The sequence below is a fragment of the Natator depressus genome, chromosome 11 (genome assembly GCF_965152275.1).
Source record: "Natator depressus isolate rNatDep1 chromosome 11, rNatDep2.hap1, whole genome shotgun sequence".
Lineage (NCBI taxonomy): Eukaryota > Metazoa > Chordata > Testudines > Cheloniidae > Natator > Natator depressus.
In genome coordinates, this window is record NC_134244.1 from 33,371,365 (window position 1) to 33,515,543 (window position 144,179).

General features: G+C 40.0%; 2 protein-coding genes and 1 long non-coding RNA gene across 3 annotated transcripts; all 3 read left to right on the forward strand.

Annotated features, from left to right (window-relative positions):
• Positions 1-48,269: 48,269 nt before the first annotated feature.
• On the forward strand, positions 48,270-107,963 carry PSMD14 (proteasome 26S subunit, non-ATPase 14). Its single transcript, XM_074967441.1, has 12 exons — positions 48,270-48,421; positions 57,695-57,809; positions 60,574-60,625; positions 77,584-77,655; positions 78,043-78,162; positions 79,381-79,451; positions 80,467-80,617; positions 95,547-95,654; positions 99,247-99,321; positions 103,024-103,149; positions 104,573-104,635; positions 107,574-107,963. Exons 3-12 carry the CDS (start codon positions 60,578-60,580, stop codon positions 107,670-107,672), a joined length of 933 nt encoding a protein of 310 aa, XP_074823542.1. The 5' UTR covers positions 48,270-48,421; positions 57,695-57,809; positions 60,574-60,577; the 3' UTR covers positions 107,673-107,963.
• A 4,438-nt stretch (positions 107,964-112,401) lies between these two features.
• Positions 112,402-121,939, forward strand: TBR1 (T-box brain transcription factor 1). The gene is made up of 6 exons (XM_074967440.1): positions 112,402-113,759; positions 114,170-114,324; positions 114,641-114,762; positions 115,236-115,394; positions 116,482-116,543; positions 119,558-121,939. The coding sequence occupies exons 1-6, from the start codon at positions 113,068-113,070 to the stop codon at positions 120,399-120,401; spliced, it is 2,034 nt and encodes a 677-aa protein (XP_074823541.1). The 5' UTR covers positions 112,402-113,067; the 3' UTR covers positions 120,402-121,939.
• A 1,256-nt stretch (positions 121,940-123,195) lies between these two features.
• LOC141995917 (uncharacterized) lies at positions 123,196-127,312 on the forward strand. Its single transcript, XR_012641436.1, has 3 exons — positions 123,196-124,261; positions 125,351-125,405; positions 126,258-127,312. It is a non-coding gene; the product is annotated as an uncharacterized LOC141995917 (long non-coding RNA).
• Positions 127,313-144,179: the final 16,867 nt, after the last annotated feature.

Here is a 144,179-nt window from a genome sequence, read left to right on the forward strand (position 1 = left end):
GAGCAGCAGGTTGGTGCCAAGGTGCTGCTTTCCTCCCTCTCTCTACTTCCTCCCATCCTCCTCTCCCGGGCTAGAGGCGTGAGCAGAGTCCCCGCCAGCCCTGGCGCTGCAGAGGCTTACAAGCCTCCACTGCTGTCTCGCTTGCAGTCCTCTGCCCCGCAGGGAGGGCGGTAGGTGGCAACGAACGCACATGTTCAGAGCCAGCAGCCAGTGAAGATCTTAGTGGGTCTGACCTCCACCCAGGCAGGGTGTTTCCCCTGCCTCTGCCGAGAGGTCTCCCCTGGGGGTAGCGTTGGTGCAGGGGGTGCCTGGTGCTGGCGGCCCGGCAGAACACATGTAGCTCCTCTGTCTCGCGGCTACCGCGACAGCTGCGTGTAGCTCCAGTCATTCGCCTGTCATGTTAGTGCTCGTTAGAGGAGAGGAAAACACGCCTGTGACAGATCCTCCGAGTCCTCCCCTGTGTGATTGCTAAGAGAGATTCGGGACATTAATTGAGGTCTCTTAGCTCTGGAATCAGTCCCCTCTGCCACACTCCAGTGGGAGCTGTTCCCCCCCCCCCCCCAGATGTCAGCTCATTCGAGGAGTCTCAGATGAAGCTAAACTCTTTCTCCCTCCGTGCAGAAGAGAGTCTCCAAATGGCCACTGGACTTTCAAACTCCCCTCCCCATACCACAAGAGTAACTAAACTGAGGCAATGCTACTACCCCCCCCATTAATTGAGCCGGTGTGCCATTTAAAGTATCCTCTCCCCCCCCCCCCACTCTCTCTCCACGGTGAATTCAGAGGCGACTCGGCAGAAGCTAGTCCCTCAGTAGAAAAGGGCACTAGAGCCTCAAACGAAAGCTATTCCTCTCTCCCACCCATGGTGAGCTCAGCAGCTGGGGCTCAGAGGAAGCTCTGTCTCTTTCCCTCCCTGCCGAACATCCTCCTTTCCCCCGCAACCCGACAAGGTTAACTCAGCAGAGGAGTTTCAATCCAAATGGCAACTGGGATTGCATTAAAAAAAAAACTAGAATAAGGGGGAGAGAAAAAAATCAGAACTAGGGAAAGAAAAGAGAAAAAGCAGCAGGCTGATTACGAGGTGTCAAAACTGCCAGGAGCAAGAAGGTGATAGCAATCAGGGGTGAGAAGAGTGCGCCATTCGTGCGGGGCAGCTAATTATCCGTCTCATTTGAGAAGAGCAGCATTCGAGGCAGCAGCGTTCGCCTGCTGAACGGTGACAGATTGGCGCGGAGGAGAGGGGAGGTGTTAAAACAATGGAGCCGGGCTTGCGAGCGCTTCTGCATGCTAATCAGCCCGGCCTCCTTCCTCCCTCCGCCCGCCCGCCCGCCTGCCGCGATCCCTCCTTCCCGCCCGCCGCATGGCAAGCCCAGGGCCCTCCGCAACCACACCACGCGCGCGCCATGCGTAGCGACTGCAACCCGGCCCGACCCCCCGGGGGCACCCAGCTCCCGCTGGCCCTGCCTTCCTCAGACAGGCCGGCGTGTGGGGCAGTCCCCTGGGGGTTCCTCACACGGCAGTGCCCGCTCCCCTCCCAGCCCCGGGATAGGCTGGACCCGTTAGTTCCTGGCAGCGTCGCGGGCCGAGGAGTCAGAGAAGAGGTGCCCAGGCGGGAGAAGCGCACGGCCGCGCTCTGTTACTCGGCCTCCAGCCTCTGCCGCTCCCGACCCGGGGGATCCCTGCTGTCTTTGTGTCTCGCTGGCCGGCTCCGGCAGATCAGCAGCCTGCCCCGGCTCTCCTTGAGCCCAGCCTCGTGCCTTGCAGACCGCTCGGCCTTGCAAGCCTGAAGCGCAGCACATGCTGGTCCCGCTCGCTGGCTGCGAGGAGGCTCAAGGGAGTTGGCCTTCGAGTGGGGTACAAGGTGCTCAGGTCTACATTGCTTTACATGCGCGCACCGCGTCCCTGCGCGGAAAGCCGCCCACCCCACTCCAGGCGGGGGGGAAGACGCTGTCTGCCCAGGCCCTGCTCGGCCTTGCTCACTGCCCCCCACTTCCAACAGCCCGGGAGTTCACCAAGGCGGCTCTGAGAGCGGTAGCATCTGCAGCACTGGTACAGCTAAATGCGCCATATTCCTAGTGTGAGGCAGAAGAATGAGCGTTGGATTGTTTACTGTCAAATGTTTCTCAGTTTCTATTCCATCCTGCCCCTAAAGATTTTGATTACTATACACTTCTCCTTAACATTAAAATATTATTTATTACAGATTTACACAAACTGGATGTTTTTATGTTAAGGGAATAACATATTGATGCTGTATTACTTGCAGGAGTGTATATGAACGATGTAATTTCTGCATTAAGAGGGAGAAGGTGGTTCCTAATAATACACACCCCTTGTTCTCTGGCATAGACAGGAGAAAAAAGTACAGGAGGATTTTGTTCAGAATACTAGTTAATCCCAAAGTCAGCCCACCACCCGGTTCCTGAGCCTGTCGTGGTTTACCGAAATCCACTAGCCACACGTCTCGGTTTAGTTTAAAACCTCTCGTTTACAAGAGATATTTAAAACCATTTTGGTGTGCCTTACCAGGGGATTTGGAGGTTAAGCAAACAAAGAAAAGTGCTAGTTTTAGGCCTGTGATGAAGACCCTGCTAATCCAGGTTGAACACTACTTTCGATAGCTTTTTAATTGTTTTCAAATATGTATATAGCTAGTTATTGTTGTTGTTTTTTTAAATGATGCTACGCCTTTATTTTAGACTATTTGATGAGACTTTCCATGAGCATACAGATGGTGAGATTTTCATGCGTCTGTGGCTTTCTGACATCCCAGGCTGCAAAATCAATTCTCCAGATCGCTACAATACGCAGGGTGCGGAGAAGTCTAGTACCTCGCGATGCTCAGCATTAGCGTTTTTAACATTTCTAAAAATGTAAAGAAATCTAGGTGCACAGTTTTGTATATGTAAATAATACTGACCTCCTGGATACACAAATAGGGGGAGACATTCATGTTAACCTTTGTGCCCTTTGCTAAGTAGGCGATTGTTCATCTTTGCTTCTGAATCTAGCGATGGAGGATGAAATCTCGGCTCTCTTTATGGTTTATCTACATGGAATTTTTGTAAAAAATATTTGCACACAAGGAGACAAAGATGAACTGATATTTGATCCCTAGTGGAAACCGGTTAAGTTCCCTGAACATATGGCTTATTGGGCTGTTGCTTCCTTTGACATAATTTTCCAAGATTGCTTAACATATACATCATCATATGATACACATATTGGCCGGAAAGAGGAATGCTGAGACTGTGGGTTCCACCCTGGCTATCATATTAATCACTCCTTTCATGCCTAAGAACGTTCAGTGGGGACTAACCTTACCTACAGAAGTGCATTGCATCTCTCCAGCTATTTCACTGGGAAAGAAAATCAACGAGCAGTGATTACACTTGTTTGGTTACTATCTGCCCAGAAAATAAAGGCGAAGAGTGCTCTGATTTAGAAGGGATTCTGAAAACTGGCCGAATTACAGATTTATGTAACAGGGTGACATGGTGAAAGTGAACTAAAACGGAAACATTTTGCAGAGACAAGTATATACTTTCAAAAAGGTTATAAATGTTCAGTTGGTGAAGAGAACCACGTACTTGTAAAAACGTGTGTGTTTCCGTTATGCTTAATTTGCCAATCCGAACAAGTTTTTCTTAATAAGCTCTATTGTTTCTTTCTGTTTTGTGAAATTTAATATGTGTGAGACAGAAGGCAGACGCGGAATGCGAATGAAGTCTTTTTGCTTGTTTTGTTTGTTTTACCACTTTCTTTATAACGATCTATAGGTAAAGGGGATGTATAGAAGAAAAGTGGCGTGACATTTCTGAGGTCACGAGCTGAAAACGTTAAATGTGAATCTCACCTGCTAGCTTTTTCTCTGTATCTGATTGCAATACAAAAATCTCGCTAAGCAAAACAGTCGCTGGCTAGCAATTAGACTTTACTCTTAGCAGGGACACGGAGGCTTTGTTAGGGTTTCATTGTTTGAATGTAGTTCATTAAAATACTTTAATAAGAGTCTCGTGGTTTTAAAATCCCCGCACTATCACCCACATACAAACATCTATATTATTCCATCCTGCCGTGTCAAAAGTACAGTCTCTTAGGGCAAAAGGTTATGGAACCTTCATAAAGATTCACACTTGTTATCTGGTCATCCTAGTCAGCAAGCACCACACCAAGCTCTCCAGGTGCTGTGAAAGTGATTTTCTCCCGTACACTGCAGCCCAAGATGCCATCCTCTTAATTACAAGCACTAGAGATCAAGAACGCGATTGTGTTTCCTGAGGATTCACAGAAGATACGCAAAAAGAGTCTCTTCTCCTGCTAACTCCGTTTGCCTGCCAGCTGGGACATGATTCGGTACCTGCCCACAAACTGGAAGAGATGGATGCACCAGGGCAGCCTGTGCAGCTGCACTGCTACCCTTCGGACAGCACTAATGCACTGTCATTACAAGCATCTTTTTTATACTTCAGCGTGAACATTGGTGCGACAAATAATGTAGCTATTTTCTAACGGATCAAATGCCCTTGTCGCCACCACTAGGCGCATGTACATCGGCTATTAAAAACAATTACTAATTGGAGAGTGGAATTAAACAAGACATTGAGATCCTGGACTTAGAAGCTGTCTGTAAAATATGTTGTGTTTACAGCAGGTGCCTTGAAAAACCACTTAAAGCTATTTCTAGGGTCAATACATGTGCAACAGGAATGCGCATGCAGATTGCGTGTGTGAAGGCGCGTCTGTGAGTGACAATACAGTGCCTCCATAGCATAAACTGAACCGTAGGTAGGATGGGAATCCAATCCAGAAATTTAGTGCATTAGCACTTGTCCCAGAAGTGTCATCTAGTTGAAAGGGCATCCGAACCATCAACTTGTGAACAGCAGGTTATTTGTGGTGGATTAAAGGAAACTGCAATATCCACGTCTTCCTTTGGGAACTACCCTAGTCGGAGGAGGTATATAATGATAAAGGAGAAGAAAAATATAATCCCAGTTTTATGCATATCAACCAGTACAGCACTAGATCAGTCGAACTATCTGCTTGGAGAGCTACGTTCCAGAGCACAAATAGATCTGGTGTGTATGCGCCCCAAGAGCCTTTGTTAGCCTTGTCAGCCTCAGCAGTGTAGACTACATTTTCAGTATGTGGAAATACAGTACATAACTGTGGACATAAGGGTGGGGGCGTAAAAAGCCAAGTCCAAGCTCAATAGGAGCAGTGGAAAGAAACCTCGGGCTCCATGCCATTCAAGATGTGAAAGCCCATGGAGACTCAGCAGCCAAAACCACAGAAACTGAATTTCTAATAAAGTTCTCAACCATGTGTCCATTTAACTGCAGTTTGTATAGAGTCTACCAAGCACACTTGTTACGCATAGATTCGCAATTGCTTCAAGTGACAACAGAGACTGTGGCAAAAGGAATGTCATCCCTAATTTACTTGCTCATGGAATATAGTGCCCATAGGCATCCAAGAAATGGTAAATATTCTTTGAACATTAGTTCTTGACAGCGTAGTCTGCCAGGTCTAGTCATCTTTCAACACCGGGAATAGGCACGGCCAGTTTTCCTAGTAATCAAAGTGGCTTTGCATTCCTTTGTGCAAATCTTACCCAACACACTAATATCAACATGTTTCCGAGGGGGTTCCGATTAATATTTTACTAATATTCTTTCAGTCCAAATTAATGTAAAAAGAAAACGTGATTGGAAAGTAATATGAAAATTGCTTCTAATTTGACCTGAAATGTCCTGCAATAATCTATTAAGATTTTAAGGCTCGAGCATTTTATTGGAACTTGTTTGATTACAACTTTAAAAATTTTACAAACGTCAGGTATTATAATTTCATTGCAATTGTTTGAAATAATTTATTTCTTAATCCTAGAAACTCATTTATGTAATCACTGCCCCAACCAAGAGCAGTGTGGGCCGAAGTCAATCAATGGTGACATTTCTTTTAAAGGTAAAGCGATTCCACTTGGACTGTAGAAACATAATTGTTTTACTCTTTAAATATGTATATACCGTTTCTAGAGAGCCTTGGCAAAACTCTCCTTGACGTCATGGAAGTTACCTGGCCACTAAGCGTGTAGGGGGGCATACACATTACACACACACACACACACACACACAGGGCCACGTGTATATATGCTCACCTGGTGCCATTCTGCATCCCTTGTGCACCCATCATGACCACTGGAATGAATGGCCTCGATCCTGTTTATTATCCCTGGGAGCTGGAGGTGCATAAAGAACGGTGGTGTTCTTCAGCTGATAATTCAAAAGAGCCTGCAGCCCTTTCTCAAGCTCACAGGCCCACAGCAGGCCAAAGGCAAGTCAACGGGTTTGAGTGTAGTAGGCGTTTATTCATTATTCTCATTATTTATTTTATTTGTATCACAGTAGGGTCTAGAGGCAGCAACCAGGATGGCACGCCATTGGGCCCGGCCCTCTGCAAACACACAATAAGAACCCATCCTTTCAGCTTTTCTTTGCAGATCTAGAAGAGTAAAGGCCCGCGGACCACGTGCAGTTTTCTCAAAACTCCCACTGGCCTCATAGAAGTCATGTGGCCGCCATCCAGGCAGGGGGACACCCTGTTTTTAGCAGAAGCACACAAACGTTGGACAAATGTTTCTTTAACTTGTCTTTAGGCTGTCTGTTAGGAGAGAAGAGATTGCTGGTGGCATGGTAGAATAGCAATCCCCCAGCTCTTTACCTGAGTGTAACGGGACCAGAAGGCTGTTAAGACTTCCACAACATTTCAAAAAGGTCCATATTTCCCTCTGTGCCTCCTTGGCTTTCCCATGTAAAGTTGAGGAAATGTTACGAACCAAGAGGCTGGCTACATCCTTCCTCTAATGGGTTAGCAGCCAATACAGCAGACATGTGGTTGACTTACTGGGTCATTGACCTTGAAAATGGTTCACTTCTGTTTTATTTTTCCAAACTTTTCGACTTTTCCCCAAAGGAAGTTAATCGGTTGTTGGCTTCCTTTAAAAAGTGGAGGACATTTGTTCCACTTTAAATAATCATGTGGAAAGTGGAGATTGATTTGTGACTTGGGAGCCCTAATTAAAGAGTAAGGAACAGCCTTTGTATTTTTGCGGAAGACGTGGCAGGATGTTTGGATCTGGTCTCTCACACATGTAAATATAGTGGTTGCGATTATTCGTAGAAGGCCCCAAAATTCGGACCAGCTGCTTTCAGATCACAGTCTATATAAATCTCCCATGCCAGGAAGGATTTCAAAACGCTTTTGAAAGAATAAACTCATTTTGCCTTTTAGATCCAGAGTTGCAGTTTCGTATTGGACCACCATTGTAAGTGGGTGGGAAAGGCAGGCTAGTTTACTTTCTGAAAGTTGACTTCGGTGGTATTTTCTTAGCTTAACTGTGTTCCCTATGATGAGATGCTGTGAGCAATATTGCAATTCTCAGGGGAACTTGTCCCTCAGAGAGCTGGTCGTTACCTGAGCTGCCATCCCTGGTCTATCAGCGGCTGGGATATACAGTGGACTGACTTGACTATCTTATTTAAATGTGGTGATTTTCTCATTTGTTACATTGTTTGTATTAATAAGAATATCTTGTTCTGTTTGTTTTGTCTCCTGGGAGCCAATAAAGCTGTGAAGTTTTTCTTTACACCAAATGCAGCTCTACGGGCGATCAATCAATGGGTCGTTTTTGGATAATCTGTGAGAGTGAGAAATCCAATAAAGCAAGCAACTAAAAAAGGAAAACAGAGTCTATTTTCTGTTAGGTTAGCTACGTCAGGCCTCGTGCTTTCCAGTGGGCATTTCAATATTTAAAAAAAAAACATATTTAAGTATCTGAAACATTTAAGGATCTTGCTGAATTCACTGCCTTGCATAAAAAGGAAAGTTTAGACTGTGACCTCAGAAGCAATGCGGGTGACTTAGTCTTACAATTAAATTTGCTTTGACACTTCCATTTCCCCCCTCTCCTTCTCACAGTTGATTTTCAAAGGAAGCCAACAGGAAATAGGGACCAATCATAAAGTGAGAGAAAAAATAAGTGAGTTTTTAAAATTACTATTCCTCTGACACATACCAAACCTTATCTTTTTTAAAAAACTGGTCACCCAAAGGTAGACACTGCTGGCTGGTAGGTTCTAGTAGAGTACAAGGATCCTGACTATTAATTTCAAAGCAGCAGTTCTCTTACCATAGCAAAATGATTTATAAACAGATCAAAATAACAATCTGAATGATCTAACATTAGCAGCTGAACCGAAGAGCCCCAGATTAGTCGATGAATTATTAAATTGCAGTAGCATTGTTTTGGAATTGCTAATTAAAAATAAGTAAACCCCCATGACTCTGGATATGACAACTGAAAATACCCACAAATTATTTAATAAATGAAGCGTCTAACAACTATAACACTTCCTGGTCGCCTTGCTAATAAATGTAATTTGAGGTAGATTTTAAAAATCTCCCATCTAAACAGTGAATTCATTACGCGGCGTTCAGATCTCCAGATGCCTATGGACTCCTCCGAATTAGGTGTTAAATAGACAAAAGTGAACCAAACTGCCTTTAAAAGCACAGCATGACCATGTAATTCTTTTTCCAGTTTGTGGTAAAAAATGATGAAACTTCTTTCCAAGTAGCTATCACCCAGATTTAGTGTGAAAAGTAGTGTAATTGTAATTCACGCCATCAGGGTCTATCACTGATAGACTATCAGCTGTTCTGTAGTTAGGAAGGCTTTCTTTTCAAATAGGAAAGCTGCCAAGTGCTCTGTGATACCTCCAGCAAGCTTATCGGATGGGAGATCGGAGCCAAAACAGCAGCTGCACACATATGCAAATTGGCAATTAATAGTATAACATTCTGCTAAAAAAAAGATTTCTGAAAAAAGAAAAATAGAGCGGAGCTACCTGCACATTAGCCTTAACAGTGACAGGGGGCTTCTAGTCTGAATGGTCAGGAATTAATTACCCTCTGGAGAGGACTTTCACTCGATTACCTTCCCTTCTCACACAAAGATCAAACCTTTGTTGTCCTGCCGAGTTTGCCTGTATCGTGAAAGATAACAATAGGATACCCCTGGGGAAAAATACCCAAGGCGCCTCGCTTCCCGCGAGTAGGGGAATCGCTTCTACCAGTGATCCTGTCCTTTGTTTTTTCGGAAATAACTGCTTACCATCTTTCTACAAAGCCGATGAAATGCTTGGGCTTGTGCCGTGCGAGCCTTCGGACCAGCTCCTTAGGGCGACTTTGCCAATGCTAAAGCAATAGACAAGGGTATGGTTTACAAATTTCACCCAGCCTGCCTCAGCGATCCTGGCGAAATTCACTTCGCCAAGCGTATTGGCTCCCAGTTGATGAAGCCTGATTGTTTTATTTCTCAGCGTTTCACTTCTCAGCATTCTCACTTGATCCTTTCCTTGTGCTAGGGGGATGAATTTGGAAAGCCCATCGCAGGACTACTGCATTTCACACCAGACTGTCCCCAGTGCTTTCCCAACGTCTCTCTCTTCCAGCACTGGGATGGGGTGATTAGCTAATGTTTTCCATAATCTGTGAATTCGTAACAGTCATATTTTCACGTCTAAAGCGCTCAGCGTCTCTGGAATTGGGAGGAAAAGGCAGATTATAAAATGCTGCAGCGTGAATCAGCTCAGCTCAGCAGCTCAGAAAATCGCCATTTCTGCTTTCTTTTCTCTGTGCCATCTACGCTCCCACACTTATTAATTGCCATTGCATTGCTAATTAACTATGTCTTTAGTTGAAAACCCTTCCTGTTCTTACACCCCAAGGATACCTGACTTGCAAGTTGAGACAATTTGGGAACGTGATGCAGATGAGATGTCACCATAAAGAAGCCTATTTAATCTATCACCAACGTACATGCAGATCTGTGAAGAGAAACTTCATGACCAATAAAGGGAAGGCTTTACAAACTATCCATGCTTTCTAATAACAACATCAAATCGCCCTCCAAAGCTCACCCAGGCGCCCAAAGTAACTTCCCACTTGTCTTCAAAACAAGAGCTTCAGACTTCCAGACAGCTCTTTAACTAGACTCAGAGAAGAAAGATAAAGTTAAAAATAAAGGAATAACTATCCATTGCTGCATACTTTTTTTAAGAGTCCTTTTCCCAATAGCCCCCAAAGGATAGGTGGATGTCCCGTTACACCAAGTAAAGAAAATATTAATGTAAAGAACGTGAGTCATACATTTCGATTTTCATTTGGAATATGCACTCATTTGGCTTCCGCTCATCAGCTCCTTAAAACAATAAGTTCTTTGGGGAATTGTAACAATTAAGGAAACATTTGAGCTTCCAGAGTTCAAATTGTGGAATCCTTAACTAAACGGAAAATACCAGTTTGGTTTGACTTCTTTAAATATTAATTTAACCAGGGACACATACAGAAATCCATACACCGAAAATTCAATAAACAATAATTCCACACAGATGAGTTTGTCACCTCCGTGCCTGCCTGTGTATTGACAATGCTTGCCAATTCTCCATAAAGTCTTACTGGGGTGTCCATCCAATGTACATACACACACACACACAAGGTGGATTTAATGGCTTTGTCTCCTACATGAAAAATCTATTATTAAACACTGCCTTGTTAGTGCCACTACAGTTAATAGTCTTCTGACTGCATTTCCATTACAAACCTAATTCTCCAAGTGTGCGCATACCACCTCTTAGCCCAAATAATTTTTAAAGCCTGTATTACAAAGTTTCCACCTCAATATTTTTGTACATTTTTTGTAAAAAGTTATTTAAGAGTCTGATTAAGAAGTGAAAAAATAAAACTGTAAATAAGTGAAATAGTTTAGGCTGCATTTTTGTATTCTACAGCAGCGGTTCTCAAACTTGGGTCGTCAGGGCTGGCTTGGACTTGCTAGGGCCCAGGGCCCAAGCCCGAGCCCCACCACCCAAGGCCAAAGCCTGAGAGTTTCAGCCCTGCGTGTTGGGAGTCAGGTTACAGGATTCCCTGCCTGGGGCTGAAGCCCTTGGGCTTTGGCTTTGCGCTCCCCCTGGGTCAGTGGGGTTTGGGTGGGCTCAGGCTTCGGTCCCCCCTCCTGGGGTTTCAGAGTGGTAGCTGTGTTAGTCTGTATCAGCAAAGACAATGAGGAGTCCTTGTGGCACCTTAGAGACTAACAAATTTATTTGGGCATAAGTTTTGTGGGCTAAAACCCACTTCATCAGATGCATGGAGTGAAAAATACAGTAAGCAGTATATATATTTTACAGCACATGAAAAGATGGGAGTTGCCTTGGCAAGTGGGGGTGGGGGTGGGGAATGCATCCGATGAAGTGAGCTGTAGCTCAAGAAAGCTCATGCTCAAATAAATTGGTTAGTCTCTAAGGTGCCACAAGTACTCCTTTTCTTGAGGCCAATTCAGTTAAGGTGGATGTTTCTCCTGGGGTTGTGTAGTAATGAAGGGGGTTGCAGTGCTATGAAATCTGAGAACCCCTGCTCTATATAAGGAATATAAGGGACATTACATAAAAACGTTAGAAAGGCTAAAATTACTAACGTGTGAAGAATAGTCTGTTTTTGTCCATATTAAAACCCTAATGGTTTTATAGTCTGTAAGTGCTCTTAAGGATTCATAACTATTAAAGGCCTCGATAACTTTCCAATTGAAGGTTTTGTCATTGGCTTCTGTTGGATGGAGCAGGACTGCACCTACCTAATAAATATATACCTTATGTATTTCAATTCATATTAATACCAGACAGTAAGATCAAAGGAGCCATTTCAGTCTCTTTAGTCAACACAATTCCAGAAAAGCATGTTAATAATATTATTTTTTAAAAAAAAACCTAACTCTACAAAAAATAAGCTTGAAGAATTTTTAGGATTCATCTTTAACCAACCAAAGAAATTAAGAGTGAAGTTATGGGACCAAATGCCTGATTAAGGGGAGCAGAATTTGGTCCTCTGTCATTAATTCACTCCAGTATGTTATGATTTTGCAGAACATATTACATGTTCTGTAACAGGGCATGCCTTCCTTCCTCTCTTCTTGCCCCACAGAAATTGCACAGATTACTCATTGTTAAGGCTGTGAGAGTGTCATGGAGGTCATGGAAGTCATGGATTTTGTGACTTTCTGGGACCTCTGTGACTTCTGCAGCCTGCAGGTGTGCCTGACCCCAGGGCCACCCGAGCATCTGGCTGCGGCAGTCCTGGGCCGGCCCCACCAGCAGTGGCCACAGCGGTCCCAGCAGGCCCCCACCAACGGCGGTGCTCCCTAATGGCCCCTGTCAGCAGTGGCAGTCCCAGGTCATCCCCCCACCCCCAAGCTCCAGCGTGCACCCTGGATCACACCCCCAGCACCTTTCCCCAGCACCAGTGGGTGCCCCAAAGCCCCCATGAGCACCAGTGGGCACCCTGGAACATCCCCCCTCCCCAACACAAGCCGCCCCAGTGGCCTCCCCAGCACCAGCAGTGTCCACAGAGACCCTCAGAACACCCAGGATTTAGTCAGGGGTATATAGTACAAGTCATGGACAGGTCACGGGGCTGTGAATTTTTATCACCCATGACCTGTCCATGACTTTTACTAAAAATACCTGTGACTAAAATGTAGCCTTACTCATTGTGTATTCACAGCACCATTCGGTTGAGTTCCCTCCACCAACACTGCAGTCCCCATGCAACCATCTCTTTACAATACTGTCTGTGCTTTCAGCCCTCTCCTCAGGAATTGAACAGAGCAGAGGTTGCCTTTCCCTGAACCCTCTATGAGTATGTCTACACAGCAATTAGACAGCCATAGCTGGCCCATGCCCTGAATCTGGCTGGCAGGGCTCAGGCTAAACCGCTGTTTAATTGCAATGTAGATGTTCAGAGGGTCCTAGAACTCAGGTTTCAGCGGAAGCCCACGTCTACAATGCAAGTAAACAGCCCTTAAGCCCAAGCCCCACGAGCCCAAGTCACCTGGCACAGGCAAGCCACAGGTTTTTAATTGCAGTATGGACATACGGTATGAGACTGGGCCCAGCTAGCCCTAGCTCTGATCTCCCCAGCACTTCCTTTCTGTGTCTCTTTATCCTTCCGTGCTGATGGGCTAATTGGCTTTTTATCTTACCCAGCCTGCCAGCCTCCCTTAGGGATGTCCTATATTTCTCCTGGCTTGTGTCTTTAGGTCTCGGGTTTTCTGATTTTTCTATGTCAAGCTCCTTTGCCCTGTTTCTGATTAGCCCTGCTTCCTGTCACAGGGGACTCCAGACTTCCATTTTTCTCTTATAAGGGAAGGGTTTCCAGTCTGTCCCTATAACAACTGGATGAGCAGTTTATCTCCCACCCCCACCAGCTTCTACTTAAATGCCCCCTTGACCTCTAGGGATATCTCTGAATTAGACAGAATCTCCTCTCACCTAAAATGTATGCATTCTAGTTTTAAGCTCTCACCTGGCAGCATCCTATGGGGCTTCAATAAATCTCTTTGGACCAGTGAACATCCTGAAACAGTCTCCACCAGTCCCCTCTGATACCTCCTCCCCATCTTTACAGGGATGCTACTAGTTTTTCTTTTCTGCCTGTCTCTGCTAGCCACAGTCCACCCACAAAACTCTGTGAACCCACATTCCATAATCACTTTATATGCCCTGGGCATCCATATTGGTAGCAAACCATGCCCCACTTCCCTGAATGAGGTCTCCTCATCACCTCCTTTTTCTTCTTGATTGTCATTGGTATTGAAAAATTGCCCCCCTTCTTCCCTGAGTTCAGTCCCTGGAACAGCTGTAATTCCTTCTTGGGAAAGTCCATGTCCACAAACTCTTTTGCAAGCTTCACTGCTTCCTCTATGGCTGTTGGCTGCTGCCTCCAGACCCAGAGGCAAGCGCTTTCAGGGAGGCTCTGGAAAAATTCGTCCGATATTAGTGTCTATTATTTCCCCTTCACTTTGGGTGTCTGGCCTTAGCCCATGAGTTGCCCAGTCTGTTAGTTTTTATGCAAATGCCCTGGGCTGCACACCTCCAGTCCATCTAGCAGCCTGAAATTTCTGTCTGTATTTTTCAACGGAGAGGCCTACCTTGTCCAGGATGGCCTCCATTAGTCCATAGTAGTCCCAGGCCTGTTCTTTACTCAGGGTCATATAAGCCACCTGTGCTTCCCCTGACAAATAGGATGCCACTCGGAGAGCCCATGATCTCTTATCCCACCCGGCTTCCATCACTACCCCCTCAAAAGTGGATAAAAATGCATCAAGGTCAAACGCTGAGCCCATCTTACACAGGATAACCCTGTGTCTTACTGCTTTTCCCCATTGTGGGACTCACCACACTCTGGATCCATTGCTGTTGCACCTGCACTGATTCCTTCACGAACTCTTGCAGGCTCATCTGCTGCTTAGTCTGCCAGGCAAGGAGGGATTGCTGTTCCATCCAGTGGGACTGCTGGAACAAATGCATGATGTTGTGCATCTTTTATTGTTGTTCCATCAACCATTGTAGAGTCTGTTCCATTGCCCGAACACCAACTCCTCCCACCAGCTTCCCACTTCTGGTCCTCTGTCACCACACATGGGGAAAATCATGATCCTGGACAGTACACCACATCTAGTCCTTTTTTCTTGCCCCACAGAAACTGCACAGACTCTATAGGAGGTGCATTCACAGTGCCATTTGTTTGAGTTCCCTCCATCAAGACCACTACAGCCCCCATTTAACAGTCTGTTTATAATATCCCTAGTGTTCCATGTTTTCAGTTTTTACTTGTAAAAAAATCTGGGAATTTTTCAGTGTTTATTTTCCAGACATTAAAACTGGGATGAATTCGGGTTAAAAATTAAAAAACCAGGGCAAAAGAAAAAACAAAACAAAAAACCTTTTCTAATATACACACTTTAATATAATATAATTGCAACTTTTTAAATGTACAAAGGTATATTTTGTCTCTCTCAGAGCCAGGAGTTTTTCCAGAAATCCTGGTGTGTGTATGCTCTCATAATTTTCTTCAAAGAATCCTCACTTATGTTGAACCTCTTGCTGTCTTGGAGGTAGTCCAACTTTGAAAATATGCAATCCGCATCAATAGATCTAGGGGGTACACTCAAAGCTCACCGTACCACTTTGCTGAAGTTGGGAAATGTGTCTTGACTGTTCCAAAAAGCCAAGACATCTAGTTTCACATTGTCAGGGTTAGGCAAGTTCATGTGAAGTAGTAAATTCCCCTTTCAGATTTGAAATTTCATCTTTAGTGGCAAATGGTTGAAACACTCTGGCGTAACAGTCATAGTCTGCTGCAAAATTCACCTTGAGGAAGGGCTGCATAACCTGGATGACATTTCAAAAAGAACATTTTGGGGTTCAGATTATGGGCAATGGTCATCTCCCATTTCTTGCTGAGCGTTGTGTTGAAGGTTTTGAATGTTTTTTGGTTCTCTCGTGTTCCGGGGTGAGAAGGATTTCCATAAACAGCTGGGGGTTTTGGCTGTATGTTTCTCCTGCAGCTTTTGTGCTCAGTTCAGCTGAGATTTTCCTTGTCAGGATGCGGTAAACATCTGTATTGGCAAATGTGTTGGCAGTAGTTGGAGAAAACTCCAGTATTTTCTGTGTGTCACACAGTGATTCCAAGTTTTCAACAATGAACATTACCTAACTGCACAGAATCTGGTGGTCATTTAGGTTATTTGCCAGTCTCTTAAGAGTTTCTCCTTTAGAACCAACAAACTGAGGATGATCAAGAGACACATTAGAACAGTCCGCTCATTATTTACAGCGAAATACAAGCTCATCTACCTTTGTGGCACAACAGAGGTAGGTAATCAGCAGTTGGCCCTGCACTTGTCTTGCACTGTGTAAAACAAAGCCTTCAGCTTGTTTGCATGCTTGAAAATGGCCACCGAATCCAGTGATGCAAGAATTCATGTCTTTCATTTTTTCTGTAGCAGTAGCTTCTAACAGCGCAACGTTAATCAGATGAGCAGGACAGATAATACATAGCAGCTCCAGTTTCCGATTGAGTTTAATCTCCTGCATAAATTTAGCAATATAGGAAACAGAATCTGTGTTAGTTGTGGCCACATTTTCCCAAGTTAGTTGGTACATCTCAAACATGTCAGTTATTACTGCGTCGACAAAACGGCTGTCAGCAGAGGAGATGAATGTCACATCAGCACAAAACAATGTGGGTTTATTAAGGCCAAGAATCAGATGGTCCAAAGCATCATAAGACTCGTCAAAAATCAGATTAGACCTCATATTTTCATCAATTTGTTCCATCAGTTTAGATACTAAAGCATTGTCATTTTCTTTCAGATACTTACGAGTGAGGTTGTCTGCATTTGGAAGGGGTTTTTGCTGCTGGATAGTACTGTCACACAGTCACCAATAGGCCCTTCTACTATTAATAGTGTTTGTCTGGCAAAACAAAAGAGCATGATGCACAAATTCATTCACAGAATTGTGCTGGGTCCTCTCTTCCATTTAAGTCCTAGTGAAAGTTCCTGATATTGACTGTTTATCCCAAAACTCACTTTCTCCTTTAAGCTTTTTGTGTCACTTGCTTTCGACATGCTCCTTTATTCTGTCAGCGGAGGCACTGACCTCACTGCTGCAGTACTTGCAGCGCAAGGCATCATCTTCACTCCTGTCTTCACTTTTCTTGAAAATTTCGAAGCACTGATTTTCTTGTTGGTATTCAGGCACAGATTTGCATTTTTGCCCCGTGTTTACTTTTTACCTTATCTATATGTAACCCCAAGGAATTTACCTAGGTTCCTGGGGCTCTGTGTGCTGGTAGTTCAGGGAGAAGCACACTGTCCCTGGTAGGAAGTGGGACGACAGTCTGCTAGGCAACCCAGAGAGAGAGAGGGGAGAGACACTGTGTAGAACAACAGGGGCCCACTGGTTTTGGGAAGAATTGCAGGCGTGCCTGCTCAGAGGGAGGGGCAGAGTCAAATGATCACAAGGGAAAGCCCAGGAAGAAGAGCTAGCCTGAGCAATAAGGAGTGAGATTCCCTCTCCTATGAGCCCTGGAAGAGGGAGAAGCCATTTTGGGGGGTGGTCTGGAGCTAGCCACAGAAAGGGAAGGACTGGTTGTGTGGGGATCCAGAAGAACCCAGGCCAGTCCATCCAAATCTGTAAGGAGACTGGCACTAAAGGAAGTAACCAGGTGGATAAGTGGCACTACATATATTAATCTGTGGAGGACTGATTGCTTAAATTCAGTGCCACACTACATGGATACAAAGAAATAGCAGGAAGCATCTCCTTATAAGCCAATCATAGCGAGATATTAACGTTTCTGATTTTCTGACCTCCACCGTGTGTGTGTTCTGTGTTTTGCACTGTGGAATAGCTTCAATCTCGGAGGTGCAGGACAAACAATCACGTAAAGCTTTAGTGTTTAACAAAATTAAGTACCTGACAAAATACTGAGTGGATTGATAAACAGGTGTAAATCAGTAAAAACTGAACTCATTTAATAGAAAACCCTGGTAATTTATCAGTAAAATAGGTAAAAACTGAAAATGTGGAACAGTAAATATCCTCTATACTTTAGGCCTTCTCCTCAGGACCTGAGGTCTCCCTTCTCTGAGGCCTCTGTGAGACTGGGCTCAGATAGCTAGCTGCCTGGGCTTCCCATCTTTTCTTGTCTTTTCCCTCTCTCCCTTCCTCCACTGGCACTTCCTTCCTGTGTATCTTTATCCTTCTGGGACGATGGGCTAATTGGCTCTTTATCTCACCCAGCCAGCCAGCCTGATTATCTGATTACCACAATCAGCTCTTGGGGTAGGGGGAGGAAGTGAAGGAAATGGGAACTAATGGATCTTGGAGTGATCAGAGTGCAGGCTCACCTGTTCACTCCCTGCATTTTGTCTCATGACTCATTGCATTCATTGTTTGGAGAGTACTGAAGTACCTAGGGACCAAGGACAGAATGTGCTTGTGATCTTTAGCTGTAGATTTCTTCTAATTGTGATATATGCAGTGATGTACATATGTCTGAATGTACTTTTGCCAATGGTATAAATATCCCATTTTAAAAAATGCTAGATGATATAATCTAACCAAAGACATTTTAAATCAATTTTGCAAAATACATTTTGCTTCTAAGGAACAGGAGTGATAATTTTTTGATCTTTTTTGACTTTTGGGTCCCCTGATGCTGGACTATTTATTTTACATGTTTGACAAAGTATCATAGAAACATAGGACTAGAAGGGACCTCGAGAGGTCATCTTGTCCAGTCCCCTGCACTCATGGCAGGACTAAGTATTATCTGGACCATCCTTGACAGGTGTTTGTCTAATCTGCTCTTAAAAATCTCTAATGATGGAGATTCCTCAACCTCCCTAGGCAATTTATTCCAGTGCTTAACCACCCTGACAGTTAGGAAGTTTTTCCTAATGTTCACCCTAAACCTCCCTGGCTGCAATTTAAGCCCATTACTTCTTGTCCTATCCTCAGAGGTAAAGAAGAACAATTTTTCTCCCTCCTCCTTGTAATTGGCCATCAGCTAAGAACTAAAGTGGTCAGAGGGAAATTATGGTTTTTACCCATCAAGCAAGGAATTCTTCCAATTTCTATCTCAATACATTTGGGGCAGACAAGTTAGAAAGTAGAATTAACTGTTAGAATCATTATCCCCATTCTCCTAGCTTGTAAGAAAAATGTATTTGTAATCAGTAAGGTTGGGGAAGACAAGGAATACTAAGTCACAGTTAAATAGCATAGTAACTAGAGAAAAGTCCTGGTCTATGAACACCATAACTGAAAAGCTTATTTCCATCCCCTTCCATTTTGAGGAAAAGGAAAAGAGAATAAAAACAGACTTTTCCTCTTCGTCCTTTCACCATCTGCAGGGTATTTCATAATTTTTCTGGGTGAGAGTATAGTGTTTATGTTCTTATCCACCTGCCATGGATTGGGGTTTTAATCCATATTGTCCATTCTACTATGAGGCCATTCAGACATCAGGAGATTTGAGTACACTCCATTCTGTGGGCCAGATTGTGCCGTCTTAGGTTCCCTATTGCAGGTACTGCAACAAGTGGGGCTAAGTCCACACAAAACTAAAGACTCATCCCCTCAATTAAGGGGGGAGGAGCCACTGACCCCTGTTAGCAACTGACTATGGGGAATAACAAATGAACAAACCGGGACAGGAGTAAGGGTCATAGGGCCAAAACAAGGTATCCAGAGGGGAAGTACACATTGAGGATGAATTAACTTTTTCAGGGAAGGTCTGCAGGGCCAGAGGATGTACAAATGTGCATCTCCTCTGCCCCTGGGCCACCCAATCTTCCTCCTGTTCGTCCACTGTGAACACCAGACTGCATGGAGAGGGTGTTGTTGGGGTAGGGTGGAGGGAACTAATGGTGTCACAAAGGTGGTTTAGCCACCACTTCCACACCAAAGGTGGAGAGATCATCTATGGCAGAACCTTCTATGTCTGAATCTTGGAGGAAACAATGTGGCCATATGGACTGATTAGTGCTATCCAAATACTGCTACAAAAACTTCCCTTGATATTAATTTGGAATTTTAAATTAATTTGCTCTAGCTCTGTTCACACTCCTTTTGGGTTAGCTTCAAGAAATATTCACTGATGCAGCAAATTTTAAGCAAATATTGCAGAATATTCACTGAAAGAGAATTCTGAATGTGTAGTCATGAGTATTCACGCTGGCAACCTGATACAAACTATCAAGGAATAGAAAATTAACACATGGTCTTTTTGTCTGTGGGAATGTGCCATCTCCTCAGGGATAACAAAAGGAAAATGAGGGGAAAACATAACAGGAGTTCACAGTATTTACCAGCTGAAATAGAGGGAGAGGCAACAGCCAGCTGCAAAAGAACCATTTTAGCATTACAACTGGCTGTCTCTGCCAGATTTAAAGGGCCAGCTCCCAGGATGGCATGCTGGGAAGATAGTCATTATAAGGAACTACTTAGGGGGAGTTGGTCATCATCAAGGAAGAAGCTTGTGCGGATGAGAGAACTACTGTGTTGTGTGTATCATTATTGTATCTCTGTGTCCGGTTAAGGCAGAATACCTTTGAATAACAGATATTCACAGTATACTGTTCATAAACAAACTGGCCAATAATTATTCACAGTAAACAGTAAATGAATCAATTTGAGAAAATCATATTCTGTTCACAAACAGTTCCTGAAAAGAAAGAGGTGAATTAATCATGATCAATTATTTGACCAGCTCTAACAATGGGATTGCAAACCCACCTTCTTACAGATAGATTCATTTGTACCATGGTACCAAGTAAGTCCCTAACCATACCAAGGAATCCTTGTTGGAGGACCCTTACACCTATGCAGAGTCCCACTGACCTCAATTAATAATTCTGAGAAACAGGTCTTCATTTTGAACCTTCCTTGAGCATGTTAAGATGATGTGAACACTGTTAATATATTTAACGTAAGCTGAGTTTGTTTTGTTTTTGTAAATAATTTTGCAATAAACCTTAGTTATTATATTCCCAAATGTATTGTCCGCTATTTCTGAAATGTTAGAGATCTTGAACTCTAACATGAATGAATACTCTAGCAAGGTCTACTTGCCTTGAGGAGAACCTGATATACTTTATGACCTAAATCTCTAAAATCTGCTAAAGTCTACTTAAATTCTGCATAGAGAGTAGAGTGATCAATCTCTGATAAAGTGCTGGCATGTGAGACTCCTGAGAAATTAGAGAATGTGTCTAATCCTGCTTCTTTTCATGGACTTCAGTGGGAACATGAGCAGGGCCCTAAGTTTCATATTATAACGATAATTAATAATAGCTTTTTTTCTTACTAATGTCTAACTTATTACAATCTGTTCTAGTGTCCCATCCTACAACAATACTCAGATTAGTTACTTAACCCATTACAATAGTATTTGTTTTTAAACACCCATTGATATCACTTTATTTTACAAATCACATGTATCAAGCTGACATTTTAAATTACAAAAACTTGTTCTAACTGAAGAGCACAAAGTAACACATGTTCACTGCCTAGGATTCACTGTAAATAAGACCTAACTCTGAAGGAAAAATAGGCACAAAACCAAGAGGAACCAAACAAATCAATTATAGTCATTACAAGGTCACTAATAGTAATGTATTTCACCAAACATGTCTGTAGCCACTTGACATACTATAAGTGTAAGGGTGGGTCTTTGACTTCAATGGGGGTTAGATTGGGTCCTAAATCAGGATAAGATGTGGAACATAAAATCCTGCATTTGGAAAAAGGTTTTAAAATCTAATTGTAAATGTAATGGTTTGCATTTTAAAAGGTGCTCATTTGTTGCTTCAACACTTACAAACACCACATCAGAGTTTTGCTAATGTAGAAATAACCCCTACTGCCAACACCACCCCTGAGGTGGCAGCCTACCCACCTTAGGCTGGATGGCCTGACTGTTTGCTGTCTGCTCCAGCCAGAGAGCTGGGCTATAGACTGCCAGTTGCCCTGCCCTGACCTAAGGGGCCAGGGTCCTAGCCTCTTTGCTTACATTTACTGTGCTAATCCCCTATCTATTGGCTATCAGATGCTAGGTGGTGTAGCAAGGCGGAGTGTCCTCCTTTTGAGGCTGACAGGGCGGAACCACTCTAAACCACTACAATGGATAATAGTCTATTTAGAAAGGATTTCACCACACGATCTAATATTTTCTGATTTTTGGCTTTTTATTAGTAAGGACATTCCCATAAAACTGGGATCTGTGCTTTTTATGGATTGATCTACTTTTACTGTTTATTCTTAGCCTGAAGTCATAATCCTCTGTGTGATATCACAATCATGTCCACAGCGGTGATGTCACTAAACAGAGGTTTATGGCTTCCGGTGGATAACAGAAGAACTCACGGAAATATCAAATAATAAAACAACACAGCATCACCACCACTACTGCTAATAATAATATGGAAATGGGAGAAATATAACCAGAACTCCCCCTCTGTTGTGAAGCTAGAGGCTGTTGAGTAGTTCTCCACTCTCTCCCAGCTCCTATTAGCTGCTTTTCTGACTGGATCAGGGAGGATTGTTGAGTAGGTCTCAGTTCCTCCTCTTCCCCACAGACTTCCTTGACTAGAAGTGAGGGGTTTTTGGGTGGCTGTCTGCTGCCTTTCTATCACTCCCCCTCTTCAGAAGTTGTCTTATCTCTGGAGTTAGGGAATTCCCTCAGTTTCTCCCACTCCTTTTGCCCCTTGGTGGATTTCTTTTTCTCTACCCTGGAACATGAACAGGGAATACTGAATGAGAAGGAGAGGCCCACAAAGCCAGGCAGCAGGCCTAGAAAGAGCAGGTCTCCACATCCTACCCCCACTGAGGGACCTTGTGCTGCTCACCACAGTGGAAGAAGAGGGGAGCTTATGCACAGAGAGGACTGAGGAAAGAGGCAGGACACAAACCAAAGACTGGCAACCACAACTACTGATTGGAATGAGAATTGGAAATGGGATTTTCATGCCAACACACCCCACTGGAATTCTTGCATGTCGAGCTTTTAGCAGTGTTGCCAACTCTCATGATTTTATTGAGAATCCCACAACATTGATTTGTTCTTAAAGCCCCTGCTCTTGGAGTGATGGGATTGCATGAGAAACTCAGCTTTCATTTTTTTAAAAAGTAAGTTTTTGGCTGCATGTTTGAAGAGAAAAGCTTTAAAGCAAAATTTATGTTGCTCAGGGCTGTGTCATTTCACACCCCTGAGTGACGTACGTTTTGCTGACGTAAGTGGTAGTGTAGACATGGCCTTAGTTGTACTATATGATAGAGGAGAGACAATGAGATTTATACATATACTCTCCATGCACCATTGTGAAAATATAGCCCCAATGGGTCCTTGGACCTAAACCTACAGCTTTTATATTACAGCATTTTGTTTTTATGTACCGATATATAAGATGAATGCATTGCTGCAGTGACATATATTTAGCTCATCTATAGGAAACATTACCATTACTCATGATTTTGCTACTCCTTAATTGTCCTTCTCATTAGTAGGTTAAAGTATTCCTGATCGCTTCTGGGTGAATAATGCTATTCTATTACAATATTAATTAAATGGAGGGGAAAAAACAATTAGAAATCCTCTTACACATGCCTGGGTAATGCAGCTATAGTTAAAAATTTCTCAGCTCTTCAGTTTACCAATCAAGAGGTTTATAGTTTGATAGTTTACATTTGCATACAAATCTTAGCCTAGATTTAAATAGTTTTCTCAGAGTTTTAAATATGACCATCCCTTTCTCCAAAATCATCATTTTTAATGCTTTTTATTATATTTCACTTAATTTTGAACAATCAATTTTGTCAGGCCGTTGGTCTATCATAGAAGCTAGAAATGGAAAAGACCTGTGAGGACATCCAGTCCATCCCTCTCCCAGTGCAGAGTAGTTCCCCATAGTATATTTTATATTACTTTGTGAAAGGCTACCTTTAAATATTCTAACTGGTAAGGCTTCCATCAATTTTCTTGGAAGTCTAGATCTCCAATCTAAAATGTAATCTAGGCCCTATTGCTTTAAAGCAGATTAATATTTCAGTTTGAAAAGCAACTACTGCGTAAGCAGCCTGACTTAAATGTAAAAAGCAAGGAAATTCTGAATCCATAATTCACCTTCCACCCTCTGACCCCACAAACCGCCATATTAGTGTGCTCCCACCAAAATACCAGCTTGTGTTTACAGTTTCATTTCTCCTGATGGCGTATGGGCGCGTGCACATGAGCACTTGCTCTACGTGCACTCAAAAGGTTCATGATCTGGAGAGCTGAAAATATAAACACAAGCTGGTATTATGGTGTGACTAGCGGTTTGTGGTTCTTTGTTTGAATACTTCAAAAATGGGCACACTGGCCAGAACAAAAGGCAAAAAACAGTGCTGCTGCTTTCAGTATGGAACTTTAGTGGCTCCTGTAATTCCCACACATACACTTCAGGTAGATCAGAAGTCACCCTATCCAACTGAGACCTGCCCTTCAACCATTTAGTTTTACTTAGTTCACTTTAATGCAAGTTTTGTTTTCAGGTATAGAACATGAATACTTTGCTTTTCATTTCACATGTTTGCAAGCACCATGCTCATCTAGGCCCACATCCAGAAATCACTTAAGCAGAAGAATAGTAAGTCTGTTGGGACTTTACTCATGTGAATATGATTGTTCATGTGTTTAAGTGTTTGCATGATTAGACCACTAATTAGGGTGATCAGACAGCAAATGTGAAAAATCGGGACAGGGGGTTGGGGGTAATAGGACCCTATATAAGAAAAAGACCCAAAAATCGGGACTGTCCCTATAAAATCGGTCATCTGGTCACCCTACCACTAGTGAGAATTCATTGTCTTCATAACACGTATTTAACCTATTGTTTCATGGAACTGGCTCTTCTGCTTGCTTTGGATTCTCTTTTATGCTCTCTTGAATCAACTCCTGCCTAGACAGAGCCCCACTGAGCAGAGCTCCAAAGTGGCATGAGCCTGCCTATGGGGATACAATTGAATGATTGTGAAATTAAACTGGTGCATGTTTTAGACCAAGTTTTTCCTCTCTTTTTTTACTAGAGATGGCTCCACTTTTCTGAACACTGTTGGAGAGAAAAAGTAAAAGAATTAAATTGAAATACAGTGTACTATGTGCAGGATCACATCAGGTTATGTTGTCATATTACATATAAAAAACAAACTTTTTTTCACAAGCAGGTCTACTGCTGAAATCCAATACCAGTGTTCAAAGTAAAAGTGGGTATTATTGTTTGTCAAATCAAGCTGTTGTTTTTTAAACAGACATTACAAATTGGTTCTACCATCTATTGAAGCTCCAGTCACCCCTGAAAACTTAATTTAGGCAATAGTTGCCTTTAGAATCTAAAGAAACAGCTGACAAAAACAAAGTGATCTTCTCAAAACAGCAACAACCCCAGCTAATCTAAAGATACTAACACAACCACTTGACACACTCAAGAGATATGGAGAGTTCTACTATTACCGACAATTCTTACTCTAGAGAACAGTTGTGCTATAATTATTGTAATAACCCCTGATCATGAAAAGAGCAGGTGGTTTACAAATATTATCAGTCACTTTTGATTGAAGGGAATCCATCCTGCAAACAGAAATTAATTTTTTTCTTACAACATTGAATATCTTACACAAAAATATATATCACACAATAACAAAATTTTCTCTTTCAGGTCAAAAACTTTCCTTATGTATTTGAGACACGTTTGATCACTTTATACAAACTGCACAACTGCAACTCCCATCATAAGGTAGAACATCTTGCTTCTTTTTAATACATTATTCTATATAAGAATCCTCACAAAGACAGCTTGTGAGCATTTCACAAATTATAATAATGGAACCACCTACATGTATATCAGTGCTGACAGATCTGGATCATCTTATTTTCACCTGCAGTAAGTTCACTCAGCTGAAAACTAAATTATACAATGAACAGCTTTGTTGTAGGAATATGCATGGCCTTATTTTCCACCACCATGTTCAGAACAAATGCATGCAACTTGCACAGATATTTAATATCAATAGTAATAAATGATAATGACCTTTTAACTGTAAAGGGCTTTTCATCCAGATGGATTCCAAAGAGCAGAGCTTTATATGCTTTGCAAACTCTACTAATAATACAGATTATATGGGATCATTTTGACTACCATTGAAGTGCAACTATTCAACAGCCACTCTACACAATAGTTTAGCACAGGAGAAGGAGAAGTATACTGTATCCCATTGAAACTAGCGACCTGATTCTTCTCCCATTGAAATTAGTGGCAAAAAACTCCCATTGACTTCTATGGTGCAAAATCAGGACCTAGATGGGGAATGTAGGTAGACAGAGTTTGGCCAAGATATTGGGGCTAGCATTCCTACTTTTAGAGTGTTGTGGGAATTTTGATGACCATGTCAAACCAGAACCTCTGCTTTAATGTCTTACCTTAAAAACAAACATATTGGGCGAATGGTTCTGTGCAAAAGAAAGAGGGCTGATGCGGCAGTGTCACTTTGGAACTCTTGGGCTTATTCACTTAAAGTACCAGTTTGCACTAACTCCTTTGTGCATTTTGGCAAGATCACAATTTATTATGAGATGGCCTCAAGCTTATAAAAATAAGCTATATTGCCCATTCTTCATTACAATGAAAGGACAATATCACTTATGCCATTAATTTGCTCTTGAAGGCTTGTCTTGGCCATAAACATGAAGATAATTAATGTATACACAATGACAAATTAAATACATTTGTATGCAATACCAGTGCTGATAATGCATGACTTCCCTTTTTTCTAGCATCAATCAATGTAAAAACAAATTAAAAACAGCATTTTCCAATGAGCCTTTTGAATACTCTTGTACCTAGTGGGATCCTTAGCATTCATACAAAGAACTGCTTGTTACACTGGTTAAAATGTCCGAGACTTCCAAATATGAGAGTTTCTGCATGCCTAACATCAAATAGTGAGACTTCTTTACTCTTATTTCTTCATTCAAAATACATAAAGATTGCCTGATCTCTTGGTCAAATCAAAGACTTTGTCTTATTCAGATTTTCTTCTCATGGTGTAGCAGTTCACAAAGGTAGAATCAAAGAACAAATTATACATATACATTATTATTCTAACAAAGTATAAACAAGTAAAAACCTATTCTATTTCATTTTCAAAAGTAATATTACATCTGAAGTGTTATCTTAACTAATTTGAAAGTAGCCATAGAAGTATCAAAGCTAGGTAAACTCTTCAGTAGTTTGAATAAAATGTAACAAATGATCCTCAAATGAATATAAAGGAGGAATTGAAATAAATAATAAATGAAAATGAAAAGGTCTAAACAGTGTCAAGTTTACTACCTAGATAAACAGCCGATACATTAGAAATCTAAATTTTATCCAAGGAACATTCAAAATAATCACAATACTGTGTATATCAAATAATAAGCAATGTGTTCTGTGTTGCAAGACAAAAATTGTATCGCTTTATATTTTCAAAGAGGCGTCAATCTTACTTCTAAAATTGGTCCTCCTATCTTTCAAGGCAGTTTTTGTGTGTATAAGGTAGTAATTTTTGAGTCATGTAGTGCAAAAGGAGGAAGTATAGATACAAGTTGGCTACCATTTGAATTTTACTCCAGATGCAGCACCCTGCTTAGTTGAAATAACTTTTACTAAAGTACAAAATTTTAGTAAAGTAGAAAACTTGATTTTTCTAGGCATTGTGGTCCAGTGGAGAGAGCACAGGACTGGGAATCTGGAAACCTGGATTCAATTCCCAGCTGTGCCACTGACTTGCCAAAGATATTTGCTACTAGGGTGACCAGATGTCCCGATTTTTAGGGAAAGTCCCGATTTTTTGGGTCTTTTTCTTATATAGGCTCCTATTACCCCCCACCCCATCCCAATTTTTCACAGTTGCTGTCTGGTCACTCTATTTGCTACTCCACATATGACTACAGCTATTAGGAATATTCCTTCTTCCACGCTTGCTTAGTTTAAAACTAACAATGCACTACCATGACTGAGGACAATTTAAATAGACTGGCTTTGATGTTTCTACAGTGACTACTTTGCTAGATGGGGATCTTGAAGATTATTCCTTTTGTAAGCATTAGTTATCCTACAATTCACTGTACTTCACAAAGCTAACCCAAACCACATAGCTAGTTTAGTGAACACTCATTTGTCTAATATTATTTTCATATTGCTATCTCTTCAAAAACACAGATCCATTACTGAGTGCAAATAAAGTAAATGGGTGCAGCTGAGCCCAGAATTTGACCTTTAAAAACCTTCCTAAAGTTTTCATGTTTTTACAGAAACAGCCATAATAGAAGCAATTTTGCTGAGTGGATAATGAATTCAGACAGTGAACATTTGACATGGATTTTTGAAAATAATTAGCATCTTAAGTTACCTGAAAGATGTAGGTAAAGTGAGCAAGTAGTTCTACATCAGCACATTTACAATTAATAATAACATTATTCAAAACCAGGCATTAAGAATCATAAGCATCTGTAGCAACAAAGAAACATGCAATAAAGGACTGGAGAACTGGAGATTTATTTGGTTAGGGACTACCTGCAATTGGTCAAAACAATAATTAGAAAATATTGAATACAAAATGTAATTGTTAGGCAAGGTTAGCAATCTTGGTCACACATAATTTTCAAATAAATTGTAAATATGCAAAATAATCTACTACTGTATTCAAGTCTTGTGGACAAGAAGGCTGCACAAGAAATTTTTTTCCAATCAATGAATATATAACAAAAATGCAAATGGCCAAGGAAGTATATTAGCTTAGTAGGATAAGTGATGATAAAAAGGATATTTAAAAAAAGGTTGAATTTTGAAGAAAAAGAAAAGAAAGATTGTTATGGAAAATTTAACATACTAATTACATACCCAGTAAAATAGACAGAAGATAAATAGAAGCTTAACTATATGGGGATCATTATTCAATATTCAGACTAAGTGCACTCACCTGCAAAAACACAAGCATACCTGTCCAATTTTTTTGAATATTAACATTTGATAGTTTGCTTTGTTAAAAGTATAATCTGAGATGTCACTCAACTTAATAATTACGAGAATAGACATGTCATGGAATAGTGTAAAGACACTCTTTTATATGGCAGCACCTTGTTAAATAGAGAGATCTGATGATTAAATTACTGCATAACGTTTCTCCAAACAAAAGCTCACTCTTGTCATGATTATTGTTTTGTCTCTGATATACACATAGCAAGATTTTGTAAACCTGTTAAAACTGACTAAACAATTTCTTTAAACAGGGCAAGAGTATAGGGAAGTTTTTAAAGATATAAAGATAAATGAATACAAGGTCACTGAAAAAGAGAAGAGTGCTGCTACAAGGCTCTGATGGCCTAAGGCAATCCCTAGTGAGTGTACTCATGGAAAGAAAGAGATCCTGGCAATGAACAACTAAGTACAGTAGTTCTGGTTCTATAGTACCCAGCCTCTTTGTTTTTCATAGATTTTTAAGGCCAGAAGGGACCACTGTGATCAGCTACTCTGACCTCCTGCATAACACAGGCCACAAGACTACCCTGAATAAATTCTTGACTCGAGTCCAATAGCTGTGCTTGAACTAGAGCATATCTTTTGGCAAAACATCCAATCTTGATTTTAAAATTTCCAGTGATGGAGAATCCACTACAATCCTTGATAATTTGTTCTAATGATTAATTACCCTCGCTTTTAAAAATGTGCACCTTGTTTCTAGTCTGAATTTGTCTAGCTTCAACTTCCAGCCCTGGGTTCTTGTTAATTTTTTGCTCTCTATCAAATTTCTGTTCCCCAAGCAGGTATTTATAGACTGTGATCAAATCACCCCTTAACCTACTCTTTACTATGCTGAATAGGTTGAGTTCCTCGAATCTGTCACTATAAGGCATGTTATCCAATTCTTTAATCAATCCTATGGCTTTTCAGTGAACCCCCTCCAATTTGTCAACAGCCTTTTTGAAGTGGGATCACCAGAACCTGACACAGTATTTCAGTAGCAGACACATCATTGACTAGAATATAGAAGTAATCTAACCTCTCTATTCCTACTCAGTAGTCCCCTGTTTATACATCCAAGGATCACATTTTAGCCCTTTTGGGAAGGGACATTGAGAAGTCATGAAGTGCAGCGCCTTCGCCGAGGCAGGACTAGGTAAACCTAAACCATTGCTGACAAGGGTTTGTCCAACCCGCTTGTAAAAACCTCCAGTGATGGGGATTCCATGAACTCTCTTGGAAGCCTGTTCTAGTGCTTAACTGCCATGATAGTGAGACATTGAGTTAGAGCAGATCTACCAACTTGTCATGGGTGTCTGCCCCTTTAATCTTTATCCATTTTTCTCAAATAATCTACCATTTTATGCATCTATTACCAGTGATGTAACTTATCAACCATCCTGAGGTTTCTGAGTTTGAGGCAATATGACTGGTGTAATTTTAAACCTTTAAAATATCATACCTCATAGCTTCATTTACATCCATATTAAACACTTGCAAAGCTCTGCCAGAGTGTCTGGAGAGCAAAACAGTCATTCTCCAGTCATCAGGATATTATGTACGCTACAGATTATTTCAAAGGTGGTTAAGTATTCATTAGTACAATCATTCTCCCTGTAAGTAAGGTACAGTTTGTCCCAGCTCTGGGATCTCTGGAGAAAATTGCTTGCTGTCTGAGGGTTCTGTAGCCATATCTCCAGCATCTTGTGCCCAGGATCTCTTGCCTCATGCTTCCACTCCTTCAGTTCCTTGGCTCACTGATGTGCAGCTTGTGCCAGCTCCAGTGCTCTCTGCTGTGCCTCTATTTCCACTGCCTGTTTCTTCTTCTCTGCTTCCCGCTTTTGCTTCTCAGCTTCCATTTCCAGCCTTTTGGTCTGCTCTGCTATTTCCATCTTTTGGACCTCATCCAGTTTGGTTTTCCTGGCTGCCTCACTGAGAATTGGGTCAGGTTGGTCTTCTAAGCCTGTTCCACCACTGCACCCAGTCCCCTTTGATGGATCAGTCTGATCTCTTTGCTGTTGATCCTGCTTACTCATACTTTCCTTTGTTTCATCACCTTTACCCAAAACAAACAAGCAGAAAATAACAAACGAATATTTTCTTGATTGGTTTCCAGTCTTTTTACCTTTGAGTCTCTCAGTTTTTGGTTAATAAGTGCAGGGAGCATGATTTTTGGTTAGCTAGCAAGTGGGGTACCAATCCTACCAACTGCACCACTGTGACACTTCTCAGGACACCCTGGGCTGTGAGTCACCTTGTCGCCACCTGCCTCCAAAGCGCGGGAGTCTTGCCTGTACCTGCTAGGTGCTAGCTCCCTAACACTACCAGCCTGTCTGCCGCTCAAGCACTCTACTGGGCTCATCAGCCTTGTCTTTGGTTAATAACAGATTCTCCCCAACCTATGAGTCCCTTCAAAGTGTTCCCCTGTGGTATCTAGCCCCTGATCACTGGATGCTCATGGAAATCCCAATTCCTCTGTTCCCAAACAGGAACAGTATACCGCAATTTACTCGTTTTACCTTAGGCCTCTAGTCCTGTAATATGCACAACACTTGGGTTCAGTTATAAAACAAAATAAAATTTATTTAAAAAAGAACAGAGATTCAAATAAAAACCAGTGTGAGAGATAAGTATAAATGGTTACATATAAAATAACATCATAACACACATTCTAAAGCCTAAACTTAACTAACAAGTTATCCTCAAGGTTTTCTTCAGCATTATTCAACCAAGTCTGCTTGAGAACTTTTTTTCAGGAAGCAAACTCACTGTCTGTTTACTTCCTAGGTGAAGGATACCAAGGTGTCTCTTTGTTTCCCTAATTATACCAAATTAGACCATTGAGGTGCACCTCAAGGTAGAGTTCTCCCTCCCCACCACTGATTATCTATTTCTGTTAGTTTCCTTCTCAAGTCTCCACCAGCTCTTCATTAGTATTTGACTTAGAATTACAATAGACTCAAATTATATAACACAATAATACACAATAGTCCCTCTGGTGATAAGTGTCTCCAACCCCTTGTCTGGAGGAGTTTGTCTTAAGATATGCTACCTTTGAGTGACCGATTTTTAGCTACAAACCTAGAGAACATGATTTTGTGTGTGTGTGTGTGTATTAAAAATTACTCTCCCCACACGTTCTCTATACATACATCTCACAATGGTTATGATGACGAATGTGATACAGGTTTTCATTAGAGACCTCACCTGTACCCCTATATTCCACAGCATCCTCTGCCAGTTGGCATCCAGAGGTTCTTGGGTCACAGTTTAGAAAATTGTCATCTATAATTTTTAGAAATTCCAAGAATATTTTACTACTGGCAGCATGAGACCTTCAGTATATATCACATGATTGAAACTCCCCATGATAACAGATCTTTTTTTCTCTACACATTATCGTTGGGTGTTTGAGGAGCTGGTCATCCTGTTCTATAGTGTATTTTATAATCTGTAGCATACACCTACTAGTACCCCATCTCACACTTTATCTTTTAGAAATTAATCCATAAGCAATTAAGTTCCTTTGCTTCAGAGTTGTTAGTGACGAGGGGCTTGTCTACACTTACAGAGTTGCATCATTGCAGCTGTACCACAATAGCACTTAGTGAAGACACTACCTGCGCCAACAGGAGACCTTCTCTCATTGGTGTAGGTACACTATCTCCCTGAGAGGTGGACGCTATGTTTAAGGGAGCAGCCCTCCTATCAACATAGCACTGTCTACTCTGGGAGTTTGGTCAGTATAATTGCATTGCTCAGAGGTATGGAAAAATCAATGTAGTTATACAGACATAAATTTGTAGTGTAGACCAGGATTCAGAAACAGGTACAGTAGAACCTCAGAGTTATGAACACCAGAGTTATGAACTGATCAGTCAACCCCCAACCTCATCTGGAACTGGAAGTACACAATCAGGCAGCAGCAGACACACACACACACACAAAAAGCAAATGCAGTACAGTACAGTACAGTACTGTGTTAAACGTAAACTACTAAAAAAATAAAGGGAAAGCAGCATTTTTCTTCTGCATAGTAAAGTTTCAAAGCTGTATTAAGCCAGTGTTCAGTTGTAAACTTTTGAAAGAACAACCATAAGATTTTGTTCAGATTTATGAACATTTCAGAGTTACAAACAACCTCCATTCCCAAGGTGTTCGTAACTCTGAGGTTCTACTATAATGCCATTTTTGAGAGAGTGCCATTTCCCCTTCCCCATTTGCCCACTTGATACTTCCTAAATAGGATACAACCAGTGATTTTAACATTCAAATCATGTGAATCATCCCTTCAGTATTCAGTAGTGTCAACTACGTTCAATTTATGCTAATAAATGAGCAATACCAATGCCTCTTGTTTATTGCCCATGGTCCTAGTATTGGTGTATAGACAGTTAAATAATTTATTCTCTTCAGGTCTGTGACGGAGTGTACCAGCCCCACAGTGGTTCAGAAGGGGTTAATCATACTCTGTGGGCTGAGGAGGCCATGCCCCCTCATCTCTGCTAAGCATGCTCCAGCTGGAACCCAGATATAAAAGGGAGCAATTCAGATCTGTAGGGGCTGACTGTCGAAGGAAATGGAGGTGCGCCACAGGGTCCTGTGGGGGGGAACTGCCGACACTCCAGGACGTGGAGGCTAGCCAGACTGCGACGACCAACAGCTCCCAGGCATCCCACACCACAGAGGGAGGAGAGGTCATGGGACCCCCAAGATGACTAGCTGTGGAGGAACTGGTAGGAAGTATCCCAGGGGGACTCAACAGGGAACCAGTCATAGAACTGGGGCTTAGCTCAGCATGTTTCAGCAGGATCCCTGCTGAGCAGGTGGTGGGCAACCTGCGATTGCCAGAGCCCTGGGTTGCGACCCAGTGGTGTAGGGAGGGCCCAGGCCCTATACCCTGGCCACCACTCGCCCTGAGGCAATAGCCCACCTCTCCAGCCATCAGGCCATGCTGCCCTACCGCTCAAGTGTAGCCATGTTGACTCTGGCCATTGGGCCACACAGCCCCACGAGAGAGGGAAGCCCTATGGACTCTGGTCACTAGACTGCACTGCCCTGCTGCTCAAGGGTGGCCCTATTGACTCTGGCCATTGGGCCAGGCACCCTGTGAGGGAAAGCACCCTATTGACCCTGACCGTTAGACTGTACTGCCTAGAAGTTAAGGGCGGTCTTCCAGACTCAGCCGTGGGGTTATAACACCCTTCCCCCTTCCCAAAAGGGTGATGGAGTGTACCAGCTCTGCAACAAGGTCCCTTAGTGCCTTGATTAATCTTTTATTCTTGACATCTTAATTTTGTTTTAAATGGATGCTCCTTTGTTTCCCTTTTTCTCCCTCTCCTTTTGTTGTTAATGTAATACCCTCCTGACTAGTCTAGCCAGTCTGTCCTTGAGAAGATGGAGGCCACCCAAATTGTGCAACCCCCTCTCCACAGAAGGTTAACCAGTGTTCTATAAAACCAAAACCATTTACCCTGAACCGCTTACCTAATCAGTGGTCCACATCCAGAATCTTTACCTTCTGTCTTCCTTCACCCATGGGACAGGAAGAATCTCCAGGAATGTTACTAGGACATTTCTGTCCTTCAGCATCCTTCTGAGATCTCTGAAGTCATCCATAACCTGTCATCTGTGGCTGGGGGACAGGTGGATTTTGGGTATTTGGAGGACAACCAGGCCTTATTGCCTACAGACAGGGTTGGTGTGGCTTGGTGTTTTCGGTTGGCATGACATTTGTATTTCTCCTTGGAAGCTTCAGTTTATTTGGTAAACTCTTGGTGAAACCATTGAATGTGGGCAACTAGATCTGCTGCATCAGGGACTTGGGAGTCTGGAGGTGCAGCTGAATGAAGTCAAGGGTGGAAACCGTAGTTTACGGAGAATGGGCTGTCTGGTAAATGCCTGGATGGAGTTGTATGCAAACTCTGCATATGGCAGAAGGATGACCCAGTCATCTTGATGATAATTGAGAAAGTAACACAGGTATTGCTTAAGGACCTGGTTCACTTGTGACGAGATGATCTGTTGCTAGTTAAGGTTATGAGCAGTTCAAAGATACTCCAGATTCTTATGGTCAGTATGGACCTGGACTGGGACCTGAGCCAGGGCAATGAAAAGTCCCTAAAAATGGGAGGTCACCAGCACCCAAACTGTGGCCCCACCCCTGTGCCGCCCCATTCCTTCCGAGTCCCCACCCTCACACCGCACCTTCCCCCAAGGCCCCACCTCCACACCTCCTCTTCCCCCAAGGCCCTGCCTCCCGGTTGCTCCTCTCCATCCCCTCCCCAAGTCACTCACCCTTACAGCTGGTAAAATGTGGGAGGGATTTTTAAAGTGATGGGGCCACATGGCCCCCTGGTCCCCGCTGTTCTGGTGCCCCTGACCTGAGCTCCTTCTAGGTGTCACCATCCTTGAAAAGCTGTCTTTATCACAAGTATCTCTTTGTCCCAGATATAATAATTCTTTTCAGTGGGGGGTTAGTTTTTATGAATAAAAGGCACAGGGTTGGAGTTGGTTATGAGAGCCAGTATGTTGTAACAGAACAGCTCTAATGACAAAGTTCAAAGCATCTGCCTCTATGGTGAAGGGCTTGGCAGGATCCAGAAGCATGAGAATGGGACCCGAGGTAAAGGATCTTTTAACCTGATCAAATGCGAACTATGTCTCTAGTGACCAGACGAAATGGACTCCCTTTCAAAGAAGCACAGTTATGGGAGCTACTACAGGAGAGAATCCTTTGATAACATGCCTGTAGAAAGTGGCAAGCCCGAGAAACTGCTGTATGCCTCTTATGTCCTTCAGTCATTCCACCCAGAGATGGCAGATACCTTCCATGGGTCCATTGTTAGCTCTTTGTGGGAGGAGCGCAATTGTGTCTTTATAAACTTACATAACTTCAGTTTGGTGTAAAGATGGTTTTGGCAGAGTCTGTTGAGAATGTGGCACACATGTTGCTCGTGCAGTGCCTGATTTTAAGAAAAATCAAGAACAACATCAAAAAACAAACAAACCCACAAGCTAGTTCAATATGTTCTGGAAGATATCATTGACAAAATGCTGAAACATCACTGGCAAGTTACATCACCCAAAATGCATAACCAAATATTCAAATATCCATATTGGATGTGAAACTGTCTTCCATTCATCACCTTCCCTAATTTGGACAATGTTATAGGCCCTGTGAAGATCCAACATAGTAAAAATCTCGGCTGAGTGGAGCCTCTCAAAGAGTTCATTAATAAGTGGCAAAGAGTATGGGTTTCAGACCATCAATTTGTTCAGAACTCGACAGGCAACACAAGGGCAAAAGGAGCCATCTTTCTTTGCCACGAAGAAGATTGAAGCCCCTGCCAGAGAAGTGGATGGGGCAAATAAACTCCTTCTCTAGGTTCTCGCAGAGGTACTCCTGGAGCATTTGGAATTCAGGTTCCAAGAGGGACTACTGTGGCCAAAGGGGAACTCGGCTCCAGATTGCAGGTGAACTGGACAATCATAAGTGTGATGGGTGACTAAGTAGCTGCCCTCTTTTTATTGAAAACATCAAGGTAATCTCAATATTACACTGGGATTCCTGAAGTTATCAATGGGATCAAAGGAATGGGGGAAGTCATCTTCAGTGTACCTCCTTTGGTTTCTGAATTCTCAAGTAGGTGGCAAAGATCGCACCAGAACATGATTTTGGGAGGCAAAATTGATGGCAGAGTCTTGATGTGAAGTGTACTGTGCCTGGCCTCCAGCAGATGAGCGGATCATGGGTGATGAGAAAGGGAATGCCAAGGATGACAGGGGAGTGAGGATCATGCATGGATCATACCAAACTGTTGATCCTCCCAGTGACCCTGGAGAGTGCTAAGCATCAAGGGTACCATTTGATGAGTAACTGAAATGGAGGAGAGCAGGGATCCGTCAATAGACTCCATCCAATCAGGGATGCTCCTTGGCTAAATTGGAATGTTATGACTCCAGGCAAAGACTAAATCCATGAAATTGTCAGAGGCCCGTGAGTGCCCTCAGCTTGACCTCTGATATGGAGGGAATGTTGTAGTCAGAGGGAGAGTTGGACAGTGCTGGCACAGTGTCCATTCATAGCTAAGGTGCCGGTTGACAAGGAGAGGTGCAAGGTCCTGGAGTGAAGTGGGGACACAGGCTCAGCCTAGACACCCTTTTTGGGACTGAGGCGAGGCGTCTTTCTGGTCAAGACACAGCTTGATTCTTAGCAGGGCATCCCACACTGTAGTCACTACAGCGTAGTGTCCAAATTCCCCATAATACAGCATAGGCCCAAAACATGACACCCGCCCTTTTCTGCATCAGAGAGACAAGGCTGAACTTGGCCGATCTGTGTAGGCCCTTGTGATGAGAATGTGGATGGGATTGGGAACTCAACTCTCTCTCCAGGCAGCATTCAGTCAGGATGATCATCAACATTGATATACAACTTGACCAAGACGCCAAGGTCAGGTGGCAGCTCCACCCATGCCAGCTTGTTCTTGATTTCCTCGCTTACGGCATGCTGGAAATGGTAGTGCTGCACCACCTCATTCTATTTAGTGTCTGCTGCCAGATGCCAGAACTCTGTGGCAAACTTGGCGACCAACCTGTTTCCCTGATGCAGCTCCTGAAGCATGTTCTTGGCAGACTGTGTGCAATTCGGATCAAATACAATGGCCATAGCTTGTACAAACTCTTTGAACTGCCCCCAACAAGGGGCTAGAAGTCTCCAGATGGGGAGTTTCCCAGGCGAAGTCCTTCCAAGCTAGCAGATTAATAATAAGTCCTACTTGACTCTGGTCAGTGGAGAACAAGTAGGTGCTGAAGCATGAACAGGAGCCGGGATGGGGTCATGAAACCATGGAACTTGTTACCATCCCCATCAAACTCATCAGGCGTTTGACTCTCCGGCTCCCTAGAAGCTGGGCTAGCAGCTATGTGTGGGATGGCTTGAGCCTATAGGGCTGCAGTTTGTGCCTGCAAGGCCATAACCTGGGCCTATAGAGTCTGCAGGATTCCCACAGTGTCTGGCAGGGGCATGGCTGTCTCTGCAGAATCCATCTGAAGGGCAGTCCAGCCACTTACCCATGCTTGGTCAATCTTTTCAGCTGCTCTAACTGTCAGCAACCAAGCTGTGGGTGGTCTGGCCTAGTGGTTGAAGCAAGAGTCTGGCCTACTGGTTAGCACTGAATCCATATGGGGCACGTCAAGGAGTGAAGCCAAGAGTCAGAGACCATAGCCTAAGACAAAGGATTAGCTGGAGCCGCAGTGAGAAGGCGTAGCAGAGGATCAGAGGAGGGAATCAGAGGTCACAAAGGAGCTGGGGGCTGGAGCAGGGACAGGCGGGGCAGGGCTAGAGACAGCAGAGGCAGGGGTAGGACCAAGAACAGCGGCAGGCTAGGAATGCATTGAGCCACCACTGGACTGCTGCTGCTGCTGAGCCTAATCATCAGCCTGGAGACTCCCGCAGGCAGCCAATCAGGTGGTACAGTCAATCAGAGAGCTTCTGTCAGGGCCAGCTGTACTCACTGGATTGCCAGGGGACTGGCTCTGCTGCAGGCTGGCCTCTGACAAAAGGCACTGGGAGCCTGCAAATCAAAATTTCTCCAAGGCCCTGTCTAGATAGCAAAAAAAGATGCTTTCTTCAGTCAAGTTAGCTTAATCATGTGAGCTAACATTATTGGAAAAATCCCTTAAACATCCGTGTAGACACAATTGAACATCTTTGCAATCATGTTAGCTGGTTTTGTTGTAACCTAGATTGTAAAGGTGTTTTGTTTATTAGGTTTATCACACACTCAAATTAGGCACCAGCAATATGACTACAAACCTAATTCATATCCATTTAAAATTACCTGGTTTCAGCATTTTCATTTGAAGCTGAGAAAGCTTTTTACATTTACTTTCAATTAAGTAAATGATACTTAACTCATCTGGATTTAGCCTTCATTTTTGTAAATGGGACCAGGTTCTGAATAATACTTTACAAGATGCTGTGACTACTCACTAATCTTCAATATGTTTCATTTATGCAAAACGACTAAACAAGGGAGCCCATTTTTTCTCCGTTGGTCAGTATAATTGAATATGTAACAACAATAAAATAAAATGTACTTTTAACACAAATTATGCAAGAAATAGAGTAATGGTACTTAAACTATATGACACTGAAAGTTATATTATCACATCATGAGGCTCCCCATAAGCAAACTAAATTTGCAAATCTTTTATCAAAAATAAATGTACACAACCGTAATATTTGCATCTACATTCCAGGAAAATTAATAAACATGTTTTGTTATTTGATTATCCTAGCAATAAAAATCTGTAGCTGATCAAATTTTTGACAACCTGCAGTTACAGAGAAAGAGTGGCCTTCCTGAGCCAAACCTCGGAGCCCATGGAAGAGTGACCATAAAGTAATGTACTTAGTAACACAAACAACAAAAAGAGAGCTCCTTAAATGCAGAGAGAAATCTGGAGGCATATCAATTTATAAAATTGGTTGAAATTTGAAATCAAGCTAATGTTAAGAGGGTTTCTTTAGATCTTTCATACAATGGAGCTTCAAACTGTCACCACATGGTCCCAAATATTTAGGTCTCCAAATACCAACTGTTACTACATATAATTAAAATCCGTTTGCAAGCATTAATCAACCAAATCAAGCTAACTCGTGAGATGGGATAAATTGCTGCTGTCTTTATTTATGGCAGATAGCCAATATTATTAAAATACCTCACTTGACTAGTACATTCTACCTACACGCCCAATATTTCCCATTAACATTCATAGGTTAATTATTTGTATGGTGAGGACCCACTCCTGAAGCACCAAAATTATATTTTAAGAAAGTTTTTATGAGAAAAATCTTGTGGGTGTAATCAAGAAAATGAAATAATCATGTTTTAAACATTTACTACAGCTTTTATTGTGATCAACATGGAAAAATGAAACCAAATATGTCATACAACAATTATACAAACTGGTATAGATATAGGTAAGTAAAATGTGTCTCATTAAGAAACCCACATTTTTTTTATTCACAGGCAGGCACATTTTACTTGCATATTTCTTCTAGGGTTCTCAGTTCACAACTGACTGTATTAAAGTACAAAGTATTTGTTTATATTACTACATTAAATAGCTATTTTCAAAGACAGTGGACCTCCCTAGTTGGGCTCTTGAGGAAAAGAAATGTCTACCTTTATCTAGCAAACTGTTCACTATTTGTACTATGGTAGCACCTAGGGAGCCCAACCAAGACTGAGGTTCCATCATGTGAGGACTGTACAAACACATAGTTAAGAGACTCTCCCTTCTTCAGAGAGTTTACAATTGAAACATATAAACCACTAAGGATCTGAAACAGAGGGATGGAGAGATTAATGGACTTGTCCAAAGTCACACAGCAGTCAGGAGCAGAGCCAGGAAGAGGATCATTATCCACTGGACTGCACTGCCTCTCTAATCTAGCCTAGCAATTTAGTAGAAGCAAAATGTGTCAGAAGCACATAGGATCAAGCTTCAGATGCCAAGCTCACCCACTAGCTTCATGGAATTGCAGAGGTTGGACAGGGTCAGTAGCATCACATTCAACCTCTCTGCAGCTGGCTTTCTGAATGGTGCTGACAAGTTCTGTGAGGGACCCTGTAACAGAACCTATTTGAATTGTTGCATATTGAACTCTGACACACAACCTTGAATCAATTCAGATCTTAGGCTCTTGATTAATCTCAAAATAGTTCATTATAGGCACTTCTGTGACAAATTCTTTTAAATTCCCCAAAGCTTTTCTCTTGCCAGTGCCTTTCTGTACTATCTTCAAGTATCATTCTGAGTGGAGCATTGAATTGTGAAAAATTTTAGGGATTCATTTGTTTAGATATGTTAACATGCTCATGAATCTGTGTAAGCCTTTGCAGTCTTTTGCGTTGTACAATTGTTTTTTGCCATTCTTGGGTCCACCAAAATTCCTTTGTCACTGATTATATATACTACATAAACAATCTCATTCAGCCAGATCTGGCAGAATTGTTTCTGTTCCATTTAGAGTTGTTTTGTGTCTACACTAGAGAGCTTACAGAGGCACAGCTGTACTGATCTTTCATGTAGCTGTTCTATGCCGATGGGAAAGAGCTCTCCCATTGACATAATTAAACCACCCCCAACAAGTGGCAGTAGCTACGTCGGCAGGAGAAGCTCTCTCGCCGACATAGTGTTGTCCACATTGGCACTTATGTCGGTGTAACTTATGTTGCTCCGGGGTTTGTTTTTTCACACCCTTGAGTGTCATAAGTTTTGCCTACATATGTGGTAATGTAGACATAGCCTCAGATACACTGCAGAACATTAATCAGTCTCTCATTGTGTTGTTGATCATTTTTACTCCAAATCAGCAAATCATCAATTTCTATTCCATCTAGACCCTCAAAGATCCTCAAATGATCTGATGTATTGTTACACATCAAGTGCTGAGGCCATACTGAAGATAAGTTGATTAAACATATTATTTGAATCAAATCAGAATTGACATAACCCTTGTCAAAACTGAAAATAGTTTTGGAGTATACACATATGCTCCTTAACTATTCTCATGGGGTAGTGCAACTCTACTGTGATATCTGTGCTTACGCAGATATACCACTGTGGCTTTGCCCATTAGTTTCATTTTGTGCTCACTACATGAAACAACCTTAGCTTTTGGTTTAAACATTAGGCAACCACTAATTTTTTTGCAGAAGCTGACTGTAAATTTTGTTGCACTTTAGCTCTAGTATCTATTTTGAAATGGAATGTTGATTCATTTATTTCTGAAGTCACAACTAATCTGTTGTAGAACCTTATTTTGTGAATTTATTATGAGACTCTGCAAGAACCTCTCTCTCTGCATCATTTTGTCATCTTCTTCATCATCATTGCTTTGTCTTTCAGTATGTTCATGAATATATTATGCTTTTGTATATCTTTTCAATTTGTGCTGAGAACAGAGCCAACACACTTCTGCGGAATGGTTGCTTTTATTGTGCACATAACATTGCGCCCCTTGAGTTGGACCTTTTTGCCATGGGTGACTGCATCTATGATTATTGAAAACAAATCTAGTCTCTGCCATTTGTTTACTCTTGTATTTTATCTTTATGCCTTAGAATGCATTTTTAATTAGATAGACTTCAGTTCTTTCACTGCTTACTAACACTTTCAGTTGCGAAGCAGTTTTCATTAGTTCTGCAAATATTCACTGTTCTTTTCTCACCATAACCTTGTTTTGACTTGGTTATCACTTATACCTTAAATAATTTGTCCATCTGTTAACTGATCAAATTCACATGACTTGGCTTTATTTCTGAAGATCTGTAACAATGGTCAATGGTCTCCTCCGGCAGCTGGTTTATTGTAAAAATGTGCCTTTTCCACAAGTGACATTCTTTTGTGGATCAAAATAGTCTTAAAAGTTTTGAATGGCTTCATCTAGCAGTTTGTAGTCTTTCTCATGGAATGTATGTATATCTCCAATGCCCTTTGTCCTGCAGTGTGGAGGATTTCATCCTCTCCAATTCCACTTTCCTCTCCAGTTTTTGGATAGGTCCCTTTCCAGATTCATTCAGTTGGCTTCATGGGCTCAATTTTTGCTATTTACAGACCCTAAGTAAAAAAAAGCTAATAACAAACAGAATGCTGGTAACGATCCAGTCAGGTCTTTATTTCCTGGCCCCCGTCAAATGACATGGGTAAGGAGTACAAAAAATTATACCCAGTGACCTAGCAGGAGACAGTATTCAGTGATTCCAGGAAACAATGACCAGCACTTGTTTGTCATCCCTTTAGTACAGGCAACACCCAGCTCTCTTCAATTAGAAGATGAGTTACTGTAAAGAAGGGTCTGAAAGAGCTGGGGATGTTTAAGCCTGGAGGAAAACTAGGGAATCTAGCAGGCCCCTCCATAAAAGTTTATATAATCAACCACATTGTACAACGTACAGACAACCTGCTGATTAACGTTTCTTCAGAGGTAAAATTCATATTAGGAACATTATTTTGAGCATTTTTACTCCAAGCTGCAGTGAAAGCCTAAACAATAGGTATATTATGACGGAAATCTTCTCCTATGTACTTATGCTAGTTGGACCACAACAGTGAGGGATTTGGTGGCAGTACAGAGAGTGCCCTTCATATTAAATGACAATTTGGAAGTGTTTAATAACATATGGTCTCTTCTCCTTGACATATATGATTAAGAATATATCTTTTGTATATCAAAATATAAAATACCATCTGTCATAAGTAACAACTATGATATTGGCTTTATATAGCCAATTAATTCACTGTACTTTCTAATGTAAATATTTCTCCTATTTTCTCTTTTTTCTTGTTCTGTATCTATATTTATTTATAAAATTTCAATAAATGTATATCTAAAAAAGTCAACACTATGTCTTGAAATGTAATTAAGAATAACAATGAAAGTCTGTTTTCACTTTGTATTTTAAAGATGAAGGGCCAAATCCTGAACTGGCATAAATCGGCATAGCTCCATTGGCATCAGTGGATTTATATGGATTTACATCAACTAAGGATATAACCCAGCATGTTACTTTTCCCTTTAAAAAACAGCTATACCCATTAACTCTGATGGCCTCTTTCCTTTCATGAAATGCAGAGTTTCACAGGTCTTTCTCCAAAAATGTGGTATTCCTTTGAGATATGAGTTGAAGAGAAGTGAGAGTTTACATATAACACTCATGGCTTGTTAGGGATGTACGATGCTCGAATTTGAATAGACTCATGGAGATATAAGAGTTAATATCAAGAGCTCAATAAAAATCAAGAAAAAGTATATAAGATTCCAATTTCACTAATTCAAAGCATACCTGACTCTTATAATTTTATAGGCAAAAAATGAACTTTTTATCTTTTATTTAAATGGGCTTTTGACCATGTCAAAACTTGGAAGATTCTCAAGATTCTCATGGCAGGAGCACAGTGACCAAGCTTTCCAGGTTAAATGAGTGAGATTTTAATAGTCTAATTGAAACATGGTGCAAATTCTCTTATTGTCTGAATGTGATACTTAGACATACCTCGGAAATGTATCTCATTATGAGGTACAGTGAAGACAGCTAAAATGTGTTAAAATATCATGCAAGTCCTGTAAAAACCTGCAGGGTGGAGACAATGCATTTTAATGGAGATTTCTGTGGAGATAAGATACTCATATTAGGCACAAATTTACCTCTGTCACATGCACCTGCTGTTATCTGGCTGTTTATTAGTGCAAATTGACATCGGAAATGCTGAACGTTATAGAGGAAGGTCATATATATCTGTATAGCATGTAAAATTCCCTCATGATGCTTCTAATTTTGGGTGTGCCCTTATTTTGGGTGCCAGTTCTATATTTTAAAGTGCCTGGGAGATGGAAAGTTCCAATGCGGTAAGCATTTAGAAACTACTTGAGAAAACCTAAAATAGATAACATGAGAGAACTAGTTCAGATTAAATAACAAATTATTTCAACTTTTTCTCAAATTTCAAATCAATCCCTTTCCAGAGTTTGGAAAACATCATTTTTTTTAAAGTATTTTTTTCATATCTCTGCGCTTCCTGAATTTAGATGGGTTTGGAGGTGGAAATACCAAGCAAATGTGAAAACTAGTTTTGCAATATTTCTGACCCAAATGAAACCAGTCCAGTTTCTTAAAGAATCATCTGAGGTTTAGGATGCTTATTTGATGCTCCTTCTCCTGTTTGTCTGAAGCTAAGGAACTGTGAGAGATAAAACTAAAAGCAACCTTGAAGTCTTAAAGTGCAGTGAGACTTGAATAGCTCTAGCTTGAAGTGCAGAAGAATATACAAGCACACTTCCTCCTTTTTGTTAAAATAGCTACTTCAGCTTTAAAATTGCTTTCCCCCAACTTCCTTGTGCTTGTTTACAGTAATAAATTAATAGAAACGGCCTTAGACACAAGAAATATAAGTGAAAATCACTCTGTCCCAGGAAAAATCATAGACAGGAATCCTCAAGGAATCCATTTTGAAGCACGTGGAGGAGAGGAAGGTGATCAGGAACAGTCAACATGGATTCACCAAGGGCAAGTCATGCCTGGCCAACCTGATTGCCTTCTATGAGGCAATAACTGGCTCTGTTGATATGGGGAAAGCAGTGGATGTGATATACCTTGACTTTAGCAAAGCTTTTGATATGGTCTCCCACAATATTCTTGCCAGCAAATTAAAGAAGTATGGATTGGATGAATGGATTATAAGGTGGATAGAAAGTAGGCTAGATCGTTGGGCTCAATGGGGAGTGATCAATGGCTTGATGTCTAGTTGGCAGCCGGTATCAAGCAGAGTGCCCTAGTGGTTGGTCCTGGGGCCAGTTTTGTTCAACATCTTCATTAATGATCTGGATGATGGGATGGATTGCATCCTCAGCAAGTTCGCAGATGACACTAAGCTGAGGGGAGAGAGGTAGATACGCTGGAGGGTAGGCACAGGGTCCAGAGTGACCTAGACAAATTGGGGGATTGGGCCAAAAGAAATCTGATGAGATTCAACAAGGATAAGTACAGAGTCATGCACTGGTGTTTCCTGCATGTACTCTACATTCACATGACGTCCTGTATGTGCCCAGGGTGATGGTTGCAGTACAAATGCTTGGATGGAGAGACAGTGTTAATATGACACACTACATGCACTACTGGAGGCTGTTCTTATGGGTGAAGCAGATTGGTTTCTCTTCACACACTGAAAAATGAAAATTTCATTTTTCAGATAAATCAGTTATGAACACACTACCCTACTAATGACAGTTAGGACGGAAGAATCCCATGCACTGCTACAGGCTGGGGACTGACTGGCTAAGCAGCAATTCTGCAAAAAAGGACCTGGGAATTAAAGTGGACAAGAAGCTGGATATGCGTCAACAGTGTGCCCTTGTTGCCAGTTGGGCTGCATTAGTAGCATTGCCAGCAGATGGAGGGAAGTGATTATTCCCCTCTATTCAGCACACCAGTGAGGCCACATCTGGAGTATTGCATCCAGTTTTGGGCACCCCTCCCCCCACTGCAGAAAAGATGTGGACAAACTGGAGACGGTCCAGCGGAGGGCAATGAATATGATTAGGGGGCTGGTGCACATGATTTATGAGGAGAGGCTGAAGGAATTGGGCTTATTTAGTCTGGAGAAGAGAAGAGTGAGAGGGGATTTGATAGCAGCCTTCAACTACCTGAAGGGGGGTTCCAAAGAGGATGGAGCTAAGCTGTTCTCAGTGGTGGCAGATGACAGAACAAGGAGCAATGGTCTCAAGTTGCAGCGGGGGAGGTCTCTGCTGGATATTAGGACAAACTATTTCACTAGGGTGGTGGTGAAGCACTGGAATGGGTTACCTAGGGAGGTGGTGGAATCTCCATCCCTAGAGGTTTTAAAGGCCTGGCTTGATAAAGCCCTGGCTGGGATGATTTAGTTGGAGTGGTCCTGCTTTGAGCAGGGGGTTGGACTAGATGACCTCCTGATGTCTCTTTCAACTCTAATCTTCTATGATTCTATGATCACTTCAGGATATCAACCGACATTTGAAATCTATATATGAGGACATTTGGAAAAAATAAGAACACATTTTAACTCACTGAAATCCTTTGGAGTGGGAAAGATCTGGAAAGGAATAGAGTGGAAAACTGTAAGAATATTGCTTTAAAATAATGATTATCTCGCTAATTAACATGTGTCTATCTAATTCATGTCTCTGCTCATTTATACCATGCTCATCACCATACTTTGAGCACTTAGTATTAGAGCTACTGTGTCTGCATGGCAGTATAAGACTTCAGATAAGGTTGTTACAGGGCCTTAAAAGGAGAGAATCAGAATGTATGTTGCTGAGGCTACTTAAGTACAGTTTATAGCTTTACTCCTCTTCTCCTACTTCTCTTTAGTTCCCCTCTTGTGAGTTGCTGAACATCCTCAACTACTGTTGCTTCGGGCTCTGAGATAGCCTGGGACCCCACAAATCATAATACTAGCCTTGTATGTAACCACTGCAGAGATCTCAGGGACAGCCATAGGAAAATAGAAACTGCCATATTGGATCAGGCTCGAAATCTATCTAGTCCAGTATCCAGTCTCTGGCACTGGTCAGTACCAGATGTTTCAGAGGAAGGTGTAAGGTTTAATATCTCTTTCAAAATTTGTTGTAATTAATTATAACTCCAGATATTTTTGATATTTGTGTAAATATCCAATGCCTTTTTGAATCCCGTTAAGTTCTTGGCCTCAACAGCTTCCTGTTGCAGCAAGTTCCAGGTTAATTAGACGTTGTGTGAAAAAAATCCTTTTATCAGTTCTGAATTTCCCACCTTTTAATATCATTGAATGTCCCCTTGTTCTTGTGTTATAAGGAGAACAGAAATTGCCAATTTACCTTCTCTAGACTATTCATTATTTTATATAATTTATCATGTCCCCTCTTATTTGTCTCCTTTTAAAGGTAAACAATCCCAATCTCTTCATATGAGAGTTTTTCCAAGCATTTTATCATTTCCATGCTCTTCTCTGAACTCCTGCCAGTTCTGCAATATTCTTTCTGAGATGAAGTGACCAACACTGTACACAGTATTTCAGATGAACCTGCACCATTGATTTATATAAAGGCATTAAAATATTCTTTGCATTATTTACCATCCCCTTATGCTTCCTAGCATCTTGTTGGTTTTTTTAACTGCAACTGCATATTAAGCAGATGTTTTCATTGAATTATATACAGTAATGCCCATGTCCCTTTCTTGTGCTGATACAGTAAATTTATTTAGAACACCACAAAGTGTTTGAGAAGTTTAAATTTTTCCCTCCACCATGCATCACTCTTCATAGACTGACATGGAATTTCACTTTTAATGTGTTGCCCATTCACCTAGCTTGTGAAGTTCCTCGTGGTCCTGACTAATCTAAATAACTTGGTGCCATCTACACATTTTTAGCAGGTGGATTAGGTACTTGTGAAATGTGTCTCTTGCTGAGTTTTGGAACTGATTGCTTCCTTTCGCTGTCAGGTGTTTCGAGATGCCCAACACTATTGATGCCGTGGCTTTGGCTGTGGAAGGCCAGCTGCACCTTTCCACGGGGAAGGGTACGGAGTGAACAATCACTGGCGCCCCCACCCAGAGGTGAAAGTAAGCCAGAATGGTCCAGTATGGTCTACCCCTAAGAAAGTGGCTGCCAGTACACAGCCAACAGCACCAGCAGGGCCTCTGATGAGGCGCGGGAGGTGAGAGAAAGGTAGCAGCTGCCCTGGGTTTTGGCGATTTAAAAGGTCCTGGGGCTCCTGGCAGCAGCTGGAGCCAGGGGCAGCACATGCCAGGCAGCACCAGAAGGGCTGGCTGAGGTAGTCTGGCCCCAGCCCCACCCCTTCTGCCTGAAGCCTCGCCCCTTCCAAGGGCCCAGAGCCACCCCCCCCCACGACCCTGGCCCTGCCCACTGGTAAGTCCTTTAAGTTACTTTCGCCCCAGAACAGAACCGCGTGGGGCCTGCGAAACATCATTACATAGTGCCAGCCACCGCCTGTCCCCATCGGCCGGCAGTAGTGCTGCCTGGGCGGAGGTCCTGGCTCCACCTTAGGGCAGCGGGAGGAGAAGGCCCCTCCACGGGCAGGGGCGCGAGCCAGCAGCCTCCCCCGCCCCGCGCCTCAGGTTCTTCCAGGGGAGCTGGGGGACGGAAGCTCTGCGCTCGGTGGGGGCGGGGCTACGTTACCATGGGTCTGACCCCACCAAGCTATTGGCTGGTGCTATGGGAACGGAAACCGGAGGTGCCCTCTGAACCGGGAAGTGTTTTCGGGAGGCCTGGGAGGACTGGGTTTGAATGAAATCCGGCTGATTCATCGCGGCCCGCAGCGGAGGTGGAATAGCGGCAGAAGGGTCACAGCCCCAGGTGAGGGCAGAGGTCGCTCGGGGGTGTGGGTCGTAGGCCCTCCCGTGACTTGGTCTAGTTCCTGGGCCTTCCCGCGGCCCCGTCTCCGAGCTGTAGGGGCAGGGCCCGCGCGGCACTGGGCGAGGAAGTGATGAGCGGGGCCGGGTGCGGGGGTAGAACCGGGCTGCCGGACGCTGGTGAGAGGCCCCAGGGAGCTGGGAAGGGGCTGCGGGACAAGCGTTAGGGACGCGGCCCGCTGGGGAAGTGTCGCGGCTTTTGGTGGCCTTCCCCTTTCTGTGGAGAGCGTTAACCCCTTCCCTGCCCCAGGCCTGTTATCTTCGAGGTGCCTTAGCCTGTCCCAAGGGCCTAGGTGACAGCATGTTGCGCCTCTTCTTGGGAATCGCTAATGGGCAATATTCTGCGCTGGTCTTTATTATTTCCAACCACCAAAACGTGCCTTGGGTAGCTTGCAAAAACAAGTGAGTGCGTTACCACCGCATGAAAGAGCTTGCAATCTACATTCAGCTGGACTTCATGACTTTGTCGTGAACAGGAGAGGAGGGACAAGAGCTGCACTAGTTCATGTGTTTAATCAGTAAAGCATGTACACAGCTTGATGGTTATTATAAATTTGTTACTGTTTTTAACGCCATGGTGCCTTATTGGCCCTGGTGCAAGGAATGAGAACTGCTGCAAGAGGCTCAAATGCTCCTATAACACTATTGCTGTCATGTTCTGTTCTTGGAGCACACAGACTGTATGGTTTTCAATGCTAATAGGGACACTACTACCACAGTAAAATAATCACAGGCAGCCCTGTTTGCAAGTTCATGTCAACTGGCAGCAGTGACCTTTTCTGGTTCTGTAGCAATGTTATCTATGTAAGAGTCACTCTACTGACAGCTGAAATGCAGCTCTTCTGGGGTGAAGCATGCAGTTGCCCAATGATGTCCAGTAGCACTCTAGGATTGTATTTAACAAATGTTCCTGGTGAGCATACCCCTATGGTTTTGTCTTTCTTGACTTTAAAGAAACAAACCTCTGAAAGTGCCCTTATCCTTGATATTGAACCTTCCAAATACAAGTGGAGCATAAACTGGTCATGTGTTGTCTTTCAAAGTCTGCAGCTATCCCCAGTGACTTTACACTTACTCACTGCTTTGTCAAGCAGTAGCAGCAGTGAGTGAAAACTGACTTGTCTTGGCAGCTTTCAGTGCAGCTATTTATGTATTACCAGAGAAGCAAGAGAGGGGGAAAAAGCAGTGATGGGTTAAGGAAGAGAAGGGATGGGCTAAGGAAGGAATGGGCTAAGGAAGAGAAGGGAAAAACAGGAAAAAGACATTTAAGGTAACAGGCAGGTGGGGGATAGTGGGGAAAGAGACAATCTATATAGGAAAGAAAGTGGAGTGAAGCTAAGAAAGGAGGTATAATGAGCAAAAGTAGTAGTACAGAATAGTATTCAGCTAATTTTATTCAATAGATTTCACCAGTTTTTGTAGGTTAAATATTTTTAGTAGTATTTGGCTACTGGTAAAACGTCTAGTATATCTGACAAATATGTATCTTTGGTTTTTTGTTCAATCTGTTTATATCAAATATATTTGTAGTATATAGAAACATCAATGGTGAGGCATGCATTTTCAGATTGCGATTTAAATTATTTCCGTTTGAAAAGCTATGTATTTATATTTGGCATGCTATTGGGAAATCTGCCCTAGTTTTGTCAGCATTTTGAAAATGATCTCTTCCTTCTCTAGGGGTGTGAGGTGCTGCATGTCTGAGCTGTGAATCACATTTCTAGCTCTAAAGCTTTTGATTGGGCAGAAGATTCTACTAACAACAGTATTATTTGTGATCCCTGTAATATGGGAGGATGGAAAGAGAATCTCTTGACAGATTTCTAAAGCAGTCAAGAAATTGGTTTGCAAACATATTTAATGGCTAGAACTCTTCCTGAATGGATGGGACCTCAAATGAGTTAATCTTTGCACATAAATAACTTTATTAGTTCATGAAAAACTTGTGATCCTTTATCTACTGTTGTGGTAGATCCTTGCTACTCTAACATGCTGACACCTACTATGACTAACTTATCACTTTAAAAGGATCACATGGAAATTAGACACAGATTTGTAAAAGTTTTGAAGTAATCAGTTAAGAGGCACTATTCAGTAGACCATCAAAACACTAACAATATCTGATCATTCTATCTTTTAATCTTTCATAGAAACTGCATAATCAAATATAAACTACTAGCACAGAACTATTTCTTCTAGGGCTGTCAAATGATTTAAAAAAAATTGCAATTGTGAGATAAAGTCAATTGCAGTTTTAATAACACTGTTAATAGAATACCAATTTAAATGTATTAATAAATATTTTTGCAAAAAGAAAAGGAGTACTTGTGGCACCGTAGAGACTAACCAATTTATTTGAGCATAAGCATTCGTGAGCTACAGCTCACTTCATCGGGTGCAACGAAAGCTTATGCTCAAATAAATTGGTTAGTCTCTAAGGTGCCACAAGTGCTCCTTTCTTTTTGCAAATACAGACTAACATGGCTGCTACTCTGAAACCTGTAAATATTTTTGGATGTTTTTCTTCATTATCAAATATATTTCAGTTACAACACAGAATACAAAGTGTACGGTGCTTACTTTATATTATTTTTGAAGCTGTAGGGGTGAGGCTGACTGCCCAAACTGGAGCCCTGCCAGCGTGGGGGGCCTGAAACTGAAGGTGGAAGTCATGGGGGTCTGTTCAAGTCATGGAATCTGTGACCACCTTGACAAAATCGTATTCTTACTTATAAGATGCAAATAAACAAGAGTTTAAGTTTTAGCATGGTAATATAATAGACGCTTGCTGCCACACATGGAATCTGTGTTCTGCTCTGAGTTTCTTCCTTTTATTTCCATGCTGGGTGTGCTAAGCAATGGGAAACTACCTAGTGACTCCAGCTGTCTCCTGTTCTCCTCGAAGAATGGTGGATCTCTCCAACGTGTGACTTCTTAGGCAGTAATAATGTGGAATACTTGTTACCTTGTTACTGTATTACAAAGTTTTAGCAGCAGTCTTTTGGAAAGATTTAAAAAATCCTAATTAATGGAAATGAGGTATTAAATAGAAACAGGTGGAAGAATCCTAAGAATAAAGTTAGTTGTCTAAAACCCCTGTCATTGTGTTTAATGCAAAATATGAAGTGAGTATTCCTTTTTGCCAGTTTTTTTCATACTCTTACATTGTCTAGTTCAGTGGTCCCCAAACTGTGGGTCACACCCCTTTGGGTGGAGCATGGAGAAAAGAGGGGGGAGGTGCAGCGGGGCCCGGCCCAGCCCCCACAAGGGGGCAGGGATGGAGTGCTACCAAGCTCTGCTTTGCTCCCAGCTCTGCTCTGCCCAGCCCCTGGCTGCAGCTGCAGCCCTGGTTCCACTTCTGGCTGCATCTCGGCTGCCAGTCCCCGTTCTTGGCTGCCGGGTCCTAGCCACAGACTGGCCTCACCTCCTCTCCCGGCCTGTGGTGTGTGTGTGACACATTCTATTACTGATGGAGGCTGGGGGGGCGGGCATGAGAGGAAAAGTTTGGGGACCACTTGTCTAGTACCTATATTTACTCCTTAATTGCTATTCTGTTTTCTGAGTATGTACCTTTTCCCTAAATGTTCTAGGAATCCCAAAGCACTCTGCAAACTGACTTTTCAAACGTGCTAATTACTGACTTAACAAAGATGAAATTTTGTAGCTAAGATTTTTTTTTCTGTATATAAAAATAACTCTAATTCTAACTTTAACACTCTATCTCAAAAAGTTATCAACCTTCATAATGAACCCAACCGCTCATCCCAGGATCCAATGATGAGTCAGTTTTTTAAAAAGAAATTACTTCACCGTATAGTCCTGGTTTCTTAGTAGAAATAATGGGCAGTATTGCATGAAATGTAATTCTGAGCTGCAAGTATATAGTAAAACACTGAAATCATAAATTTTTCAAGTTGATTAAAAGATCTGAAATTCACTAGGTCTTAGGCACAAACACAGTACTCCCATCTTCTTAGAGAGATGATTATATTGCTCATATCTGTTCTCTCGGGCCATGTGGAAAAAAGTCCATAGTAATACCACTCAGTGCTTCATCTTCAAAGCACTTTATAAACATTAACTGATCTGTAACCAAAAATTGGGTTGGTTATGCTGATTGAAATCCAGAGCTCTTGGTGGCTGGTATGTTGTACCAGTTACACTTATCCATTGATGTACTTTCTAGATGGCTGTACTGAAGGTTCTCTAAGGAATTTCCAGTTTCAAGTCAATCAGCAATTTTCATGAATTCCTGCAGTGCAGATTTTTAAAGATGTACGTTTTGTGTCCCATTCCTCCCCACTGAGGTTCGGCAGTGAAAAAACTGCAATAATGGAAGTGGCATAAACAATATTTGAACTACAGTAGTTCAGTCAAGCACACACTCAACTAATGCAATTACTAAAAATCAAAGAAATCGCTTGCTAAGTCAGCAGTCACAACCACACTAACCTACTCCTAGACCTTACCAGGTAAATGGACTGCCCAAATGCATTCTAATTTCTAACCTGGAATCATTCAGTGTGCTCATCCAGTTCCTCAGAATCACTCTCAAACGGAAAACAAATGTAACTTTTCTTTGACCTCATACTTTCATATGGGAAAAGTTAAGTTTTTTTTTTTTTTCTAATTTAGTGTGGTGCTGGGGATAGGTAGGGAGCAGCATTTGGGAGGAAGATTAGGCCATATACTATGTACTGTGCCCTGCCTGCCTCCCCAGCATCAGGGACTGACTGGGGAACTCTGAAGAGCAGAGCTGGAAGGCAGTGCCAGAACAGAAGTACATCATGTTCTGACAGACCTGCCCATAGTGTATAAAAATCTATTTATTTTTAAAAATCGGATATTTTTATTTAAATTGGATTTTGTTTTAAGTTGAATATATTCTTTTTAAAAATCTTTTTAAAATTAAATTTGAAACTGACAACCTATGTTAAGGCCTAAATTAATTATAATCTATTAAAATAATTTAGAATAATAATAAAAACATGCTGCATAAATGACCCCTCAACAAATTTTAATAAGTTATAAAATGCTGTTTTAATTGTTTCCTCCCTGATTCTGTATATAATCTTTAAATCTGGCTTGAAAAAGTCACAATGTCATACTGCCTTAGGTATATTATTTTTCACTCTTTTCAGTAAAACAAATGCTGGTATTTATCTTTTTCTAAATGTAAGTTTCTGTGTGCAGAAACGCTTTTGGTTTAATTACTTCTGGTGTCAGTTTAGCTAGCACGTGCAGAGAGAATATTTTTCTTCACTTGGCCTAGTAGTTAATTCAAAATTCAGAAATGGATTGGTACTTGAATAAGCGGGAAAGCTTGTTTTCCTTTTCCAGTTTATGAATAAAAACCACATGGGAGCGAATGAGAGCTACCATTTTGAAAAACGTGAAGGACATGGGGCCAGATTTTCAAAGGAATTTAGGCACCTGAAGACTAAGGTTGCCACCTGTCTGATTTTCACCCGAACAGCCTGGGTTTTACATTGTGTGTCAGGGTACCATTTGACAAGCCTGGATGTCTTTTTAAAAAATAAATAAATATATAAATAACCTGTGGCAACCCTAAGTGGAAGAAAGGAGGCAGTGCAGCAGCCGCTGCTGCCTCTGGGGCCATGATGTGCAGGCAGGGTTGCATTTAGGGGTGGGCTACCCAGGCAATCGCGTGGGGTGCCAGGCTTAGAGGTATGGGAATTGGGGCGCCAGGGCAGGGAAAATAGAATGTTTGAAGTAAAATGTTTCAGATAGATAAATAAATGTATCAGGTATTCCCAAAGAAGCCTTCAGAAGCTCAAAATAGGAAGCAAAAAGCTCAGTTGCAATCTAGTTTGCAGCAATGGGCAAATTTGATGGGAAAATATCTGAAACAGAACAACATAGACCAGACTTTAGGCAATAGCAATTGTCCTAGTGCAGAAGAAATTGAGGAAAGAAGCGTAAATGGTGGAAGTCCTATTACTAAGGAATTAGCAGATTTGTTTGAAGATAAGAAATGGAAATAGAGGAAAGTGATAGAGAATTGTCCAGTTTTCCTGGCGGCATAAAGGAGAGTGATGATAAAGAGGAATGTGGCTCACATGAAAAGAGTAATGACAAAGAAAAATCTGGTTAATGTGAAAAGGAGAGAAACGATAAAGAAAAATCTGCCTCTGATGATGACAGAAACAGCAGTGAGAAAAATTGTACTCCACAAATTGATAAATCAGATACTGCTTTACGGCCAACGATCCTAAACTCTGCTGATATTGATCATACGGTTTTGAATGGGCAGGACAAAATTGAGGATATGACGTTTCCAGTAAATGAGCAGAAGCGACACTTCTCAAAGTCACACTGCAAAAGAGTGCTTGAGAATGGTGAAAAACTGAATTGGCGTTGGCTAATTTACTTGAGATCAATTGACAAAGTGTTCTGTTTTTGTTGCAAAATATTTGACAAGAATGCCAAATTGTTGCTTATGCTTTCAGGATACAATTACTGGCTTAACTTAGTTGGTACTCTGAAGCAATATAAAAAGTGACTCGGCCATTTTACTGTCTATTCCAAATGGATGGAGGGAGAGACCAGGCTCAAGCTGAATAAATGTATAGAGGCAGAAAACCAGTGCATTATTAATGTAGAAACCCAGTATTGGAGGAATATGCTTGAGCGTCTGATCTCAATTATCCTCTTTCTTGCAAAGAATAATTTGGCTTTCTGGGACTCATCGGCTAAGTTTGTTCACTGAACATAATGGTAATTTCCTTGGGTTTGGTAGAGCTCCTTGGGAAATATGTTGATGTCATGTGTGAGCACCTGTGTTGAGTAGTTCGTAAAGTAGCTATGGACCATTGCTTGCTTGTTGAACACTTGAGAAGAAAAGTGTCCATCAAAGAAAGGTTTGGACAAATAAAGCACTACATAAAGACCTGGGGGTGGTTGAATGACCTTAGTAAGCTGCCGGTGGCCAAGAAATCACTCTTGAACAATTGTACAGACTCTTCATTGTACGCTGCCACATGGGGAATGTCCGGACACATCAATGATAGACCTCTATGTCAAATTGGACAACATTTGTCACATTTTGCCACGTGGAAAGCACTCTCCACTCCAAGTGCTTCAATTCATTCTTCAGCTCTACATCATGGACACTCTTTTTTTTTTTTTTTTTTCCTAATGTATGGATAGCTTTGAGAATTCTGTTCATACAGCTGGTCAGTCGTGAGTGGTGAGTCCACCTTTTCAAAGCTCAGGCTCATTAAAACGTATCTTCGATAGACGATGGTCAACAAGAGACTGACATCACTTGCTATTTTATTGCTTGAAAATGCCATTGGTCAGTCTTTGGATCTCTCTGACACTGTGCTTCAGTTTGCGAGGGAAAAGACAAGAAAAGCGATTTCTGAACTAAAGGGCTAGAGTTTTAACATTCTAAGGCTGTCACCTACTGTAACACTACCTAATACTGATCCACACAATGTTGGTGCACAGTTCAATTTCTTGATGTTAGTACATTTCAGCTATTCTTAAAATTAAAAAGTTTCTATAAGCTTAGAGGAAACAATTTTTTTTTATTTGCACTCATATGGCATGAATAAATACATGTTTACGGCTCATAGCATGCAAATTTGTCTTGCATGATAGGGATAAATCATGCAGGCAAATCATGCATCAAAGTTGTGAAATGGGCTATAAATGCAATAAAAAAATAAGATATTCAAAAGTTTAACAAAAATAGGGATGCCATTTGGTCTAGGGCCAGCCCTACATGTGGGGGCGGAGCCTTGGGGTGAAGAGGCGGAGCAGGGGAAGGGCCTCAGAGGTCCAGTTACCAGACATTAGAAAGGTGGCAACCCTTCTGAAGATGCAGATAGGTGACTGGGGGGATCTAACGACCGTTAACCAGAAGCAATCTATCAATTCACTAACTACATTTAATGCTTCCTTTGTTTAATAAATCGGTTTTAAATGCAAAACAAGTTTGATAAACTTACCATTTTCTTGCATTTTAAAGTTGTTTTTAAAGTTTTCAGTTGAATTCCAGTTTCCATGCAAATGCAGCTTGACACAAATCCCAGGTAACAAAACCAAAAAAATTAGTAAATAAGATTGTTGTTCACCATTGTCTAATTTAAAAAAAAAAAAGAGAATCTGAATACGTATATGTTAAGCTATGTAATTGGCTAATTGTGTATAGATATAGTGTGTCCTCCAGCTTAGCAAAAAGTGTTAAATTTGGTATAAAGGTGATAGATGGTTGCAAATCAAAATGTATTAATGGTTATACCAATCAGTGAGAATAAACCTTTTTTTTTCTTTTCCGGAAAACAACTTCAAATGCAAAACAAGATTAAATGAATTATTTAAATTGATGTTTCTTGCTTGCTAATTTAAATCAATCCACCCTGCTCTGTCTATTGTTCTTAGTTTTATTTTCACTAAGGAATAAAAACTGTTGTCATGTTTATTATTAAAACTTCGAACTTAGCTAGTCTATGACTGAGGTGTGGAAAAACATAGCCTTTGAAGTTTGCGATGGAGTATAGGTACTGGTGTAGCTCTGGTGAGCTGAAAAAAAAGTGAGACTAAATTTTAAAATTGGGGTGTTTGTCCGCTTAGATACTGTCTATATCCCCCCACCCCCACCCCCCGAGAAAAGTTTCAATGTCCTAAAAAAATTCAGATGTATCTTGAATAACTTTGTTAGACACAGAGACTAAATTTAATCAGTGAAAGGTTTCAGTTCTGCTATAAATTTGAGAAACTTGTTGCAGCATGAACTGCTGATGCCTCTCTAATATTTCCAAGTTTAAGTCAAACAATTAGGGACAAATATTTTCATGTTTACGATGATCATATAACACCTATTTATGGAGTTACATCCAAGGTTAAACCTGTTTATCTTTCTGGGGAGAAGAGAGGCTATTAAAATGCTTACTTGAATTTTACCTTTCCATGTTACAGCGAGACTCTGGGAAATTTCTAGCCATGTGATAATTGTGTAGGCTTTATGTAGTACATGGAGCTCTCTAGCTTAGAGATTCCAGATGGCATATGAAAAATCTGAAATAGAGGTTACGTAGTTAAAACTCAGAAAAGTTCAAAACACAGTGCTGGGGTAACTCATTTTTGTATTTGTGCCTCTCCAATGGCATAGTCCCTTGAAAACCCTAGTAATGAAACTATTCCTTTCTCTATACTCTTGTTTTTAAATTACAACTGTATTCTTTTTTAGGAAGAAGACATCATAAACTTCTTCATAGACATCCAAAAAGTGGAAGCTGCAGTTGGGAGAAGGATTACTATCTGACTCTGTAGACAAGAACAAGAAAACTCTAGTTGAGTGCCAGGTGAGAAACTAAAATTTGTTCCACTTCATATATTCATCTCAAACTTTGTTACCTGATAAGATAATGGGTTCTGATAAATAACTTCAAAACAAAACAGGGTCACTTTGCTTAACTTTGTAAAAGCATTATCCAGGGGGATTACAGCTGTATTAACTCATGGAGTGGACCTTTTCTCCACTTAATTGAAAGTTACTATCCAGCCCAGGTTAGCAGTAAATAAAAATTGTAATCCTTGATATCTGCCTGGCCTACCTGAAATAAATTATGTGGTCATTGTAGGTCCCACTGGACAAGTAGTGGTTTTTCTCACAAAAAAACCAGTACAGTTGGCGTTAATTGGCATACTCTGCAGTTTCATCAGAAGTACCAAACAATGACTGTATGGGGAATTATCCTTTCCACACCCACTTTGGGATTGCTTCCCCCAGATCAGTGTTGAGACATTGGTGGTACAGTACAGAGAAGCTTATACCTGTGCTGAATTTCTTTTTGCAGATAGAGAATTTTGGTCTCCATGGCTGTCAGACATTTTTCATGAGCACTAAACTCACACCTGAAAATGAAGGCATTAATCTGTGGCTTTTTTTATTTCCTCAGTCTTAATATGATGTAGTCTCTATCCAAGATACCTTTAAAGGGATGTCTTCTGGTAATGTAGGTCCCAAATGTAGGATTTGATGTGTTCTCTTTAAAAATAAAATATTTTAAAAACACCAAAAAGGAATCCAAACATAGCACCACTCTGCTGGTGCACTAGAACTAGAAAGGTTTCAGAGTCGCAGCCGTGTTAGTCTGTATCCGCAAAAAGAAAAGGAGGACTTGTGGCACCTTAAAGACTAACAAATTTGTTAGTCTCTAAGGTGCCACAAGTCCTCCTTTTCTTTTTGTAGAACTAGAAAGTGGAACTGACTACATAAAAAAGTGATGCTGACCATACTATTTTTATCCAAGTTGTTTGAAGTACAAAAAGTAAATGGCATAAATGATAAAAACTATTATGCCTGAGTTTTATTTTAATAATCTCACAGGGTGCTAGTAACGCAGGGAAAGACAGTTGAATCTGACTGTGTCCCTTAAGCTGGAAGAAAAATAATTCAAAATTCTGGGTTTTCGATAATAAATCAAATTTATAGATCTTGACAGATAGCTAGTTAATAAAAATGTTAACATCTTTTGAAAGATCAATAGTGTTATCTCTAACATTATTCCTACAACTTCAAGATAAATTTGTTTTCGTTTTAATATACAGACTAAAATTAATTTTTAAGTCTTTAAGATCCTTCACCATTTTTTCCAGTTCTCAAATATACCTTTGCTCATGTCCCTTTTTGTCTGTACTTGTGGCTCCATAAAGCAAGTTCTGGAATTTGTTTTGTTTGTGATCGCTGATGGTGTTTTGTGATTGAATATTGCACGTGGTGGGAACAAACTCATTTGCCATGTAAATATGGTCACTTGCTGTTTTCATTCTGTTTTTATAATGTGGGGGTATGATGGTAAACTTGAACAGACTTTGTAGTATTGAGCCAAAGTTGTGCAAGATGGGGTTTGCTCAATAGTCTTGTGGTATTAAGGAGTCCATTTTTGGCCTTGTACTGTATCTCTTTCACTTCCAAGTAAGTGTGATAAAGCAGTCAAGACTCATAATTTATGTCTTAAAACTCTAAAATGAAAACCATGTTTCATGTTAAAATTTAAAGCTTAGAACTTGTTGAAAAGTGAGCTTTTCTTAGTTATTGAATGCCAACCCACAACTGGGTTTTAGTGCTTGCAAATAAGAACTGTAAGGTAAACCAGGCGAGCCACGAAAGATTCCTGACTCTAACTGGGACAGTACACTTATATTGAAATTGTGTATGTGTATATATATGCTATCTGAAACTATGTATGTTATTTCTGAACAAGAAAATGATTTGGTCAGTGAAATGAATAGTAACTCAAGTCTTTAACAGTGGCATGGTTTAATGGTCAGTTGAGGCCATATAAAACTACATCAAATATTTATCTCATTGTCATAGAAATCAGAAAAGAGGGGAAGTTCAGTTATTGAAGTAATACTTTTCAAATACTCTAACGGAAAGAGCTGTTAAATTTTGCTGCTGGAATAGTCTCCTTCTAAGGTATTCTATATGCAACATTTTAAATGCATGAAATGACTGTATTGCCCCATGTATTCAAACTAAATGCATTTGATGTTTACTTTACAGTATTTCTTTAAGTATAATGAGTTCATTAAAAAAAAGATTTGGATGCTAATTCAGAGATCCATAATCTGTTCAGTGTCTTTCACATGCAGTTTTTACAATAACTGACAAGCTGTAAGTTAATTAGCACAGAACTTACTAATGAGGATGTAAAAAATCCTTACTTTTAAATTAAGTTTTATTGATGCATGCTGGACAAAATTGAAGAAAATTCAGTCATACCTGTAATATGTTTCAGGCATTTCCCCCATGCAGGTGCTCTTTCCAGATAAGTAAAACATTATTGTATGATAACAAAGTTTTGAAAAGTATGACAAAAATGCTTATCTTTAGGTATTGGGATAACCCATAACCAAAGCAATAAAATAAGGTCTGTTAATTAGCGAGGAAGACAGCTTTTTGAATTAATATGTGGTGTTAATTAACAGGAAGTCTGATGTTGTGTTGTAATTACCACCAATATTTTTGACATACTGAGTGACTGAAGGTGAATTATATAGATAGTAATTTAGTAAATACTTCAGAGCTTAGAAACGTTTTCCTTTGTTTCTGTTCTCTAGAAATATGGACAGACTTCTACGACTTGGAGGAGGCATGCCTGGGCTGGGACAGGTTAGTATACAACTTGCAAATATATTCTTATTACATTTATCATAGTTTATTTTTATAATTACCAAAATACCCAACCTTTTAGCAGCAAACAACTGACTTCAGTTTTGTAATAATCTAAATGTATAGAAAGCATTGCTGTATAGTCTATGCATGAATTTTGTTGATGTGCATAGCATTGACACTGAGGATGAACTTCCAAAATTTACAGAATTTGCAAACATGCTGTGTGTAAAAATACAGGATTGTTTCAATATTTCATGTGATGTCTAAACAATGTAGTCCACTGAATGTTGATGATCTGCAAAATTAAACATTAAATAAAACAAATTGCAAATTAAACTGCTTAGTAAAACTGACCTTGCAGTCTTCGGTTTAGTCAATAAGAATACCTTTAAATACCATTCATCTGATGCAGTGAATAAGTAGATTTTATAACACCTGAGATACCATGGGGATAGGTTCTCATATGGATTTGTGGAGGCTATTTGAATTGTTTCTAAAAGAATTAATCACACATGTAAGTAGCCTTGCTTACACATATGTAGTTCTTAAACACAGTAATGTTGCTTTCTTTAGTAACCGTCCTGCTTATGCAGTAGGGCCTTTCTGGTAGCTTTCCAGTTCCTATCACAAACTTTTCAACTAATATGTGGCCTCCTCCATTTTCTCTCACCAGATGATACCACCGGTTGTGTTTTTTTTCCAGCTGATTTGCCCAGAGGCCTTAATGTTTGTGTGTATGCATGTGCATCTCTCTTTTGTGTCTGTCCGTTTTCTTCAGAGAGCTGAGGGCAGCTTCATCCTGGGTGTTTAGCACCCTGGATGCAGTGGAACTAGTTTGGGTCTGCCATGGGAGGGTGGACAGGACACCTGGAGTCTAAGGAGAATGTATTTGGGACATGTTGGTGGAACCATTACTATGTAGATACGCCAGTCTTGTTCCCAAATAGTGTGGGTAAGTAAAGCTTTGTGAGCTACATCATTGTCTAGGTCTACTGGAAGGATTGCTTCTCATGACTCCAGTGGAGTTTCCCTCAGCTACGCCCAAGAATCTCAGCTTAGCATGGTGGTCTGGGTTTACTCCCCCTTAATGATTTTTGTAATATATTACAAAAATTAACTTAGTCTGTAATTCCCATCCATATTTGGCTCCTCAGTGTTCACAGTAACATATGTTTTGAAGTCCCTGGTTCATTGCTATAATTCCTGGGATAGTTGCAAATCCTTCAGATTCATAATTTTTTTTCTGTAATGTGTTTCTAACTGTCCAACTCTAAACAGGAAAGTATACATCAGTAGTCCCCCAAACTGTGGGGCACCCCCTGGGCCAGCCCCCACAGGGTGGAGAGGGAGCACCACCCAGTCCCACTCTGACCCCAGTCTTGGCTCCCGGCCCTGCTTGCGGCCTCAAACCCACCCACCCCCCCCCCGACCCCAGCTGCGGTCCCAACCTCAGCCTCCTTACTCCTATCTACACCTCCCCTCTCCCTCTTCACTCCCCTCCCCCTGAGCCGCAGCCCTGCTCCTGGCCCCAGCTCTGGAGGGGGTGCACAGACAGGTGTAAGGGGGGCACAGTGTGAAAAGTTTGGGGACCACTGGTGTACAACATGTTGAAGCATTCAATGATGTGCTTTATTTAACATGTAGAACTACATCCGCTAGCTGGGTGGCCAGATCACCATTTTTTTTTAAGTGATTGTTCCATTTTCTCTCTTTCAGCTAAAATTCTCTTCACGCTCCTTTAGTGCAACTTCAAGCAGTACTCAGTTATTTTTAGTTTCGCTTTCTTAAGCAGTTCTGAGATTTCTCTTGTTACTCTGTGCTGCCAGTCAGCTTCATGACTCTTCATTTTTCTAACATATGCATAGTCTAATCACTCAAGCTTTCACTTCTTAGTCCTCTCTGAACTTGATGCACATCAAAGCTGTTTTTCAGATTTACAGTTAACTCTCTAGCCTAACTCTCTAGAATTTCCCAATTTTAATCTGAAGACAAATATAAAATGTAGGAGACAATAAAATGACATTCAAAAATAAGCCTTACAAACTGCTCCAGCACCTGGCTACAGAATTTCTATCCATGTTTAAACATAGAAGTGTCTCCTGAAGAAACTTCAGAGAGAGTGAGGGGATTTACACAGAATTTTTTTTATTTATTTTATTTTTTTTAAATCTCAGGCAGGGGTGAAAGTAAAATGGAGCTCTCACCAGTACGGGGCCAGCTCTGGCTCCCCCGGAAGGGGTGGGGCCTCAGGTGGAAGGGGCGGGGCTGGGATCAGCACACACAAACCCACCCCCCCGCCCAGCCAGCCCATCTGCGCTGCCTGGCCCACGTCACCCAGGGCTCCAGCAGCAATTTAAAGTTGCACCCCCAGGCAGCTGCTACTTTTGCTCCTTACCCCCCACCCCCCGTGGGTGGCCGAGGGGGCAAAAGGGACAACGACATTAAAGCGCTGCCACGGCAGTGCTTTAACGTTGCTGTCCCTTTTGCGCCCCCTATCAGTGCCCTGCCGGGTCGTCGCTGCCCCTTTTGCGCCCCCGCATTGGCGGCCCTGCAGGTAAGGGGTGGGCGCAAAAGGGGCAGGAGTGTTAAAGTGCTGCTGCGGCAGCGCTTTAAGTAGGGTCCTTAAAGCGCTGCCATGGCAGTGCTTTAAAGTCTACGGTAGGGCCAATACTGGCGGCTACTTTTTACCGGTACTCCGTACCGGCCTGTACCCCCTTACTTTCACCCCTGATCTCAGGAGAACTACATTGCTGCTATTGCTGGTTGCAGCTTGAGCTGAGTAATCAAAAGGACTAGCTCTTTTTTAGCTCTTTGGTTGATTAAATCGGTAGGAGAGACGTGCAAAAGAAAGTCACTTATGCCCATAGTTTATGTATTGGCATATGCCTGAATTTGAATTGGAGATGGACAGTTTTTATCTTGGATATTTTTGCTGGTAGCAGAGGAACTCCGGACTGAATCAGACGGCTGTTAAACTGAAAACAAAGGCAGGTATTCCCCAGAAATACTTAATCCTGTTACAAAACTAGTGATATCGCTGCCAGTAATGCCCCTAAATTGGACTAGTCTTGAAACTATTGTACATTTCTCCATCTAATCATTCTGTTACAAATGACTTCTGTTTTTGTTGGTTTTACTTTAAAAGTTAAACCTCATAGTAAAAAAAGCTTATCCAGGTCAACTATTCAAGTTTGTTCCTCTGCTAATATGAGTATGTGAAGAATTGTATAAAGAAGAGCAAACTTAATACATTTTCTGAGGGCAGTATTAAATAGCTGTAGGTAACTCCTTTCTTGAACCATTCTTTGAGATTGATTGATTGATTGCCTGGCAGTTGAAATGGGTGACTTGCTCTATGACAATAGCCCACTTCCATTGATATGTAACAATGGATCAACTCTTAGTCAACAAATGGCCACTCAGTTAATCTTTACCAACCAAGCACTGCTCCGTCTTTGGTGTCTCCATCACAAATTTCCCTCTTTCCGACACTACCTCATCTCCTTCAGCATTGCCCTTCTTCTCCCCTCCACCTTGCCCTGCCACCTATTCCTTCCATAACCTTCAATCCATCAGCATCCACATATGCTGTTCTGCTCTCAGCCCTTTCCTCTCATCTCTCTATTTCCTCTACTCCACTCTATACCACATTTGACTTTTGATACTTTCTCCCATCACAAGGTCAATCCCTCAGACCCTCAGTATCTGTTTTTACGCTCTTGTTCTGCTGCTGAGCAATTCTGGTCAAAGTCTCATGACCATGCTGAATCAAAACTACAATTTCACTCTTTCTTCCTTTAACTTTGTCATCTTCTTAGCCAAACAGCCCTACTTCCTATGCTCAACTCCAGCAGCTTCTTCTTCCTCTGACTTTCTCCTCAAGCCCTTCGCCTGCCTGTTTTCTCCTCCCTTTCCGTGTAGGATCTTGCTGGTTTCTTCAAAGAAAAATCATTATCTCCCTCCTCTCCCACATCACTGACAGTGAGACTTGTTGCTTGTTGTCCAACTCCAGCCCTTCATGATCAAGTAACCTCCATCTCCTCTCATCTTTCAACTTCTCTTGCTGTTCTGCTCATCCCATTTCTCACACTTCTTCACCTCACACACTCATCAGATTACTTTCCTTATCAGTATAAGCAGGTGTTGGTCTCCTCATCTTCAAAAAAACAAACAGCACAAGTACAAAACTCTTAACCCTACCTTCCACTTCTCCTGTCATTCAGTATCTCTTTGAACATGCTGTGTACAACTGCTGTTTTGAGTTCTTACTCCAATTCCATTCTTGATGCTTTCTAGTCTGGCTTCTGCCTTCATATTCCACTGAAACTGCTTTTATTAAAGTCTCTAATGACCTCTTTTTCTGGCCCAGTCTCTCAATCTGTACTCCATTATCTTTGACCTTTTGATGGTTTTTGACACCTACTTTTTGAAATTTTGTTCTCCATTGTCCGTTGTGGTTCTGTCCCCTCATGATTTTCCTCTGACCTCATTGGTTGCTCTGTGCCTCTCATCTGGAGGGCAGTCCTTCTCCCCTCTTTCATTTTTCTGTGGGTGTCCCTCAAGGTTTTGTCTTTGTTCCCCTCCTCTTTTCCCTCCTACACACCATCTCTACTTCCCCTACCTCACTTATCTAGTAACATGTTGCAGTGTCAACCCCTGCCATCATGCTGCTTACATTCCCTAGTCAGCTTCTGATTCAAACATCTCTGGGCTCTCTTCCACGTTGCACCTTTTGCAGGGGAAGAACTCCCTGATAAAATGAATACTTTCTGTCAGATTTCTCCTTAAGAATCACCTCTGCTGACCATGGGTAGGCAGGTAACTAGCTGTTACTCTTCCTACTCCTTTCCTCCCTACCCTCATTTAAAACAAACTAAGGTATGTATAATTAACAAAACTGACTATTCTTCAGTATAGTGTTTGTATGTCATATGTCCATTCTCTGCTGTGTCTACATGATTTTAGACTGTAAACTGTTCATGGCAGTGATTATCTCTTTTTTGTATTTGTACTGCACCCAGCACGTTGGGGTCTCAGTCCTGGTTGGGCCTTTGGGTGCTACATTATTTAATTGTAGTAATTTGTATTATCTTCCCAGTATTGGGTCTTTGTGCAAACAGGAGAGCTGGAATAAGTAATTCTCTGTATCAGTTAATAATGAATTGAGATAAAAAATGAGACCAAGGAATTGATTTACAGGAATCCTCTTATGTATTTAAATCTTACTTTTCCCATCATTTGCCTGTGAGGGCAGAAGAATCACTCTGAAGAATTTAGTTCAGGTCAATGGCAGTTAGTTGTTTAAATACCAAGGAGATTATTTAGAATTTGAAGACGTTCCTAACGTTAGATATGTTAAACGAATCTATACATTGTGTACAGCTAATATATGGCATGAATCCTTTTTTGGAAGCATGATTTCAATAAAAAAAGTGATATCGGACTCAACGAGAAGCAAAGTTACCTTTGTGAAGTATACTTCTGTGTTCAGGAGGTGGAAAGATTAATGAATAAAAAAAAAAAAAAAGTCTGTCCTAACATCTGGTTCTCCTACCACTCATGTCATTGTTTTCCTTCCACTATTCTTTTCCTTCCATCTATGCTTATTCTCCCCCTTCTGTAGTGTTGGAGAGCTGTGCCTGCAGCACAGCTGATTGGTACGCCACTTCCCTGTTCTGCCTAGTTTGTGTGCAAAAGACAAATTAGGGAGTATAACTTAAGCTTTAGGTTTTATTGGGGCAGCAAGAGAATCAGTGTCACTGGGATTTGGAGGAACACCCCTTTTCATTTTGCACACCATTTGCTGAGATTAGTTGAATCCATTACACCTGTGTTTACTAATCATTGTCCTCCATGCCACAGGATGTATAGTGATGTTAATTCTGCATATGCATGTTTTAGTTAGTCCTTTTGATTACTACCTCCACTATTCTTCCTGTTGTCCAGAGGTTACACAAGATGAATTTAATAAGAGCTTTTGTTGGTGTCATCCTCCCTGTGAGGCTTTCAAAATGGTAAGAAAGCCAGCTGTTTTTTACCCATGCTGACACATCCCATCCAGTTATTTTCTCCACCCAAATGTGATCAGTAACACGTAAGAAAGGCCTACGTTTCTTGTTATATATATGTGCTACACTTAACAAAGCTCTGATGTAGAGAGCAGTGAGATCGTTTTAAAAATATACCTTATTGTTCTTAACCAATCTTCACTACTTTAATGTATTTTTAAAAACTTTAGTTTTATTTGACTGTTCATTATTTTTTCATGCATGTAAGTGCTTTACTGCAGTAAAGCAAACGATTGTTATTCTGACTGGATGCTTTAAAGTAATCCATTTGATGGAGGGTAGAGAGTAATCCAATTTTTTGGGGGGGTGAGCTGTGTCTTATGCAAAGTGTTTGCACCTTAACTTGAAATAAAGAAAATAGAAGTGCAGATAGCTAGTTTATTTGAATAATGGACTTGCCAATTAGCCATCAAGTGCTTCCATCTGTGAAATTGTTGATCAGATGGGTTAGCTGGGATGTTTCCAGATTAGGGCATTATAAATGGCACTTGAAAACTGTCACTTTGATTATGAGGTTTCATGCATTGCACTGTTTGATGCTGTGGAACCTTTTTTCCTTATTATCTTTTTTTCTTTTTTTTTTTAAAGAACACAGTGATCCCATTTATGAAATCTGTGGCACCAGGGGAACTTGGGAGACCTGCCACTGATCTAAAATTCTGCATAATCTGCTCATCTAATCAGTGCAAGGATTAAACACAATGTTACTAGTTTCTTTCATGAGCTTCAGAATGGGGGTTAGTGATCTGGCAGGCACAGGTGGGTGAGGTTCAGTGCAGATCCCTTCCAATTTGCAAATTAAATGCAAGTTTCCTTTATACTAATTAGAGCAACTGATTTAGATATTCCTGCATCTCTAAATAAACGGCATATTGGCTTTGGCCTTTCTGCATGCTAATGGATATTTATGCATATGTAATGGCACACCTTGTAGGAAGTTTTGTTGGTTAATAGCACACTTTGGGGATACAACACATTTCAGTTAAATGGGAGGAAGTTTGCAACTTTTCTGAGCACCACTGCCTATTTAGATTAATGTCCATCTGTTCAGATTTGGTATCCACAGGCACTTAAGCAGCTTCATCTTTTTTCCACCCCTGTCTTCCTGGGCTTGTATGCTCATGGCAAGGGTTGTGCTACTCTGTGTCCTTGCATTCATCCATATTTAATTATTAACATTTTGTTTTAGCACTGTTGAGTTACTATCTCTCCAGATATGCCAGCAGAGGTGGTTGGGACACATCAGAAGTGCTTGAGGAAACAGTCATCTTAATGTTATCCAGTCCTACTTTTTCCTTGCTATACATTCCTCAAATACCTACTGACAAATTTCTTTTGCTTGGAAGTTGCAATGAGATGTGGTGCACCTATTTTGTGCTTTGATGTCCTACCTGAAGAATCTTTTCATTCAAATTCTTCCTAAAGATGCACTTCTTCCACAATGCATTCAGTCATAACAAATAAAGTAAAAACAGAAAAAAAAAATTACTAATTATTCTTGCAGAGTCTCAGAGTGCATCCTGTCCTTTCACACTGTAAACTCTTTGGAGTAGGAATGCTGTATTTTGCCTTAAATCCCTTTAAATGTTTCCCTGCACAGCATGTGATTTGGTACCCAATATCAGTACCCACAGAGCACTAGAGGCCCCTAATTAAGCTGTGATGTCCAGATAAAGTAGAAGAAAACCTGGGTTTACCTATTGAAATTCTGCATGGATATAAGTTTATACACACTAAATTCCATTATTTGCCTTGAGGCTCTCTCTTCCCCACACCCACTGAGGATGTGGTCTCTAGCCAAGAAATAAACCCACAATCCCTTTGGGCAGTGAGGTAGGAATCTTGAAGGCAGGAATACTGGAACTTTGCAAAACTAACTTCTAACAGTTGTTAGATCGTTTGTATTTTTCTTAAGCAGAACTTTAACTCTGAATTTTCCAGGCTTTTTAACATTTTTGGGTGAGGAGTATGATCTTGTGTTGTGTGTGTGAGAATTACGGCATTCTCAGGGGGTTCTTTCCACCTCCACCCTCCTCTGATATTTACAACCTTAATTCCATCTTAATGAAGTTTTATTATATTCTGGAAATTTGCTTTACATTTTTGAAAATGAGTAGGAGGTAGTATTGACTGCAAGTACCGTTGTCTGGCCTTACTTTCCTTACACGGTTTTAGTGACTACTTGAGTTTTTGATTTGAACAATACAAGAAAACTGGAAATAGCTGCAGTCAGGTGGACACTTTATTTTAATACATTTTGTTAACAACATTCAAAAATATCTTTTAAGGATTATAGACTCCCTTAAAGTAATGTATATGTATAACTAATTCTGCAGTATAGATATATTTTTAATGATTGAAAATAAGCTGTTTGTTTGTAATAAAACAGGCTAATTGGGATTCTGGCTGGTCATCTTTAAAATAAATTGTACTGAGATCAAATTTCAAGCTTAACTTTGATCCCATAGGCACAAAGGCATTGCTTAATCTGATTGGACCTTTGGATCCCCTAGTGTTTAGTCTATAGTGAGAAGGGCTTGAGGCAGTAATTTAAACTGTGGTGAAGACTAAAAAGCACATGAGTAAAATCATTTTCTAGATCTTGTCTGTCTAGCAGCTTCAGGAAATATGAACACTATTTTTTGTAAGATAAACTTTTAACATCTATTCAAAAGAAGAAAAATTCTTGGTCACCAGTTGAACAAAACCTAATTGAATTCTTAAGGTTTATAGGAAATAGAATCTGTACTTAGGCCTTTCTAAAGGGTAAGCTCAACCAATTCCTTAAAACTCTCATTTAGAAGATATTAGCAGAGGCAAAGAAGAATTTTTGTGCAAACTAGTCAAAATTAAAAACTTTGGATTGATCAGCTAGCACCTGATACCAAATAATTTGCATGTTTTTTCTTGATCATTTTAACCTTTTTATACTTCTGTTATGGAAAAAGTCTGACCTGGCTCTCTCTCTGCAGTTACCCCATAAGAGATATAGACTGCACACTTGGAAAAATTACTTAATATTCTTAAAGCTGCTGTTTTAGACCCAAAGCGTCTACGAGGTTTGAGTTACTGTCGCAGGCCAGTTCAACTGCTCATGTTGTTTTGAAGCCTGCCAAAGCTTCCTGACATAATGTTATATTCCCCATTCCACAGTCCTTATATGCAAGACTGATGGTATGAGACACTTTTTATTCCTAGTACAGCTAGAGTTGCTATTAATTTTAGTTACCTTAGTTTTGCTCTAGGGGTATACCTGAATTATTGAGGTTTATCTTTTTGCGGAGGAGATGGGCAATTGGCAAATGTACTGAGAGACATTGGATTTTCTTGTGCAGTTTTATCTTATCCCCGCTAGTTTTGGGTTCATCACAGTACGTGCTTTAAAACACCAGCAGAGGCCTTGATGTTTGCCCAAGATCAGTGCTCCAGTTGGAGGATCAGTATACGATAAATGACTAACTGCAAACATTTCTATAATTTTCTCTTTCTGATAGTATGTGAATCAACTAGAGAGACCATGGTTTGTTTATAAATATGTAGTGTTTTATAACTATAGCATATTTGTTTGCTTGTTTGGTACAAATACGGACCTAATCTTGCAAACGGTTCTACACATAGTGCTTACTTGCAGAAGTTGTCTGGTAGATTAAGAAGTATTTGCAAGAGACTAGAAAGCTAAAAATAAAATATGCTGAATGCCCACTATGCAGACTGTGCGGATGGTTCAGCATGAAAATTTTAATTTTACTTCTAAAATTTGTTTTCCCTCTGTAAATTCCTCTGGTGTTTCCTGATTTGTTGTTCATCCCAAAAGTCTTCATTCTGTGACTTCACTGATGTTAGAGGGCTATTAATTTGCTATACTGCAGGATCTGCAATATATGTTGTTTTTTTGTTCTGGTGCATTATATGAAGGGAACTGTTGAAATCTGAAAAGTTTTACCCTTTATCATGGGGACTGAATAAAACATCTATATTTAATTCAAGTATATTCTATTACCTTTTCATATAATACATATTCTGATTATTTCACAGCAAAAAGTGTACCCCTGGGTTCAAGCTTCATTTTTATTTTTCTTGGATTTATATTTTAATTCTAGGAATTACTGTGTAAGTGAGATGACATCATTAAAGGAGTCTTAGCTTTTTTTTGTCAATTGATCATCAGAGTGTACAGTGTACATTAGCAGACTTAAAAGGAATTTATGAAGTCCAACTAACCAATTATATGTAGCTTTTGTACTATCACTAGTACATCTCTCTGTAGATTGTCATATTCCTATGCACTTTTGGCAAGTAACAGTCTACAACGTGTTACATTTTACTCACTGTTTCTGAACCTTAGTCTGTTTGATTTACATTTAGAAAATATAGTAGTTCCAAGTCATTTAAAATGCTTACTCTTTCAAGAGTCTCTTCAATATGAAAAGCAAAATAATTCTTACTCCACAGTAGTAGGTGTTGCATTTGTGCCCTGGTGACTTTTCCCTCCTATATAATGTGCACAGGGACTTTTGTCCAGAGGATTTCTTTTGGAGCGAGTGGTGGAAATGCTTTTTTCCACATTCAGAAGTAATACAGATTTTAAATTAATCTCCCTCAATTGTCTTTAGGTGTAACAGCTGAAGTTATGTACTCAAAGGGTTAAGTCAGCATGAAAGAATTCATTTCCACTTTAATGACCTAGCCTTGCTGGGTTAGGACGATGGGGAACATGCTTCTGACTTGTACTCCTATTGCCAATTAACACCTCCTATAACAGGTGTCCTCAGCTAGTCATTGAAGCAGAGGCAGTAGAAATAGTTTACATGCCGCTTGTTTTTCACACTAGTTGTTTAATACTCACAAAATTAAAGTATTAAAAGGTTTTCTTACCTTGCTGGTTAAGAAATAAACACTGTAGCTTTGGATATTTGTGTGTTTGTCTTGTTTTTTGTATTTTAAATGGTGCCAGTTGTAAAAATTTGAGGTGTTGTATGCATCAGATATTATATTTTATGTAAGAATTCATTGTTGTTGGATATCACCACAAAGAAATATATTGTACATCATGATCTTACCTCATTGCATCTTTTTACAGCTGTACCCATTTGGTCAAATGGGGCTTCTTTGTTGAAATCCCTTCTTTGTTGAAATGAGACACATTTAAAATCCAGCTTTTATACAATTGTGACAGTAGAGCAGTATTGACATAGAATTAAACAATAGAAAATGTCTGAAATATTTTTCACAGTTGCTATCGATCTCAAGTCCACTTTTATATACATATTTTAAAGAAATGTAAAACAAATAGTATAAGTGACAGGCAGTGCTCGAAAATGACACTTCACATTTAATCAGCAGGTATTTTAATAACATAATAAAATTGGCTAAATTGATACCAGTTCACACTAAGAGAAAGGTGGAGTTTAATATACCTAAAAGTGTTAACAAATTTGCTAAAAGGCCTGAATAGATAACACTTTGAGGCATTAGTTTTCTTGCTGTTATAATGGCAAATGCCTTATGTAACACTTAATCAACAAAGGCTGTCCAAGTAAAAGTCACAGCTTCTTATACTGGATCATATTTTAAACATGTAAAAGAAAAATAACCCCTCATTTAGTTTATCCTCCCGTTCTGTTCATAGAACACTTATTGAAAACTTAATTTTGCTTCACTGAAATAAGAGACCAAACAAATGCTTATTCATGATGCAAGTTTACCAGTAATCCTGATTTCTCTAAGTGATAGCTTTTTTTTTTTTTTTTTTTTTTTTTTAAATAAAGACTGGTCGTGCTTATGGATGAGACGATTGGCTTGAAGGCAAGTCAGTTCACTGACTCAGTTTAGAGGTAGCAGCATCTATTTCCCCCTCCGCCCCCCCGATTGATTTTAATGTTGCTGAATGCTTTGTGCTTGCCGTATGTATTGGTAGCTAAAGATTTTTTTAAAACTGTTTTCCTTTGACTTTTTATAGTGATTGTATTGTCCTTTATTTATAAAAGAACAAATGAAGGAATTTCTCACACATGTCTCCTGTGATGTTATAACCCCCATTCACTCTCCTGTTTTCCCAAGAAACTATCCAGTAGGAATAGGGGAAGGTAATATTTCCTATTTCTCATGTGAAATACAATAAAGAATTTTTAGGGTGTTGGAGGGGACTCTTCTGGCTATCTCTAAACAGCAAAATGAATCAAAAAGGAGCAAAAGCACATTTTTCTTTTGCTCATTATCTGCTTATATAATCAAGTTGTATTGAAGATGTAAATATCTAAAAGTTCAGGTTTGATGCACCATTTAATTTAGCAGTAAGGTTCATCAATATAGTGCCCCTTCACTCAAGCTGGCAGGCAGTTAAATTTACTAAGGGTGACATTTGCACCTGGTATGAAGGTTCCCGTAAGACTGTCAGTCTTGGAGCTCACAGAAGGGGTACACAGGCCTCTGGAAGGCTGCAGTGGGAATGGGCCAGAGGAGGGTCCCTTGGAATCTGAACTGTTCACCCAGACACCAGATGCAATGGACTTGTGACCACTATTCAAGTGCACAGGCTAGAATGGCAGCCACTTATGGATCACACTCTGGCGTCCGAATTGACTTAATTTTCAACATATGGAAGCATTAAGAGAATTAGAAAACCAACATTATAAACCTTAAAGGCTATTTTGAAAAAGTTGGTGAACTGAAGAGTTACTTTTCCAGAGGATTGGTACTGCCTTAGTTTTTCAATTTTTTTTTTAAAGTATTCCTTGCAGTTACCATGTCAAAAGTCTTTCTCTTATTAATGCAGTAGTTGAGTATGTAGTGATTTTAAAAAACAAAAAAACAACCTCCCACAACATCTAGTGGATAAAAGAACTACGTGCAAAAGCAGCATGATTTAAGAATACATTATGCCAGACAAACTGATAGAATTACAAGATTAGTGGATGAAAGAAAAGTAGATGTTACATGTTTGTGCTTTTAATAAAGTATTTGATATTCTGTGTCACTAATTCCTGCTCCCAAAATTAGTTTGAATCACTTGCATCAGAACACTGTCAATTGGTTAAAGAACCAGATGTAGAAAGTAATACATGGCAATTTGTCACGTAGGGTACCACAGGGATCAGTATTAGGTCCAGTGTTGTTTAACATCTTTTTAATGATCTAGAAGAGAGTAAACACCATATTAACGAAATTCACAAATGATCGTACGTTTTGGGGAGCTCTGAACACTGGAGGACAAAGAAATAGTGCAAAGGGACCAACACTGATTAGAGAGTAACATGAGATTCATTCTAGGGAAAATGCAAGGTAAAACATCTTTTGCCAAATAAAGCAAAAACACAGATAACTGGAAAATAGCAATAATGCTGAATAGCATGTAGGGATGGTGGGAACCTAATTAGACATGAGTTTGTAATGAAATGTATTAGCAAAATGTCCAATACAGATTTGGGCTATTTACAGAGAGGATTCACATTACAGAGCAAGGATGTAAAAATCCCTCCCTATATGGTTCTGGTGAGAGACTACACGTGGAATCTTGTGCTCATTTCCGGCCAACTCCTTTCCAAAAGCTTAGGCTAATTCAAGAGGTATCAGGGAAGAACAGCGAAAATGGATAAGGGGCTGGCAGAATGATTTTTTTTTTTTTTTTTTTTTTTGGGTTGTGTCCCTAATTCAAGGAAACATCAATACTCAGGGCAACACGTAAGCATGTGTTTAAAGTTAAGCACATGCTGAAATCCTATTGATTTTAAAGTAGGGCTGTCAAGCGATTAACAAAATTAATCGTGATTGATCGCACCATTAAAAAAATTAATTGCAATTGATCATGCAATTAATCTCACTGTTAATAAAATTTTAATATAATAAAATACCATTTATACAACACCATTTTATACAAAGTGCGCACTGTACACTTTGTATACTGTGCTGTAATTAATATATTTGAAAATGTAGAAAAACATCCAAAAATATTTAATACATTTCAATTAGTATTCTATTGTTTAACTGTGCAATGAAAACTGCGATTAATTTTTTTGAGTTAATCGCGTGAGTTAACTGTGATTAATTGACAGCCCCACTTTAAAGTTAAGCATATGCCTTGCTAATCGGGACCTTCCTGGGGAAAGATTGAATGTTAATGTGCAACTTGGCCAAGTAATGCCTATGGGGGAGAGGGTAAATAATATTTAGGTTTGTACCTGGGGTGAGGCAGATTATTTAGGCTAGTCCTGTGGGAGGGTTGAGACAGGGAAGGTATTGTTGGAACAGTTATTGGGCAAATCACTTAACCTCTCTGTGCTTCAGTTTCATTATTTATAAAATGGGGATAACGATGTTGACCTTTGTAAAACACTTTGAGATCTGCTGATGAAAACACTATACAAGAGCTAGATATTTATTATTCCACAGCCTAATAAATCATACTGCAAAAGACTTATTCAAGCTATATTTTCCCTTTCTCAAATTCATCCCACTAATTCCAAAAATACCTACTCCCTCACTTTCTGTGGGGGTTCCCACAAGGTCCTATCTTAGTCCACTACTTTTCTCCCTCAGCACCCCTCTCTGTAAGTGAGATCACCCATTCACATAATTTCAATTATAATTTTCAGACTAAAGATTCACTGGGTGACCTAGGGAAAACCCACTGAAAGATGATGGAATGGCCAGAGAGGTAACAGGAAAAAATAGAGGGGAGAATGGAGTTGTGAAAGATGGAGGACAAAATTTCAAGAATGACACTGTTGACTGTAGCCTCTAATCGGCTAGAAGTCAAGAGGGAGAGATGAGAGTTTTAGGAAGGAGACTTCTTCTGGTGTATGGCTTCTGATGGCACCACACAAACAGTGAGTTAGATGTTGGGTAAGTGATGTAGCCACTCTATCACCGCAATATCATCCAGAGACATCAAGCACATTCATCCACAGTCAAGATGATAAAGAAGGCAGTCCATTACCAGGTAGCACACTGTTTATTCTTGATCTCCAGAAGGGCAAGACAGGGAGCTTAAGAAGCTCAACTATAAAAATGTAAGTTAAACTACCCATGACTATTACGTATCCTGTTGTAACAAAGGATATTTATGCCCTTTGATTGTTCTAAGGGGCATGTGAGAGCTGAGTCAGAGAGAGTGGGGAATATAAATCTGAGTTGTCTGTCTCTCAAGAAATCGGCCAGCAATCCAAAATGAAGTCCTGGACCACCTTTTGCTACTATTCCTTAGAAAAGTGGTGTCTGATATACTGCCCAAGAAGCTCAACTATTTCAGAAAAGGAGAGTCTTGACTTTAGCTGGTGTTTCTGATGTGGCTTTGAGATGAAATTGTAAAGTAAGCAGTCTTGATAGTTGGCTGTGTGCAGTAGTGTGGCCAGGACCTTATCTTTTTTAATCTGGGGAACAATGCCAGCCAGGACAGGAAACTGGAGTAAAGAGTCAAAGGTAGCAAATAAGTATATAGAATTGTGGATGCAGGGATCAAGGAGTATAGGACTACTGCTGGTTGACCAGAAAGGTGGCACAAGTAAAGAGGAGAAAACTAATTTGTAGTGGAGGAAGTCATCCGGATTTTTATTATTAAAATGTTCCACAGAAAAAAATCCTTCTTGTTGTATAAGTACCTTATACCATGCCCAGGTGGGGTGTGTGTGTGTGAGAGAGAGAGAGAGAGATGTACATACACAAATGAAAGTAGGTACAATAGGTGAGTGGTTTTTATTCTAACTCTTGACTTTATCTTCAGATTTTATGGCCCATAAGGCTGGTCAATATGTCTCACTTGGATCTGTGTTGGGAGCATGTCGTTCCAATATTACTGTTTCACTCTAAAAGTGAGGAGTTATTTAATGAAGTTGTCTAAATCTAGTCTTTAAACAGTGCTCATCACTTTGGCATTGGAATGCCTTCCAAAATTATAACATACAGTCTCATATAATTCTTTTCCCTTCACTCATCATGGACTGGACTTTTTTTTTCCTCACTGGAATTTTTTCTAGTTATTTCACATTTACACAGCATTACTAAGAGCAAATGTACCCTGTTGTCTCCTTTTACGAAGACTGTAATACAAACACATTTGACTAATGAAGTACTATGACTTGGGTGGTAAAGGGATAAAATGAGATGTGGTTGTCTAGAGAAGGTCATCTTGTCCCTCACTTCCCAAGAACTGCATAGTTTTATCTTCAGATAGCCTGCTGTACTTTTTTTCCATTTCAGCAGTACACAATACCTTCCTCAACCAATCATTCACACCTGGGACAATTGTGCTAATTTTTGAATAACAACTCATAAAGCAAAGAGCAAAGTGTTTTGTTCACAGCTTTTCCACCTAGGGATTGGAGATCCATTTTATGCTCACTGTACCAGTGTATCTGAAAAGTGCTCCTGTTGCCTTTATCTGCAAGTCGTCTTTAACTGAAAACAGATGAAGCAAAGGGAAACTGCTGTTTGTGTTGGTGCCAGTTAATCATGCTAGCCCAGCAGCATTTACATTCACACCACTGTAAGAAACACATAGTTAATTGGTGAATTGGAGATATTTTACAGCTGAGGAAGGTTAGCATTGCTGAAAGACTTAACTCTTACTAATGGAAACCCGTCACTGATTCCGTATGTTTTGTAACCGGTTTGCACCCAGCACAATATTTACCAGTTTATTTTGTTTGATTTCTGGCTAGGTGTCTAGATATCATAGGTAAGTTCCCCTAAGTTGCAAAATAGGTTAGTGTAAAAAAAGTGCTGTATGTTTTCATTGTAAACACTGCAACCAATGGATTTACTGTACATAAAAGCACAGTCAGGTGCACAGTGTTCTTAGTCTTATAATTTTGTGCAAAATAAAATAGAAATAATTAGAAAATGATGCAATAAATGTGGAGTAAATAGTTAATAATTTATTCTGTTTTGTAGGGGCCACCTACAGATGCTCCTGCAGTGGATACAGCAGAACAGGTTTATATCTCTTCCCTTGCACTGCTGAAAGTAAGTATTCTACAGTCTTTACTGAAAATAGCACTTAAGATATAAAGCATTATCTTTGTCTAGTATTCCATAAAGTGTAAAAAGTTTATAGACTTGTAGTGTTGACAACTTGGTTTTTGACCGGATTGTTTATTTAAATGTAGTTATAGAATCTTACTGTAAATGTTCCAGTTATTTTCTTGCCACCAATCTTTATTGCTTGTATTATTCTTAGCACTATTCCAATGCTTTACATTTTCAAAACACGCAACATGCTGTTAACTAATGAGTAAAATAAAAATAAGAACAGTGGCATTTTGGTAGAGGCAGAACTATCCCAAATCAAACCCTGAATCTCTTGTAAATAATACCATAGTATGTCATTGTAACTTTTGGTCTCACTTCTAGATGTTGAAACATGGTCGTGCTGGTGTTCCTATGGAAGTTATGGGTCTGATGCTTGGAGAATTTGTTGATGATTATACCGTCAGAGTGATTGATGTGTTTGCTATGCCACAATCAGGAACAGTGAGTACTTTTCAGTAGGAACTAGAGTAAATGTTTTCTCTCACATTAAATAATTGTACATCATGTTATGTTTTTCCTTCCCCTCATCCCAACACACATAAGGTATGAAAAACTACTAATGATATCAGTGTCTGGATTATGCCCATATTAAATGTCTAAAGTCTGTTAAGAAAATGTTTAAGTTGAACTTGGTTAGGGGTTTAAGTCAAACCTATGGCTCCCACTAAGTCCTTAACTAAGGCCTTTATGCTGTCCATAGGTATAGTACCACAGTGTTTAAAGTTTGTAAACTGGTGACTTCAAGACCTGTATATCCAGTTGCAGTACTGATGGAGGTATTAAGGCCATGTTGCAAACTCTGGAAAGTAAGAGTTTGATGGAAATGATGCCATGCCCTTAACTGTAGTGGCACTGCTGAAACTGTGAATTTGAATCACTTCTCTGGGGCAGAATTTGTACTCTAGTGGCATGACTGTTAGATGATATTTCCTTAGTGTGGAAAGGTGATTGGTTTTACTTGAGGTTAAGAAATTGAATTTTATTAAAAGAGGGCAATAAACTGGGAGCTGGAATTGAAATTTATAGTGGCACTGTGCGTAGCTCAAATGAAATATTGGTCTTAATTAAAGAGGCAGTTTCCTTAATTGCCATCAAGATTACATGTAATTGAAATATTAAAGAATTCTTTCTCAGTTTATTTTATGCATTGGCTAGCATGTTCTACATAGTCAGTTCACTGCCTTTGTTGATGGTGTATGCCCTTTGCCAGGCTCTGCAAGAGGGTATTTACCCTTACCAGTGGCAACAGACCTGAAACTGGACTGGCAGTAAGCAGCAGGAAGCAGTGTGCACAAACTAGAAATGGAGAGGACAGATGAATTGGTTTTTTTGCATGGTTGGTGGTGGTGCTCACCCAAAATACCCTTCTAAACAGAAAACTCAGCATTTTTTTTTTCCAAGGAACTACAGGAATAGATTTGTTGTTATATTTAAATAATGCTCTGCTAGAACTTTGATTTATTTAAAAATTACACAATTTCCAAAAAAATTCGAGTAGACGAACTTGAATAAAACTGTGAAGAGTAATGTGTCGTCATTAGTGAAGCTATTAGATCATTTTATGTCAGAGCAGTAAGAGATTGTTTGTTTGCATGCATGTTTATCTTTTAAATTACTTTATATGTAAATACACTAATGCTGTCTCTCTTCCAAAATCAGGGTGTCAGTGTAGAGGCAGTTGATCCTGTATTTCAAGCCAAAATGTTGGATATGCTGAAACAGACAGGAAGGTAACTGTTTCAAAGCAACATCTGAAAGTTTAAGTGGTGTACTGTGTGGGTTAGGCTGCACATTCCATATACTACATGCAAGACCTGTGATCTGTGGGGTGTTTGTTAATGTTAAACAGTAATAATTGACCTAGTATTATGATGAATATCGCATTTTATACAACCCACTTCTCCCCATGGTTTTCAGGAGATACACTTCAGATCCAGATGAGTGTCATAAACTTCCTTCTCTTATTATCATAATAGTAAGCTTCGATTTGAATGCCCCTCTAGTTAGTATATGGAGTTGCTAGAAAATAACTCAGTTTAAAGGAACTAATGTTTGTACTTTATAAATAGGAAAGCATTATAACTTTGGGTATTTTAGCTTTATTTACAGGCCTACAGTTACATTTAGTATATAAAAGAAAGGGGAAAAAACATTTTGATACAAAGCATCTTCGTGTTTTAAACTTTTTATTTTACTCTAACTCTCAACAGTTGTCATCTGCTTGCTCAAATTCTTTTACTGTGGAAAAAACTTCAAAATTAATGTTAGCAAAAGGCTCAACAGCTGAGCAGAACAGTGCAAATTGCTTTTTGACTGAGTTTCTAGTTCTACTGCTGGTTTAATTGATATTAATCCTTTCCCGCCGTTTGTTCCTGCCGTCCATGTCTGAAATGGACTTTCTGCCATGAAAATTCAACTCCTGACTCCAAGGAGTTAAAGAATAGATATTTACTTGAGCTGAAAGGGTAAAAACTGGTTCAGGGAAGGTGTGGTAACAGGGTGAAAAACTGAAAGCTTGATCTACCACTGCTAATGTGCATCCCTTAATGATAACACTCCTTTGTCGCACTTATTCATTTCCATGTTTTCACCATACGATGGTGAGTAATTTAAATGTTTCTAATGGTGCTTTTTTCACACCTGTGTGTCTTTTCTCATTCTAATTGATACCCTGTTATTTCAATGTTTCTTTTCATATCATAGGTTTTTATTGCTAGGAATTTCTAAATGCCCTCTTCGTTTCAGGCCTGAGATGGTTGTTGGTTGGTATCATAGTCATCCTGGCTTTGGCTGTTGGCTGTCTGGTGTGGATATCAATACTCAGCAGAGCTTTGAAGCTCTATCGGAAAGAGCTGTAGCTGTGGTGGTGGATCCTATCCAGAGCGTAAAAGGAAAGGTACAGTAGGTTTTTTTAAAATTTTTTTAATTTACTTAACTAAGATTTAAAATAAAAACACTATGAAATGCATATTAGTTCTTGAATGTTGGACCCACATTTCAAAAAATCTCAATGACTCATTTAATATTCTGTCTGGTTATAAATGAATCAAAAAACTCTACTGAAAGGGTACCATTTTCATTTGTTCCAACACTTGCATCAAAAGTCCCTGAGCAAGCCTGTAGCCGTAAGCCATATTATATATTTGGAATAATCAGTTCTAACTTAGTCATCTGTTTGCTATTCAAGAACCATTCAACACTTCTACCATTTGAGCCTTTTTCTGAATAAACAGATAATCCCGGTCTATAGTGTTTTAAAATTTGAGATATTAAATTTTGGACAGATAGTTAAAGCTTACTAATCGCAAATTGGGAAGGGTTCAGCCCCTAACATGAGCAGAAATAGTGCTTTATTTTATAAGCATTGCACATGACAGTTTCTGGTGGTATCTGCATTCCAAATGTTTTAGACAATAAAAACTTCCCTAAAGACTTGGTCTCAGCCATTTAGATTTTTGAGTAAAGATGCAGATGAATGATTAAGTATGTTAAATGATTATGAAAAGATTAACTTGCAAAGCACATTGGGTTATAGTTGTCCTTTGTTGAAATCTCTTTTGTTCTTGTTTAGTTCTTTTTTTTATTTCTTTCTAGCCCCATATGCCATTTTCCTATTTCCTGCCTCATGACAGCAGGGAGCAGCTCTATTATCACCTTCACAGAGCTGTCTGCAAATGTGAGAGGCAATTCGATTTTGCTCAACCACAGGGAGAGTGGATTAGAAAAACTACAGAACGTACAGAAATTGGCTAGGTGGTTACTGCTTTAAAATACTGCTGAGATGTTTTGTTTGAGCATGCACTTCCATTGTACTGTAGACCAATTATTTAAAATAAATCCTAATATAGATGTATGACATTAATATAATTTTATAAATAGTTTGAAAATATTTGTTTTCTGTATATGAAATACAGTAGTTATATAGCAAGATTATATTAAAGCTACCCACCAGCTCATCTAAATATTACCATTACCTCAGAGTGCTCATCTGTTATAAAATTATATGTGAACTCTTTGACATCAGATCATTATGACTGAGCAAAACTGGGGTCCATTCTAAATTTGGGGTCTATTCTTAGTTTTTTCAAAGTGAAAAGCTTGCCTATATAAGTATTCATCAAACCAAAATATAAGTGATTTAAAAACAAATAAGCTTCTGGAGCTCTAGAAAATACTAAAAAGGAATTAAATTGACCCAAATGTCTTAAATTCCTGATTACATAACTGATATGTTGGAGGGAAAAGTGAAATATTTTGATAAAATATGTACAAGATTTCCTTAGTCATCAGTATGTATTTTCTCTTTGTTTCTTCCTGTGTTATAAAAATCAGGACAGGTTGCTTTATATTGTATCAAAGTCAAATAACGTGTATTCTATTGCTGCATTTTTAAATTAGATCAGAGTTAATATTAAATTAATTGCTAAATATGTTATCTTCACAGTAAATAACACTGCTGTTCTACAGCACTTATTAAGACCAAGTGTATTATCTACTCTTTGCTGTAACTGTGAATGTCATCTTTGGGGGAGAAACTAGACTTTGACTTTTTCTGTTGTCTTTTTATTTTTCCTAATCTTGAATATGAGGAAGTGCAGGTGTAGTCTGGTATTTTTTGTAAATATAAAAATAGTTCACAACTTTTCTTACGACGTTGTCCGACTATGCTAGAAGGGAGGATAGGAGACACTGGATGTGGTTTATTATGCAACTTTATTCCTAAATGTCAAGGAGTATCTGGCAGGTAAAAGTGTACAGTGTAGGTAATTCCATAATAATAATTTACATATACCTTGGGGGGGGGCGAGCTGCTGGAGCTCTTGAAAATACTAAAAGCGCTCTCCCTTAACCCATTCTGGTTGCCAGCCAACCAGCTACTGGAACTTCACTTCCCCTTTGAATAAGGATGGAGAGGGCTGAGTCCCTGCCATACCAGTTATAGGTGCATGAACCCTCCACCCCCAAATTCCTCTCCTTTGTAGAATAACTCCTTTAAATCCTTCACCAATCTATTTTATCTGGTCGCTGCATTCTTTCCCTACGGAGTACCTGCACTGGACATCTGCCCCACACTTACATAATGAGTTGCGACATCATAGCCTAATCCCTGTTTCATGTTCACACCAGCTAAACTGCCAATCTGTTGAGGGAAAAATTCCTCCCCAGATCTTTGAGAAAGGAGCGTGACTAGTGTTATGCCCACAGTGAATCATGACGAAACCTGGTATTTAACTACTTTCATGGGTGGAAGTGTGGGTGCTACTATCCCTGATCCAGGTAAAAGAGGGCTTTTCCTGCACGGGCATGGACCTAAATAGTCTGTTCTCTTCTGGTCCCCTGTGTGGGGTATGGGTCAGTGTCCCCATGCTGATCTGGCTTGAAGCTCCTGCAGCAAATCACTGTTGGGGTATTTCGCCTCTGAAGGGGAGACACCTTTTCCTACAAGCCAGACAACAATCCCCACTGCACAACATGCAGTGAGGTCATTGTTACCAACTCTTGTGATTTATACTGCAAGTCTTGCAATATTGTTTATCTTAAAGCTCCATCTCCTGAAGTCAAATGATTAAATAAAAGTCTCAGCCTTCATTTAAAAAAAAAAAATGGTTCTATTCCTCATGGTTGTGGCAAAAAGCTTGAAAACATGACCAGAGTGTGCTTTAAAGGAGCAAAACCAGAAGGCACATAAAAATAACTCTTCACATTATTATTTTAAACCAGTTGCATAATTTTGGGGGGGGCACCTATCTCATGATTTTTTAAACAGTTGGAGTTTGCAGTGCTGCTCATATCAAAAAGATATTTGGCCTATAGAAATCAACTGAACCCACCATTTTGCTGTGATCATACTGTGATCACAGATCATTCCTCCTCATACCCTTGACCAACACAGCTACCCAGCAGAAGTTTTTAATGTAGACATGGCTTAAATTGAAATTTAACTTTTAGGGTATGTTTTAAAGGTGCTGTTTGAAAACATAGAATAATAGAAATGTAGGGCTTGGAACCTCAGAGGTCATCTAATCAATCTCCCCATGCTGAGGCAGGATTAAGTATATCCAGACCATCCCAGACATGTGTTTGTCTAACTAGTTCTTAAAAATCTCCCGTAACAGGGATTCTGCAACCTCCTTAGGCAACATGCTCCAGTGCTTTAAATATCCCTGTATTTAGACCGTTTCCCCCTAATATTTAACCTAATTTCCTTTGCTCTAAACTAAGAAGATTACTTCTTGTCCTACCTTTGGACATGGAAAACCATTGATCACTGTTTTCTTTACAGCAACATTTTACGTATTTGAATCCTCAGCCTTCTCTTCCTTAGATTAACCGTGGCCAGTTCTTACAACTTTTCCTTATGGGTCACATTTTTTTTAAACCTCCTATCATTTTTGTTGCTATCCTCTTGCTTCTCCAACTTATTCATATCTTTCATAAAGTGCGGTGGGATTTTCATTACTTTAAATCTATATTGTTAAGTGTTTATCACAACTTTTCTCCATAACTATGTACCAGCAATTCTAATGTATTGTCTAATGGTATCCTGTCTATAAAACAATAATTCCCAGCAGGTTTATCATAACATAAAGCACAAGAATGAAGCTTGAGTTAGCTGGTTAAAGTTGGCTGATTACTGTTTCCAGAGTTTGGAAAGTATTACATTAATTTCTGGGGTTGAATTCATTTGGAAATAAATTCATTTTAGTCCATATAGGCACCAGAATAGGATGTGGGAGAAGTGACCTCATGCAGGTTTATTCCTAATTGTTGCCACTGATCTGCTTATGTGACTGTATACCTGTCACTTAACCTCTCTTTGCCCCAGTTTCCCAATCTGTAAAATGGGGTAACAGTGATTAACCACCTTTGTAGAACATTCTGTAATACATGCATTAAAAGCTCTGTAGAATTGCTAAATATTGACATTTTTGTTTCAATTTCTAACATTTTTAAGTCTCTCCGGAGCTCAATATGTGTTTGCCAAAAATTGTCAGATTTTTTTTTAAAAACTACAAAATCAGCAGCTGTTCCTCATCCCGAAACCAAAAAATAACTACAATAAATCCAACATAATCAATTCCTCTTTTCCCCCCACCCCCACCCCAAACATCAGTCTTTATCAGGTCCCTCCTTCCCCCAAAGTCTGGTAAATAGGTAGTCCTTGCAGTGTATTTTTAAATTACAACCTAAAAGCCATGGCACCACTGAAAACAGTTCTGGTGAGTTTTTTCCAAAGGCACTTTACTGGTTTTCTGTGATTGATACTTTAAGACATTATTCCAGGGTATTTTACCAAGTATTTCTGTTATTAGGTGTATATTTGATGTGAGAAATCTGTTTCTCAAATCAAAATACGTTTTTTTGTATTATTCATATATTAAACAGGGGTACAATATAAAAATCTCTCTGAAAACAGTGGTTTAAGTGTCCGTTGCATTATAGTAGTCCTTGTAGTAACGACACTGTCAAAATGACTGACAGAAAATACCTATAATTTGTAACAGAAGAGCAATCTGCATTTTCAGAAGGGATCAACTTTTCTTTGAGAGGAAACTTCTTTTGTAAATAAACTGCATGTATTATACAAAACTATTGGGCATCTTGTCAGGTAAACCAAATATTATAAAGTATTTTGTGCTTCTGTCATTTACCTGAGATAATTCATGAGAGCTTGAAAGATACTGCAATTTTGTTGTTTATTGCTCATTAAAAAAATCTGGTTTTTGGATTGATACAAAAATAGAATATTTTAGATGCCTCAGAAGTTGTGCCCAGGATGTTGGGTAGCTTGCCATTTTCAAAAAGCTCTTCATCCAACCAGTTTGTTTCTAATGAACTCTAAATTGCATAGTCCTTTCATAGCTAATTCGTATAGATTATCCCTTTTCTAAGAAAAGAAAACATGAAACAGGCCAGATACATATTCTTTTCAAAGTAGAGTTAAGAGATGCACTATTATTTATTTTACAGTAGCACCTAGAAGTTTCAACCAGGACCCTATTATGCTAGGTTCTGGAAAAAGGCATGGTCCCTGCCCTGAATATCCTTCAATCTCAATACATAAAGGTTGGGAGAAAGAAAACATTCTCATTTGCCAGATGAGAAACTGAGGCACAGAATGTAAGTGACTTGCCAGTGGAGGTCTATGGCAGAGATGGAAATTGAACCCGGATATCCTGAGTCTTAATGCAGATCGTTAACCACAAGATCATCATAAGCATAATATTTCCCTCTGTCATTGGTTTGGTTTGCTTATTCAGGTTTCAGTTTAGAATGATAAAGCATACTGTAGCTATCATAGAAAACATTGGATTAAACTGTGTCCCTTAGAGTTTTGTTGGCTTGCTTTATCCTGCATAAATGAGATTTAATCTTTTCAAGAATGGTCATGGTTAGTTTGAACTAAATGAAATAAAACACTACACAGAAACTAATGGTATGTCATCTCTTTAACCACAACTTCATCTGCGTGTGTGCCAAATGACCTCCCTTTCTTAATGGAGGTCTCTCCTAAAAAACAAATTTCTTGCATCAAGTCCTAGAACTCTGATTCTGCCTGTTTCTGACTTAGATGTTAAGATCTTTGGAGCACAGGACTGTCTTCCTTTGTTTAGTTCTCAGCACTGAACAGTGCACATTGAATAGCATAACTTTATTTTGCTATTTTCAGACTTCATATGTTAAGACTAGACTTCCTTAACACATACTTTCCCAAACAAGAAGAAAGAAAGCTGGACTGCTCTCCAAGACTATCCTTTCTGCTGCAAATCAACAGCTCAGTGTCTAAATCTTCCATAGCCATATAGAGCAGGGGTGGCCAACCTGAGCCTGAGAACTAGCCAGAATTTACCAATGTACATTGCCAAAGAGTCACAATAATATGTCAGCAGCCCTACATCCGCTCCCCAGCCCGCAGTGCCTTCCGACAGCCCCCACCAATCAGCGCCTACTCCTCCCACCCCCCCACCCACTGCAATCAGCTGAGGGCATGCAAGGCTCAGGGGAAGGGGCGGAGTGGGGACAGGGCTTGGGGAAGAGCAGGGGGTTGACAAGTGAGCACCCCCCAGCACATTGGAAAGTTGGCATCTATAGTTCCAGCCCCGGAATCAGTGCCTAGGTAAGGAGCCACATATTGACCTCTGAAGAGTGGCATGCAGCTCTGGAGCCACAGGTTGGCCACCCCGATATAAAGTCTTACTGACTTGGGAAAATTATCCAGTGCTCTAATGGAGTCAAATGATTATCAATGATGCCTTACATAAAATAAGGGCACTGAAGACCGTTCCAACATAGTTTCCTTCAACTGAGTTTAAAGGCTCAGTTTTTGTTAGTTTCCTGAAAGGCTGCATCCTTTTAGCCATAGCTATCTGTCTTAGGGTTTTCAATGGGCTCCTCACTATTTTATGTAAGGATTAGCATTTCCTATGTATATTCAGTGTCTTTCCCCTTTGTTTGTTTGTTTGGAGTGTCCACACAGCAATGGAAGAGAGAATATTTTTAAGAAGTCAGAATAATATGACTCTAAAATTAGAATTGGTGGAGGGACAGGTATAGTACCTGAAATTGGAAATTGAGATTGGCCCTTTAAAATCACCTCTTGGAGTTTTTTGGTGTTGTGTTTTTTATTATGGTTTTTGGTAAGTAGTCTGGAGTCATCTGATAAGTTTTTGGTAGTCTATATGTGTGCATTTAGAGAAGAATAAGAATTAAGAATACATCCATGTTATGTTCTCGGTCCCCTTATGGGCCATTAAAAATATAATTTGGAAGTATTAATCTAGCAGTCTGTTGTTGTTTTTCCGCTCTGCCCATGGCCCTCCAAAGTTTAAAAAAGTAACCAACCAAGTAAAATCAAGACCCAAACACATTAACACTAGCAACTTGGCTGTAATACTAGTTCTGTGGCTATTTATTGTGAATTATTTTGCTGATACCACTTCACAGTAAATTACTCTTCTGTTGCTTTGTAAAAATACATGCTATTGATCGTTTTTGTGACAAGACTACTTTTTCCTGATGCAATATTCATTATTAACGTTTGACTTACTAACATTGCTGTTTAGAAATTTTAATTTATACCACTCAAGTATTAAGGAGTCCTTATAATGTATAACTTTGGTAGAAACTATTACAAGTAGTAGCGCAGGGATTATGCCTTTCAATATGTTTGTACGGTGCCTAACACATTTTGGGCACGATAGGAGTATAAATATTGTTGACCTTTCCACTGAAGTGTTATCATGCATTGTCAATGATCATGTATTAATTCTGTTGATATTGTATTGTCAGACCCATTATATCTTCAGTAAAAATTACTTTAAAATGCCACATTGAGTGGGCCTAAGCCATTTTTTTAAGCATCACCACACAGACTGAAAAGGAGGTGCCTGGGTGCAAGGTTATTGACCTAATAGTCCCTTTGAAAAGAAAAGAATCTGCAGGGATCTTGAGTATTTTTGGTCTTGTATGTATTATAGCTGCAGAGACTGAAGAGAGAAAAATTGAATGGTTGAGAAATAAACCAACCAAAGAAAAAGCTTGGTATTTCTTGAGTTACCTTTGCATTGCTTATTAGGTGATCTTTACTATTTTAAATCCTGTAGTAAATAATCACAAGAATGAACAGAGCACAAGATTTTGGCTGCTCTGTAATTGTGATTTTTTTTTTTTGTTAGATCCATAAATGGCCAGATTGTGAGAACTTGAAACTAAAGTTATTTATTTACTCCTGGTACCGGCTTCCCCAACAGTGTCACACCAATGTACTTCAACTCTGATCTAGAGTGATGTCCCTGGAGGTCAGAGTAGTTCATTCTGCATGCCTGATCAATCATTGACCAAGCCCAGTGAAATTGTCAGCAAGAATGCCAGTTGTGATAGTGTTTTGTGATGTGGATATCCGTCCACTATGAGTTAGAATGGGATCACCAGTTTATTTTACAGATAGCCAAATAACCAACAAAGATCTGTCAAATGGTAGCAACTCAATCACTACTAAGCGAAACACGGATTCATTGCAGTGACCTACAGGTGAAAGGCTGAGGCATCCTAATCTGAGCTAAGCAAAATTTCAGCCTTGAACTCTGACTTACAGAACAGAGAAATGGGAATTTGTCTTGGTTTTGATTTGTAAGAAAAGCAGGAAGCTGATAACTGTTGAATTATTAGAGAATGACCTTTTTTTAAGCATCACATTTTTGTAATAGTAGATCCTGCATATTTAATTATGATACAGGTATCTGTGTTAATATTTGTACTTCCGTTCAGAATAAAATTTTCAAAATATTAGCAAAGTACAAATTATATTATTGTTCCAACTTCATCACTATTTTTCCTTCCTGTTTCATTGTAAAGAGAGCAAAAATTTTATAACTATACATTCTCAACATTTTTGTTCATGTTAGTGCATCATGTATTTTGCACAAATAACGTAGTTTCTGAATAGAATATTACAAATCCAAAAACTTGCATTTACAGACTTCATTGTTAATGTGAGTGTCAGTGTTCTGATTTTTTTTGGATATGCTGTGCTCTAAATCAGGTGATAAATGCTTGCTTAGTAAACTGTTTTTATAGGTTATTTCAGTTCATTCCCTTTCCTGAAACAAAAAAGTTCCAAGTATACTTTTCATTGAAAAGTATTAAATGTTTAAATACCTTTTACCATGGTGAATGTGGAATAGTCCATTTATCTTCATTAAGGCATATAGCTTTAAAACTTGTGGCTTTGCTACTTGTGAGTTATGGATGCATGCCCTCACTTGTCAAGATAAATGTATTATACTGTAGTTGTCTCCCCCTCCCAATATGGATATTCAAGTTGTGCAGCAGATTTGACCACAGTAAGCAATTCTCCAAGGATAAAGAAAGAAAATGCACATACTCCTAGGAATCTCTTTTCCAGAGATAAAATTGACATTTTATAAATAATTTCCATGTTGCAAACTTCAAACTCACAATCACAGCAATTCAGCGATATGAATTTGGCATGAGTCAGTTTCAGTTCTTAGTGCTTTTCATTGGAAATGGCATAAAAAGTAAGATTTCTCTGAATTTTTTATGCTCTGGGCTTACAAGGGACAGAAGATGTTCTTCACTTGTGGTTGTCTAACAGTGCATGGCAGCATAAATAACGAAATGGTCATAAACCTTAGCTGCACTTTTAAGGTCACATGTTCAATTTAATTTTTAAAGAATCTAGAAACAAACTAAGCAGTTGATAACAGGTCAGTTGCAGGTGATAAAAGATATTTTAGATGGGACATTACTTCTTTTTCCACACCTGGCATAGCCACATTATATCTTTTGCAGTTTTTTCTTATGCACTGGTAGGTTTGTCCACAAACAATAACAAGATTCTTGAATTTCAGGGTAACAATGCATTTTTAAAGATAGCTTTCATATTGCATAGATTTTTTTTTTCCTCCACAAATATTGATGTCAGGAAAGTTTAAGTTTGAATAACAAGGATAATTTATCTCTGTCTGCAGTTTGTCACTGTGTGTGGAATGGCAAAATACAGGTATGCTTTCGTAAAATGAGTTTCTAGATTTGCTATTGCAAAAACTTGGAGAATTGAAATATGTCATTCTTTAAAATATTTTATATAGAACTTTTGACTAAAAATTCCACCCCAAAAACCAACCCCCCAAAGCTGTGCTCAAATGGGCCCCACTGCATAAACTAGATTCATTGTCATTAGCAATACAAAATGTCTTTCTTTAAAAAATGTTCAGTTATGTGACTATATAGTACTTTAATTTACAAAGTCCTTGTATTAAACATCAAACATCTTAATCAATCTAGTTTTTAAAGTTTCTTTTCAAATAAGTGTACAAAAGTAAAGTGAAAAAAAAAAACAGATTTTTTTAAACTAACATTATCAAAAATTTGCTCTCATTGGCCAGGCACAGGATAAAAGCATGAAAAAAGTGAATAACATATTGGATCATATTAAGCATAGCTACATACATACAGCCAAAAAATTACAGACGACATTGAGTTTGAAGATTATTTGAATTTTGACTATGCAAAATGTGTTACTCAAACTATTGTGGGTCATTGACCCAGCGACATGCTTGCAAAAAAGTATGCCATCTTTATTGTTTTTCAGATTATTATGGTTCTTGTAGCTAAGACAGATGTACAAAAAGATACAGTTTTTATTTTGTATTGGCAGCTTCCAAATATTTAGTATCTATTTCCAAGAGTTGCAATTAGTAAAGCATCCATGGTACTGAAATCCACACATCCCACAAGCTAATTATATTTGCAAGGTCAGATTGAATACATATTTTCAGAAAAATAAAGGGTTATATAAATGTCTCTTCTACTTGGCTGTTATATCACAGTTTGTTGATCTGGAGTATAATGTGTACAATTCACAAATTTGTCTGATAACAGAAAGTGGTGTGTGATTGTGTTTATTTTACTAACCAGTATATTCACAGCAATCACTTCCAAATATCTCTCCAGTAAAGATGTGTTAATTACAAAACAGACAGGGTCTTCTATTATATTAAAGCTACTAACAAGAAGACAGCAGGAATCACACATGTAAATAGCATCATCAACCCCTATTTTAGTCCTCTGTTTTGATCTGTGAGTTGTGCATAGACCAAAGGTGCTATTAAAGACTTAGTGTATGAAATAGGCAGCATTATATGAACAAAATTTATTCAACAAGAAAACAGACCTTTAACATGAATTTAACAAGCCTGAGAAATTATAAACTATCATATGCCGCAGATTCATGCAGTGATAATAAACAAAAAAAGGAAAGTAAGAGGTTTTCTTAAACTAGCCAAACTGCTAATGGTTTTGTTATAAGCTGTCTATGTTGAAGTGACCTCTGAAAAGTCTTGAGACACTTTGTACCAGAAGAAATTAAATGGTCAGGATAGTGAAAGAGTTGCAGTGTGGAAAAGCATATTTATAACTGCTACCATCATAATCTGGAAAACATCCTACTACCATAGGCTTGAGTTGGGCTTTCAGAGAGGTAGTCTAAAAGCCTCATGCAAAGCTGTTACTATTTTTGTTAATACAGTGCATGCTGTAGTGAGGTAATAAGTACAATGAAAACTATAAATTTGGAACTACTGTAAATCCCTTAAATTCTTTAAGTAACTCTGAAAAATGGATTTTTCCTCTGCTTTAATTAATCCTGGGAGGTTCTCTACTTGGAGTACAGTCTCTCTAAAGTTCCATTGTTAAATATGAGGTGACCATGTTGCTGTCATTTGATTGCATCATGCTGTACTTCAAAATAAACACAGAAAAAAGACTTTAGCTTCTGCACACCTCCAAGTGCTCACAAGGGCTTTTTCCTTGAATCTTACTGTGGCATAATTAACACCTAGTTCACCCATTGCTCATTAGTGCACTGGACATTAATGAGTCTATTTATTTTGATATGATGCTCTAAAGGAGGAACCGATTTGTTCTCACTGTGCAAAAAGCAATTAGAAGATTTCACAGAAATGTAAATGTAGGGTATATTGCTGTATTTATGCTTTTATTGCGTACTAGATCTAAATTTAGATTGCAGGTTGTTGAGCATGTTGGTTTCCTTAAGACAGTTGCTATAGTGATGGCAATGAATTCCTTTAATCTTGGTGTAGCTAAAGTATTTAGTTTTTATTGGTTGTCATAATGCTACTAACAAGAAAAATGTCATTCAATTCATACTTTCTGTATTCTGTCTAGATTAGTTACCCTTGTTTTTTGAACATATAAGTATTGTGAGTTTAGGATTTCGCATTGGAGTTTGAACAAGTAGGATGCTAACAGTTTTAGCAAATATTTGTGTTTTGTTTCTCCAGAGTTGCACACAGAGAGCCTGTAATCCTTATTAATGTGAGTAGTGCCATTGAAGTGATGGAAATTACTTGCATGAGTAAGGACTGCAAACTTTAACTCATATTGAGTAGAGTTCTTAAATATTTCAGCAGCTAGTTGTCTAATATATTTTGCTATGAAAGTTATCCAAATATGACATTGTGAACAGTCATTAAAATATTTGATTTACTATCAAAGCGGTGTTGCAATGCCTAATATGTTAGGAGTTTTAGTTTTCCTTTCAAAAATGTACCTTGAAAAGTAAACGTGGAATCCAGTGTTGGAACAAATTATTAGACAAAAATGCCATTGCATTTTTGGATTAGTTCCATGGTTTCTAGTGGAGCAGTCATTTAAACTGCAGTTGAGAAATGTAGCCATTAGGAAGTTAAATTATGATGAAGCACTAAGTTATGGTATCCTGCCAAGTTTATGTATCTTGCTCCTCAGAGTAAATTTTTATTTGCTTGATTTTCCTATCTAGAAGTCTCTGGAGGACTACAGTATGTGTCTTCTTCCCACCCCCATCCCCCCTTTGCTTTGCTTTGCTTTATTTGTACTCCTTACTTACTATAGTTGGGCATTTGCAGATGTTTCTAAATTAGGACATCTGGTTAAAATGGAATTTCAGGAGTTGGAAAACTGATAAGATATACTTTTATATATACAAACACGAGTCTTAAAACTGTCTGAGTTAAAGTAAAATCTGATGAGAACATTAAAAATATAATTGATCTTTTTGTATTACAAGGACGAAAAAGTAGATATGTTGGAACTCTTTTAGAGAATGGTTGATGTCTTATAGGTGAATGAAGTTTAATGGTTTAAAAAATCATTAAAGGAATTAAACTTTTCTTTAGCAAGATTAAAATTCCATATGCTATAATAATTCTCTCTGTGTTAAACCAGTTAATCTATTTAATTGAGAGAAGGAAGGGGAGGGGTGTGTGTGTGTGTGTGTGTGTTTGTGTCACAGGGAAGGGGGGAATGTTAGGGGTTTTTGTCTTTACCTTATAAATTCTTGTTATCTATCACCATGCTATCTGGCATAAATTGGGTCACTGAAATTCTAATAAGTGAAGAAGCATGACATATTTGCTGAAGGCAACTTTAAAAGACAAGTTGGAGAAGGATCTGGCCAGTCAGTTGAGAGTCCAGGATTGTATAAGTCACTAATTTACAACTGCAGACCATGTGGGAAATTTAATCTTTAAAAGAAGTTTATAACTTCCAGTCTACTTATAACTGCTTATTTACTGAACATCATTGCTGTGCTTGGTGCTGTACACATTTAGCAGTAGACATGGATTTTTCCTAAATTGGATATGGACCATGCAGTCAACACACATGCACAAGTGGAAAAAAATATGGTCCTTCTAGCGGTACAAATATCTTCCACTACTTTGTATATCATTATCTGTCTTTGATACTTATATCAACCACTGCTATGTTTTGCTTGATGTGACTTAAGCAGCTTCCTTGACATGTACAGTATGTGAGATCGTTATTAGGCTGCCTTCAGTTTAAAATACTGTAAATGATTACATTTTAAAATTTCCATATTAATCTCTGCCAGTTCATTTGTTACCTCTCTGTGCCCTTTAACATGATATCATAATTGCATTACATTCCCACTTAAGTAGGTTTATGGGTAGTATCCTAATTTGTTTAACTAGAAGGGAAGTCCTGAGTTGGTGAGAAGCACTTAAAATATTTTTTCTTTAATTTTTAAAATATGGACAATTCTTGTGTTCTTGCTTACCTGGAATAAGCTATTATAAAACAATGGGATATTTAGCTTCTCAGTATATTAGACCTTGGTGTCTTGGTGCCATGTGGTATTGTGTGAAATACAGATTACAACTGCAGTGGAAATTTCTCGGGCATTTTAATGTAAGCTCTTAAAACTATGAAGCATAAATCCAGTTTAAGAACATGACAAAATTAGAATCTTTAAAAAATAAGGCCCCAACACTTCAATCAAAACCATGCGGGGCAGATGCCTACATCAGTGTGGCACCCCATTGACTTCAGTGGGGCTCTGCATAGGTGCGAGGTCTGGTTGTAGGATTAAGGGCTAAATAAATCAAAATCTTCGTTTGTAGTTATGAATCTATAATGATAGTTGGAGGTGACAAGGATAGTTTTTGTGCTGCATGGCTGTGATGTGTTCTAAGTTATATCTCACCTCACCTAACAGCAGGTTAGGTGATTATTTTTATTATATGAAACCACTAAATATTTATTTGCAAAGGTTTCTTGAACAATTACAGCAAAGCATAGAAATAGGCTAGATGGAAGCTCTACTTTTTTTTTTTTCTTCCCCCATTTGTAATGAAATAACTGGATATACTACCTTCCATGTTCCTTAAATCATAAATGACCTTGGTCGTCTTTTACTCTATTTCTTACTCCTGAGCATGACACTGACAAGGACTTTTTAATCCATCAGACAGTTTATAGACCCTTTCTTAGTCACAAGAAGCAAAAAGCATCTGACTAGAAGGGAATACATGGGGCAAGTTCCTTGCTGGCTATAATTTTGTTGTCATTTCAAGTATTGTGGTGGTGTAATTGATGTGACAGGACTGGGCTTTAGACACAGTCCCTTAGCTTGTGCTCACTTTCAGTTTTCGTCTCTCTCTGTCATTCATTTTGATAAGATTTAGGTGACAAACATACATACCTATGAAGTTTATAGTATGTATATCTAGTGATCTTTTCAATGTTGTAAAATAAAAAGTACATAAAACTTAATAGTTCCAGGAAAAATGTAGTTTTGGTGTCACCTTACAATACAAAGTAAAGAATTGTGTGCTGATGGCACAGTCAGCAGGAGGTTCTTTTTTATTAATATTATAATTAAAAGATTTTCTGGAAAAAGGCCAAAAACAGATGAGAGTTGATCATGCCTTGTCCACTGTTGCTTGGCACCATTGCTTGCATTTTCTAAAAAGAATTGACTTGACGTCTTGTTTTTACAGGTTGTTATTGATGCCTTCAGATTGATCAATGCTAATATGATGGTCTTGGGACATGAACCAAGACAAACAACTTCAAATCTGGGTCACTTAAACAAGCCATCTATCCAGGTAAACTCAGTATTTGATGATGATAAACTCTGTTTTGTATTGAGTGGTGTTTAATCACAGTGATGTGACAAGTATCTTAAAATGTTACAGCTATAATTTGTATGTTATCCCTCATTGCAGTATTTTAATGTGCATATAAAATTAACTTGATATTTGAATAGGTCTACTCCTAATTTATGAGTGTAGGATTGAGCTCTAAATTCGTCAGATGTAAACACAGAATTTAAGTAGATACTGTCAAGATTTAGTACAGATTTATAAAATGAAAAACTTAAAATAAATCTTTTGTGTGAATTTGGGAGGACAATACTCTAGCTTTTTTAGCTTTATCAGATCAGTCATACAAGAGAGGGCAAATGGTATCCTTTTTCAGTATTACAGTTTTAAAACTGCTCCTGTTAACACATGCTTGAGCTTTCCTATAGCCAGGATGAGTAAATGGTGTTTTATTATCTACTGTAAGCATCCCAATTATATGTGATAAAAGAATAAATTACTCTTCAAGCAACCATTGAAAAATGCCCTACCAATTAATCATTATGGTCTCTTTCCACTTGCTTTACTGCTACATTTTTTTTTAATATATATATTCAACTTTTTAATGTGTCCTAAACAAATATTCCATCTCCAACTCTGGTTATTACATTGGTGACCTTGTAATTTGATGAAGTGGGGTGGGGGGTGGGGGAATGGGATAGATCATTTGAATGTATAATTGACCATTTCAAGCATAATCCTCTTTACTTGAGTGTATTGTTTTTATATATCTTTGTAAGAATGTATAAAGTTTATAACATTGAATTTCTCTTTTGAATATTTACTCTATTTGGTTTCTGGTGTTGACTATTAAGGCCAATACTCTCGTCTTCAGTGAAGCCAAACCTTCATTGCAGAAAGCTTCTTCTGCTCTAAAACAAGAGTATCCTCCTGAGTGATTAATGCCTTATCCGTATTCTTGTGCCTTGACTTTTTTTTTTCCTCAGTTTTTCCCCCTATGAAGAAAAATGTATTTTATTTTTAAATGTATTGTAAAAGGCATGAATACTTGCGACCAGGAAGCCTAATTTCTTCTCTGAAGATTATTTACATGAACAGTAATACTAATGTATGTTGCTAAATACGGCCTACTGAAAGACAGTATAGTAGCCACAGTAGAACTGAAATTAGATGCTTCAACTTTTATTATCAGATTGCTATCTTTGGGGAGATGCCAGCTAGCCATCGTTAAACTTCTACCTTCAACACATTGGTAGCTTTTATTATTTTATGCACTAAAACACTTTTTTATAAAGAAAAATGAGCAAAAATATTCATACTAGTAAAATAGTTAGTTTTAAAAGGTTAAAGTGTTTTGCTTTTGATTTTTGAGTCTGTGAAAACTGCGAAGTATAATGAGTATGAAATAACCTACTAATGTTTTTGATTGGATACAGACAAGCCCATGCTTGCCTGTTTCAAGAGAATATATTACTGGGCTTTTTTAGGCTGTATGTAATGACCTCTCTTGTAAACCCCCATAGTATCATACTGCTTCATTATTTTTTGCAAAAGGTTAAGTAATATCTCACAGTCGAAGATCATTGTCGTTGTAGCATGGCATATTTCAGACATAAGTTTTTTTCACTAATTGCAAGTCAGCAATGACCAGTTACATATTTTATTATTACATTAAAATATTGCAGTTTGAAATTAAGTGTATACATATACAAGTTCTTAAGACTTATTCTTTCCACAGAGAACAAATGTAGATACGCACATGTTATAAAGTCCCTGAGTGAAATGCTGACCTCATTGAAGTTGATGGCAAAACTCCCATTGACTTCAGTGGGATTAGGATTTCACATGTCCCCTCCCCCATATTTTATCAAAGTCATTTTGTGAAGCATAAGGCAAGCTTATTAAAGACTTTAATATTACGGGACTTAAGTACTGCACGACACACACTAATCTTTCAGTGAAACAAAACACTTGAGGAACAATGTCTTTAAAATATAGAGTGCAAATAGGTGTACATTTTAGCGGTTTCCAATTAACCTGTTGCAGTGACTATTAGTACAGTTTCAAGATAGTTGGGAGGAGTAGTGGAGCAGGATTTTTTTTTTTTTAAGTGTTTGCACTTTTGCTCAGCTAACACCTAAGTTGAATTAACTGTTGCCGTTAGAAGGGCAATGATTGCAGGGGAGATAGTCAGTCTATTTAGGACTTGTACTCCTAAATCCCTTAGGAGCTCTTAAAAGTCTCCCCTTATCTACAGTTAAGTTAAAACAAGAGGGTACAGATTTTCAGGTGGGGGTGGGGAGGGGAGAGCGAGAATGTCAAAAGAAACTACAGAACTTTTTCAATAATTTCAGCCTTAAATTATTATAACAATAAATAGACAAGTGTTTGTTTTTGAGATTCTGTTGACTACAATAAAGCTAAATGTGTATCTTTGACAATCAGCAGTTAACAAACTCTAGTTAACATACAGTCAGTTCATGAAAAATGTAACTGTTTAAGTATTTCTTTGTATAGCATACAAATACATGCAAAAAAATCTATTTTCAACTTTATGATATCTATTAAATTTTAATTGCAGTAGGATTTTGAAGCACTAGAATGAAAAGCTGTACTTGCATTTTGTGGAAGAAGCGCTAGCCATGGATAGCGTTAAGGAATAGACATCAATAAATAGGTGAAATGATCAAAATATAATTTGGAATATCAAATATTTCTCTACTTCTTAAATGTTGCATGGTATAATTTTTCACATCTTTTTTACATTGCGAGGACAAAACAACTGACAAGGATTTATGTTCATACACAGATTATTTCTAGAAACTGCATCTTAATCCAAGCCATACCTTAAGATGTACATTTCAAAAGTGTGCCCATTATTGTTTTGATACTACAACAAAGCAGCAAGATATGGAGCATACATATAAAGGTTTCATATAACCTAATATGTTTCTTGTAAACCTCTTATGGTTGGTGAGGTGCTAGTGTAAAAACGTTGCACCCATAAAGGTCATGCCAGTAACTGGCAAGATGATATTGCATTTAATGTTGAAAATTTAAAACAGTCTTAATGCTAAAGGTCTATTCTGTAAACATCCTGTCTAACCAGCACCTGAAATGTAAATTACTGTTTCAGCTGTAACCACAGCTATACAGCTCAAATTATTAAAGATTAAAAATTAAAACCTTTGCCACATGTTTTAGATTTATAAGTGATAGTGTCAACATAAAAATCACACCTATGTCTGAAATACGTTTACCTCCTGTTTTAAGTAAGACTTAAGTTTACCATAAACAAGAGATTGGAGAGCAAATAATTAATTTTTTTTGTTTACCGAATTTGTCTGCAGTTTACAAATAGTTGTACTGTTTCCTTGTTTGTATGAACCTTTCATGTGGAAACGGAAGAGAGAGCAACATTTTTTAAAAATAGGAAAATAAGATTGTTAGGAGCAGGTATAGTGGTTGACACTACCTATAACATTTTTTCAAAACTATTTCAAGTTGAGTGCTTTAGATAGTCACTTTCTTACTAATATTTTTCATATCTATGATAATAACTTCAGTGTGAATATTTTTCCATAAACTTTTATAGGCTCTAATTCATGGACTGAACAGACATTATTACTCCATTACCATCAACTATAGGAAGAATGAACTAGAACAGAAGGTAAGAAATTCAAGTTGAGTTCTACCTGGCTTATTCATAATCAAAAGTAGTCAAGATTCTCAAGGCCAGATTCCTGCCTCATTTACATCTGTACATGCTCATTGTCTTCATTAGAGATGATTGGGTTTAACTAAAGCCAGACTTTGACTCTACAGTTGGAACTACAGTTGGTTCTGCTGATAATGCATGAGTCAAAACAGACTCCAGCTCAACCAGTGACTCTTTGGCGAGTAGAAATAAAAAGTAATTTTTTATCACTAAAGAATGATAAAACATGCAGATCAGGAAGTGTATCTGTTGAGATAGAGGCTGCTAATTCACATAGGCCCAGAACCTCAAAGGGAAGTAGGTACCTAGAAAATCACAGGAACAACAGTGCAGTCCACAGAGCCTGAGTTAGCACCTAGACTCTTTATACAATGAATGGGGTGAGAGAGGTGCCTGAGAATGTAGGCCACAAAAGCCAGCATGCTACGTGAGGAGCCACCTAAGCTAGCCAGTGTGAGACGCTGATGAAAGGGGTGTGTTCTAAGCCCTGCCACTTTGATGGAGATAAGAGCCAAAATCCAGGTTGCAGGGAGGCACCTATCTCTGCTAGCTATCCACAGCCAGGAACTCATCTCCTGGAAGGAGGTGGCTTAGGCACCTGAATAGTTTTCATGCAAGAATAAGTTAGGCACCTGCATCATTCCACAAAACACAGAAGAAGGTGGAGGTGGTGTCCTCATTATACCTTTTAGCCCAGTCACCTGGGATATGGGGGAGATGGGTTCTATTGCCCTTCCCTCTCCGCTCCTCCCCCGCTTTCCCCCTCTTCCCGAGAGGAAGAAAGCATTTGCACAGGAGTCTCCCACCTCTCTGGAGAGTGCTCTAACCACTGAGCTATGGAATATTCTGAAGTGGGGGCCCCTCACTCTCTTCTGTTGAAGCCGTTCCAGTGTGTATAAATAATTAATCTTTCAATAGGGTGACTAGACTCTGAGTCTCCCTCCTCCCAGTGAGTCATAGTGTGTGTGTGTGTGTCTGTCTGTCTCTCGCTTGCGCTCTCTCTCTTCATCTGGTGACTAAGTATTTATCCAAAGTGGAACAGATTCAACAGGAGAGAGTAAAGGAGCCCCACCTCAGACTATCCCATAGCTCACTGGTTAGAGCACTCTCCTGAGAGGTGGGAGACTCTTGTTCAAGTCTTTTCTTCCCTTCAGGCAGATGAGTCGAGCCTGAGTTTCACACACCCTCGAAGAGTGCTTTAACCACTGGGATAAAAGGCATAAAGTGGGCACTACCACCTCATCCAGTAGCCTCTGATTTTGAATGGCACCTGCTCTGGAAGGAGCATCTGAGCACACCAACTGGAACAGGCCCTGTGGGGAAGAGAGGGTCTCCTCTGCCTATCTTTCCCCATTCGTGGGTTGCACTGGGGCATAGGTGGGAGATAGGCATGCAGACACCTAGAGTGAGACAGCAGTGCACATGCCAAGAGAGAGAAATTTAGGCACCATGGAGTGAGTATAGCTGCCTATAGGATTAGGTGGCGGCCTAGTGGAGGTTTTGTGGATTGCAGTGATGCCTAAAACTGGGACTTAGGCACATAAGTACCTTTGTGGATCTGGGCTAACGTCCCTTTTCGTAGCAGAATCACACTTTCAACGGCTCAATGTGTGTATGTTTACCTGTATTTGGATGACAGGTCCAACAGAACCAGATTCCCACAATAGGTCTCTCCCTTTTGGGTAGTCTAATCTATCTTCATCCTGATGCAACGGCATACTTTCAGAAAAGCAATTCTAGATTCTTCAGGGATGATTATCTTTTTAGCCTTGTGACATGTTTATGGACATTCAAAAAACTTTACAATACAACCATGTAACATGATCAAACTGTTCCTAAAGTTCAAATATCTTTGATCTAAGGGCTTCCTGTACATAAATGACTGTTTGGTAGGCTGAGAATGAGACCTCTGCAACCTTGACTAAGTATCAATTATATACTAGAAACTGTCATAGAATCATAGAATATCGGGGTTGGAAGGGACCTCAGGAGGTCATCTAGTCCAACCCCCTGCTCAAAGCAGGAAAACCTGCAAGCATACCTGAACTTGTCTGAGCAAGTAAATAATCATTCTTAGTGCTTTAACTATTCTTCACAGGTCTCTGATAAAGATAGCCACTCATTCCAAAATCCTGCATATGGTTGTCTGTAATGTCCACTTTTGTCTCTTATCAAACCATCTCCCTTTGTAGTGAAAGCCTGGGTTGGGGAGTGCATCTACACAATCTCAGAGTTTAAGATCTGTGGAAGCCTGGTTAATCTAGACTTCACAGCAAAGCAATAGTTTTCGGAGTAGTTTAGCAACTAATGAAAAACTTTCCGGTCACTAAGGACTTAATAGTACAAATCCTGACAGACATTACAACCAAAGACCTCAATCGTTGTAGGGATGAGTCTCTTTCCTTTAGCTGCCCTCCAAAGTGAGGGTTCTGTGGGAATGATTCATGACTCATCATTTCTTTCCACGGCCACCTGACATGGAAAAGCAACTCCTTTGCAGATATGAATTTCAGGCATTAAAGTTAAAATAAGGGGCCTTCAAGACTTCAGCAGTAAACCTCATATTGAAGAAGTGGGGACAAAATGGATCTATTTGCTTAGAACACCAGATACCTCCTGTACTGATCTGTGATGGGCAGTGGCTCCCCAATAAAGGCAGTCTTTGCATAGTGGAATGCCTTTTCTCCAATTCCTCTGCTCCATCAGGTTTTCAGAAAAGTAAAACAAGCCTCAGATAATTTTCAGAGCACCTACTTAGGCTTATCAGTTTAAATGCCCGGATCTTCTGGGCATTGACTCAAAACCAGACCCAAACTCACTTAATCTTACAACATGGATCTTGGCATCTTATTAGATGTGGAACCTGAATGCTCTTTTAAAGGTGCAACAAGTTATCTTGAAACCTAGGAAGACAGCTACATGGAGATATGCTAAGATGTGGTAAAATGCAAAAAGTCCATGTGTTCCTATCATTCATTTTTTGGGACAATTTGTTTTATAAAAGACATACTCAGGACTTGGTTGGGTTACTAGTAAAGTCCATCTCAACTACAACAGTCTACTGTCCTCCAATACAGGGATCATGAGTGCAGAATAAGTAGCTAATGTGCTTAGTCCACAACATCAAACTTCCTCCTGAGTGTGTCTAGAGGCCAAAAGCTTCATATGTCCCCTACCTAGCTGTTAAAACAGCCTCCTTTCTCCTGACAACTTCTATAATGCAGTTATGCATTGTCAATATCAAAATCTACAACAAACTGAAAATCTGGGACAGTGTAAAATAGATTATTATAAAAATTAAATTAGACAAGCTACTGCACTGATTGTGTATTATTAATTTTCATATTTCATTTTAAAAGATTTTCATTTTAAAAGAACTGCTGCAAAATTCCCAGTCTGCTGCACCAGAATGCTACAGAATCCAGCGATTTTGAGTATAAACACCAGCTAAAAGCTGCTCCTGTGTACACTTACCATATTCAAACTGTTCAAGATCAAAAATGCTTTTGGAACATTTCTAATCTTATTGAATTAATTTATGTACTTGTAGAAGTGTAGATTTAGTAAATTAACTTTCTGTATCAAGTGGACCTTTATAGAGCTGGAAACTTATGTTCTGATGTAGATGTTAAACTGTATGACTTTATTTTGCAGATGTTGCTAAATTTGCATAAGAAGAGTTGGATGGAAGGTTTGACACTTCAGGACTATAGTGAACATTGCAAACTCAATGAAACAGTAGTGAAAGAGATGCTGGAGTTAGCTAAGAATTATAACAAGGTATTCACGTCCAACAATAACTTATGAAATAACTGACTGTAGCAAATTTCATTGGATAAGAAGTTGATTACAGATCTCTTTGTATATGCTTATAGTAATGTTCTAGAAAATAAACACTAACTAGAACACTGAATAATTGCAAGCGAATAACTTTTGAGGCTTCAGTGATCACTAATATTTTAACACTCTCTTTTGGGGGCAGTATGGGAATGTTCATGTTTTGTATGATATATACATTGAGTAGAGTAACTTCAATGGATTTGGCAAATAAGGTATAACTCTGGCTATAATTTGTAGACCAAAGCTTTGTGAGAATTGAGTTCCTGATTGCTAACCAACTAAAGATTAACCATTGTTCGTACTGAATGCTGTGGGCACCTGAGTTTGGCCCCAGTTTAGCAAAGCACCTAAACGTATGTAGCTTTAAGGATGTGTGTAATCTGTCCCATTGATTGTATTTAACTCTTTGAAGTGGATGGGTCTTGAAATCCTGTAGTTGCACCTTAATTCAGAATATTTTGGATTTAATTTGATTTCTCATTTCATTGCTGCCATCAAAGACTACTAGATCAAAGATTTAAAAATATATATATACTTCTATTATAGTGTGTATTTGGAACTCTCTTTTTTAAATATATACAGCCTGATACTTTTTATGCCAATGTAATGGAGTGAAGAATCAGGCCCACACTTATTCATAACCTGTAATAATGACATTCCTAAATAAAAGAATGATTGAGACTTGCTCTACTTGTGTAGATACTTACTAGGAAAATGTACTGTATGTATTAAACATACTGTTTTAAAAAGTCTATTTTTAACTTGCTTATTGGAAGTCCCAAAATATTAAACGTGAATATTTTATTTAATAGTTGGTCAAGGACATAAACCCTCCAAATCAGACATTTTAACATTAAACATAAATAAACAGGAAACTTTACATACAAAAAAAACTATTTAAAGAAATACATAGAAGTTACTTAAACTAGAATACAAAAATGCATAGTAAAAAATCAAACTTCCTTTTGTTAGAAACAACAAGGTTAATGCTGTACTTTGAACATTATATTTTTAACCTGTTTTATCTAGCTGTTGATGTGATTATTAGGTGCAAAATTCCACCCTTGTGTAACATTTTATAAGTTCTAAGTGTATTTTTCTTTAATATAGTTTGAGTAAATCTAAAATATCTGACAGTAAAGCTGTTCATGAATCCTCCCCTTAATCTTTTGCACTGAAATTTTAACAAATTTGTGCCACCTTTCCTGAGCAATTGAAGTGCCTTTCCTTTTGACTTAATACAGGCTTCTGAAACACTGCTGTCCTTTTGATTTTTAAGAAGAAATTATATTTTTATAATCTTGTGGCTCTAGAAAAAAGTAAACAAAATCTGAAACACCGACCTTTTTTGTATTTTTCACAGGCTGTGGAAGAAGAAGATAAGATGACACCTGAACAGCTGGCAATAAAAAATGTTGGCAAGCAGGTGAGGTGTAATGAATTATTGTGAGGTGAAATAACCTGATTTTTTTTAAATATATTTTAATATTATTTTAGTCACATGCATTGTAGGTGATTTCTGTGCTATAGTCTGGCTGTCCTGAATTTCCTACAGGAATTGAATTTACACCTAATGGAGAATATTATTTAGGCCTCTGACTAGGTAATCTGCAAAGTGGTTACAAAATTGTCCTTTGGTAGCAAGGGTCTGCCACGACATTTTTATAATGAAGTTTAAAGTATATTGTGGATAAATTGTTCTAATCCACTGAGGAATATCCTGTAATTTCTGCATCTTTCTTCCTTTTAAAAAGAAACAAACAAAAAAACTAAATACACTATTGCATTCTGAAGAAGTTATACTATTTTTTTTTAAAGAGGCAAGTCAGTCAGTTAGTCTGGTGCATTACACTGTGGCTGAAGAGCCAGTAGAAGGGGAGTAAGTTCACCCACTATTCAGATACATTGATGCTTGATGCCAATACACACATAAGTACACTAAACACCTTCGTGTTCCCTTCTGCTCCATGAGAAAAAGAGTTTAGGACCATAATTAAGATTTGGGGGGCGGAGGGGAGGCTATTAAATGAAGTCCATCCTTCTGTCATGGCAGGATGTAATCTTCTGACTGAGGACTCGACAGATATTAAATTAGTGATATGTTTTATTTTAGCCCAAAAGCCAAAGAAAGAAATGTGCTGAAATGGAAAGATTAAAATTAAGAAAACATATTGTTCTCAGAGTTCAGTAGGACTCGGGGGGCAGTAGGAACAACGGATAGCTTTAAAAAACCTCCAAACTATTTTCCCTTAAAGGAGAGGCAGGATTTATTCATATGGCCGGCTGTAGTAGAACCTGAACTGTATTTCAGAGGATTATGGAATATTTTTGTGTCAACTTCCAACAAACTGATGTTATAACTTATCTGTAATTTTCTTCGAGTCGTACACTTTTGTAGCATTCAACTCTGTAGCAGGAAACAATCAAAAATAAATATATAGGAAGAACCATTTTTTTCAAAGATCTATAACAGTAGTAAATATCCCTTCTTGTGAGCCTGAACCCAGGTGTAATCTACAATCTAAACAATTCTTTAAAAGCTGGTGCAGATTTTTTTAAGTTAATAGAGAGTAAAAAAGTCAGATTTTTTTCCTCACACATCCAACTTGTTTTCTAAAAGAAACTGTCAAAGGTATCTTGTAAAATCATTAAATGAAATAGTTTTATTTTCAGGTTTTTTTTTCCTCTGTCATTTATACACCAAGTTCTGTAGACACACAGCTGCTGATGTGAATACTTGTCCTCTGTTCGGAAAGGTCCTTAGTTTGAATGGAGAAATCTTAAAGAACTACAGGACTTTGTAAATGGATTATACAAAAGAGCAGCTTAGACTTGTGACATCTGTGGCCATCAGAACTATTTTGTATGTGGAATAGGATCAATAAATATTTTAAATTGATCCTTTACTGTGTGCACATGCTTTCTTTCTTTTTTTTAAATTTGTCTCCACTATTGTAATATCTGTATAGTGGGCTCTGTACAACCAAATGACATAATAGATTGAGCAAATGTGCTCTTTATGGTATAATGTGAGGATAATTTAGTTAGGCCCCAATGCTGCAAAAGTTTATGTATGTGCTTAGCTTTACTACTGAGAGTGAACTTGTGTGAATACATGACATGAATCCATTTTATGTAGGTAATTTAATAATACTTAGCACTTATATAGTATTTAATATTTTCAAAGCACTGTACAGACTTAAGCTCCAATTCTGCGGAAACTTGAGAACATGCTTAACTTTATACACTAAGTAATGCCCTTGAATTCTGGGAACTCAGCAAGAGTTAAACACTATGTAATATTCTTGAAGCCACTGAGACTACTCACAAGTGTAAAATTAAGCATGTGTATAAATCTTTACAGGTTGGGGACCTAAGATTATATACAGCTTTGAAAATACAGAGCACCACATTTGTATTGCTAAGGTGGAATCCTGGCCTTGTTGAAGTCTATGACAAAACACCCCCTTTTTCATTTTAAATAGTATGAATCTCACTTCCACAAAAATAGTTTCAAAAATGGGTATTTGAGTGATATAAATGTCTATTTAAGTAATAGGCTAAAATAGCTTCAAAAGAAGTTGTCCTACTCTCAACTTTTACAGACTTCCCTCAGGTTTTTCTTTTTAATATGGGGAATGAGGATAACCAGCAAAAATAAATTTGAAGGTCTGTCTTAACCTTGCAAAAGCAAGAAGGTTAAAGCCATGACTAAAATTGCATTCCTAGCACATTCTGTTTGGCTGTAGCTGAGTTTACAGAATAATAATCAAAGGTAATGCGGGGGAGGGAGGGTGTACATGACACCCCCATTTCTACCAGGTTTAGATGCCCTGCCCTGAACCCTGCTGCATGCCGCCAGAACATGCACTCTCGCGCGCTCTCGCTCTCTCTCCAATGTATAGGTTTCATGGTTAGTTCTAAAGTAGTGTTTGACTACAGTATAGTTTTTATTGACCTAGCCTCTAAAATCTGAGGCAACTACGATACTGTGAGTGAAATCCTGGCCCCGTTGAAGTCAGGGAGGAGTTTTGTCATTGACTTCATTGGAGCCCGGATTTCACCCTATGTGTGGAACTGCATAAAAACATTTGCTGTCACTGTATCCATCAAGAATTTGAAGAGACTGATTTGCTTATTAACCTACATATAACATCTATGAATAATATGAAGAGCTACAGGGTCTTAGAAATTTAGAATCAAAGTTACATGCAGTATCTTGAAGGAAAGAAAATTTGGGGGCTTTAATAGGCTGTCAGTGTCTATTAATTCACTGTGTTCTCAAAGAGTTGAAATCTGTCATCTCTGAAGTGTTCATTTTTTAGTGATTCCTCTAATAGCCTACTTTAATATTTATTTTTCAGGACCCCAAACGTCATTTAGAAGAACATGTGGATGTGCTGATGACCTCAAATATTGTCCAGTGTTTAGCAGCTATGTTGGATACAGTTGTATTTAAATAATGAATTTACTGTTAATGTGGTGCTTTCTGTGTATATTCTTCTATTGTTTCTAACACTTGGAAACCAGAGACTGCTGAAAGTATATATGGTTAAATGGAAGACATCTGGCATCATTTGCAGTCTAAGAGCAGCACTATAACACCTTTCAGTCTCTGTTGTGCAATTACTTCTGTTTCTTTATGTCAGGGTCTTTGCAGATTCCAAAGCAGTTCAAGAACACAGAGTGGGCAAATTGTATTAAGTTTTCATTTAATATTTGGGGGAAAATCAGTAGTACATATATATTTTGATTGTTGCTACATAATAAAAATACATTTACAGTCTCTCTCGTTTGTTTAAGGTTTTTTGTCAATATACGGAATGGACAACATTGTAGAAAACTCATGCAGATAAATCTGGTTTCCTTTGCATTTTTAGTGCATATTAAGTGAAACATCGATGAGCTAGCAAAACTTCACAAATGAAATATGACTTCCATTAATCATGAGGTATTCTAGAAAACATACTTTTTTCATAAATAGTGATGAGTACAAAAGAACATTGCCATACAGTTTTTTTATAATGCAAGACAACTCCATCCAATGCAAATGCTTATGAAAATGACATATGTTGATACACTGATGCTCAGCACATCTCCAACCGCCCTAACTCAAGCAGGTTCTTTCCTGGATAGCTGATATTCTAGGATAGCAATTGACCTAAGAATAAATTTTTGAAGAGGTTGTAAAGCCCATATGAAGTTGGGAGGCTATGTCTCTCAATGGAGATGAGGATAGCTGAAGGGGAATGGACATGATGAGGAAGAAGCATGTCTGCTGTACCCTGTGCTTGTACCGTAGCAGCCTGCTCTGTAACCAGCTTCTTCAGTATAATGCAGCTTGACTCCACAATTTTCCTTTTAGAACCCCCAAAAGGCATTTTCTAGTTCCTTACTTTGCCCTGCATTTTAGGAGCTCCACAGGAAAGGGACTGTGTTGCTGTTTGGGGGAGCTGGTGCATGCGATGACATAAGGGCCAGAATGTACCAAAGTACTATCTTGGAAAGGGCAGGGGAAGGTTTCTAAGCAGTTACCATCTGGGCCTCTGAAGCCCCAGTGGAGCACAGCTTCATTAAGAGCTGAGCTGGATGGATAGTTTGATGCCTTCTGCAACACCCACTCCCCAACACACACAAACACTTCCTCTAAGACAGTTCGTCAGCACCTGCCAGTGCATATCTTCCGATTATCCTAGTTTAGGAACTATGCATGTTAACAATTTAAAAAAAAATAAAATAAACGTTTTTGCGTGATTCCCAGTTTGCAACAAAATTAAGGGCAGTTGCCATGTAAAATGATGTATCTTGCTGCATAAATTAGCTTTTAATGTGCTAAATAATACAACCCTTCCCTGTGTCTCTAGTTTTACCCCATCTCCTGATCTTCCAACCACACAATCAATTTCACCCTGGAGCGCATGGTGCTAGTGAAACAAATAAGCACCAGAAACTACAGCTGCTTGGCATGAAATACTGCTTCTCACAGAATTATATCGGTATTTTGCTGAAAATGAGGATGTATGGCATGCACTAAATCAACAGAATATGGGTAATGCAGTAGTGTGTATGACTAGCATTCATGAAAGACTTCACTAGAAGCATTTCCTTAAAGTATGATAGTTTCCATTCTAAAACATGGTTTTATTAAAACAACTAACCATAAACTAGTGCACAATAGGCTACCTCAAATGCCTCTGCTCACAATCTTGTACTCAAGTTATGGAACCAAAAATTGAAACACATTACTGAATGCTTCATTTGCATCTGTCTACCAAGTAATGTAGCTATTGGCTCCATTTCTGTAGCATTAAAGAGTCTTGATACATGATGACCTTCATTGTATATTTTTTGCTTAGGGAAAAAAAACACCCATTGTAGCTAACTACTTTACTTTCCCCTTGCCCCTGCCCCTCCTCCCCCAAGTTTCCTAAAATTTTATGGTTTGTGTATTAATATAGGTTTTAGTTCAGATTTTGGAAAGTTTGGAGAAATATTATCAACTTGATTTTTTTTTCAAATTGATAAAATATCAATTTAATAAAAAGCACTTTTTAAAATAGTGGGTATTGAATTTTTTAAAAATTATTTTAAACAGTTATTTTCTGGATCCCATCTGTTTAGAAGAGTCCTTTTGGTGGGCCTGATGGCAACAGACCTAAATTTTCAGTCTCATTCTTTTCTGGTCTTTCTCTGCCTAAGCTTGCCTGGTGCCCCTAATTTCAGCTTTGTTTCTGATGTTACTGCTAAATACACTATTGTGGAGCCTGGGGAAAGAGCTGGCAATGGGCTTCCCCAACAGAGCAAGGCCTGGAAAACAGGAATCACATGGCCTGTGTTATCATGCTAGTATATGAGACAAAACGCAAGATGTTGATGGTGATTATAAACAAAACTATTCAATGCACAGAGAAAACAAACTGTCACTTCTCCATTCTAATATAAAGGATTAATTGTAACAATATTTTGTGTACTTTCAGATGAAAATATGATTTAAGTCTCCTTTTAAAGGGAATAATAGTTAGATTCATAGAGTCCAAAGCCAGAAGGGACCACTGGGATCATCTAATCTGACCTCCTCCACAGGTATAGAACTTCCACCAAATAATTCCTATAGCATATTTCAGAAAAACATCCAGTCTTGATTTAAAGATTCACTTGGCACTTTATAAAGTAAAAACAGATTTGCTACTTCAAAAATTTTATAAATTGGTATTCAGAAAGGTCCTGAGAAAGGAATTGAGACCAAGTTGTTTTTCTGGTTAAATGTACCACTTTCTTCTGGTCCAGGTGCAAAAACTATTTCCCAACGCTTTGTCTAATGGAACAAAGGTGAAGAGGATGCCATGTCGCTATGGTATCTGAAGCAGACATGTTAAAACAAAAAGATTCCAAGAAGGCCCTCTTGGTTCCAGTCTCCATCTAAATTTAATTCCTTTGTATGAAAATTCAGCCCAGTTTCAGATGGATGAAAGCAATGCAGGTTTGCATCATGGAGCAATCTAGTCTGAAATACCACTCCATGGAAAACCACACTCAGAATCCTGGTGTCAACTGAGAAACCAAGTGCTCACTACATCACCAGCTTGAGCTCCCAATAGTTATGTCAAGCTTAGTGGCCAGGTTACCTTGAGCTAGAAGTTGTGCAGGTGGACAGGAGTCAGATTAAGTGTAACACAGTTATTCGTGGACGTGAAGTAACAAGGCACAGACCACCAGCCCAAAGGAGACATGAAAGCATGTGTCAATGGGGGAGGATTCTGCTATGAGCAACTTACAGGCACAGCCACAGCTTGTCACCTCACAAACTCTCCCCTGCAGGTGGAACTGAGGCCTCTGAACCTCCAGGAGCAGCAACAGCCAGAAGGCAGAGAGGGAGCATACAGTGGCACTGGCTCAACCTACCTACCCAGAAGACCAGAGCTTGTTGCATTGGCGCCTGAGGAAAAAAGGAGTCTTTGCTCCTGCTTGTCCTGCTCCTAGGGTGACCAGTTGTCCCAACGTTATTGGGATCACCCTGATATTAGAGGCTTTGTCTTATATATGCAACTATACCCCCTACCTCCAAAAAAAGTATCCTGATCTTTCACACTTGCTATCTGGTCATCCTGCCCTCTCTCCCTGGGGGAAGAAGCTTGTTCCTCAGCCTTAGAAATGGCCTGGTCTTGTCCCTGCCCAGCTGTGAGGGGCTGGGCCTGGGAATGCTCTGTGGTTCCAGACAGAGCAGAGCCTGCTACCTTCAGTGGGGGGGTGTGATGGGGGCCAGCCCAGGCTCCTCGCCCATGCATTGCTGCTAGGCCTGCGGCAGGCACCCCCCTGAGCTGCAAACACTTGGGCTTGCTGAGCTGATCCCGTCCAACAACCCCCCTCATTCCCTCCCTGCCCCTTGCCTCTGCTTGTGAGTCCCCCATAGCGCCGGCCGGTAGGAGAGACCCGCTGTGCAGCCGAGGATGGAAGTGGCTTTAAGCTCTCCTGCCCCACGCAGGTCGCGAGCTCGGGGCAATGGGAAAAGCCCCCGCCTCCCTGATGCCCGGGAAGACAGGAGAGGATGCCCCGCGCACGCTGTTCCACCTGGATTATCCAGGGAACCTTCAGCACTCCCCGCCTAACAGGTGGGGTGACTTGGGCCTGTTACACTGTGAAAATCGCGCCTGCCAACGTGGGTGTCTAGCTCTTCCCTAGTTTAATGAAATCGTTATTTGGGATCTCCCCTCCCCCACGCCCTAAATCTTTTCTCTGACAGGAGCTCTAGCAACACTTAAATTTATTTCTATGAATCGAGCTAACTGCTTCTGACAAATCTATTACAAAAGATATCTCCCTCCTAGCCCTGCCTGTGTGATTCAGTCACTGAAAGAAAACACACGTCAAGTGGAAGGGAAGCTGGAGCGAGATGGAGAGATGGATGCCTTGTGCCATGCTTTTCTGATAATCTCCCGCATTACAGCACACAGATCAAATATTTATTTACTGAAGACTCAGTAAACATGACTGCAAATACATTAGGGCACTTCAGCTGTACAGCTTATAATTATTTCAAAAGGTAAAAGAGATGATACATTGTTCCTGTGTACCTATGCTGCCTGAACGGAGTTTTATGGGTGTTTTATTTTTCCAACGCCGCAGTTACCTTTGGGGGGAGGGAGTTAGACTGAGAGGATGGGGGGGTATATCTTATAAAGGATGGCGTCCCGTTATTGTGCACTTCATCGTAGACGGGAAAGCCAAATTCTGGAACTTCTAAGGGGAGATAAGGCCTCCAGCATGTGGTTTGTATGCTCTGCACATTGAAATCGTTACATTCAGAGTGAATGCTGACACCTGGGCTCATTCTGAACCCAAATGTCTCCAGCATCTTATCTCTTTCCTTCTTCACAAAAAGGGGGAAAATTAGGAAATCGCAGGTCTTTGATTTTTTTTTCTTTCTATTCGTAGTCACAAAGCTCGAAAGGTCACACGGTAATGAGCACTCATAGCAAACACAGTATTCCCCCTCCCCCCTTGTATCCCACAATAAAATCATCTCCTTCAATTTGCCATGATCGTCGCGACCAGGAGCCAGGTGATTATCCTAATTAATGTCTATCTAATTAAATTACTGTCAGCGGTTAACCAATGGCAGGAGCCGTTTCATCCGCTCCACAAGCAAGCAAAATCAAAAGTGAGTCTTTCCTTATTGCTGCATAGTGTCAATTGGCCAATCTCTTCTCCCAGGGAAAAAAAAAAGTAAATCAAACGTTGGGGAAGCATTTGGTGGGAGAAGTGCTTTCTGCCTCGTGAGGGTCCCAGGATGTCTAGTTGATGTTAAGAGGAGCCCTTTAGAACCCGAGACTGAAGGGTGAGTATATCGGTGCTTGAGCTATGCAGCTGGAGCATTGTCTTTCTCCCTCTGTCATGCTCTCCAAGAAATTTCTCAATGTGAGCAGCAGTTACCCACATGCAGGCGGATCTGAGCTTGCCTTGCATGATCATCCCATTATCTCGACCGCTGACAACCTGGAGAGAAGTTCACCTCTGAAAAAAATTACCAGGGGGATGACGAATCAGTCAGATACAGACAATTTTCCTGACTCCAAGGACACACCAGGGGACGTCCAGAGAAATAAACTCTCTCCCGTCTTGGACGGGGTCTCGGAGCTTCGTCACAGTTTCGATGGATCTGCTGCAGATCGCTATCTGCTCTCTCAGTCAAGCCAACCCCAGTCCGCTGCCGCTGCTCCTAGTGCCATGTTCCCTTACCCCAGCCAGCATGGACCCGCGCACCCAGCCTTTTCCATCGCCAGTCCAAGCCGCTACATGGCTCACCATCCTGTGATCACCAATGGAGCTTACAACAGCCTCCTGTCCAACTCTTCTCCCCAAGGTTACCCAACGGCGGGCTACCCTTATCCCCAGCAGTACGGCCATTCCTACCAAGGGGCGCCTTTCTACCAGTTCTCCTCCACCCAGCCGGGGCTGGTGCCCGGCAAAGCTCAGGTCTACCTGTGCAACAGGCCACTCTGGCTGAAATTTCACCGGCACCAGACAGAGATGATCATCACCAAACAAGGGAGGTAAGCGGCACTTGCGGCTGCTGCACGGAGCGACTGGACATTAGGTGGTGGGGTTGGGACTCCAAACTCTTCCTTACGGAGGCTTTTGAGGGGGGCGATCTACGCTTAGTGTTCGGGGTGACTGACAATGCAACCCGCAAAGTCCAGCGTGACAATGGGGAGCTGGACGGGTAGGTCACAGGGGGCGCCTGGGTGGCAGCTGCTAGGGTGGCTCGTGATGTGCTAGTACAAGGTGTCTAGAGATAGGGTGCAGGTCCCTACCTGGCCAGCAGTCCCTCCGGAGAGGGCCCCCAATGCGGCTCCCTCCTCCTTTTGTACTCATCCCCTCTTCATACAGCCCTTTAAGGTCCCCCCGTTGTTATTTATCACGAAACTGGTTGGTTTTGTGTGTGTGTGTTTTCTTTTAACAGGCGCATGTTTCCTTTTCTAAGTTTTAATATTTCTGGTCTCGATCCCACGGCTCATTACAATATTTTTGTGGATGTAATTCTGGCTGATCCCAACCATTGGAGATTTCAAGGAGGCAAATGGGTTCCTTGCGGCAAGGCGGACACCAATGTACAAGGCAAGTTCTTCCAATTAACACTTTTCCCGACACATATTTAGGTGAGAGTAGTTAATTAAAGCCTTTGTGGACTGGCTCAGGCGGCTTCTTAAACGAGAATGGGCCAATGATGCTTTTAAAAAAAAATAAAAAGAGGGAGGGGGAGTGAAGGGTGTTCAGAAAATGCTATTTTAATCCTCCCCGGTTAAAACGAAGGACGCATCGCCGGTAACGCGCTGCTAAGTTTAATGCGATTCACAGGACCCCTGTGTGTGCTGCTACAGTTGCAAGAAGGGTGTGTGTGTAAGAATCGTGGTGTGTTTATTTGTTTCTTTAGGAAACCGAGTGTACATGCACCCCGATTCCCCCAACACAGGAGCCCACTGGATGCGTCAGGAAATCTCTTTTGGGAAATTAAAACTTACAAACAATAAAGGAGCATCAAACAACAACGGGCAGGTCAGTGAACCTCACACACGCTCTTATTTGTTGCTTCCAATAAAATCCTGAAAATTCAGATCAGATCCCTGTTTTCTTAAATAAATCATACTGCTAGGGTAAAACGTGTTAGTTTCTGTTCCTAACGAGTTGGAATTGTACAGGACTTCTGAGAAAGGGGGGAAAAAATAATCCTGCACAACCCAGCAACAAAACCCAGACCCTGATCAGAGTTGGGTTATGTATTTGGGGGGGGGGAGCATTCTGAAGTGGAGTGAATCTGTAGCTATCCTGCTAAAAGGGAGCGATGACTAGGTGGTGTCTTAGGGGTGCATTTCTCCTTCTTTGTTGAGTATAATCCTCTCTTGACAGCTCGGCCACGGCTTTTTATTCAAGCGCTTTGATACCAGCAAATATCTGTCTTTTTCTCCCTTTCCTTGCTCCAATTTAGCGTTTCTGCCCCTTTGTCCCCCTCCCTTTTCTCTGCCTGACAGATGGTGGTCTTGCAGTCGTTACACAAGTACCAGCCCCGTCTGCATGTGGTGGAGGTGAACGAAGACGGGACGGAGGATACTAACCAGCCGGGCAGAGTGCAGACGTTCACTTTCCCGGAGACTCAGTTCATAGCCGTCACCGCCTATCAGAACACCGATGTAAAGAGCTTGGCGCTGTATTTCCCGCGCGGCCATCCTCACCCTCAACCGGCCAGCAGCGCTTTAGAGCTTCCGAGGCCGGCTCGTGGGGCTCCGTGTAGGTGCCCGGGGAGAGAGAAGCGGATACACGCCGTGCAGAGTGCTGGCGCGCGCGTGTGTCTGCGGCGAAGGGGTGATTGCATCCAGCCGGCACCGTTGTATTCCCCCGCCCGGCAGCATCCGGGCGGGCTGGACCTAGATGTATATATTTGACGTTGCAATTCTGTACCTTTTGCTAAAACCGTCACGAATTGTGAGCCCCAAATCCGCAACACGAGCAAATGTGTGGATCAGATTTCTGTTTCTTTGCATTTGCCCTGGTTAGTCTCACGAGCACACACAAGTCTGGCGTGGGGTCTACAGAGTGAATATTTCATAGGGGCGCAATAACCATCAGTTTCCACAGTGAACATCTTCTTAGGAGGCCAAGCGGAAACCCGATTGGCATTTATTATATTAAAACTAGAGTATAATATTGGTCAATAGCTGTTATGTTCCCATTGAAAAACACACATTTAATCTGAGGTGATTTTTAAGCAAGTCTGCAAAGAGCCACTGATGCTGCTGACTGTGTTGGGGGTGATGGTACATTTTAATCAGAATAAAATCCTGTTAATGTAGAGGCAGATATTTTTTGCTCTCACTTTTAAATGGCATGCATTAAAATAAAAGTCGGTGTATTCCGTTTTCGATTGCTAAACCAAGCATAGATACAATAATCTCTTAAAATGTTATATAAAAACACTTGAAATATTCATTTCTTATCCTAAATTTTAACTTTAATTGTGAATAATTACTTTTCAGAATAGACTGTCAAAATTATTTCACATTTTTTCAGTAATTACAAGACCCAACAATTTTCCTCTAATTAAAACCTTTATAAATACGCTAAGCTTAGTTTTTATATTTTGAAAAGCGGCAATTTGAGCAACTAATGAAAAAAAGATCGAACAGCCGTGCTTTAACAATGCGTCTCCTGTCCGTTGTCATGCTTTCATTATGTATAGGTACGAGAAAATACTCATTGATCCTCTATTTTCCTTCCCAGATTACACAGTTGAAAATAGATCACAACCCTTTTGCAAAAGGCTTTCGAGACAATTATGATACGTAAGTAAATTGTATTTTTATTATCCATTTTATCGGATGCGCCCACATAGGCCGGTAGAGACTCTATTTGGTTTTGTATTTGGGGTTGTATTAAAAATCTCTCTAATTATTTAACCATTGAAATATTCAGTATTGAGCTTTTTTTTTAAAAAAAAAAAAAGTTCTCCCAGAGAAGAGAAAGCAAATGCAGGCTCCTAAACTCGGGACTGGGTTTCGGGTGACTGAATAGAAATGAAATTCAATTGTCTCCCTTATTTTTCATGGAAAACTCTTGGTTTCCGCATTAATTTGTACGCCTGGGTTAGTAAGAGGCAAATCTTCTGTGCCGAAGAGATAGCTGGAAGAGGCTGGCTAGCACATTCAATACAACCTTGTGCAGTTTGGGGACAGATGCTCTTCTCACCCCCTCTGCCTGCATCTGAGGCTGCGTGTGACTTTGGCAGTTGTGATGTTCTTTCTGGCATATGACTTTGTACCCATTTTCAAGTTCCAGTTTATTCAAGCTGTGTATGTAGGCTATGAAATAAGGACCCCTTGAATGGGAGTTAAACTACTGAATATAAATGACTCTTTAAATCATCCTGGACACTATTCAGAGAGTTTTAAAGAAAATTTCTTCTGTTTCTCATTTTGGCGTTTTTGCCGTTCCTATATATCTAATCTATATATGATAGGAAATGTCTTCGTGGAAGGCAAATATACATAGGGTTCATTATGCTTTTATCCAAGATCATTGGCCATACATACTGGTCTAATCTTTGACCGATGGTATGTTTGTGATACGGAATTCAAACTTGACTTTAGAGGTTTGCCCCATGCTCCTTTTCCCGCACTCAGTGGAACAGCCCAACATCTTAATGAGACAATGTACACTGCTCAATGGCCCCTGTAAGGAAGGTTTGGAATAGGCAGAAAGAGTACCCAAGCTAAGGTGCTATTTCTGAGTACTTCTGATTCCTTTTACCCCCAACACAGTGGAGATAGAGCACAAACAAAAATGAGACTAATGACATCTCACACCCATCTGCTATTACTGTGCCTGTAAAGCAATAAAATCAACAAACTGCTCTAGCATTGGAGTCTAGAAGGGGGAATCATCTAGAAAATGAGTGAGAAGTGCCCCAACCCAGTGCTACTCGGAGACCTGGTGGGAGGTGGGGAACTCAAACATAATGGGAAAGCGCACGGGTTTTTGCTCACCTAATTTTGCCTGAGCTCCTATTCAATTGGAACAGAGTGGGCTGACCACCTGCCAGGATTGGGCTCTGTGTTTAAGGGGAATATTTTTATGTTTTCCTTCTGAGTAAGAGAAACATATATTTGTTTTAAGGAAATGGGAACAGCCCCCCAGATAAAGCCTTTTCCAGATCCCATTGAAGTCAGTAGGAGATTTGCCACGAAGTAAGCCCCACATTGACTAAAACACTTAAGTATGTGCTTAATTTTAAGCAGTTGCGTAAATATATCCCTATTCAGCAAATCAGTTAAACCCCATTGAAATAATGGGATTAAGCACACACTTACAGCTAGGCACGTGCTTAAATGCTTTTCTAAATCAGGGCCTAAAACTGGGATCAAGCTCCTAGAGTGATCACTCTGCTTAAATTTAAAGTAGCTGGCTGTTAAATATTACACATTTATTCTTATTTGAAAAATATAATTGTAGCTGGTTCACTCCCCTTCCCAAAAATGCAATGGAATGTGCAGCAAGTGATCGGAGGGAAAATACAGGGGTTCTGTTGATTTTGGTAAGAGCCGCAAAGGAGAAGTTAACGAGTATTTGAGCATACAAAATAGGTCATTGGTGCAGTGCAGAGACTACATGGTCTGTGTAACTTAAATAGGACTTTTCTATATATAGGGTAGACTAACGATGAAAAACCTTCTGGACTTCTCCAACCACAAAATGTCTCTGCTCTCTTTTCTTTTAAATTATAAACTTCACACGTATGTCTCTTTAAAAAGAGCTTAAATGCTGTCTAGCACATCGCATTTGTTTAAGGGCCAACTGTGTTCTGGATAAGTAATTTCAGGAGGCGTGGAGGGTTAATTAAAGCACAGTTTTAGCCTGAATGAAACGCACACACTAACTATTCATCCATTAAGGGTTTTATAAACACAAATTGCAGCCCAAGATTGAAGGCTTATATATAGGTTATCTTGGAAAAAATTGGGCTCATCTGCTTTTAAAATTCCTTCAGTAGGTGTCTGAAGATTAGCTGAAATTAAATTCAATAACATCTTGATAGGTGGTTTGTGACTCTGAACAGTAAGTGTCAAACCGCAGAGATAATTTTTCAGTCTGCCATTCACGCTGTTTGCTACAAATGGACCAGGTTACCTGTTGCGCATATTGTGGGCTTGGTCAATTTTCCACAATGCAGAATTTCCCAAGGTACCATGAAAGATGATAGGATGTTAGCTGACTTGTGGATTTTAAATAAATAAAAACAAGAAACTTCAGCCTTTAAATTACGACCCTACTAAATATATACAGAGCAAACTCTTTTTCAGTTTGTGCTCGCCTATTTTTTTTTTTAAAACATTTAAAACGTTAGATCCACTTTGCGGGTGGTGTGTGTAAAATAATCTGATTTTTTAAAAACGTTTCTGGCCTCCGATAGCCTCCCCAGTATTCAATGTAAAGATGAACCAGAACTGTAGGGATATCTGCCTGGTTTGTTTCAGGTTGTCATGTCAATCTGGTCAACTGGTTTCTTTAAATCACTGAATGGCCCCGCTTCTGCACCTGTGCTAAACTCTTGTGGTTCTGCGTATTTTCGGGGTATTTCTGTTAAGTCTCTCCGCTCCGGTCACAGCAGCTCCTTACCGAGCAGTTCTGAAACGGGGCTCTCTTGCCAGGGAGCATGCACTGGGTGAAATCCTGGCCCCACTGAAGTCAATGACAAAACTCCCGTTGGCTCCAGCGGACCCAGGGATCCATGCAGGATGCCTACCTGCCTGCACCCTGCTCTGGCTCAGGACACCCAGAACTCTGCCCTTCTCTTTGGCAGGATCTACACAGGCTGCGACATGGACCGGCTCACGCCTTCCCCCAATGACTCTCCCCGCTCGCAGATCGTGCCCGGGGCCCGCTACGCCATGGCGGGCTCCTTCCTGCAGGACCAGTTCGTGAGTAACTACGCCAAGTCCCGCTTCCACCCCGGCGCTGGCGCTGGCCCGGGACCAGGCAGTGACCGCAGCGTGCCCCACACCAACGGGCTGCTCTCTCCACAGCAAGCCGAAGACCCCGGAGCCCCGTCTCCGCAGCGCTGGTTTGTCACCCCGGCCAACAACCGCTTAGATTTCGCGGCCTCCGCTTACGACACGGCCACTGACTTTGCTGGCAATGCCGCCACCCTGCTGTCCTATGCAGCGGCCGGGGTCAAGGCGCTGCCCCTGCAGGCTGCTGGTTGCACGGGGCGGCCGCTGGGCTACTACACTGACCCTTCGGGATGGGGGGCGCGCAGCCCCCCGCAGTACTGCGGCAAATCCAGCTCCATGCTCTCCTGCTGGCCCAACAGCGCAGCCGCTGCCCGCATGGCCACCAGCAACCCTTACCTAGGGGAGGAGGCGGACAGCCTGGTCACCGAGAGATCCCCCTTGCCGGGCGCCGAGGACTCCAAGCCCAAAGACTTGTCTGACTCCAGCTGGATCGAGACCCCCTCGTCCATTAAATCCATAGATTCCACCGATTCTGGGATTTACGAGCAGGCCAAGAGGAGGCGGATCTCGCCCTCTGACACCCCGGTGTCGGAGAGCTCCTCTCCCCTCAAGAGCGAAGTGCTGACCCAAAGGGACTGTGAAAAGAACTGCGCCAAGGACATCGGCTACTATGGCTTCTACTCCCACAGCTAGACTCTCCCCCGTCCCTTTGCTTCGCTTTGTAGTCGGGCTCACACCGCCACGATCTCCAGTGAATACAACAGTCCTTTTGCACAACAACTTCTCCGCAGTTAGCGCACTGATCCCAACTTTAGCTGTATCTTTTTATTCCCCCCGTGAAAGAGTTCTAGCTGTAATCCTCGCTCCCTGATTCCCTTTCTGAAGTGTAAAGAAACCCTCCAGCCCCTTTAGGAGATCTTGACATTCTTTGGCACCCGGTGCTGGCGCTGATATGGGAAAGCAGCAATTCCTGCCGTTGAATCTCCCTCTAATTCTCCTAACCCCATCGATGAGCAGGATGTTTGACTCTTAAAACCATACAGCGCTTCCTTCCTTTCCCATGGATGGATAGTTGGGGATGTTAGTAAGTTTAGTGGAACAAAGCCTGTGAAACGCCTGTACATAGTGTTTAATTTATTGTAACGAATGACTATACCTTTTTGTTCCCATTGTGGAGTCCCCAAACTAGATCATGTTTAACTTTCTCGATTTCTCCTCTCCCAACCCCCAAAGTTCACTCTCTGTTCTAAATGCCTCCGGAAACACACAATGTCCAATAGAAATAGCACTGAATAGTGGGTTTCACACTTCCTTGCGATCCCTCGCATGGCATAAATTACTCTGTGCCCTAAACTGACACAGCTGAGGAGTATCTGTGCTTGCCCCTCAAAAGAATAGCGATCGATCCGGTTGGAAAGTCGATTAAGTAGCGGGACGCCTTCAAACAGCGAAGTAACCGCATCTGTAATTTTTTTTTTCTTGAAGAGGAGTAGCTCGACAGCAACATTATTTTTGCCCTATTTGTTCCTCCCACCCCTCCAAGTGCCAAATCCATTACTGGCCTGTGCAGGTGCCAAATATGCTGACAAACAGTTTCCAAATTTCATTGCAGTTTCTCCCCCTTTATTTATATTTCTGTAAATCGTTGTAATGAATAACCTACAAACGATATAGACGACTGAATTGTTGGTAATCATAGTGTAGTCCAGTGAAGATGAGTTGTGAGTTGTATATTTTACTGCATTTAGTTTTGGAATTGACTTTTTCATAAAGTAGATAACTGAATCTAACTTTCTGGGGGATACCATAAGTATTGCGAGTAAGAGTGATCTCTCCTCTACGTCTCTTACTACTTTGAGAAGGAGCATTCATAACCCCCAAGCTCTCCCCCGTGGAAGTAGAATAGTAAGTCTTTGAATTCTGAGTAGCAAATCTATACAATTAAAGCATTTTTATATGGAAAAAAATATCAAGTGAAATATGCATCAGGCAAAATAGTCAGCCAAGATTCCAGCCGACGGGGAAATTTTTCCTAATAGAAATTCAGGGTCATAAACGTGTGTATATTTTTGGCTCCTCTGTAAATCTAATGTTGTGATTTTTATATTTGTTCTGTTATGTGTGTGGAACTGAATGATTTATACAAGTGCAAGCTCCATTGAGATGTTTTGTTTTTTGCCCGTTTGTATTGTCTGTGTATAACAAGTAAAATAAACCTGGCAAAACGTTAACGTGGTGTTTGAAAGCAGTTTACGTTTTACAAAGATGCAGTTGAAATGATCTAACTGGCCTAGGGGGAAGAAATCCAGTGGATACTAATGGCAGCTCACTTTTCATGGGTTTCGAGTGATAGATTAAAAACATGCGGTCATTCCATTGTTTTCCTGTCCTATAGTGTTGTGTAGTTCCAGGTTTGCATTTCTGCTTTCCCAGGGGGACAGAGAGGAAGTGGGAGAGGAATGCTTTCTTCTTACCTGTCGCCTGACCAATGTATTGAGGTCTGCACTAGGAAAAGGGAGAGAGGGTTGAAGTCTCCTCAGAGTTGGAAGGTTTATACCTAAACAATTCTCTACACGTAAAAAGCATTTTGCGAAACGCAGCTTTGTCTTACGTTTGTGTGCGGAGTAGGGGCTGAGCGCGTACAGGACAGAAGCTGTGGCTATAGCAATGGTTTGACACAGTGTCCCCTGAGGTGAGGTTATTGGAAATGCGAGCCCAGGCTGTGCCACTCGCTTTGAAGGCTGAGTTCGTTAGCATTGGCTTGAGCTTTGGAACAGGACGCCAGACGCATTTCTGAGCCTGCATTGTGTGATGGGTTAGGCTTCCATCCCCTCTCTTTGCCCATTTTCTGGTGGCGACGGGAGTTGGGGACTAAGTAGCTTCGTATCCTCTGGTGTTTTTTGTGCGGCGTGTGGGCTGTGTGAGCTCCACGCCGGGGTGGTTCCCTCCGTGGAGATCGGAGGGGCTGCACCCTGAAGAGCAAACGTAAACATGTCCCCCCTTTCATCACAGCGAGAACGAGCATCTTTGTAGCCCAGGGACGGTGCCGAAAATCTTTTCCTGCTTGCTCCAGGTAGCTGCATCTCATTGCTCAGTGATGCTGGTGTGCAAAACCAATGCACGTCGGATGAAAAGGTGCTTTCTTTAGCCACCTTTATAAGCGCTACGTCTCTGTCCCAGTGGCTTAAATGTTGTGGAAGGGTGAAAATAAAAGTTTGAGGAAATGCAGAGAGAAATCGGAAATAATATATAGAGACCCAGACACAGCATCACCGGGAGGCTGTTGACTGTACCACTAGTCACCACTAGGCGGCTCTGTGCTGAGCCTTATTTTGTCTACCACAAATGACAGTATTTTTTCCTGTTTTTTATATTAAGAAAAAGGGACTTTAAACAACACTAATGGTTCCAAATGGCAGGTTATTGTACCCCTGGCGTGTACTCTGTGCTCCAAATGCCATCTCCCGGTCAGCTCCCTGTGTACTGCATGGGGTTCTCGGTGTCATAAACTCCAGCTGCAGACCCGTGCCAGCCGGAGGCAGCTGTCCGACTGCACAGAAACACGACCTGGTTGCCACACAACTTCTTGGGGATGGCAGCCCATGCACGGGGTCTGCTGGCCTCTCTGGTCAGGGGCAGCGGGGAACGAGCCCCGAGTACAGCGGTCACTGTCCTGAGGAGATAAAACGTGCACGGCAGAGTCCGACCCCAGGGCCAGGTGCTGCTTCTTAGGCTCCAGGCGTGTCCTGTGACCCCTGCGGAGGGGCGGTGTTAGCAGGGACCGTTCCAGGAGGGAGGTCACTTTCTCTGCCGCACGGACAGAGTCAGCGCGAGGGAACTCGGCGCCCATTTGCCTCTAGTCAGCCAGCGAACTTCCACCGCCCTTCCCGAGGAAGGTTTTCAAAAGCTGCGGGTCAGACGTGTGGCGCCGCATGGCCAGTGAGTGTGGAAGCGCGAGAGGGCTGGAGAGCGGTAGGCAGCGGCTGCGTATCTACATGTCCCAGCCCCGCTGCACCGGGGAGGCAATCTAGGCAACGTGAGTAGAGCAGGTAGAAAAACTTGGACTTTAATTACTGCCAGCAAAGGGCTCTCAATTCTCAAGGTCAACCAGCTCTGATGTGTGGTTTTAATGGGACCTCCTTTTCCTGGCGCTGGTGGTGTAGCTTTTCAGAAGCAGTCTGGGAAGAGAGTAGAAGCGGGAAACTGGGATGAAGATGACTCGCGCTACTGTCTGGCTTTTGCTGTTGAAGTGCTGCCATCCCACAGGCAGATCTGAGGCAACGGAGTGGTTTAATTTCTTTTATTCTCTCACTGACTTTGGCTGTGAGGTGAATGTTCAGGCATGCATTAGTTCCCTATACCCCGTTTTCAATCTCCACTTGAATATCCAGTCCAGCGGCTCTGCTAATTGAAACCTGAAATCCAGCCATTGATCCTCCCGTGGGAAGAGTTCAGAGTCTGGAGAGTTTTATAAAAAGCAGATCTATTAAAGCCAGAGCTGGGGGAGAACAGCTATGCTTTTCTAAAGATTAACCCAGCCTCTTGGATTCAAGGCAAGTGCGGCACAAACTTGTGAGAAGCAGAATTGTAACCCAGTGGCTGAACTCTAGCATAGGTGTTCAATAGGATTGTTTTGATAGATTCTGCCTTAAACCTCCAATCTCAGCCTTATTTCAAAGCGTGAGGATGCGTTTAAAAATTTTAAAAAAATTGTGACTAAAAGCAGCAATCTGGAGAACTTTCCGGAGGAGCAGACAGCCCTCATACACAAGTCCCCCACCCGACCCCAAGGCGCTCTCCCTCTAATGCTAAATGCCGAGAGGCACGAGTCTCCCCCGTGCCGTCTGCGTCCGAACGGGCAGGGTTGCTAAAGCAGGTGCACGCAGCCGGGCATGCTTGGAAGCGCCTGATTCGCGTGCACACACGTTTGCTCACGAAATCAGGTGTTTCTTATGCTCGTCGTCAGCAGGGTGCCTACCGGGGCACTTGCATGCACTAATGCCAGATTTCCGGTCATGACCCAGACCTTCCTTTGAAAATCTGCCCAGAATTTACAATGGGGTAACCACCAAAACATTTCGCAAGAATGCGGTCTCTGCCCCGCCTCACCCCAAGTGACTATGTTACTATAGGGAATGGTGGCATTTCATGTCCTCCCCTCCTCCCCCCCCCCCCACGTACAGACACAGCAACAACACGGCTATATTTTTAACGGTACTGTCGGAAATAATTCCAGGTATTGCCCATCAGCCAAACCAGTTATTACATTTGGTTAATTTTTAACGTAATTGTCCCACTGCCGCACTAAACAAAAGCGAATTAATAAAATCCGGTTATGTTTTTACGCAATAAGAATGTTGAAGTTCACACTCGGAGGTAAAACCCCGATCTCCTTTTTGCTTAACCAGAAATATAAAATGGATGTTCTGTCTAAAAAAATATAGACAGTAATTTTGTACACAGCACCAGCTAGCTTCTCGGAATGATTTGAGGGACATTAACATGTTCGGATTATCTAGTGGGTTACTGAGTAAGTGAATAATGTCTGGGGATTGATCTACATCTTGGATTAGAGAGTTTGCATAAACAGGCTTTACTGTGCATAACTGGTTAATATTGTAATTCCACAATTATTTCTACAGGAGACTTGAGATCAAAAGGTCCACTGAAGTAGAAAAGGCTTACTACGTTCCCTAGGTAGGTAAAACAATATTTTAAGTAATATTATAGATGTGTGTATAATATATATAATCAAGCATAGGCTAACTGACATTAAATATTTGTAGTCACCTTAAAATATCAAGTATACAGTTTTTGACCTAGTGTATGTAGATGATGTACTTGCTGTGTTTTTCGGTTTATCTGAAACAAAACCCCTTGCCTGAATGTATTAGACCAGCAACTAATTGCACGAATTTTACATGAAGTTTGATTTGTGTTAATATTCCAGGCATGGCAAGAGGGGTTTTATTTTAATTCTCCTGTATAATTAATAAATGAAGTTGCTCTCCTTTCGCTTTATCAAAATGACGGACCAAAACTTCATCAGAAATAGTCTTCTATATTTCATTCTACTTCTTCTGTATTATCTATGTAAAATTCTTTTACTGGTAATATTTCCTCTATTCACTAATATATTTCACGTTAATACCGCATCAAATACAAGACAATGATTTACACTGTAGCAGAGTCTGCAAAATTATGCTATGCATATTTGATGACATATTGCATATTTTAAACAGGGCTTTTAATTACTGGTTGAAATGTTTGCTTAAGTTATTTTTGAATGCTAGAGGAGAGAGGCTTGTGGATAATGTGAGTAACAGAATAGTGATATGGGTGGGAGGATTTTGACTGATGGTATGAGGAAACAGATGGATGACGAGGTTGGTCAGAGGTAAAAGATGTCTTTGGTAACTTTTTAAGTTTCTCTGGCCATTTCAGTCTAGTGAATCATGCAAGGGTATGTTCATAACCAAATTCATGCCTCTTCGTTGTTTGCTGAAGTTGTCCTGATCCTTGTCATAAATCCATTGTTACCTTCTTTAGTCACCACTTGATCGTAGACTGAAAGGTCCTTAGAAGATACAAATCTTGTATTACCTGTCCAAAAAGAACAGTAAAGGAGTACTTGTGGCACCTTAGAGACTAACCAATTTATCTGAGCATGAGCTTTCGTGAGCTACAGCTCACTTCATCGGATGCCTGCAGTGGAAAGAACAGTGTAAACTCATGGAGCTAGAAGAACAACAGATTGGGATAATAGGTGTAACGTGGAACTTGTTCCTCTTAATTTTCTCTGACTGGACTTCATTCCCTCCACGGGGACCCCGGGGACCAATGATTCCCATCCCCCAAATTGGCAGACCTGAGTTTGAATAAGTCTGAGGAAAAGACCTCACTGGCATAACCTTCATTATAGCGTCGCGCAACAGGGAGGCTAAAATTATGGTTAAGAAAAGCCTTTCATTCTCCCTTCGAACTGTCGGATGCTTTTACATTTCCCCCCCCAAATTACAAGCTGGAATTTCTTTTGTTTGTTATTGGCCCAAAAGTGGTTATTTTGGGCAAGTTTTCTCAAATTATGTTTGACTTTTTGAATGATCAGGGTATGGGGAAAAATCAGAGTGATTGTGCATGGAGAAAAGGAGGAGATTTTGCATGAAGATTTTTGTGTGTGCTCTGTTGACACAAACTTTCATTTTAAAAGATGAAACTCGTTATAAACGTGGTCTCCAAAGTGGAATGTGTGACTTTCTAAGGGTATAAAAAAATGGTTGAGGAATAAAGCTGCTGTAAACAGATGGAAAATAGGAGACTGCATGTATTCAGTACCCCATTCTGTTAAGCTATCTAAATATATACATATATCTAGACAGCCACACATTAAAATAAATGTACTCGCATTGATTTCAATGATCACAATGTGTATTTATTTGAATGTATGATGACATATGATAATACATTAACAAAATTCACTGGTTATATCAGTGTACAATCAGCTGAAATAGCTTGTCTAGAGCTTTGTTATTTTGTATAGGTAATATTTCCCATTGCACACAGTTAAAACATCCACATATATAATATGGATTATATTTATAATAAAGCAAAGTACTATCATTGGAATAGCAGTCTGATTTTTTTTCACCTCCATGTAAAATATTAACTATAATATCACATTAACATGCAATTATTTCTTAATATTGAAATAAGAAATAATCAGTGGTTATTTTTAAGCATAATGACAATCTCAGTGGCAGAGCTAATACAGGGGTGGCCTTTGGGTGTACATGTGGAGGCTTTTCAACATATTTCACTGACAAAAGGAGGTTTATGATACATATTTTCACCCAGGGCTGGAAAGTGAGCCTGACCTACACGCACCTGGCAGCAGTGGTTTCTGATCCGCAGGACTTGGTACATGAGATTGCATGGTGCTGTGACCCTGTGTGCTATGTCACATGCCATTCATTCAAATTTGGCCTGGTCAACTCTCCATATGACAGAGGGGGTGGCAGGGCCAAACCTGAATGGTCCTGCAACCCTGGGCACCACGTCACAACACCCAGAGAGGGGAGCCAGGTCCAGCCCTAGGGCACGTGAGTGCTGGGTGGCCTTGCTCTGAAAGCCACATCCAATGATCCATTTCCCCCCGGTTGCAAAACTTGGCTCCATCACTGGGCAGTCACATGCCTAAGTATTGTCAGGATCAGGGCCTCTTTAAATAATACTAAGATTCACGTATATTTAACTAACTGACCAATTAGGAATGCATTTTTATTGGCTTTTATTGTTTTGGTTTAGTGGAAACACAGCATTGTTGAGCTACTGCAGTGTCATATGAGCTCCCATTGTATAATAAATAATATTGGAATACTTGGGATTTTTTTTTTCTATAATTACGTATCAAAACATGACATGATGTAACAGCCCTCATATAAATAGTCATAATTTAATTTTTATGGGCCATGCTACGGCATTCATTGTTAAGCAGGATTCTCCACTGAAATAAACTTACTCCCAGGTCACTGCTCTGCCTTTGGCTATCCATGGAACAGGAGAACCAGCCATGGGACTGGAAGGATAGCAGAGCAATACAATATTAAAAGCCACCCCCACCAATGTGCCTCAACTATGTTTTGAGATGAAAGGGTAGTTTGGCTTCATGGCTCAGCTCTTCAGAAGTATTTAGGTACCTAATTCCCATTGAGATGAGGATCTGAGCCCATGTCTGTTCAATACAAGGCTGCCAGTATGTATCCCTGTTTGGGTGGTGACATCTGCCTACTTGGAACTGAACTGAACCCATCAACTTATTATAAGGGCTGCTGTCAGGTTGTAAGCACTTTAAAACAAAACATTTCTTTCTGTGGAAATGTCTGCTGAAGGGGAAAAGTTACTTGGTGGAGAATGGGTAAAATATAGGACTTTTCAGGGCCCCATCTTCTATATACCCCCTTCTGGAATGCTGGGGAAAGGAATTTTGTTATGTGAACTGCGGATCAGTGAGAAATTCAGGTCTAGTCTCTGCATACTGCTTACGCATGTAGGTCTTGAGACCTTCCATCAGGCTACCAAAGCTCCCCTTCCTACTGGCATTGGTTTCCCCACTGCAGCTGCAGACTACAACCTCCCACCACATTGGGTTTGATCTGTGATGGTGACGACTCACCGTCAGTAATTCAAATGACAATTTGCCTTATAGGCGCATTTCCTCTTCCAGCAGGGAATAAAGTGGCTGTCTCTCATTTCCATGCCCTGACCATTGTAACACAATAATTAAAGCATGTAGTTTCGCACATAGGCATTGCCTTCACCTTTGTAGGACCTCCCTTCTAGTACTGTGGCTCATTTTCTAACACATTTGCTTTCTTCTCTGTTTCATATGGGCAGGAGAGCATTTGATCCACTGTCACTACCAATTTGGAGCACTTTCACACCATTGACCTGGAGGTATATGGATCTGTTTCCTATTATCAATCCCCTGAACTCTCCAGCTGTTGAAAGCCTTTATGCATTAGTCATGAGGTTAAAATTTTAAAAGTGCTGAAGTAATTAAGGGACCTATTTTCCATTTTCAAAAGTGATTTAAGCACTGAGACACCTAAATCTCATTGAAAGTCAATGGGACTTATGCTCCGAAATCACTTCAGTGCTTTTGAAATTTTTTCCCATGAACTTGTTACTGAACACCGATTTTAGATAATAAAAAATCAGTATTTGTTCCAGAGTTTTGAAAATACTAGGGCCAAATCTTTAGATGGTGTAAATTGCTGTCATTCCACTGACTTCAATGGAGCAGCATCGATTTATATCAGCTGAGGATCCTGCCTTTTGCTTTGGACACTGTCTGCAGTAGGTACAGTTGGTTTGAAGGGACAAACTCAACTTAAAAAATCCTATGGTGTAAACTATTAGTTTTATTATGTTTACTAATAACATCTTAGTCAATGTATTTCTTACTTTTTTACTTTTGCATTTATCTAATTTTAAGACAATCAAAATTAATGTAGTTTTAATTTTGTTTATGGTCAGTTTTACTTTCTGGTTCTCATGGTTGCAATGTTTGGCTTACAAACACTAAAGGACTTTTAAAAAAGTTTTAATTCTTTTTTTAAACATTTAAACAAAGAGACTGTTGGTGCTAGGTTTTCCAAGAGCTTGCATTTACAAAGTTGAATTTTTAGGCCAAATTTACTTAGACATCACAGAAATATAGGGCAGGAAAGGACCTCCCTAGGTCATCTAGTCCAGTCCCTTGCACTGAGGTAGGACTAAGTATTATCAGACCATCCCTGACAGGTTTTTGTCTAACCTGTTCTTAAAAACCTCCAATGACAGAGATTCCACAACTTCCCTAGGTCATTTTGTTCCAGTGCTTAACTACCTTTACAGTTAGTAAAGCTTTTTTTAATGTCTAATCTAAATCTCCCTTGCTGCATTACTTATCTTGTCCTCAGTATCCAGTACAATCACTCTGCTCTTTATAAAAACCTTTTACATACATCAAGACTATTATCATGTCCTCCATCAGTCTTCTCCTCTCCAAACTAAACAAAGCCAGTTTTTCAATCTTTTTCATTATAGGTCATGTTTTCTAGACCTTTAACCCTTTCTGTTGCTCTTCTTTGGACTTTCTCCAATTTATGCACATCTTTCCCAAAGTGTAATGCAGAGAAATGGACACAGTACTCCACCTAAGGCCTTATCAGTGCTCAGTAGAGAGGAAGAATTGTTTCTCTTGTCTTGCTTACAACACTCCTGCTAATACAGCTCAGAATGATATTCAGTTTATTGCAACATTATTGTATTGCTGACTCATAGTTAGTTTGTGATCCACTATAACCCCCAGATCCTTTTCTGCAATACTCTTTCTTAAGCAGTCATTTCCAATTTTGTATTTGTGCAACTAATTACTCTTTCCTAAGTGTAGTACTTTTCATTTGTCTTTATTGAATTTTATCCTGTTTATTTCAGTGCATTTGTCCAGTTTGATAATTCTTGATAATTAAGATAATTTTCAATTCTAATCTTGTCCGCCAAAACGTTTGCAACCCTTCCTAACTTGATATCATCTGCAAATTTCAAAAGTGTACTCTCTATGTCATTATCCAAATCATTTATGAAGATATTGAATGGTACTGGACCCAGGACACATTCCTGCGAGACTGCCAGGGATGCCATTCCAGCTTGACTGTGATACTTTGATAAGTACTCTCTGAGTGCGGTTTTCCAACCAGTTGTGCACCCACCTTATAGTAGTTTCATCTAGGCTGTATTTCCCTACTTTGCTTAAGAGAAGGTCATGTCAGACAGTTTCAAAAGCCAACTAAAGTTGAGATATATCACATCTACCGCTTCGCCCCTATCCACAAAGCTTGTTATCTTGTCAAAAAAGGATATTAAGCTGGTTTGACATGAATTGTTCTTGACAAATGTGTTGACTGTTACTTATGACCTTATCATCTTCTAGGTACTTACAAATTGATTGGTACCCGGAAAGATAATGGAACAAATAATCAAACAAAGTTAAGCTGACTGGTCAATAATTCCCTGAGTTGTCCTTATACCCCATTTTATAGATAGGGACTATATTTCCCCTTTTCAAGTCTTCTGGGATCTCTCCTGTCCTCCAAAAGTTCTCAAAGATAATCACTAATGGCTCAGAGATATCTTCAACCAATCTTTGCTTTCTAGTATGTATTTCAGTAGGCCCTGCTGACTTGAAGACATCTAACTTGTCTAAGTAATTCTTATCTTATTTTTTCCCTATTTTAGCCTCTGATTCTATTCCATTTATGCTGAAGTTCACTATGTTAATTGTCTGATCACTGCTAACCTTTTTGGTGAAAACTGAAACAAAAAAGGCATTTAACACTTGGGCCATTTCTGTTATTGTCTTCCTCTCCTCACTGAGTAACGGGCCTACCCTATCCTTGATCTTTCCCTTGCTTCTAATGTATTTGTAAAATGTTTTCTTGTTGCCCTTTATGTTCTTAGCTAATTTAATCTCATTTTGTGCTTTGGCCTGTCTAATTTTAGCCCTACCTGCTATGTTGTTTTTTTATATTCATCCTTTGTAATTTGACCTAATTTCTACTTTTTGTTATGACTTTTTGGAGTTTCAGGTTGTTGAAGATCTCCTGGTTAAGCCAGGGTGTCTCTTACCATACTTCCTATCTTTCCTACACATTGGGATAGTTTGCTCTTGTGCCTCAATAATGTCTCTTTAAAAAACTGCCAACTTGACTCAACTCTTCTTTCCCTAAGGCCATGTCTACATTAGCACTTACTTTGGCAAAACTTTTGTTGCTCAGGGATGTGAAAGACCCCCCCCCCCCCCACGAATGACAGAAGTTTGCTGGCATGAGTACTTATGTGTACAGTGCTAAGTCGGTGGGAGATGCTTGGGCCAAAACTTTGAAAGGTCTCAATTCTGCCTTCTTCCTGTTCTACTCCTCTCATGGTACTGCTCTGCTACCTACCCCAGTAAAGGAGAACTAACAAGAAGTTATGTACTCAAACTAACAAAAACTAACAACACCTGCACTCTGACTAACTGGAAGATCAGACATTTCCTCACCACTCATCCTCAGTGGGGCCAGAAGGCTCACTGTGAACAGTTGTCTGTGTATCTCCGGAGAGCTCCTTCCTGCTTAGATAAAAAAGCTTCCTTTGCTTTCTTTCTTTTTCTGAATGCTGCCCCAGAGGGGTGTTTTCTTCTTTCACTCATGACTGCTGTTCTGTGCCAGCTATCGTTGCTCTCAACACTCAGTTGAAGGGGACAAATAAGCAAGCTGGTAGCAGGGCCTGAGTGAGGGAAGATATCAGCATCGTAAGGTCCTAACTGGCTCCCACTACTTCAGTTGACTGCCTGTTCTCCTCAAGTGGGTTCAGGGAAGCAGCAGGAAACAGGAAGCTCCCTGAGAAGCTGGTGTTAATCAGTCCAGGCTCCTGGGGGCGTGAGAGAGGTACATAAGAGGCTCCTCCTCCTCTCTGTCCCTGCAGCTCCTGCTGCTTTCTGTTATTCTCTCTCACCTTTTCTCCTGCCTGCCTGTTATGTGTCTTGTGCCCTCCTTCCTCCAGCACAGCACTCCACCATCTCTGTGCATCTAGAGCAGAGAGAATACATATGCACCAGCAGCAGACACAATTTTCTACACTCTCTGGGTCCAAGTGGCACAGCCCCTCCCCCCCACAGTCTGGCACCTGAGGCGGCTGCCTCAGTTCGCCTCATGGTAAGGCCAGCCCTGATCGGCACAGACGGGTTACAGGGGAGACTTTACAGCAGTGCAGCGGTATAGCTGTGCCGCTCTAAAATCTGTAGTGTGCACATAGTCTTAGACTTGCTTCCCATGGGATTTTACCTACCAATTCTTTGAGTTTGTTAAAGTCTGCCTTCTGGAAATCCATTGTCTTTATTCTGCTGTTTTCCCTCCTACTATTCCTTAGAATCATGAACTTTCACCCAAGCTGCCTTCTACCTTAAAATTCTCAACTAGTTCCTCCCTATTTTTCAAAATCAAATCTAGAACAGCGCCTCTCCCCTAGTCACTTTCTCCACCTTCTATAGTAAAAAGTTGTCTCCAAAGCTTTCCAAGAATTTATTGGATGATCCATGCCCCGTTGTATTATTTTCCCAACAGATGTCTGGGTAGTTGAAGTCCCCCATCACCACCAAGTCCTGCGGTTTGAATTTGGATGATTTTGTTAGTTGTTTAAAAATAGGTCTCATCTCCTTCCTGGTTAGATGGTCTATAGTAGAACCCGACCATGACATCACCCTTGGTTTTTGCCCCTTTTATCCTCACCCAGAGATTTTCAACAGGTCTGCCTCCCACTTCTATCTCAGTGTTCCTTTTAATATTTCTAAAACTTACAAAGGCAGAATGTAAAGAAATTTTGCATAATCTTATGACCTATTTGTTTGCTTCTGTAAATCTTTTATTCACTTTTCTGATTAAAATAATTTTCAGTGTTTCATATGACATAAACATACAGTATACAATCCTACAACTGAGACATACAATATTTGCACTTAAATTTAGATGTATTCCTAATTTTTAAATCTTCAATTATCATACTTAATAGTGGAGTTTTATAGATAGTCTTTCTATTTTTGGACTTTGTGTTACATAGGCTCAGAAGGTTAATTTTGAATAGCGAAAGCTGTAATGTTAGCTTTTTTAACTTTACATGTCTCATATAAGTTTAATTCAATTTACTTCCATACAATTCCCTTTTAAAATTTTAATTTTATCTCAATCACTCTGTTCAATGAATAGGATTCTCATTTGATATTTTTCTTTTAATTACAAATCAATTACATTTTGTGTGTATAGGTAAATCTGAACAAGAAGTGTGTGAAGCATAGAAAGGACCAAAGAGTGAGAAATTGTTCATATTAATGTTTATCACCAAACAAAAGAAATCCTGTTTATAAGTTTTCTCCATGAAGCTGTGTGAATTTTCACTTGTCTTGTAAGACAGAAACAATTATTTACAGTCTAAATATAATTGATCAATGCCAGGTGGTCCAATGTAGACTTCCATTAGCAACAAATATGCACTGCTTTTACACTTAGGCTGTTTAAAAATAATTGTCCTACTAGGTTTTATTCTGACCATTTAAATAGATCTTTGGAGTGTAATGCTCCAATCCTGCAAAGATTTACACACACATGCTTAACTTTACACATTGTGAATAGTTCCAGTAGGAATGTATACAACACATAAAGTTATGCATGTGGATATGTGATTTGCTCAGTAAAACTGTCCTCTGCTATAATTAAAATGTAGTCTACATTAAGGATCACATTCCCCCTTCACAGAGGGCCAGCAGAATGTCTAAACTCTATGACTAAGTCTTACGTGAGATATAATTAGTGCTTATTTTGATACCAAGGCCGCAAAATAAATATTAAGGGGGACTGAAGTGGTGCATATGTTCTGCTGTGCCCTGCAGTGGTCATCAGCAGTGGGGATTAAATAGGGGACCTCTAAATTAGAGCTGGCAGTTTTGAAAAACTGAAAGGAAAAAATCAGTTCAGGTTAACCTGAAACTGAAATTTTCAGTGAATTGAAAAGTCAGAAAAAACTCATTTTGGATTGAACAAAATGATTCATTTAGTTTCCAGGCATTTTTAACCATTTTTAAAAGGAAATTTGGAAATGAAGGGTTACATTGACAAGGGGCCCTTCTCCATGGTTTTGTGAAACTAGCCTGAAAAATTGTAATGTTTCATTTTGACTATATTGAGATGAACTGTTTCAACATTTCAGAATTTTTTCTGATGATGAAACAATTTTCTGAAATCGACACAAATTTGCAAAATGTTTTGATTGTCCCAAATCTGCATTTTTTTGGCTAAAAAAGTTTGCTCAGATCTACTCTGGTTCTTAAACCATGAGCCCTTACTACCTGAGGTAAAAGACCTAGCTAGGCTCTGCTAGCCAAAGCTGTAGCAAGCTCATTAATCCCACCTACCACTAGAGAGGATCAGAGTACCATAATGAGTGGGTTATATGCTGGCCTTTGTGCTAGCTCTCTGCACAGGGGGAATTTTGCCCAAAGTCTTTAAGATGAGTTTAGGTTAGGAACGCTTTGGGTCAAATTCTGCTTGAGTATACAAATTTTATTGACTTCACTGGGTACCATACCTCAACATTTGATGGCAAAATCTTGTCTCATGGCTACTGCTTTTGAAATAGCTATGGCATAAAAAGGTAACCAAATATCTAAGCATCTATTTGTCTTCTATTTTTGTTATTGGCTGGTGTCATTGGTGTGTTAGCTTTACCTCTACAACCTCCTACATTTTTTTTGAACCATTCGTCTACAGTTGGCCTATTTTTTCCCCCAGTGATCAGTAGCCAAGCAGTTACTAACGGATGAGAGATTAATTCTTCATTTCCTTTTGTGTGACCATATCCACCAGGAAGCCCCAGGAGGATTACCAAAGGATCATTTGGTAATAAATATCTGACAGTTTGTGAGATTTGGTTATGGATTGCATCCCAATACTGTCTATTGATGGCACATGTCCACCCTATATGCTTAAAATTTCCTCTTTCACTATAATTTCTCCAACATTTATCCCCATTCAATCTTTCTCTATTTTGTAACTTCACCGGTGTAAGGAACCATTGAAACAGTATTTTAAAGTAATTTTATTTTATTGTGCTGCAGAATGAGATTGCTGGTACTGTTTTCCAGATCAAACCCCATTCCTCTTGGGTAATTTTTCTATCCAGGTCCTTTTCCTAGCATATCACATATGGACATTTTTTGTTAGGAAAGTTGCCTGCAAAGATTGATATACATTAGTTATATGTATTTTTTTGTTTTGTTTCTTAATTTGACCAGATGCCATTACTTCTATTAAAATTAACTTTCTGTATAAAACAGTCTTTCTAGAAAGTTGAGAAACATAATGCCTAACTTGAAAGTACCGGTATCATGGGAAAATGGGCCAGGTAAAGCTATTTGAGTTAGAAAAGTTTCTTTATTGAATAACTGGCCAACCATATGTATTCCATGGCTCTCCCAACCTTTAAACCTGTTTGGTGCATTAAGAGGTTAAGATTTGGATTATTTGCAATAGGTGTAATTGCAAGGGAAAATAATTTCTTGTCTTTAGTTCTATCCCAAACCAAAGCATAGCCTTTGCTAAAGGAAGTGTTTACCTTTCTGGAGGGTGTGATTTTTTTTTTTTTAAATTAATGCATGGCTGCCTAGTGGTGATTACATTCCTGTAGTTTTCTTGTTCAGTAGAGACCCAGTGTTTGGTTAGAGCTAGAGTGCCTCCAGTCCACTACTGCTTTAAGCTGGCTTGCTTGATAGTACCATAGAATATTTATACTAGCTAGTCCACCTGTTTAATGGGTCTGTACAAAGTATCTGCACTCACTCTTGGTCTTTTCTTATTCCATGTAAATTTTAATAACATTCTCTATATTCTTGTTAGGGTTTTATCTGGGATGACCAGAGAAAGATTTTGAAACAAGTAAGATATCCTTAGCAAAATGTTCTTTTCAACCAAGAAATTGAATATTTCCACCAGCACGCCAGATCTTTTCTTTTTTATTTGCTGAAGTAGTGGTTTGACATTTAAATCATAGCGCTCTTCTAGCTTGTTTGAGATTTGAATTCCCAGTTATCTTATAGAATTTGTTGCCCAGTTGTGCTGAAATGTTTTCTGTAGGAATACATTTTCAGAGTCTGGAAAATGTATAGTTAGCATTCTAGATTTGACATAATTTACTTTAAATCCAGATGCTTTCACAAAGTCATGGATTTCTTTAGAAACCAATTTTAGGCAAATATTTAATTTAGATAAAATAATATTCCCTCATCTACATATAATGCTATTTTCTGATGTGTTCCTGCAAGTTTTATTCCTCTGATTTGATTAATTGTTTCTTACCCTCTATGAAAAAGGTTCCATGGCTAGTGCACCAAAATAGAGGAGACAATGGACATCTCTGCCTAGTCCCTCTGTGTAAATCAAATGGGAGATTTAACCCAATTCACTCTCACAGAGGCTTTTGGGCTGGTGTAAAGAGCAGTTATCCATTTAAGGAACTGGAGGCTAATGTCCCTATGGGGCAGGACTTGAAGCAGACTATTCTGCCAAAGACTTTCCCTGTGTCAAGTGACAATGAGAGAAATCAATGTTTTTTTGGTTTGGCATTATGGATGATTCCAACTCTACAAATGTTGTCCGACATTTACCTATCCTTAATTAATCCAGTTTGATCTGCATTTATATAAGCTGAGAACATGGACTGCAATCGACTGGCTAGTATTTTTGTTAAAATCTTTGACGTGATTCAACAGTGATATGGACCTTTAAGATCTGTATAAGGTACAGTCTTTGCCAACTTCAGGAAGAAAAAACATAGTAGCTTCTTTCATGGGTTGTCTCCCCTAACAGAATAGTGTTGAAGGTACTTCTCAAGGGACCCATTAAATACCTTGTAAAATTCAGCTGGAAAGCCATCAGCTTTCCTGGAGTTTACCAGTTTTCATACTTGCTATTGCCTCTAAGATTTCTTCTGCTGTTGTTTCTTTACCTAAAGTTTCTTTTTCAATTGTGTTTATCTTTGGCAAATCTGTTACTCCCAGATATTTTGTAATAACTTCAGAGCTTGGAGTATCTGAGGAATACAGGTTTTTATAATGCACAACAAAAGTAACACATTTCATTAGGATGTGTAATTATCTTTTGCTGCTTGTTTTTAATTGGTGGAATAATGAGTTGCTCTTGAATCAGAAAGCCTTTGACAAGGTCCCTCACCAAAGGCTCTTAAGCAAACTAAGCAGTTATGGGATAAGAGGGATGGTCTTGAATCAGTAACTGGTTAAAAGATAGGAAAGAAAGGGTTGGAATAAATGGTCAGTTTTCAAAATGGACAGAGGTAAATAGTAGGGTTCCCCCAAGGATCTGTAGTGGGACCTGTGGTGTTCAACATATTCATAAATGATCAGGAAAAGAGGGTGAATAGTGTGGTGGCAAAATTTGCAGATTATATAAAATTACTCAGGATAGTTAAGTCTAAAGCTGACTGCAAAGAGTTACAAAGGGATCTCACAAAACTGGGTGACTGGGCAACAAAATGACAGATGAAATTCAATCTTGATAAGTGTAAAGTAATGCACATTGGAAAACATAATCCCAATTATACATACAAAATAAATTGGTCTAAATTAGCTGTTACCATTCTACAAGAGATCTTGGAGTCGTCATAGATATTTTTCTGAAAACATCTGCTAGATGTGCAGCAGCAGTCAAAAAAAGCTAACAATGTTAGGAACTGTTAGGAAAGGGACAGAGAGTAAAGCAGAAAATATCATAATGCTACTATACAAATCCATGGTATGCCCACACATTGAATACTGTGTGCAGCTCTGGTCAACCCATCTCAAAAAAGATATATTGGAATTGGAAGGGCAACAAAAATGATCAGGGGTATGGAAGAATTTGCATACAAGGAAAGATTGAAAAGAGTGGGGCTGTTCATCTTAGAAAAAAGATGATTAAGGTGGGATATGATAGAGGTCTATAAAATTATGAATGGTGTGGAGAAAGTGAATAGGGAGGTGTTATTTACCCCTTCACATAACACAAGAACCAGTGGTTACTCAATGAAATAATTAAGCAGCAGATTTAAAACAAACATAAGGAAGTGCTACTTCACACAATGCACAGTCAATCTGTGGAACTCGTCACCATGGCATGTTGTGAAGACCTAAAGTATAACTTGGTTCAAAAAAGAATTAGATAAGTTTATGGAGGATAGGTCCATCAATGGCTATTAGCCAAGATGGTCAGGGACACAACCCCATGCTCTGGCTGTCTCTAAACCTTCGACTGTCAGAAGCTGGGGCTGGACAACAGGGAATGGATCACTCAAAATTGTCCTGTTTTGTTCATTCCCTCTAGGCTGTCTGACACTGATCTCTTTCAGAAGACAGGATACTGGGCTAGACAGACCATTGGTCTGACCTGGTATGGCCCTTCTTATGTTCTTAAACTTTTGAGACAATAGCTTATCACTTTTTTATTTCCTTTTTCAGAACACATCTGCTTTGAATAACTAAAGGCTTTTTCAGTGGCATCTGTCATCAACATATTCAATTTTTCCATACTATTAGTTAGCTGTTTGATAAATATTTTAGAATCTGTGTTTTTATGAATGTCTTATAACATTTTTACCTCCTGTTCTAGTTCTATATTGTCTTGAGCTCTTTCTTTTTTCAAGTTGAGAGGCTCTGCTTACCAACTGGCCCCTAAATACTGCTTTACTTGCCTCCTAGAGAAGACCTCTTCTTATATTGTCCAAAGTATTGAACAGTGTTCTCTTTAACTGCTGCAACCCAATATTTGTCCTGGAGACATTTAAAAAAAAATCTTTGGGGCCCATCCCAGCAATCAAATATTACTTCCAATGGTGTATGTTCTGACCGTGTAATGGTGCCATCTTATTTGGAATTTGAGAGGTCTCTCCATGCTGTGAGCCAGAAACACTCTTCTTAGTGAAGTACCTTTTTAAAATTTCAGATTATTTTGAGGGGGCAGGGTGGGAGAGGGGGAGAATTTGTCTTCTGCAACCTTCTGCTCTCTTTTTTCAGAAGATTTAGGAGGTTTAGGGGGTTGATGGAAGTAATTACTTTGCTATTTCCTCAAAGCTCAGATTTCATGCAGCCATTTTAGTTTGGCCCCCTGCTGGTGTCTCTTGCTATATTCATTCCTAAAGAGCAAACAATTCACAAATTCTGCTGAGTGCACAGTCAAAAATAAAACATACAAGTCAGTTTATAATTCACAAAGGTGAGGTAAAAGAGACTGAATCTGATGTGGCAAAAGATAATGAAAAGCTTCAAGGAGGGAGCAGCCATCTATGGTCTGGGTGATGGGACAGGAAAATGATTCAGCAGCATTTTGGGATTAATTTTTTTAATTGATTTTCATAAAGAAAAAAACAATGAGATGTATGAAAAGGTAAATGACTTACAGCCTGTGTATGTTCCCAGATACTGCACAGATACAGATCTCCAATAGAATTATGGAAATATGCAATTTTACAACTTGTCAAAGTTGCAAAACCAGACAGTACTACATAGATACAACATGTTAGGGCAGGGTAACAGTAATAAATTTTTCTCCTGAATGCATCAGAAGAGGTGAGCTGTAGCTCACGAAAGCTTATGCTCAAATAAATTTGTTAGTCTCTAAGATGCCGCAAGTACTCCTTTTCTTTTTAATAAAATAAGAGATGACGTACCTGAATAGGGAGCATAGGTCTGGAACTAGGGGTACTCGGGGTGCTGCTGCACCCCTGACTTGAAGTGGTTTCCATTATATACAGGGTTTACAGTTTGGTTCAATGGCTCTCAGCACCCACACTATAAAAATTGTTCTAGCATCCCTGATAGGGAGAGGAGGAAAGGGGGTGGGGGAAGAGGTGGGGTAGATGGAATGGAGGCCTGGAATTCTTTGAGCTATCTCAGCATTTTCATCCAAATAGATCTAGAAACGGGGTCCACATTTCTTCAAATTTATAGAGTTGCTCTCTATGGTGACAAGCTATTCTTTTTTTGGCTGGTAACTCAGATATGTCTGAATACCACTGCTCTATTGTGGACATAAGATTTTATTCAAAATATACTGGACGCTACAGAGATAAAGGCCTTGTCCGCTGATGCTTGTTGGTGCTGTGACAAAAGAAAGGAACCCTGATGCATATGCTCTGGGCCTCTCCAACAGCCAGGCAGCTGTGGAAAAAGGTGCACACAAGAATTTAAAATAGTGCTCAACTTGAGCAGCCAACCCTCAGCCAAAAATTATCCTTGATTATTTACCTGCTAAAACGGGCTTAACTCCACTGCAAAGACTCTGGCTCTTGAGGGCTGCAATAATCACCCTGTCATAGGCGCTGGAACTATGAGTGTAGGGGGTGCTGCTGTACTCCCTGGCTTGAAGTGGTTTTCATCATATACAGCGTTTACAGTTTGGTTCAGTGGCTCTCAGCACCCCCACTATACAAATTGTTCCTGTACCCAGTGAACGATTATACTAAAATAACAGCAGCATGTTGGATAAACTGGAGAGGTGAGAAGCAGGAGAGATCTGAAAGGAGATATGCAACAGAGTAGCTTGCTCCATGGGCTGCAGCACCTGGGCCTAAACCAACCCTGATAACAGGATTATCTCCCCCTGAGATTAATTTGGTGATTCCAGAACAAAGGGAGAAGGAAATTGCAGTGAAGGGGGGAAATACAGAAAACTGAAGTTATGGTTGTAGACACTGTAGGGAGCTAGAATGTTCTTGTAGTTCCTTAAATCAGCAGGAGAAAAGCTCAAGATTCAGGAGAGAGTGAGGAAAGCTCTCCAGGCAGGGAGAGACTACAAAGGACCCTCCCACCCAGTGCCCTGGAAAGGCCTGAAGAAAAGGACAAATTCCAGGAAGGAGGTGCTTGGAAGCAGAAAGCTAGTCCCTTAGGGAGATCAGCCCGTGCTAAACTGACACGGGAACAAGGACTGCGTGAGTTGTATTTTATTTTTGAAAGACTTAATGTTATTTTAGATTATCAGGAGAGAGACACTGAACGGGGGCTGGGGTCTAGAGTGCCAACATGCACCTGAGGACTCAATAAATTGGACTGCAGGAGGGGATTATTTGAGCTACCTTTGACCTGAGTGCCTTCTTAAAGGGCCCTGAAGAAGGGGGTGGGAGGAGAACAGAGGCAGGGTGCTGTAGAGTGACCTCTGGCCATGAGGGGGGTGCTTGAGAGGTGGTTGCTTGTGTTACCAGATGGTTACAGTAATCAAAGCGAGAGAGAGCTGTGATAAGCCCAAAGCTTTTAGCATTGGGGACAGAAGAGATAAAATGTAATAGTGAAGTGGAACTCACATGTGGGTTGGTGCTCACAACAATTGTCTGGGCATGGCCTGTTGGAAAGGCTGAGCATTTAATAGGCAAGATGCTGAAAAGGTAAAAGTAGTTAACAGACACTATACATACACCTTTTATTCAGGACCACTAGCAATTGAATGTATGTCAGAACCACTAGTTTGAATGAAGGGCAATGATCACTATGTGATTTATAAGCTTTTTTTCACTCTCCTTGTGTTGCTGATCCTTTGTGGATTAGGCCCCATTCTCAATGAAAAATTATGTTAACATGTGCCTTCACTTTGGTCATATCTAAAGTATTAATTTACACTTGTTTTTGACTGTGAGTGGTGGCTGTAGAGTGAGAATTCCAACAGCACTGTGGCTTGTTACTCCTTAGGCTGGTCTATATAAAAAGTTGCCCTGGTTTAATTAAAAGTGCAATTTTTTAAAAAAAATTGCAATAATTGTAATTTACAGGTGCAATTGAAACTGATAGAAAGCTAGTTTAAACCAATGAGCGTTCACACAGATTTGTACTAGTTTAACTAAATCTCTTTTAAAAATCAATTTAAGTTAAGGTACTGCAACTTGGGTATAGAGAAACCCTTAGAAACCAAGTTTTTTACTCTAGTTACATTTTTGATAAGGTCAAGTATGAGCAGATCTACAAAGTGTGTGTTTAAAAAAAATGCTGCATAGTCTAATGATTTTTTTTAAAAGCAAACCCATTCTCCAAATTTATTTTTTGAAAAGCTAACAAACTATTAAATGAGCAAGTAACACAATATGTAACGATTTTTACACCATTTCTACAGTGCGTAAAATTGTAGTATAAAGTTGGTGTATATTCTAACAATTTACATGTTTATTTTACCATCTGGTAAATGTGTAAATGATATTTTGAGAAGCACATTTCAAATTCACTTTAACAACTTATCCCTGACAATATGTATCCTATCTTATGTACTGACTGAAAGGTTTTTAAAACCTCTAAAAGAGATGAATCCAGCAATAAAACACACAAGTGTTGTAGGGATTTTTTTGTTAAATGTTGTTAGTATTTAATACCAAGTTTAGCATGAAACGAAGGGATTTTGCTATTGTAGTATTTTGCTAATTAGTGAAGTTATAGAAGCATTTCAGATTATTCTGTGCATTAGAATATAGAGGATCATCAGGTTTCTTACAGAAACCATAGGGTGCTTAGGTAGCAATAAAGAAATAAATACATTTTTTGTAAGTTGTTGTATAACTGTATCACCACCTTTCCAGAGGGTTTGAATTTGCTATCTCTTGTGTCTAAATATGGGAAGCTCATTATTAAATGTGTTACAATGAACCCCAAGCGGATTGCTTTTTTTCATGTACTTTAACAGCACTTTGACACTTTGGCCTTCTGCCTTTTTATTTTAGTCTTCTGCTTACTGGTCTCACTGGAATGAATAAATAATAGGCGCTTTCTTAAGCATCATAAACTTGAGAATAACCTTTTTTTTTAAGATTAACTCTTATTCTTTCTTTCCTAACCAGTAAAAATCCCCCTCCCCACTCCAAACAGCAACAAAAAACCTGTATGGAGTACACCTCCACACTAATTGCCACCTGACCAATCTGCAAGTGAGGCTTGAGAGCAGATTTCAAATGTAGGTTTAAGCTAAATTTTGCCTTGTATTAGTCCTTTACTATTTACTAAGGGCAAGACTTTGAAATGCATTTAGGCAACGAAAGAAGCAGATAAGCACCTAAATAATCTGAATATCTGCACCTAATGTCCCGACTTAAAAATTCATATTCAGTCAAAACTCCTATTGGAGTCAATGGGAGACAACAAGAGTTTTGCCTGAATAAGCCTTGGAAAAAAAACTTCATGATTTGTCCCTAAAGGAAAAAAATTAAAACTCCTTAATAGATTCAGCAATTTTTAACAAGTGTGATATTTTAGAATGTTAAATCACATATTAAAATGGATTTTCTCAGTGGTAACATAAATATTACATTTGTATAGGTTTCTCAGTAAGAAATTTTTAATTCTTGCATCTATTTTATTAGCTACAGAATTAATTTTAGTAC

Bases quoted from the DNA above. Each gene is read 5' to 3' on its own strand.
- PSMD14 (XM_074967441.1), top strand. From the start codon at position 60,578: ATGGACAGACTTCTACGACTTGGAGGAGGCATGCCTGGGCTGGGACAG. The intron at 60,626-77,583 runs GTTAGTATACAA...TCTGTTTTGTAG, and splicing joins GCATGCCTGGGCTGGGACAG to GGGCCACCTACAGATGCTCC. The intron at 103,150-104,572 runs GTATTCACGTCC...TATTTTTCACAG, and splicing joins TAGCTAAGAATTATAACAAG to GCTGTGGAAGAAGAAGATAA.
- TBR1 (XM_074967440.1), top strand. From the start codon at position 113,068: ATGCAGCTGGAGCATTGTCTTTCTCCCTCTGTCATGCTCTCCAAGAAA. The intron at 113,760-114,169 runs GTAAGCGGCACT...TTCTTTTAACAG, and splicing joins ATCATCACCAAACAAGGGAG to GCGCATGTTTCCTTTTCTAA. The intron at 115,395-116,481 runs GTAAAGAGCTTG...TTTCCTTCCCAG, and splicing joins CCGCCTATCAGAACACCGAT to ATTACACAGTTGAAAATAGA.